We start from the raw sequence: 144,179 nt of genomic DNA, 5'->3' as shown, positions 1-144,179 counted from the left end.
ATTGCGAATGGTTCAAAACAGAGCAGCCAGACTTTCATTAAGTCTAAAAAACATGATCACATTTCTGCTTAATTAAATTGGATTTCTATCAAACAATAATTCATACTAAGCACCCTCTATACCAACTGAACGTCCCCAAATAAAAAAACCTTAAATACCTTGCATACTTTTTGGTAGCAGACAAAACCTCCGCTCAACAAAAGTACACTAAGCTCATCATCCCCTAATGGCCATAAAAAAGACTTGGGGGAAATGCAGGGACATACCTATGGACTGATTTTCCTGCACACTGCAAAACTTCCCTGATACCAACAATTTTTGAAAGTCACTCTGAAGAATATCCTTTTGAACAATCTCTCTCCTGGTGCGTAATGGATTCTTGAAATGTTGCATATGTTAGATTTATTTTGTTTCCATTAATTATTTTATGCTAGCACTTGTCGTATTTATCCCCCCCCCACCACTCACACCTTTGGTATTGAATTAATGTTGTCATTTGCTGCACACAACAAATAAATAATTAAATAACAGCAGATGTAATTTCGACAGATATGATAACTGTAGCAGGTGCTCCAGCAGGATGCACAGAAATGAAAAGAATAAGATGGGGTCTGCTGGCAATGGGTGAATTATCACTGTTGAGATCAGTAGTAGCTCCATAGTTATTTGCTTTATCTCATAACTTAACCTTTAGGTAATTTGGGGTCCCCAACACTGTAAAATTATGCCTTGCTACTTAAATTCACTAATAACCCAAAGACTAATGCTAAACTTACTTTCAGCATAAAACATTTCTAGTTCAATCTGGTTCACACCCAACCCCAGACCTCAGAAAAGTAAACTGGCAAGGGATGTGCACAAAGTCAAGCCTGCTCTGGATGATCAATCATTTATACAGAGTTTTACATTACACCATCCAAATTATAAGTGAGCTATGTGGGACACAAAAAGGCGGAATTTCAAGAAACAGTGGATACACTTATGAAACCCCTTGAAGAGGAACGATTCTAGAAGGTTCTAGGACTTTTTAGACAGGCTGGACAATAGGGCTATTTGGAGGGAAGGAAATTATAAATAGCTTTAGTTTGGGATATGACCTCACTAGCTCATGTACAATTACAGCCTGATTTATAAGGGGAGAAACGTGAGAATAATATAGCAAATGATCACAAAGCGCGATTGTTGCAAAGGTAGAAGACCGCATCTATGACGGTTTGTAATGATAGCAACTATTATAAATGGTTCTATATTTTATCCCTTTTATAACAAGGGCTCTAAATCGTACCTAGACAACTACAGGCCTTCAGCCCTGCTGAAGGAGGAAGCACAATGGTATGCATCCCGCCTCATTGCCAATTTTAAAAACAAGAATTGTAAATAATAACTTTGGACCTCATATATTTTTGAGCTGACAGGATGCTTCATGAAATTGTGGCCGATATCTCATTCACCATATTTGAAATGGCATAGGATTTAATGCACTTGTAATACAGCGGACAGGCATCTGCCACATTTGAAAGAAACACTTAGTTATAGATTCCTTACCTTAGAATTATCCCCAGGCGTCAGACTGGATCCGGAAAGTTTTTCATCAGCAGTACCCCCACGCGTCAGAAGGTGGCAATGGTCGACTCCGCGTTTGTCGTCGGTGTCGCGGTTGCTGAGATGACATAGCGGTAGCTACATAGACGCCGCCCTCGCGCGCTGACGTCAGTACTTTCTTTTTCCTCGCCAGCAAGTGCAGATCGGGAGAGAGCGGTACCTCCAGTCACTTTTTGACTGACTTTTTCTCGACTTTTGGCGACTTGTTTTTGGAGTCCATCGACTCCTGGTGAACGAGGGATGAAATGAAATGAAATGAAAAAGGTATTTAATAAAGCGCACTGCGACCAAGCGGCTTCCTGGCGCTAAAACCTGATCAAGACTCACATAAATCAAACCGAAGAGTTTAGGGAGAAAAAGCCTGAGAAAAAAGGAAGGTTTTTAAAGCTTTGCGAAAATGGGAATAGATAGGGATAGAGCGGATGGATAGGGGAAGACTGTTCCAGAGCTGAGGGGCCAAAACCGAGAAGCGAGTGCCCCCGGTTCTGGATTTGCGGAAACGGGGGATGTACAGGAAAGACATGGAAGAAGAACGAAGAGTGCGACAGGGGGCATAAGAAGAGATGCGGGAAGTAATGAAGAGAGGAGCGGACCGAGAATGAGCCAGAAAGGCTAAACAGGCCAACTTAAAAATTGAACGAGAGTGGACGGGGAGCCAGTGAAGGGATTTGAGTGCAGGAGTGATGTGAGAAGATTTAGGGAGGGAGAGAATAAGGCGGGCAGCTTGATTTTGAATGGCTTGAAGTCGGCGAGATTGAAAAGCAGGGATGCCGACGTACAGGCCATTTCCGTAATCGATGCGGGAGATGACTAGAGCCAAGACTATGGTTTTGAGGGCATCGGTGGAAAAGAACCGAGAGATCTTCCGGATGAGACGAAGGGACAGAAAACAGGAAGATACCATGGAGCTAATCTGGCTGTGCATCGAAAGGTCATGGCTGACTTTAATGCCAAGAGTGCGGACAGAGGAAACAGGTGAAGGGGGGGGCCAAAAGAAAGGGGCCAATGAGCAGGGGACCAAGGGTTAGAGGGACCACCCTTGAGGACAAGTTCCGTCTTGTCAGGATTGAGTTTCAGATGGTTGGCGCTCATCCACTCAGAGATAAAAACTAGGGTGGAACAGAATTTGGGAAGGGAATCGGGAGAAGAGGATAAGTCAAAGATGAGCTGAAGGTCGTCGGCATAGTTATATACAGAGACCCCCAGCTCGAGGAGGGAAGTAATGAGGGGTTGGATATAAAGATTAAAAAGAAGAGGGGAAAGAGAGGAACCCTGAGGAACGCCACAGGTAACCGGACGGGAAGGGGCCGAAAAACCAGAGAGGTGGACCGCCTGGGACCTATCCTGAAGAAAGGACGCAATCCAGGAGAGGACCACACCCCGAATACCAGCTGATCTGACACGGTCGAGAAGGATGGAGTGGTCGACCGTGTCAAATGCAGCGGACAAATCGAGGAGGACCAGAGCTTGGGGAAGATTGAGATCGGCTTTCCCCTTGAGCTCATCCAGGACCGCTAGGACCACCACCTCCGTGGAATGGCCCGGACGGAAGCCTGCCTGGTGAGATGCCAACAAGCCATTCTGCTCGACATAAGAAGAGAGGCAAGAGGTGACGTGTGCTTCAAGAATTTTGCCAAGATAAGGAAGAAGGGAGATGGGACGAAAGTTGGAAAGACGAGAGGGATCCAGACCAGTTTTTTTTAAGATGGGAAGGACAATAGCGGATTTGAAAGAGGAGGGGACAGAGCCCGAGGCCAAAGAAGAATTGAGAAGAGCAAGAGGAGGGGCAGAGCAGTTAGTGAATAGAATTTTAAGAATACGGGCTGGCGCGCAATCGGCGGGGGAGCCTGACTTGACTTTGACCAGGAGTTTAGAGAATAGATCAGGAGAAATGGGCGGAAAGGAAATAAAGGAAGAGGGAGGAGGGGGAAGGGGAGAGACCAGGCAGGGTTGGGACACAGGGGGAATGTTAGCTTTGATCTTCAAGATTTTGTCAATGAAGAAATCATTGAGTGCGGAGCAGAGGGTTTGTGAAGGAACAGGGCCTGGGGTGGAGCGGTCGAATGTAGCTAGGGTGTTAACCAAGGAAAATATTTCCCGGGGCTTGTTGACAGCCAATGCCACTCTCCCAGTGAAATAAGAGGTTTTGGCTGCAGTGATGGCTTTTTTGTATTGCGTGAGGAGTAATTTGTATTTGGCGCGCCGAGAAGGGCTGTAGTTACGTCTCCAGAGGCGTTCCGACCGTCTAAGATCCAGTTTGAGCACTTTCAACTCTGGAGAAAACCATTTATGAGCGTCGTGGGGACGAACCGTTTTGACCTTTCTGAGCAGAGCAACTAGGTCGCAAGAAGAAGCGAGCCAAGTGCGGACGGTCTCAGCTTGAGAATCGAGAGAAAGGTCGTTAAGAGCCGGAGCAGAAGAAGCTAAAGTGAGCGTGAGAGCGTCGAAATCAATCGAATTCCAGTTACGGGCTAGCAGGTTTTTAGGAAAAGAGGGCTTAACAGCCATGCCCAGAAAAATGGAAAACGAAATATTAAAATGGTCCGACCAGAGACAGGGGGAAATAAGGAGAGAGGAAATATTAGCACAGGTGGACCAGATTTGGTCTAAGGTGTGGCCCTGAACATGAGTGGGAACTGTGACATAGGGAGTGAAATTGAGGCAGTGAAGGGTAGCAGAAAAATCTTTAGAAGAAGAGTCTTCCCTAGTATCGCCTGGCCAAAAGTTGAAGTCGCCAAGCAAGAGGACTGAGGAGTTATTGACCACCAAAGTGGCCAAGAGGTCCTGGAGGGAAGAAACAAAGGAAGGCATAGATTGAGGGGGGCGATACACGAGAACAATTGTGAGAGGCACCGAAAGATTAAGTGAGCGGGCCACCAAGTAATCCACGTTAGGTATTGGAGGATAAGTGAGGATTTGGAATTTAAAAGAGGAACGGATGAGCATCGCCACTCCTCCACCGGCTTTGCCTGCCGGGCGATCAGCTCGAAGGGCATAGTGAGAGTCGAGGAGGATGGCCAAGAGGTCAGGGAGAGAGTCGGAAGAAAACCATGTTTCGGTCAGACAAAGGATATCAGGGGAGTCGGAGGTCAAGAGGTTAAAGAGGGCCGTCTGATGCCTGACCGCAGAGCGGGTATTGAGAAGATGAACGGAGGCAGTGGTGGGATGCCCGGCTTCAACGCTTGCGGTTCCTGTAACCGACTGATGTCCATGACGAATCCGCAACACGTGTGCCTCTACTGCCTGGAGCGTGACCACGACCCCACGTCATGCTCCGACTGACGAACCATGGCCCTGAAGTCTTTGCTGGAGCGGTCCCGAAAGCTACTCGAGGCCCAGCAGTCTGCTTCGCGTGGCTCGGGGTCCCGGTCGCGGAGGAGGTCGAAGGACCGGTCGCAGAGCCAACACCATTCTTCATCTAAGTCTTAGCACTCCGGGTCAGGTAAGTCAAAGCACAAGAAGAAATCGAAGAAGCATCGTCGCTCTTCAACTTCTCCACGTCTGTCGGCTGACACAACGAGGGATGCGGGTGCTGCCCCTCCTGCAGCTTTGCATGGGGAGCCCGTAGGGTCGACTCAAGGTTTCCCCCCTTCCCGGGACCGACCCTGCCCAGCTTCGTCAGTTTTATGAAGCGATGCACGCCATCTTTAGGCAGCCTGACTCTCCCGGCGTACCTTCGGGTCCTGCAGACTTGGCTGGGGGCCCTGGGCCTTCGGCATCGGCCCAGGTGCCGCAGGGTCCCCTTGGATCCAGGCCTGGATCCGGATCGGCGCTGGTCGACCTTGTTATGTCTTCCCCCGGCGTCAATTTCACTGGCGCCATATCCGCAACCGGCATCGGCTGTGTCCCAAGCCGACGCTGACCCCGACCTCCACCTCGAGGTAGACACGGAGTCGAACCTGCCTCAACCGACGCCAGATCCATTGTCGACGGGTACTTTTGTGCCCCTGTTCTACCCTGGCTCTTTGAGACCAGATTGGCAGCCAGATGAGGGTGAGGAGGATTGGGAGGGGTCTGGGGTCCGTTTAACCGACCAGTTGGTGTATGAACAGGACTGGAGAGAGGGACTGGAGAGAGGAACTGGGGGAAGCCAGTGGTCTGGATACCTCACCAGACCTTGGCATGTTGTCTCCTCCGACTACGGAGGAGGGGGCATCATGCGCAGTGGTGTTACGTAGGGTGGCAGAGGCTCTCCACCTCGAGCTACCTACGGTGGCAGTCAGGAGTAACCTCCTGATAGAGCTGCTTCAACTGGTAGCAAGCTCTTCGGAGCCCCTGTTGCCGATTAATGAAGCCCTCACGGACATTCTTTTGGGCACCTGGTCCAGGCCCAACACAGGGGGACAGGATGATTGCCCGATGCCACCGCCCAGCCCCAGGTGACCCCACTTTCATCTCCCAACACCCCACCCCTGAGAGCTTGGTGGTCCAAGCCTCCACCTCCAAGGGCGCATTTGCTACCGCTCCACCTGATGGGGAATCCAAAAAGCTGGACCATCTTGGGAAGAAGATGTTTTCTTCCTCCAACTTGGGACTGCGGTCGGTAAACACCGCATGTCTTTTAGGGCTTCACACCCACTCCGTGTAGGATACGGTTACGCAAGTGCTGCTTCACTGCCCGGATGAGGCCCGGGCTGTGCTTTCTCGAGCAGCTGCAGAAGGGAGAGACGTAGCAAAGTTTACCATCCGCTGTGAGCTGGATACCACCAACTCACTAGGCAGGACGAATTCCACGTCAAGTAGTCTTTTTGGCAACAAGGCAGACAACACGCTGGAACGCTTTAAGGAATCTCGGGCTATGGCCAGGTCCTTGAGCCTCTCCACCACCCGCCCTGCGCAGTCTGCCTTTCACCCCTTTTGTGGCTATAGAAGGGGTGCTCCACCATGTCCCGACCAGAGCCACAGGCCGGCGCAAGCTGTTAATACTCTGCGCGGCCGGGGACGTGGGAGCCAGCTCCATGGTTTTGGGGGCCAGCGGGTGGGCCAGTCCACCACAGCCCCCTCTGCAGCAGCCTCCAAACCCTCCTAGTCTGACCTTTCAGGGCCACCAAATGCCAGTGGGCGGCAGGATTCTCTAACACCTCCCCTACTGGCGCACCATCACGTGGGACAGATGGTTTTTGAAGGTAGTCCAAAGGGGCTGCTGCTCCTTCCCCTTCGAGACTACCCCTCCATCCATGCCATCTCAGTACCATCACATGTCGGAGGATCATCTGGCCTTTCTCCAACAGGAAGTTTCGGCACTCTTGGCCAATGAAGCCATCAAGCGTGGTCCTACCCCAGAAGTAGGTTGTGGTTGCTATTCCCACTACTTTCTGGTGCCCAAGAAGGACAAAGGCATGTGTCCTATCTTGGATCTCAGGAATGTCAACCGCTTCCTCCGGAAGGAGAAGTTCAAAATGTTGACGCTCGCTCAGGTCTTGTCTGCCCTCGACACCGGAGACTGGATGGTAGCGTTGGACCTGCAGGATGCTTACTTTCACATCCCCATCCTGACAGCCCACCGGCGTTACCTGTGGTTCACGGTAGGCCACAAGCACTTACAGTTTACCCAGCTCCCCTTTGTCCTTACCAGCGCCCCTCGGGTGTTCGCGAAAGTGATGGCGATGGTCGCAGCTCATCTGCACAGATCAGAGGGATCAGAGGTTCCAGTCTTCCCCGATCTCAATGACTGGCTGTTGTCGGCGGGCTCGCCCCAGGCTGTCTCCCACCTCCAGCCTATGGCCGACCTCCTGCATTCGCTGGGGTTCTCCATCAACGTGCCGAAGTTGCACCTGACCCCCTCTCAGAAGCTCCTCTTCATCGGAGCGGTTTTGAACGCAATGCAGTTTCGGGCTTATCCTCCCGATCAGCGAGTCCGGGATATTCAGGCTATAATTCTGCTCTTTCAGCCTCTATCCCGGTTTTCGGTCAGGATGACCCTCAGGCTGCTGGGTCTGATGGCCTCCTGCATCCTGCTGGTGGACCAGGCCACATGGCATATGCGGGCTCTGCAGTGGCACCTGAAGTTCCAGTGGCACAACGTCAGGGGAATCTGTCCGATTGTGTCCATATCTCGGAGGGCACTGCACATCAATTGCAGTGGTGACTCACGAACCAGAATTGGGTCGGCGGCAGATCCCTCTCCCTTCCCCAACCATAGTTCACAGTAGTGACCGATGCATCACTTCTGGGATGGGGCGGCCACATGGGGGAGGCGGAGATCAGAGGCCTCTCGTCTATGGGGTAGACCGGGCTCCACATCAACCTTCTGGAGCTTCGGGAGATCCGTCTTGCACGCAAAGCATTCCTTCCCTCTGTCCAGGGAAGAGTGGTGCAGGTGTTTACGGAAAACACCACCGCCATATGGTACTGCAACAAACAAGGCGGGATGGGGTTGTGGACCCTATGTCAGGAGGCCCTCCACCTCTGGACATGGCTGGAACATCAGGGCATATCCCTGGTGGTTCAACACCTGGCAGATTCCCTGAACGCCAGGGCAGACGAACTCAGCCGCAGGTGCATGATGGATCACAAATGGCGTCTTCACTCGGAGGTGGTGCAAGGTCTCTTTCAGCAATGGAAAGAGCCTTGGTTAGATCTATTTGCCACAGAAGAGCACACGCAATGTCAGCAGTTCTGCACGTTGGAATTTCCAAAGCGGCACTCGCTAGGCGACACTTTTCGTCGCGAGTGGTGTTGCAGTCTTCTATACTCCTTTCCGCCTATACCACTTCTGCCCAGAGTGCTGAAGAAGATCAAGCGCGACCGGGCCCATGTCATTCTTGTGGCTCCGCATTGGGCACAAAGAGTCTGGTATCCCGAGCTGCTCAACATGGCCATCGATCCTCCGATCAGACTGCCTCTTCGGGAGGATCTTCTGTCGCAGCAGCAGGGAAGAGTCCTCCACCCGAACCTTGCCAGCCTCCACCTCCTTGCATGGAGATTAAGCGGCGGCAGTTGATGTCAATTGACCTGCCTCCCAAAGTCTGTGATGTTATCTTGGCAGCCAGGCGTCCCTCCACTAAGACAGTATACGCCTGCAGAAGGAACACATTGGTGGCATGGTGCACAGCAAAGGCTGTGTATCCCCTTTCCGCCCCTCCTACTGAGGTTCTCTTGTTCCTCCTTTCTCTGGCCCGGCAGGGCTCTCCTCTGGGCACTCCAAAGGGCTACCTCTCGGCCATTTCATCCTTCATTAGGCTTCCTGATCAGCCACCTCTTTTCAAGTCCCCTGTTGTAAATAGCTTCATTAAGGGCATTACTCATCTTTTTCCTCCTGTTACCTTCGTAATGCCTCAGTGGGACGTGAACTTGGTTCTTACCTACCTCATGTGCGCTCCCTTTGAGCCGCTACAATAACTGTCATCTCAGACTTCTCACTTTGAAAACTGCCTTTCTGGTGGCCATCACCTCTGCATGTAGGGTGAGTGAACTACAAGCTCTTACTTCCAAGCCTCCCATTCTGGCTGTCCATCTAGACAAGGTCGTCCTTAGAACTAGATCTTCCTTTCTTCCCAAGGTGGTTACTTCTTTCCACATTGGCCAGACATATCACTTTGCCCACCTTCTTTCCGCCTCTGCATCCTTCAAAAGAGGAAGAGAGGCTCCACCATCTGGATCCAAAACATGCGCTTTCTTTCTACTAGGATCGCACCAAACAATTCCAGGTGGATGACCAGCTCTTTGTTGGTTATGTGGGCGCTAAGAAAGGTCGGGCGTTCACAAACGGACCATCTCCAGGTGGGTCCTTCTGTGCATCATAGCTTGCTATTCTTTGGCAAAGAAGGAGCCTCCAGTGGGACTTTGCGCTCCTTCCACCAGGGCGACGGCAGCCACCACTGCTTTGGGGCAGAGAGTCTGTCTTAATGACATCTGTCAGGCAGACACATGGGCATCACTGCACACATTCACCAAACACTACTGCATGGACAGCCAAGTCCGGAGAGACGGCTTCTTTTGCCATTCTGTTCACCAGGACTCTCTGGTGCGAACTTAGTTCGCAGACCCACCTCCGGGGTTGGTATTGCTGGGGTATCTATTCTACGGTAAGGAATCTATAGCGAACTGTTTTTTCAGATGAACAAGTTACTTACCTTCGGTAACGATATATCTGTAGGAAAAATAGGTTAGTTTGATTTGTTACTGCCCCATCCATCCTCCCCGTTCTGCAAACTGACTTCTAGGGCTACGGACCTCCTTTCAAGGCCCTAGTTTTGTGCACCAGTGGTCAGTGTCATGCATGGCTCTGCGCTTCTGGCATGGAAAGTTGTGTACAGAATTTACTGCAGCGCGCGAGTGCGGCGTCTATGTAGCTACCGCAACATCACCCCGGCGACCACGACGCCAATGACGAGCACGGAGTCGACCGATGCCACCTTCCAACGCGCAGGGTTACTGCTGGGGAAAAACTTTCCGGATCCAGTCTGACATGTGGGGGTAATTCTAAGGTAAGGAATCTGTAACTAACCTATGTTTCTTACAGATATATCGTTACCGAAGGAAAGTAACTTGTTCATCTGTCAAACCTTAAATTCTCCTTTGTTTCATGGTTTTAAATGGCTTCCATCCGGTGTATGGTACAATAGACAATATAGTTGCCCTAATAATGTTTGTACTTTTCTGCTTGCATATTAGAAACAGACTGCAGAATTCATGCTTTATTAGAGTCGAAACAGGATTTGATAGCTGATAGAGGCAGTTTGTGGAAGAAGTTAGAGGTGTGAGCATACCAGAGTTGTTGTTCAGAGAAATACAGTCTTTATACACTGACACATTGGGTCAGATCAAATTGGGCGGCAACAAAATCGACTCACAGCACTCAGTGACAACTTTGGCCAAGTATTGAAAAGAGAATCAAGTTAACAATATTTATAAAAGGTTAAATATTGCTGTATCCTCTAAAAGGCATACTAGGACATCTTCTTCAGTACTGGGAGAGGCCAGAATATCCCATATCATCAAATGTAAATATCTAGGGATAATATTCTCTGAACATGCAATCATTTGGGTGACTTGAAGGCCCTAAAACGTAAGGCATTCGTCTAAAAATGTGCTTAGCTCCAATATCCACCATTTCTCTGGGCCACCTTTAAAACCATTGCTTGAAGTTGGAAAAACTCAATTTTAATCCACTCTAAAATATGGATTGGAAGCCTTTTCCTGGGCCTTTAAGAGGTAGCTGGGCAGTGCTTGGTGTAATCTTAACTGGATTTTATTTCACCTCCTGTCCTCTTCCTCTCAAGCTTAAATCCATCTTGAGATATATCTACAAAGTCAAACACTGTCTTTAGATGTTGAACTCTTATGTTTCTGGCTGTGGGGCAGTTAGGCTGAGCTGAAAGCAAAGATATGACTTAAAGTAAAGGCCTGGTGCTTCAAATAGTTTTACCTATCATGTGTTTATGAGAAAACATGTTAGTGCATTAGGGCCTAAGTTCATTATCTGTTAGTAGTTACTGCCCATGGTGCTTATCATGATTTCAGACACTTAACACATTAGATTGGGAATGTGGTATTTCGGCAATTTAGTAGTGGAACTGAAGCAGCACATACCTCAGACACTGAGATTTAAATTAACTGCCTGGGCTCTAGAAGAGATTTGTTTAATGTAAAAGGCCAGTAGTCTGTTGTTAACTCATGTTGCAAATGCCTTTTTGTTCAAGTTTATCCCACTGAGACTAAATATAGAATATCTCTGTTGACATTGCGGTCTATTGGTTCTAGGTGAAATCCAACACATTTGGTAGGAAAGCAGATCTGATCGCAGTCAGTCAGTCAAATACACTTTATTCGATTTGTTAAAATCATAAAAGACATAAAATTTACATACATACAACATAAAAACAACCAATAATATGTCTAGAAATCAGTACAGTAGAAAACATTTTCAATTAGTGCAAGACAATTAAATATGTTAAAATCTACTTAAAAACATAATTGATTAAAGTAGTGCATTAGGTGGGACTTTCAATTTCTTGATCCTAATTGCCGCCACTAAAAAACTGGCCACACAAAAGATGATACGGGTGGAGCCCAAGAGCTGGAGATAGATTAATGCAGGCCTAACCTGAGTAAAGCCAGCCTCTCTCAGAATTGGTAACAGATGTTTTTTCCTTATATCCCTATATGTCTCGCAAAACATGATAAAATGCATAGTGTCTTGCTGCGAAAATTTATCACAGTTACAGGGAGGGCCCACTTCTGGTTTTGCCCATGATGGATAACTACCCAGAGTTAAATGGATCAATTTAAACCTAAATTTGGTCAACAAGAACCTATGTAAGGGTTTAGTAACAATTTTGAGATAAGGCTCTAGAGAAGGAGAAAAAATTAACATAAAATGCGATCTAACAGCTGGTTTCTCGAGTTCCTGCTCTTCTCGAACCAATCTGGCCCTATCTAAAAATTGTATCTTGATCCAGTTGACATCCTCCCTCCAATACAAGATGGCGACTGGAAGAGTTCTATGCGGCCCAGCTGTTGAAAGGTTTTTTTCAAATAAACCAGCCGGGTATTTTATTAGCCAGATCCATTGCCATAATGTCAGACATAATGGCATGATTCAAGGTTAGCTCTGGGTTAAGCCATGTTTTTAACCAAAAGATCAATGGGGCAAGTTTCAACCTGTCTGTGATATAGTCCAAACCCCCCTCCGAATGAATAGAAAAGGTCGGGGAGGATTTAGGGACAGACAAAAGGTATCTAATAAATCCATTCTCCACTCTTTGTATTTTTTCCACAGATACATAACCCCACAGAGGTGAACCATAAGAGGCAATCGAGATACATTTGGTGTTATACATTTTCAAAAGAGCCTCCATAGGCCTAGACCCAAGCCTCCTTGAGAATCCCATAACGGCTGATGACGAACGGGTCATGGATATACTCTTGGCCTTAATTTGGGGGGCCCAAGACCCCTTTTCGTCAAAAAGGACGCCCAGGTAGGGAAAGACAGCCACCCTGGAGACCGCCTCCCCTTCACAGAAAAAGGTTTTTACTTTTGACCTACTTCTATGATGACCAACCACCATCGTGTATGACTTTTGGGCATTTATGTTTAGGTCTAGTTGGTCCATAAAGGCCCCAAATTGGTCCAACAATCTTTGAAGGCCCACGCCTGTACAAGCTAATAATACTGCGTCGTCCGCGTTTAGGAGAGCTGGGATTAAAGTCTCTCCTACACGCGGAACATCAACCCCCACTTCCACCAGATGTTTTCCCAAGCCGTTGATGTAAATGGTAAAGAGGAGGGGGGCTAGGATGCAACCCTGGCGTACCCCCTCTCTGACTTAAATCTTCTCGTGCACCTACCCTCCCTGGTGACCCTGACCACAGCAAACAGCTCCTGGTGAAGGGATGCCATAAAATGGACGAGTGTTTGATCAACCCCAAGCTCTAATAGGATTAGCCACAACTTAGACCTATTTACCAAGTCAAAAGCCGAGGAGAGGTCCATGAATGCCAAAAATAAAGAACCCTCCTTGGCCACCGTATACTTGGAAATCAGGAGGTGGAGATTCGAACATTGGTCCATGGTGCCTCTTTTCTCTCTAAAACCATACTGAATATTAGAGAGACCCCCATTGCTCTCTATATTATCCCTTAGCCTATGCAATAAGACTCTGCCCAATATCTTAATCGCAGAGTCTAACAGGGAAATGGGTCTGTAACACCCCGGGTCATGGCGCTGCCCCTTTTTGAAAATCGGCACAATGATTGAGGTAGCCCATGTGGAGGGGAGAATATTACCATTTGCGGCACAAAAAACGTTAGTTAGCACCTTTGCCCAGAATTTCGGTACGTGGTTGTAAAAATCTGCTGGCACACCGTCCGGTCTAGGTGCTTTATTTCTAGAGGTCTCCAAAATTGCATTCTCCGCTTCCTCACAGTTAAAAACAAGGGGAGCACACGCAAAGGCCACTGAAGGGTTATATTGTGTGTCGGTGACTAAATTACCATAGACTTCTTGAAAATGGAGCAGCCATTTAGTATCGCTAATTACACAGTTCATTACAGTATTGTCTGATTCTGAGAAAAAGGGCTGATTAATGATAGCCCAAAACTGGCTGCTATCACGCAATACATCAATTGTAAGTAATTTTTCCCATGCATCATTTTTAATAGCATTTTTCCTACTGGTAATGGTTAACTTATAATCCTTCCTCAATTTAGCAATAAGGGCCTTTTCTCTCGGGGTAGATAGCAGTGCTTTTTTTAGAACCCTATGAGCTTTCGAGCAATTTGAGTCAAACCATTTGCGTGGTTTGTTGCCTTGCTGACTAGGAGTCCTCATCGTGTTATTTGATATTTCGGCACATATTCCCTCGAAAGCCCCCATAATTTCTGACTTTGTGGCTTTTGTATCCTGACAAATAACTATATTGTTCTCGATTTTGGGGAGTAGAATTTCAATAAAATTTTCCAGGACCACCTTTGCCCACTTGAGCCTTCTCCCTTGATCCGTTGGTGCTAGGGCAGTCTCCCCACGAAGGGAGCAAGACCTATTGGCCATAAGTTCACCCCAAAATAACTCAAGCAACAGCGGATTATGGTCACTATAAGTAGAGACAATCACTTTATAGGTCACTGCCCTATGTAAAATGCCAGGAGTCAAACAGATATAATCGATAACCGAGCCATGGTCAAACCCCTTATAAGTATTTGTGCGTATCCCCCCCTCAGTATTAATCAATTCCAATATGCTAAAATTGGCCAACAACTCTTCAAGGGCCTCCCCTGTTGTGGTATGCTCAAAATGGGGGGCCAATGAGCCTGACGGTCCCTCATGCTCACCAAAGTGGCATAGATCGCCACAAGGGTGAATATTAAAGTCACCCATTAAAATAAAATCGAACTGAGTGTGATTATTTAGACTGAAATTAAACAGGAATTTTTCCAATGAGACAATATGCTCATTCCCATCTTCCCTTTCCCAGGAATTATAAAAATTAATTAACATTAATTTATGGGTGGTAGAAACTACCCATTCCACAATTAAAAAGTTAGGCGAGCCCGACTCGATCATTTTTAATGACCCTCGTAATTTTAGTGAAAAAAGGGAAAGAAGGCCACCTTTAGCTCTACCCGCACTACTAGGGGTTGCTGGAATAACAAAGCTAGTGTAACCATCCAGCCAGAAACTAGGGGAAGAATCCCAGGACTCCTGTATGGCAATAATGTCATAATTGGCAACAAAATCTAACCAGGCTGTGTCTGTCCTTTTTGCTCTAATACCAGCTATGTTCCAGCTGATAAGTTTACAGACTGCTGGTACATCGGTTTTAGAGACCCCATGGGAATCTGGCATTGTTAAGGCAGACCGTCAATCCAGTTCCTCTATATCTGAAAGGGGAGAAAAACGGTTGCTCAAAGCCGACCCAGGCCCCATTCCCGCTATGTGCACAGGCCGCAAATGGGGTCTAGTAATAACATTTAGGCCCCCCTTTACATGATTTGGACGACGATTCTTCCCTAGACATGTATCACCTGGCACTGTACTCCGAACCCATCCTTCATTTTCTGACCTACATCGGGCGTTGTGTGTTAAGGGTAATAGATGGTGTGTGTCAGGAGGTGGGTAAAAGAATCCCAAAGGGACTGGTCTCATAGGGCCAAAGTCTGAGATCACCGAGCCATCCCAAAACAATCTATCAGCCGTATCAGGGGTGTCGAAATTAACTTTGACACAATCCCCATGTGTGTGCTTAGTGGAATTTCCGATCCAACCCACCCTTCTTGCCATAATTATCCTGTCTGAGATGTTCAACCCTCCACTGGAGAATTCTGCACACCATTGTTTAGCCTTATATATTAGGTCAGTGACATGTTCTGATTCTCCCAACTTAAGAGGGGGAACTCCTATGAATGTGGTGACTAGAGGAGCAGCCTCCGGAGGCAGCCTTATGATCAGATGGCAGCCTTTTGCCCGGGAACTAATAGGGAAACATTGTGGCAGTAAATGTGTATCTGAGGGGCCTGGGGTAGGGAGGATAGGATCCAAAGTACTGGGCGCTAAACAAGAGTCCCGAATCCCAGGGTTGTTTGGAACCACACCACTGTTAATCAACATAGGACTGCCCTGGCTTGCTGAAACATTTGCACTATTACCTAAGGGATCCCCAGACACTTTATGAGGTTCCCGGGTCAAGGCGTATTTTTTGGCCAAAGTTTCAATAAGAGCACATTTCTTTAATAAACTCGCTAAGCAACTATTCAGTGTCTCCACAATGTCTTTGGCGATGCCCACCAACAAAGGTTCAATGCGGTCAATGAACAGTCTCTCTAGATGGTCACCAAGATCATCCATTGGCACAGGAACTATTTTTGGGCCCCAGCTGCCTTCTTCCTCCTTTTTATAGTCGTCCTGGACTCAGGGATGGACGCCTGAGCCTGCTGTGGGCAGGGTTGGTACAGAAGTATTGACAGCGAGAGGACCAATGACCTCAGCCTCACTGGGGTTATGGTTCAAAACCACAACCTCAGGTTCCAGGGAAACATGTTGTACATGGATAATGTCGCTATTAGCCAAGGGAGCTGGTGAGATGGGAAGTACTATGCCAAGCTCCTGTTCCGCATTAGCAATTTCCTTAGAAAGGGCCCCCAAAGCAGATGAAAGATAAGATATGATAGAGGCTCGGTAATTTGGCCTTTTTTCCTCCCTCCGTATTTGAGACATTTTTGCACTTACCCATTGTCAGGTGTTGGGGTCCGGGCCCAGCCCTGCCTCCTCCTGCCCCGGACGGCCACAGACGGCCCGCCCTCTGCCCGGGCTCAGCCCGGCGCTGCCCGCGCGTGTCCCGCGATGCGGGAGGCGTTCCGAGTTCTTAAAGTGCCTCCAGGCGCGTTAGTGGCGTAAATGTTGTGCGCCGGCCCCGGGACTGCTGGGCAATGTAGTGCTGGCGGTTCCTGCCGTTCCCCTCACGGCGCTCTGGGTTTTGCAGGTAATACTGCCGTTCCCCTCACGGCGTGCATTGTTTGCGGGCCACCAATGATCGCAGGTTTGTACTGTGTGACCATGTAAATGAAAGTGTAGAATTGGACGTTATATGCTTTTTCTAGCACTACCCTCAGAATGTATTATCTAGTTCCATCTATACGTACATTAGGGATCTGCAACGTTAGTGGAAACATTATATCTTTTTTTTCTGCAGTGACTTCCAGTCCCTGGTGGTATTGTAACGTTTATTAATTTGGCTGCTAAGAAATTATATATGTGATGTTTTCACTGAAATGTTAAATTATTTTGTCTGAAACAGCCAGTTACTAAGCTTTTGACACAGAGGCTGGCTGGTCTTTCTGATTTTATTGTGTTTTATGCAATATTTTGATATATTGAAATTGTTTTCCTTAACTATATCAATGCAATTTTTTTGACTTGTGACTACAATCAGCAGGTCCAGAGATAATGGTCCAGGAAATTTTGGATGCCATGCCCAGCCGCATAGACGATTATAAGCAGACCTCTTGCTCGGAGTTATTCTCAGCCCTAAAAGCCTGAAAATGGCCATGGGAGCCAACAGAGGCAATATGTTCCATGAGTTGACACTAGTGTTCATTTACCTAAAAAGGATTGTCACTTTTGCACTATACACAATGCAAGCCTCATCATGTATAGTGTTCTCCCATGCTTTTTTATAGGTGCCCGTGATGATAGTGAGAACACTCTGGGCAATTACTTCCAATTCTACTCTGGTCAACAGACCTTTTTAGTAGCCTGAGAGGAAAAGGGGATTAACAACAATTTAAATCTTAAGGCACAGTGTGATCATTAGGACCACATAATAAAAGTCTGATTCACTAACGTGATGTCAAAAGGTTCATTACAAACTCAAAGCCAGAATAATATAAATCAATCTCAAGAACATACTATAAAACTATAAGGTTATCAAAGAAAGACCAAAGCGCCGTACAATATTGGTCCTCAACAGAAGGAAGCATATAAGAGTTTCTGTGTTAGCAATGTAAAAAATAAGGAAAAAGGTGTTGGTGTCTAGACAAATAGTTTTGATCCTTCTCCCCATACATGGAAAAGATTTGCAACCTCTACTAAACCCTGCACTAAATTAAGGGTAGTAGAACCCCTATAGAATTAAGGAAGTAATACAGATGTCAGCATCAGAACTTTTGTACAAGTTCTATATGTCAGGAGTCATGTATAGCATGAATCCACACAATCAAAGTTGAAGAGAGGTCTGTACTTTTCCAAGTTTAAAGGGATTCTGAGTAAAGCCTAGCTGGGTTCACTAATTGGAATACACAAAAAACATTCGAGAAATATGACCTCATATGCATGATAGTACTTTTCCAGTTCCCAAGAAAGAAAGTGACACCTTGAACACAACTCCCATGTTCCAGCCTCCACTTCCAAGGCGTCCTTGGATTCCTCCCTTCATCTGATAGTACCAACTGGTAACACGCCCTTTGTCCTTCACTAAAATTATTTGACCTTGCCATTTCATCCTTGCCTCACTATCTTTGAAATGCAATGTACTTTTTACTAGCTAATGCCTTTGGTCTGCACCTGCAGAGGAGAGAGAAAAAAATGCAGAAATACAACTTTCACATTAATGTTAAATGTCTCGCCTGTAAGCTTAAGGCCCACAATCATGCTAACTTAATAGTCTTTTAAAATGTGTTTTAATTCTACAACCTACATATAAATTATTTTGTTCTCTTATATGTGGCATAATAAACTAATACATGTATTATTAACTAAAAAACAACTAGTTTCAATTTATAAAGAAAGCATTAAACGCACATATGATACATTATCACAAATCCCTATCAAATGTGCTGAATTAAATGTATTTTAGCACAGTACCTTACAATCTAAACCTATGTAAGATTAATATCAGCAATCCAGACGTCTCTGAAATGGGAAAGAATGAATGCACACACACATATGTCAGAACACACAAAAGATACACTTTCTATTCCGTTGGTGCACCATATCTCATTGGTATTATTATTACTTCACATGAGTACGTAAGTCCAAAGGTAAATATGTATCAAGTAAAATGGAGCCAGAACTATGCTACTCCAATGGTAACGTGTCAGTGACACATAGATGTCGTGAAAGAGACTGATCGCTTCAGCGGAGGGAATATGTGAAATGACTGATTGTCTATACTAATTATGCCTCTTTGTGTATTTAAATAAATTAATGTAACAGCACGTAAAAATTAAAGAGATTAACTCGAAGATTCCATAAAAGGGAGCACAAACAATTTTAGGAGTCATTGAATTCCTTTTACACTTTTTTCCTCTCCTACTTTAAAGTCATTTGACTTCATTTAGTACACTCCTGTCATTAGTGCAGGGATTCAGAATACTAACCCTTTCACATATTTAAAGATAACAATTCATTTTTATGTTCAGCTGCAGTCAATTGGAACACTCTGAAAAACCTTGGATTGTAACTGAATATATTCCTTAGATCTCTCAGGCTTGGCATTTTAATAACATTTCAAATGTTGACTTGAGAAAGCTTATTAATATATTATGGTTTATATTTTTAGAAGATTCGAACTGATTGACACTTATATTCAAAAGATAGCACAAGCATTTCAAACTGAAACCAAATTGTAATAACAATGACATTAATACTTAGTCTGACTGCAAGGAACATTATTTCTGACAGCATAATATTCACTTTAAAAGTATCAGTTTGTGGTATAATGCCTCCTTAGCATTGTCACATGGGTAAATGATTTGCGCATGTAGAACATTACCACGGAATTCATGTGGGTATCACTTCTTGTTTAAAAATTGCTTATCATTTTGTCAAATTATAGGATGGAACCTTGCCAAATTTCAGTGCACGAAGCAGCAATAAAATTGTGAGTTGATGAAACAATGAGTTCTGTAGGACGCTATGTTTCTGTGTACATGGAATCCTAACCAAGATTAAAAAGGAATTACAAAAAATATCTTTTTAACTTTGATAACGAAATCTACCTTATTCTAAGGTAGAAGATACATGTGACGGGTGCAATTTTAGGCTTCCCCACAATCCCTGTGCAATTCCAAATTGGAAGCAATCTGTCATTTTTCCCTATATTAGAAAACAAAAATAGTGTGGATTCACTGCACTTCTGTGGTCTTTTCATAGTACAAACAGTGGTGCTGGAACAGTTTTCTGAATAGGGGTGCTGAACACCGACTTAAGAGTCATGTGTACTTTTCATGTCGCTGACATACTTTTTGTGAGATATTTATAATTTATTTGATAGCAACATGTTTTCTTTTATATATCCTGAAACACTGGTCTAGAGATACATAGCACTGGATGCACCAACAATGGTGAAAACTAAAGATTTTCAACTCCAGTGAGTGTTCTCATAAACTGTATTTACCACAATGCATCTGGGTGAATTGTGTGCTCACTCCCCATTCTTGGATTGGCTCTTTCTTGTCCATGTTGGGATAACCAGCTCTGGAATGTACCTGCACTCTGGGAGTGGTACAGAAACCTGAGAAGTCTTGTGATCAGAATCCTAAACTAAGCTTGTTACTCTGTACTGAAGAAGTACACATATCCTGAAACACAGCAGTGGCTACACCAACAATGGTGAAAACTAAAGCCTTTCAACTCAAGTGAGTGTTATCATACACTGCATCTTCCACAATGCATCTGGGTGAATTGTGTGCTGGTATGCCAAGCAGTGTGCTCCCTGTCCTTCTCGGCTTGACTTTTTGTTGAGTTGTTAGACTGACAAACTCTGGAATGCACCTGAGCTCTGGGAGTGGTATGGCAACCCAAGAGGACTGTGAGCATCATTGCTAGCACCCCCAAATTTAACTTGCTACTCTATACTGAAGGACAAACATCCTGAAAAAGATGTCTAAAGATACACAACACTGGTTGCACCAAAAATGGTGAAAACTAAAGATTTCAAATGCAGGTGGGTGTTATCACACTGCATTTACCACAATACATCTGGACAAGTTGGGTGCTGGTATGCCAGGCAGTGTGCTTCCTTCGCTTCTTTCCTTTGTGTGTGTTAGAAAATCTCAGGAGTACTGTGTCCTTGTAATTTCACCTATATCTCAGCAAGAGTGTCACTAGTTAAAATTACAATATAACTCACATTTGTTGTCAGAAAAAGGAAAAGTAAACACATATCTACATGTTATACGAACTAACAACTCTTTGTCAAATGAAGTTACATGTCAAGCCAATGTTTATTATTGTTCACACAGTAAATGCTCCAAATCTCATGTATAATAGCTTGTATTTTGTTAATTCTTCATCTAAACTTTCTCAAGTTTATATGGGGTGTTGCAGCATCCCCTCCCTGCACAACTTCTTCCAGCGCCACTGAGCAAATTATACGCAAAATAACCTGGGGACATTTTTGCTGGGACAGAGGCCAGAAAAAGACCAAACATGCATTACTCTAGTGTGCAAACTGTGATGATACCCCATGTCACAAACGATTACACACTCCCCATATCGGAACTGGTGGGGATTCCGATCCAGGGAAATATAAGTGCACCATGTGGCATAGGTATTTCTGCTGGTTGTATTACTGCACCAAAATACCTGGCACTCTAAATGAGGCTCTTAGGCGGAGGAGGTGATGAAATATTAAAAATGATAATTAAACAAGAGATCCCTTTTGTTGGGGAATTGTGAAGAGAACTGCTTATTAACCCCTTCAATGCGCATGACGGAGCGGTTCCGTCATGCGCGTCAGTTGCGCTGTGCGCATGACGGAACCGCTCCGTCACGGCCCCGCCCGCTCAATAGAACCTTCAGCACGGCGCGGTAATCCGCGCCGCGCTGAAGGGGTTAAAGAAGGGCAATGGTCCTACCTCAGTTTAATAGTGCACTCATCAGCTTAATAGTGAACTCATCAATTTAATCAATTGCTTGACAGATGACTAAAACGCATCATGCACACCAATATGAACTTAGAAATACACATTCCTAAACATATTTCTTAGTTTATCGCATAAACAAACGTAGTGGCGGCTCCTCCGTTATGGCAGAGGAGCGTCACTCGCCTACTGAAAGCCCGCAGAGGCAAGGACAAATAAAATGATAAAATGTTTTTATTAGCATTTTATTTTACGTCCTCCCAGCTGAGGGAGGGGCGGGGACAGCCATAGTGACGCTGCAGCACCAGGGAGGAGGGGGAAGTGGTGGGCACTGCTAAATGTGCATGATGGTTTTGCCAGCCCCAGAGGGCCATCCAAACTGTCTTGCGCGCTTAGCCTTTCTCCACCTAGCTGTGTTGTACAGCTGGGTGGAGAAACCACCACAGGCTCCCAGTCCAAGTCTGAGCACCGAACCGAGGTGCTCAGACCGATCCCAGCGCTGCTCACAGGGAGCTGGGAGCCTGCGCAGTGTGCACCAGGTTCCTGAGATGAACAGGTGGATCAGGAGGAATGTGGCGGCTGACCGAGCAGGTAAGTGCATTTCTATTTATTTTTTATTCGTCTTCTTTTGTGTTACCCCCTGCCTTCACCACTTCACCGTAACAGCAGCCGCTCCTGAACAAACGATAACCAACAGGTATGATTCAGGTCACCAGAGAGCAGGTTCAACAGAAGGTATACGCAGTGTTGTAATTTAAAAGTCGATGATCTCATAGTGTTCAGATTCTAGGCACTATGTTTCCTACAGAAACAAAGGTGACAATTATCTGAGCAAAATATCATTTTGTAAGGAAAAGCCATTAGCCGAAGACCTGAATTTTGCCCAAACTTCCTCTTCCAATGTTATCAACAAATTCAGCCACTTAGTGATGGGCTGTTTCCCTACCACACATATGCCACACATTTATTTATTTACCCTATCACAAACGAACAGCTTAATGTGTAAGGTGCTGCACATCAGTGGCCTGCCACAGGGGACAACAGGCAAAAGGAACACTAGATGTGCAAAAACTTTTGGGCAACTACTAGATTCATGGTTCATTGGCAGCACTAAATTGGCAATGACAAAACTTTTGCTTAGCATTTATTGAAAGTGAGCGGTAAAGGCATGGTGTTTGGAATGCAGACGTCATTTATGGTGGACAGGCAAAATGCGCAGTGAGGTAAAATGTATTTGTCAGACCCCCACAAGCTTTTAAAGATGGCCTGGTATGGTCTGTCCTACAAAACGTTTCTCTTGAGGGAAATACGTTTGTTTGACTCTGGCTTACCAAGCTGTTAAAATATATCATGATAGTCTAAACACTTGTAGCTCTCGTTAGTTATGGTAGCAGCAGGTTGACAATCACAACAACAATCACAGACATTTCCCTTTTAATTTGCCACATATCATGTAGTGAATATCGTGGTCATTGTGTGAACATGTAATTCACCCCTTTGCCCTACTATACATGCCATAAGGGGAGGCTGTGGAGGGGGGAGAATGTTGACCTTATGTTATTCGATCGTTATATGGCATAATAAAACATCCATGAAAGTACATACAATGTCATATAAAAAGAATTAAAGTACAATTGAAAATGACATAAAGCACAGATAACATAAAATGAAGATTAAAAATTAAAAGGAGGCAGTCCCGCCATTTCCCCAAGTCATTACTAACACACAGTGGGGACCCCTTTGTGAAAAATACATTAAACAGCATAAAGGCCTTAAAGTGCATACAAACAGCTCAGTGCAGTTTGATAATCTTTGCTAACATGACAAAATAAGATCCTTCGACTGAATTAAGATATCCTTTTTGGACATCACAAGGCATGGGGTTGCATTTCTTTCCTTTCATTGAGGGGTTTCTCCACCTAGAGTGTATTTTAGGTGCATGGAGTGCATGGAGTTTAGGGAACACTCCACTGCTGACCCAATACTTACACCATCCTTTCTGAGGGCCCCCTCAACTTCCCCAGAAACCAAGATTTTTATTCTTCTGTGGTCTCTGTCTGTGTCTCCTTAAAAGAATGGGATAACTTTCTAAAGTCTCCCCTACTTCTCTTTTGCTTTTTGCCCATAAATACAGGAAACAGACTCCCATCCTTTGCAGCCTTTTGAATCCTCACAGTTGTCTAGTCCACTGTCCTCATTGAACTTACTAGCTCACATTACTTTTTTTTCTTGGTATGTGTGCCATATATCGCCAAACTTTTCCAGGAAGTTTGTGATTTCGGCAACATTTTGTTCCCCTACCCAGGGGTCTTAAGGGTAGTATTCTTCTCTTTCTAGTGTTCTCCTAAATGAGGTGTAGTTAAGGTGGAGGAAGGTCATCTCTGGATACCATTAGCATGCTCTAAATAGACTCAGGCAGGGGACGCGCCACTTGACCCTACCACGCTGCCATACATTCCAAGCCCGCCGTGAGGGGAACGGCCAGCTTCAGGTTTGCACCTGCAACGTCCTGCCAGCCCTTAACTTCGCCGTGAGGGGAACGGCTTTGCAAAACTACCACCCCCAGCATCCCCAGCGCCCGACGCCTGCCGCCGCTGTCATCCGGCAGCGCCGGGGCGCTATTTGAGGCGGGGAGCTGCCTCGCTGCGCGGGACGCGCCACTTGACCCTACCACGCTGTCATACATTCCAAGCCCGCCGTGAGGGGAACGGCCAGCTTCAGGTTTGCACCTGCAACGTCCTGCCAGCCCTTAACTTTGCCGTGAGGGGAACGGCTTTGCAAAACTACCACCCCCAGCATCCCCAGCGCCCGACGCCTGCCGCCGCTGTCATCCGGCAGCGCCGGGGCGCTATTTGAGGCGGGGAGCTGCCTCGCTGCGCGGGACGCGCCACTTGACCCTACCACGCTGCCATACATTCCAAGCCCGCCGTGAGGGGAACGGCCAGCTTCAGGTTTGCACCTGCAACGTCCTGCCAGCCCTTAACTTCGCCGTGAGGGGAACGGCTTTGCAAAACTACCACCCCCAGCATCCCCAGCGCCCGACGCCTGCCGCCGCTGTCATCAGGCAGCGCCGGGGCGCTATTTGAGGCGGGGAGCTGCCTCGCTGCGCGGGACGCGCGCGGGCGAAGCCCGGGCCAAGGGCGGGCCCGTCCTTGCCCGTCACTGCCCGGAGGTGGCCGGGGCGGGGCCACCCCTCTAAACGGTGTCTTTCAACATCGGTATCCCCAAGGTACTGTGGACTTTGTTTTCTAACTTATTGCAACCTTTTATTGGGTCATTATCCCTGGTTGTTAAACCCTGTTCCTTCCTGCAACAGTTCTGCGGAGCTCTGCGGCAGTAGGCCCCCCCTCGCTGGTTGCCTACCTTGTTTTTACTCTGAGAGTGTAATGTAGTCACTGTCCATTGTCTATTGTATAATAAGGTCTATTTCGAGAACATGCAAATCTACCGGGCGTAGCCTGTGCCTGCTTGTGTTTGGTCAGAGCCGAGTTTGTCCACACCCTCTGGCCTGTCATTCACATTATTCTTGTGTTCGTTACCACCGCAGGCATCTATCTATTTATTACAATAGTCCGGGGTTTGACAAAGGTTCTGCCGTTTTACTCCATTTTAAAATGCCTCTAAGGTCAGGTAAAGACCGCACTGTCCAACTACATACTTCCAAGGGAATAGTTTCCGGCCCACTAGATGCCTTTATAACTAGAGCTACCGGGATCCTAGAAAAAGAAATAGCACTGACTGAGAAAAGGCTCTCTTTAGATTTAGTCAGTGGTAAGCGTTCCTCTATAGGAACACTGGCTTTAAGCTCTAGCCCCGCAGCCCAAGCTCCGTCTAATTATTCACATTCCATAACGACAGATGCACTGATACATGTTGTGGGAGACGGGGTAGATTCTTTACATTTGTCACATAACCTTGACTCGAGCCCTGATGTTATCCAACACAACGGGTCAAACACTAGTGGCACGGACAGAGGGGACACAATTAATAACTCGGTGTCGAAACAAATAGAAGTGTCTGACCCTGTTACAAAAAAAACCAGCAAAAGGAAATATACCCAAAGCAAACAAGGGGGGAGAGTACAGAAGTTGCCCAAATTAAATGCTGTTAATCAAACCAATGCTGCTGCACCTCAGTCTTACAATGCTATATACCCCCCCATGATACATCCCAACGTATTGTGCCCCTCTTTAACCACCATTGGTTCATCAGACCCGTGCCCCACTTGCTGCAACAGCGATGAAATCCTTCTGGTAAAAATGGAGGCTATGTTCAAAACCCTTTTGCGCCCCGTCCTGGAGCAAACAAGGTTGATGACCATCAAAATAGAAGCATTGGAATCTGTCGTGAACTCGAATAAGCGCCTACTCCACAAGTTAACTGCCCCCCCCGTAGTAGCGGGGGCCCCCATCTCCCAGCCAAACATAACTAACAACACAGATAATGTATGCCCGGGTACCACAATGGGGGTAGTAAAAATATCTTCGGCACAGGTGGTCCCTAAGGATATAGACAACACCGCCGGTGCTGATACCCTGGCGCAGGAATCTAGGAAAAACGCCGCCAAGACAACAGTGCAGCGAGCTCAAACCACGAGGGTGGACGAAAGGGTAACAGTTGCACATAGCACCCCATCCTTGCCCCTTTTAGGAAAGCCAAATACTATCCGTAACCCTACAATTCATAACGGGAGAAATATTGTTAAGGGCGCCCACCCTTGCATTGACCTACCCCCAGAATCCAACCAATATACCATTGTGCTAACTGGGGTAGTGCCCGTTAAGGAGGGTGTCAAAGAGACAGATAGGGATCTACGTAATAAAGTAGTATATTGGCTGAATAAAAATCGCCCTCTCCCGCCATCAATTTCAACTGAAATCCTATTAGTGAGGAGAGTTGATTGGGTGGGCTTTGGGACCAAAGACTTAGAGGGTGATTGCATTTTAGTATCGTTTAAGGATCCATGGGTAGTAGAGTCCATTCGAAGGGTAGCAAGGTATGAAAGAATGGGGGATGTACAAACACTGGATCTTGCTTATTTTTACCCCGATAGACATCCTAAACCTACACCCGGCCCCCGCCATAAGCGATTATTAGACAAGAGGCATCTGATTGTGAGAACACCTTGTCACTCCCAACATCTCCAACTCTTCAATCGATACGGCCCTCTTTCTGATCTTGAGGCTGTCGATTGACTATACTTATCATGCAAGGAGCACAGCACAGTGGAGAGCCATAGGAATGTAATACCTGTGCCCGGCGGGGTGGATCTTTCTATGGGGCATGTTGTTGGGGGGGGCCCACTGTCAAATCTTATGGAGGGGTCTGTTGAAGCTACCACAGAGGACATTTCAGAGGAAATCAAGCGGTCGGTTGGTGCTTGTTTGACCCCAAGACTCGAGTTACGGGCTGAACCTGAGAAGGTGGTGGAGACGTTCGTCCCCACCGCGCCAACGATCCAATCATATCAAAATAACGTAATGTCCCCCCATGACTCTCTTAAGGTGGCCTCCTGGAATGTGGCTGGGATCAAGGGCCGGCTACTCTCCGAGGAGTGGCTGGAATTCATAGATTCCTTTGATATCATATTACTCCAGGAAACCTGGGCTACGGCCCCAATCCACAGGGTTGGGTTCATTAATTTTTGTAAACCTGCGATCAGAGGTAACAAAGGGCGCGCTTTAGGGGGCCTACTGATCTGGGTGAAGCAATCCCTGGGAGTCCAACTAACAGAAATTTTCCTTGAACATCAAGACCTCATGGGCATTAAGCTGAGCAAAGCCGCCCACAGGGACCTGTTCTTCATTAACATCTATGCACGAGGCCTACCTGGAGGCCGCTGCCCTGGCATTGTCGATGTAGTTGATAGGTATCTTGACAGTTCAGGTAGTGATAATTTGTTTATCCTTGCGGGCGACTTGAACTGTACCTTTGAGCCGCTCCAGGCAGTCGGGGACAGTTGGGGGTCCTCTGAAGATGCAGTTTGGAACATTCCTGACCTGTCAATAGATAAAATCGCCAAAGGGACAGAGGCAGCTTTGAATTGGATGGCCCTATGTTTGACCAGGGGCTTAAGGGCAGTTAATGGCCGCTCCCTATCAGATCAATGTGCCAGCAATACTTTTGATAATGGTTTAAGGAAAAGCCGTATAGATTATATCTTGCTAAAGTTGGAACTTTGGCATTATATGATCGATATGGAAGTGGTATCCCGCCCAGAAAGTGACCACAACCCCTTGTCGCTTAGTTTAAGGTTTCTGGGATCTGATAGATCAAAGAACCCAGATAATGTTACCACAGGCGATCTCACCTTGACCAATGACAGAAGACGGCTGAAATGGTCTAGGATAGTGGGTGATGCCACCCTCCATGAAAGTATTACACAATTGGTTACCCACTCGATGAACGAACTTACGGACATTGTGCCTGAGGGGGCTGGCCTTGATCATGTCACCAAGACCCACGAAGGTTGTTTTGAACAGCTTAAAATTCTTTTATCCAGTCCATACTTGGCAGTCCCGCCAAAAAAACTATGTTCCCGCCAGAAATGGTATAACGGGAAATGCAGGGAGGCTTACAGCCAATTAGTCAAGGCGGTCAAGTCACGGGTTATGGTAGACATTAAGTTAGCCAGGGCCCAGTATAAAAAAATCCAGTGGGAGGCTAAAAGAGAGTGGGAAGATAGGCATTGGTCCGATCTTTTGGATGCTTCGACATCCAATAACCAGACGAAATTCTGGGAATTGGTCAAATGGGGCAGGGACCCAGATTTGAAAATACCTTCTAATCATGTCCTCCCCGGAACTTGGGTGGACTTTTATGCATCCCAATTTAGGTCTGAGATCTCTGCACCCTTTACCCTGCTAAGTGATGAGTACACACTGTTGGACCACGGTGGGGTCCTGTTCTTTTCTGAACAGGAAACAGAATTAGCATTGGGTTTGACTGAGTGGGGGAAGGCTCCTGGGATGGACCTAATCCCCGTTGATCTGTTTAAATCCAACCAAGGACTCTGGATCCCGTACATCATTAGGCTAGCAAATGCAATTGCCCAAGGAGCTAGAATCCCAATGAGCTGGAAGGGGGCCGAGATCCTCCCAATATATAAAAAAGGGGACCGGTCCAACCCGGGCAATTACCGCCCGATCAGCCTTATTGATTCTCTCCAAAAGGTCATCGCTCGAATGATCTTAGGCAGAGTTCAGGGATGGATGGTTTCAGAGTGCATTTTGTCCCCTATGCAAGCAGGCTTTAGAGCTATCGACCAGGTGTTTAGATTTTGCCTGATGTACTGGAAGGTGGTGCTGTTAGGTGGGGGGAAGATTTTCGCCGCTTTCATTGATCTAAAGGCTGCTTTTGACATGGTTCCGAGGGCCAAACTGTGGTGTGTCTTGAGAGACCTAGGTTTACCCCTGGAACTTCTGGATTTAATCGTCAAATTGCATGAGGACAATTTTGCCAGGGTTCGATGGGGCAGTCAAGGACAAGTGACGGACAGTTTCCCAGTAACACGCGGGGTTCGTCAGGGTTGCGTCCTGGCGCCCACTCTTTTTTTGCTATTTATTGACCAGGTAGTAAACTTTTTCAATACTTTTCCAACAGACGCTCCCTCCCTGGCCGGGAAGAAGTTCCCCATGCTCATCTTCGCTGATGACACTCTGCTCCTCTCTAAGACCAGAAGCGGTTTACAACGGGCATTGAACCGCTTCGAGGAGTTTTGTGTCATCAACGACCTGAAGGTTAACGTGAGCAAAACTAAGTTCATGGTATTCACAAGGAATACTCCGGTTCGGAGCTCGGTAATGATGGGCGGTGCCAACTTGGAACAAGTAGACCATATGTCCTACCTAGGGGTTACATTAGATTTTCGCCTGCGATGGAAGGAGCAGGTAGTTGTACAGCAGCTTAAACTGGCCCGCTTAACTGGCTGTCTCGTCAGGGAACAAAAGAGATCCATCACTAAACGAGTGCACCCCGCGCTAAAAATCTACGATGCAAAGATCAACGCTGCTATTTTATATGGAGCGGATCTTTGGGCGTACACGGATCTATCTAGCCTGTTTAAAGCACAGTGCAAGTTCCTGCGGAATTTAGTGGGGCTTCCTCAATCAACCCCATCTATACCCCTTTGTTTGGACTTGGGATGTAATCCAATCAACGAGATGGCGAGGTACAGATTGGTGGCCCTTTGGAGACGGATTTGGTCTTCCCCCGACCTGGTCTCATTTGCTAAGGAGCTTGCCGAAGTCAGGTCCCTGGAGGGATCCGGGAGAATTCCATGGCTATGTACGGTTAGAACCATTTTGGTCCAAATGGGTCTGGAACAGTTGTGGTTGTCTCCTGGAACTAATGTGTTTCCCTCCAAACCAGAACTTAAAGCACTGTACTGGGCCTCGGTCAGACAAACCCTAGTGTCTGCTTCCAGCTCCACTAGTCTAACTGGCAGGTTCCTGGCTAACAAGCTGGACCCTTCCCGCGAGAACTATTGGGACATTATTACCAGGCCGTTGGATAAGAAACTCTACCACCAGTTTCGGGTGGGTTCTCTGCCCCTGAATTCATTTGTTAAAAATTGGGGCACAGGAACAACCGAATTTTGCAAATGGTGCCCCGGCCACAAGGAGTCAGAGGGCCACCTTTTATTTGCCTGCCCCAAGTACCACGACCCTCGCAAAAAATGGTTAAAACCTTTGTTCCAACGCTTTACTTGTGGCAGGTCCGCTGAGGCTATTCGGGTACTAAAGACCAATACTTCAGAGTTGTTTGTGGTGAGCACAGCGAAATTTTTGGGTTGGGCTTGGATTATTAGAGCCCAAAAATAGCAAGGAGTTGCTTGATCATACGATTCATTTTTAAAAGTTTTAATCTAAAATTGGATATTGTACAGTATTTTAAGATGGTTTTATTTATTGATTTTATGTTTTAATAAGGAACTGTATACACAAACGGATCGTCTTAATACAAATGGGATGTTTAACTGGGATTATTTTTAAATGTATAGTTTTTATTGTGTGTAAATTGGTCAGTATGTGGTGTTTATAATGTATGACCTTAACTGTTTGTGTAAACCTCGTTGTCTTTTGTGATTTTATTATCGAAATAAAGACTTTAAAATCTGAATCTGAATCTGACTCAGGCATGTTTTTCATGTCAGATGATACGTCCCGTAATCACATTAGGAAATCACAACAGGAGCTTCATTTGACGACCAAATATTGTAAGAAGAAATCTGTGACATTAAGAGAGGCCAAAATAAAGAAACAGTCATTAAATTGCAAATAAATGGTGTCAGGAGCATTTAAAGTCCATACGTTACTCCTTGGTCATCAAATAATGACTCAAGAAGAGCAAGTTCCTGGTTACATAAAAAAGACAATTGGTAGAGCACAATTAGGAGACTACGAAATATTCAATACTATAGAGAAAGTGTAGGTTGTACTGTAAAAATAGTCACTACTGGTTGAAATTCAAGTGCAGGAAGTATGTATATCTGAGGATGTATGGTTTAAAGTCTTCATTTACAAGCATCAGCTAAAAAGACAATATAGGGCATGTTATTAATGTAAAAATCAGAGTTAGTGGGTCCCAGGGCAGGGCAGAAGGTTTTGGTCCCAATTGTAATAATTGGGATATTTTGACAGTTGTCTGAAGAATATCAAAGCTAAACAAATTTGACATTGTCTGATAGAATATCAAAGCTAAAAATATAGTGTCAAAAATATCGAGGACTGAAATATCAAGAAGGTAAGTGCAAATAGGTAAGTGTAGATTTATATTTGAAGATAAGTATAGTAAACCTTTGCTCACCCATAGAAACTTGCTTTCGCGATATTATTGTTCTCGATAGTCTTGATACAACAATTTGTCTACACCATATTTTTAACTCCATGTTTTGTTCACACACCATTTTGCCTCTGGATTCCTGGGACCCCTTTTACTTCAGCTACCAAACTCAGAACCAATTACCACTCTAAAGCACTTAACGCTGAGGGTTGTGAAGCAGAGCAGGTAAAGCTTTACTCAGGGGAGGTACTGTTGACTAGAGACTCAGAACTCGTAATTCAATTCAACAAACTAAGATTAATACATTGCTGTCCAGTCGGGGCTTTCTGTTCTAAAAAGAGAAAGTATTTTATTACACACCGAACTAAATACAATGCAACAATTTACGAATATCTAAAGAATGACAGTTGGAAATACCTAAGGTGTTTTACTGTAAAGGGCCTCGCAACCCCCAGGGGGCTTGCAATAAGCAAAGCGCACTTAGGCCAAGTGACTATCTAAGGGTACCCTGGACTCCCTATCTGGAGGTACATCTAAAGTCTAGACATCAACAAGCCCTAACTCCTTAACACAGAGTATATCTTCTATGTGCCGAATACCACATGGAGAGTGAAATAATAAAAGGTCAGGCCCACTGGCTTTGTCAGAGTGTCAATATATGGTCAAATGTAAAATGTATGTCCTTCAAACACAAAATTAATTGCCACATGGAAAACATTTCATCAGAAGTAAGAATATGCAATGTCTGTAAATTTAATTAACATCAAAATTATGCATTGATTTCAACTTTTATTTTACACATCAAAAAAGCTTTAAAATTGGACATTTTTAGTGTCATAGTCCTATATTTTACATGAAACTCAGATTGCCGAGCAACCTTTGCACCTAACACCCTAGAGTCTCGGATCAAAAGCCCACTGATCCCGGAGTGCTCAAAGTCTTATAATGCTTTCCATGAGTTGGGAGACTTAGGGTGGTCAGATTTAGAAAAAGTGTTGATGGGGTTAAAGGCCCCTGACCAATACTCTTGGGTGGCCCCGAAGCAGGTGTACTACTTCTACAGTGCCCTTGCCCTCCTGAGGTAAGCCACTCAAAAGATGCAAATATCTAAGGAGGTCACAATGCCTTTCCTCTCAGGAATTGGTTTCCTAGCCTCTTTGATACACAGCTCTTGGCTCTCGTACTTTTTTTTATCTTTTAAACCAAAGAAACCCACTGCACACTTATTTCTTCATGATGGGGCGCTCGTGTACTTTGTTAGAATCGCACCGGAATTTCAAATCTGTGTGCTTTGCCAAACTTCACTCCCCATCTAGCACTCTCCTTTAAACAATGGTGGAGGAGCCAGGTTTTCTCTCTCCCAAGGGAGGTAGGAGGGACATGAGTGTATTCTGTGTGATCAAGACTGAGGAAGCAACCCGGGCACCAAACCCCACATTACAGGCCTGTGCTCTACTCTACCTTCAATGAATGCTTCATTCTCATGGTCAAAGCCAATCCCCGGGAGTGCTAAGTGGTCAACTTGCACTGGCACTGTTGGAACACATGCACAACCTTGGGACTTAATTAACAAATCATCCACTGAGGTAAGGTTCCATTCATACTAGTGGCACTGTTGACCCATCGGCATCTGTCCCTTGAGCAGGAAGAAGGAGAACTACTTTCTCAGGCCCCGTCTGGCCAAATTTGTTGGGTATTGATTACACACTTCAGCCATGAGGAGTGTTGTAATGGTCCCTGCCTCTACATTTTGGGAAACCTGAGGAGCTTAGTATATTCTGGTTGCCCTCTGTTGAGGGAGATCCTCAGGGGCCTTCACTCCTGCCTCAAAACTGCTTGCCGCCCATTGTCCCAGGGTCTCCAAAGCAGCAACACCCTGTGGCAGTCAAGCGAGACTACACTGCCTGCCTGTCTGCATGGTCCAGGTCACACAGCATCCTCATTACTTGCAGGGCGACTGTGTTTACTCAGCAGTTTGTGGTACCCCTTTTTAGGACACCTCCAGCCAGAACTAGTCCACAGAAGCCCAAGGGAAGCCCACGCTCCCCTGTAAGTTTACCAGAGGCCTTGTTGGTAATTCGCAATCTGGCCTCAGACCTGGATGTAGTACACACACCACCATTCTGTAAATTGTAAATGATGCCTTGCGTGCCTTAGACAATCAGTATTGCTGCCTACTGATTTTGATGGACTTGTCAGTGACTCTTGATGCAATTAACTTTGGTATACCAATCGAAAAACTAAAAGAACACACAGGTTTCACAGACAATGTCCTCAATTGGATCACTTCACATCTAACTAAGCAATCTCCAAAACATGAAAACGGACAACTCCACTTCTGCTCCTTGTCTACATCCCCAGGGATTCTCTCGTGGGTCAGTTCTAGCCCTTGCCATCTTCAATCTATACTTTGAATGTTTGAACTATATTCTTAAAGACTCAGGACTCTTTTACCCACAGTATGTTGATGACATGAAGCTCTACTTGAAAGTCTCAACCCCTTCATTGCTATGTTTTCAGAGCACCCAGACTTAATATAGGGTAATGCGTTAAGTATTTATGCAGTAAAACAGATTTGGTCAAGGCTAATTACTGACTGAGAGAAGGCAGATGCTCATGCTATTTAGCCTTCTGACAGTTCAGGCGGTGAGGGGTAACTTTCTGAAAGTTGTTTTTCCTTAATATTTATTACAAATCTGGCTTGACAATTGAAACTGATTTTTAAAAACTATTAAAAATAGTTGTTTAGTTATTTTTCTTGCTGGTCCAATTTCAAAGAAATAATAATAGTATTTAATATTGCTTCCCAGTGTTGTTCCATGGGCTAGCAAGCCTTCCTACAGTGAAAATCGCTTTTAGGTGCTAGTCACAGTAAGGCATGTTAACTTTAAATTTCTGCATGTCCTGCTTTTAAATACCATGCCCCCTCCTTTTAGGCTAAACAGCATAGCCAGGGGAGACGTATTAATATTTAAAAGGAAGGCTTTGTCCTGTCAAAAGCAGTTATGTTTAGAGATTACACTGCAGATTAAACTTCCAGACCCTGAGAACACTTTGGACATGATATACTAGGGGCTTATAGGCAAGTTAAGGATGTCATTTAGGGGTATGTCAATTCAACCATGTTCAGACAGGGAACACAAGCTATTTACTGCTGTGTAACAGGGGTAAAATATCCAGGTTTCAAAATCCAGCAAACAAAATTAGGGTCTACAAAAGGTAAAAAATTCAGGGTGACAAGCAGAAAAGGCAAATTTCCTACACAGGCCATCCACAGCTAAGGGCTAGAGTAAACTAATCAATCCCTTGATGGACGTCTGTGCTTTGGTGATCGAACATAACCAATTTGCCACCTCTACAGTGGCACTTATCTATTCTACGTCCCTATAAACCTACCTCCACCACTCTGTCTACATCTTCCCTAGCCACTAACCCTCTCCATGGGAAACCCATCTCTTGTGTGGACCTCACTGGGCATATTACCTCTTGGAAAACAGTTTTTTGCAGGTGTTCTCCCCGCTTTTAGCCTCCATTTGGACTACTAGATGCTGATTTTCGACTCTGAAAGTGATCTGGAGTATACAAAATATGCCCCAGTGCTCTCTGTTTAAATATGATATATGCGAATTTGTAACCCCATTTGACAAGGACTTTAACCCCCTTATAAGTCCCTGGCAAATGGTACCAGTGGTACCCAGGGCAAGGAAGTTAAAGGGGTCCCAGAGCCTGAAGCACTGATTGTGCCACCCTGAGTGATTCAAGTAAACAGATGATAACAGTCCTGCTATTGCAGACTGCAGGAGCAGTGCAAACATTACCCACACCATGTGTAACAAGGTTACTATATGCCAGTCAACCCTAAGGTAGGCCTCCTGAGCCCATGAGGCAGGATGCATTATATTAAAGGTGTTGACATATAAGTGCAAGCTTATATGTACCTATAATCACCACTTGCCATTAAGGGCTAAATGAGTGATCAGGAGGCAATAGGATGAAATCGACCGACACATGGGCACCCCAAGGATGGCAGCTCCAAATGGTCCCACTGAAATAAGTGATGTTTGGTATCAAGAAACTTGTCTCATCACCCCAGACGTGATTTCCATGTCGGATTTGATGTGATATGCACCCAGGTGGCTACCTTAGAGATTGCCCACCTGGTTGCCCCAGGCTTTCCAGTGCCCTGGCTGACCGGCTCACAGCCTGCTGCTGCTGCTGCCAAGACAGGAATCAGACCCTCTTCCAGGCAGTGTGAACACTTCCAGTAGTCAAAAATAAAGGCCTGGATGAGAAGGAGGTGACACCTCCCACCCTTACAGGATGGCTAGTGAGGGGGCACATCAAGTCATTGAGCTTCAAAGCATTAACCATCTATGATATGCATCCAGGCTGACTCCCAGAGGAGGTCACTGCCATCCCCATGCTCCAGGCACATTTATATTTATCTTTATATTTCAGAAATCCATGCTAGAAAAGATATGCACATAAAATACAATTAGATCAAATTTGTCACGTAAGACTTAGAAAAAGCTAAACACCTTTGTTACAAAACAGAGAGAACCAATCATCATTACGAAATTTGTCGTAGGCAAATACAGTGGAATCGTCTAGAGTGCAATACATGGCATCTTATTTGGATATTGTCTATGTTCTGAGCTCCGTTCTGAGATAGTGCCAGAAGGACAAATTCAGAAGGTATAGTTATGGGGATATTCAAAACAACCACATATTTCATTATCTGTTAGTCACAGTAGAGTGCTATGTGCAGACTCTATGAAACCAAATGCAGAGTTCTAGGGTAAAGAGCCTCTGTACAATAACATTGTACTTATTGGTTCATGTCCAAATGCTAAAGATCATGATTTAAAACTAAAATACCAAGATAATGCCAGAAACACAGATTCATTTTGTACAACAATAGAAATGGTCAAAACGAACACATATTTCATTAATCATTCAATATAGTTGTACATTCTTGAGAATATACCAAGATAATGCCAGAAACACAGATTCATATTGTACAACAATAGAAATGGTCAAAACGAACACATATTTCATTAATCATTCAATATAGTTGTACATTCTTTAGAATATTGTAAAGTACTACATGCAGGACACAAAGTGCAGGATACAAGGATAGAAAGCCTCTGTGCAATAACATGATGCTTCTTAATTCATAAATGCTAAAAATTATGTTTAAAAACTGAAATACCTGTCTACTAAAACAAAAACAGAGTTACGCTGAAGAGGAGATAATACCTCCCTTGACAGTGACGAGCAAAAGCTTTAATTTATTATCTTTATGTTTGGATTAGTATGGCTTTCCTCCTTATAATCCACAGCCCATCCAGAAATTAGGCAACAGAACAATCATAAAGAATTCTGTGATCGGATCTTAATATTCTCAAGGCTGCCACATAATTCCGTATACCAATCTGTCTGCAGACACGCTTAATACAAGTGGATCTCAGGCAAGAGTAAACTACACAGGCAAATAAAACGTGGTCTGTACTTTCAATGTTAGCTTCACAGGCTGGGCCTAACAAAGATATTGTAGGTGTTACTGACCATTTAGCCGTAAATACTTTAAGAGGCAACGATCCAACCCTGCATTAAATATACAGTTTCCTGGCAGTTGGGTCTGTGATAGTGTCTAGATAGTGTTTGAAGGCACTAATGGACTAAAATTAGCAAATTCTTTTGGGAGCATGCGTCTATTAGGATTTGAAAAGTCATCCTGCGATCAGGAATCACCAGTAAACTTTTTTAATTGCTCTTTGGAGGGAACAGACTGAATCATAGGAGAATACCATGCCTCTTGTAGTCCCAGAGAGCATAACAGCTACTTGAAGTTGTTAAGCTGGGCTGTTTTGTGGAATCTATCCTGTTTGACTACTTCTTGCAAGGCTTCAATGTAAGGAGCTAATTCAGGGTGGGTTCTCAGTCTCCTCCACAACAGAATCAGTTTTAATCTAGCTCTGCCATGGATCAATTTCCTCCACATATCAAGTTTTAAGGGATGTATTGGTGTACTCGGTGGAAGGAAAACTACATTTAAACCTGTGCTCCGAACTAGTAATTTCTATTAGTTTGTGGAATCCCCAAAGTTCTGCTCCATGGACAGCCATACCCACAACCTTTGACTCCTAAATGTGTAGGGGGCACCTAACCTGGTCACAAGGCAGCGGACTCAGGCGGATTCACCGGGGGCAGACCACTTGACCACCAGGCCATACACGGGACGCCGACGCTGTTGTTCCCCTCGCCGCCACTTTCCATCGTTGGCCGCAGTGGGGGGGAACTACAGCTCCCGTCATCCTCTGCTCCCTACCTGCCTTCCTTCCGGCCAGCAGCGCGCCCGGAGGCGCTACAAAAACAGAGGCTCCCTTCGCGTCGCAGGATGCGCGCGGGCGGCGCCGGGCTGAGAACCCGGGCAGAGGGCGGGCCGTCTGTGGTCGTCCGGGGCCGCAGGAGGCCGGGCCGGGCCACCCCATTGATCAGCCTCTTTGGACATCTATATGTGAGTAATGCCATTTGAGACTTTGTGGTAATTGAGGTCAGATATTACCTCACATTCCTGTGACTCTCTTAGCGGACTTGACACGGATGTTGGGTCTGTTATCTGTGATAGCAGCGATAGGAGGTGGAGAGGCCCATTACGTATGCTTTCATTATTATTGTATGTGAGGAAAAGTGACAGTGACAGTGTTGCAGGAGGTGGGTGATTAAAACAACTCACGATAGCTGAATAGATACTGACCTGTAGTTAGGGGAAGTATGGCTGGTAAAACATTGACACGCTCGTCAAGAGCCAAGCGCTGTATTGCTGAGGTTCCCCAGGCACAGAAAGAGTATATTAGCACGGTATTCCCAGTTATAATGCAGCCCACAGCCATCGATCGTATGCTAAAAAGAGCGCTAGGGGCTGTATCTAGTGAAATTGAGCGCACCGAGAGGCGTTTCTCCTCAATCCCTGACCCTGACCCGGTCATAAGAACTCAGGATCAAGAGCAGGAGATTGTGCTCATCTCACCCCCTAGCCCCTCAGAAATTAGCGAGAGGGACATTTCATGTGCCCAACCCATTTCAACTAGTTATAAGGAGGATCTAGGCCCCTCCAAACGTGCTATTACACGCATAAAGAAGAAATGTGCCCCAAAAAAGCGAAAGAATATTAATAGCTTAGCAGCCTTCACTAACCCACCCAATAGAAATTTTAGTGGGATTGAGCGAGTTACACAGACATCTTCTCAATTAGATGCCCCAATCTGGTTAAACAAAATTATGTCAGACCTACAGGCCCAGATAGAATTACTGATTATAAATCAATTGAAGCCGGTGACAAGTAGGCTGGACAAAATCTTAAGTGAGCTCAAAAATAGAGCGTTAAAAGACAGCTCATTAGGTGCTTCAAGTACCCTCATTAGCACCCTAGAGACCCATCCAGTAACTCAAAGGGTGAATAATTTTAATGATAGTAGGAATATACAAATAATCTCAGCACAAATTCACGATGCATCGATCCCCCATGGACAAGTGTCTAGTAAAGACACCTCTATTGAGAGCAAACTGTGCCCTGACAATGGATTAGGCAAACAGAAGTTGGACATACAGCCTCAAACCCCGGCTGACCATATAAATGATGTAGTTGCCCACGAAGAGAGGCCCTCTCCTATACATAAGCGACTCCCTACGATAAACCTTCCTCCTGAGGCGTGCCCGCTGGTTGTTGTCTTTGCAGGGGTTCCAGAATTAAAAGAGGCACAGAAAGAATCCCATCAGGAGTTAAAAAATAAACTTATCTTCTGGCTTAACCAGAATAGACCAATCTCTAATAACCAGGATGGGGAAATTCTCTTGGTCAGACGAGTGAATTGGATAGGGAGGGGCCCGAAAAATATTGAGGGAAGCTGCATTATTGCAAATTTTAGGGACAGCAGGGTGGTTGAGCATATCTTGAGCCCGGGACCACCTGGACGTATGACAGGTATAAGGCCGCTGTCACTTAGTTACTTTTATTCGAGGCAACAGGTTTTAAAAGAGAGACAGCATAGTGCATGGAGATGTGTGGAGGGACGACACTCTGGTTTAAATAGAGGCCTAAATTTTTCCCGACAAGTGACTGGGTTATGGGATGGGGGACACCCGTGCTGGGTAAACAGGTTCACTCCATTAAGATCACTAGAGGAGATCGATTGACCATTTGACTCACACTCCCCCTTAGCACAGGCTGACATGGACCATATAACACTTGACCAGGTGGTCCCGATAGATGGAGCCTCTCCCGGACATGGTTTGACCACTGAAGATGGGCAGTCATTACTAGGGAGGGATAGGCGCAGGACCTCAGTAGAAACCCTAGGAGTCTTAGATATTCTCGGTGGGGGTTGTGTAAAAATACCCCCTGAGCTAGGAATTATAGCCACTGAAGGAAGAACTCAGGATAGTGATACACAGATACAATCCCTCAGAAAGGAAAAAGGGAGGCGAATTAACACTACTCAAGAAAGGGTAGCGGGAGGGCCCGTTACCATGGAGAAAGAGGGCCTGAGAATTATTTCGTGGAATATAGCAGGTATTGCTGGGAAATTTAACAACAAGGAATGGCGACAGTTTATGGCCCTCTTCCAGATAATTTGCCTGCAAGAAACCTGGGCTACGGATAATACTCACCTCCAAATTGTTGGCTATAAATGCTTTTTCACACCTGCACAGAAAACTTCTTCAGGCAGGGCTAAGGGTGGCTTGTTAATATATATTGACCTAAATATAGAAGGCAAATGGTCTAAGGTGGACTGGTTTGCATGGAACATTCAGGCTCTGAGATTTAGCAATAAAGGATTGGGTCTTGTTTTGTTCAATGTATATAATGCCATTCTCCCGGAAAATGACCCCAATACTATGAAGGAACTGGACGTTAGGTTGAAACAAGAACTTGCCCCAGGCCATGGTGCTTTGGCCCCTTTGTTATTAGTTATGGGTGACCTGAATTGTCACTTATGCCCGGGGCTGTTTCCGATCAGTGCCAATTGGTCTAAATGTCCCATAGAAAAGGGTCCCCATTTCAGCTACTCTTCAAGTGGCATGGAATGGGGTAAGTTGATTCAATCCCATGACCTTGAGCACACAATTGATATGATAGCTCTGGGACCGGATGGCACACTCCTCCCTACTTTTAAGGGGAGAGGGTGTTTATCCTATATAGACTACATATTTGTCTCGAGAGGCTTAAAAAATCGCATTATTAAAGTAGATATCGAGTGGAGCCCATTTAGCGATCATAACCCTTTGGTTATGGAGCTACTGTTTCAAGGAAAGCAAAAAATTAAGCCAGTGGATGGTACTATTATTGAACGTGTGACGGCCCAGGGTAGAAGGCTTAAGTGGGCAAAAATAGACGGGGCCATATTCTACAAGGCCCTGATGAAAAAAGGCAAGTCACTCATTGATGAGTGCTTAGATCCTTTGGTGGCAGGGGCTCGCCTTATAAAAGTGTTTGGCCAAATAACGTGTTTGGTGGATGAATTACTGTTGGTCAAGGCCCCTAAGAAATTTCACTCAAACTCACCGAAATGGTTTGATAGAGGTTGCACACGAGCACTGAAGAATCTAAAAATGGCCCTGTGTGGCACACCGAGGGACCAGGCAGTAGTAATAACATGCAGGTCAACATATAGGAAGGAGCTAAAAAGACGGAAAGTCACACTGCAGGGGGAAGCATGGGCGGCCCTGAGGGAGGCCTCTGAAAATAGGGATATTACAGAATTTTGGAGACTCATAAACTCCCCTTGTTTTCAAGATAATAACGCCCCTGAGATCGCCTCAAACATCCTCCCCGAACAGTGGATTGCTCACTTCGAGGGGCTCTATAATCATGGGAAGGAGACTCCATTAAAGGAGAAGGGGACGAACTCAGCGAGTAATCAAGTGGTATTCTCCTTGGAAGAGATTAGATTGGGTATTGAGGGACTTACTAAAAACAAAGCCCCAGGCCCAGATGGGATCCCCCCAGATCTGTTTCTGAGCCAAGTGGATCTTTGGGCCCCTGTTGTAACTAGAGTGCTGAATGAAGCTATAATGGCCGGTCTACCACGATCTTGGTCAACGGCCATTATAGTTCCTATTTTCAAACAAGGTAATAAAGATGACCCCCAATGTTATCGGCCCATCTCCTTGATAGATGTTACTGCTAAAATCTTGGGAAGGGTAATCCTGAACCGATTGACCGAGTGGGCCGAGGACAATAACATAATCTCAGACGCCCAGTACGGTTTCCGGACTGGCAGGTCCACCAGCGATCAATGCCTGAACCTCTACATGCTGGTAGCAAAGTACACTAAAACCAGCAACGAAGCTATGTATTTGGGGTTCATGGACTTGGCCGCTGCATTTGATCATGTCAACAGGAATAAGTTATGGGTAATGATGAACCACCTCGGAATTGACCCCGGGTTAATCCACATATTGAGGGAATTACATAGTGAAACCTCGGCCAGGGTACGGTATAACAAAGACGGGGGACTGACAGAATCTTTTAGCTGCACAAGTGGAGTGAGGCAGGGATGTATTTTAGCCCCTTTTTTGTTCTCGTTGTATATTAATAATTTGGAACAATGCCTCAATAATTTAAATGCAGATTGCCCAAGGGTTGGGACACGCAATATCCCAGGGCTGTTGTACGCAGATGATGCGGTTCTTCTGGCACGGACCCCTAAAAGTCTGCAGATTCTTATTGACGGGTTCGTTAGATTTATGGAGGCAATAGACCTGTCTGTCAATTTAAAAAAAATCATATGTAATGACAGCAGGCCACAGGGCACTGACTGGTTTCACCTACAGAATTGGCACCCACATTCTTGAAAGGGTGCAAACATTTTCGTATCTTGGGGTGCTATTTGATGAATCTTTAAAATTTACATCCCTCGTGCAAGAAAGAGGTGGAAAACTGGTGGCATCTTTTGGTGCAATTTCCGGCTATGGGAGGAAAGTTGGCCGTTGGAGCCCAGAACAAACAATAAACTTGTACGGCTCGATGTGTTGCCCAAAAACTATGTATGGTTCAGAAGTATGGGGATTTGTAAATTTAGATGGATTACAAAGGGAAGAAAACAAAATATTTAGCTCAATATTGAACGCTCCCAATTGTACACCAGCTATTATTGCCCATAAAGAACTCGGAAGACCCTACATAGAGGATTTGATTAAGTTCAGACCAATCCTGGCCTGGCTTAAATTATGGACGAACCCCGAAGCCGCACTGAGCAGGTCAATCATACAAGACTGCTTGGGTAGAGATAAACATCTGAAAATCCCATGGATCAACTATATTAAGACCACCTTGGAAAATACGGGTCACCCAGAGATGTACCTAAACCCTTTATTGATTACAGCACAGGATAAGTTTAAACTAAAGAGAAGTTTCCTGGAATTAAGAATAGCGGTTAGGAGTACATTAGAAGGGAGCAAACTGTCTGTGAGCACCCATAGTAGGCTTTAAACGACTGTTGGAATGGAACCGTACCTTTGTGTTCTCTATAATGCTCAAGAGAGGTTTTTAATGTCACGTTTTAGGCTCAATTTTTTACCTTATTTATTAGCCGATCCAGCTGGTTTTAGTAAGTCAATTGAGCAGAAGGGTGCCTGCGGCTGCGACAATATGTCTCCGCAGGACACCCTTCATTTTGTACTCTTATATCCTATTTATAGCCTCCCTAGACGCAGATTTTTAAAAGGCATTCTGAAAAAGGCAAGATTTACCCGAGCCAAGGAGGCATTGATTTTTTTACAAAGGGCTAGCGACCCGCTTACTTTATGTGCAGTGATAAGTTTTTTAAAATTCACACTTAGACTCAGAGTCTCTAGAGGTCAGCATTAATTATGAATATTGTAGATTCGCTAAATTGTTAGTTTTAGGAAATTACCCATGAGGATTGCATGTGAACAACGAATTTTTTGTATATACACAGATTTATTCAATGTTCTCTATACTGATTTAATACGGTTTTAATTGTATAAATGTGTACTCTTTTATGATGATTTTTAACCATCGAATAAAGAACTATTGAATTGAATTGACTCCTAAATGTGCAGCGCTGGAGCGGCTGGTTTACTATATGAAACATGGTGTTCTTCCAGGATAGCTCCAACAATCTGTCTGTTTCATGGTCATTTTGTCAACATGTAACTTCCATGACATATTGGTAGTTAACTTGATTCCAAAGTAATCAAAGGTGTCCACTCTTTCTAATTCATCTCCGCCCAGGGTCAGCCTCACTCTATATGTTTTATATTGGTTGATAACCATGTATTTCGTTTTTGCTGTATTAACTTCCAGGCCACGTAAGCAGCAGAATTCTTCCAAATGGTTCAGTAGGAGGTAGAACCCACTTAGGGTTTGAGACACTAATAAAAATGTTGTCAGCAAAGTGGAGGGTGGGTATTTATACCTTGCCCAAGGATGGAGCATCAGCAGGTTACAAGGAAAGAAAGTGTACTACGTCATTAAAATATAGAGAGAAATGAGTGGAGGCTAACACACAGCCTTGTAGGACACCCTGGTTGACTGGAATTTGGTCTGTCCCTGCTCACCCCATTGTATTCTGGCAAAATTGCCTGCATGAAGCCGTATAACAGTAGATAAGATGTTAGGAGGCTTCACCATGTTAAGTAATGCATGCCACAACTTCTGACATCGTACCAAATCGAAAGCAGACTTCAGATCGATGAAGGCCACATATAAGTAACCTCTGCTGATTAACATAATTTTCCAGTACAGAAGCAACAATCAAAAAACCTGGTCTATAAAACTTTAATGTGGTTAGTATTTCTTTGTCATCAATCCACACCTGGATTTTTCCAGTACCATCCGACAAAAGACCTTCTGGATGAAGTCAATTAGACTAATTTGTCTGTAGTTTATGGGTAGCTTTCTATCTCCCTTCTTATATATGGGTACCACCTCTGCCCCTTTCCAGGAGGTGGGGATTGGCGCTTCCCTCACAATTGCATTAGTTAGTGTTAAAGAGTATTTGAACCAGTTGTCTTGGCATGGATAAAGATGTCCCCTGGTAGTACGCCCAGCCTGGGGCCTTGTCATGGACAAAGGCTTCTAGAGCAATTTTTATGTCACTTAGATTAAATGCTAGAACAACTTGCCTCGGAGCAAAGGGCAGAGGGTGAAGAAAAGCAATGTTCAAAGAGTAGTGTAGGAGGCTAGCCGGACAATAGGTAGAAATTTTTGTGTGAGGGGGAAGGGTGAAGGGAACAGAACCTGTTTGTTGATGGATTGTGTGTGGCTCCCCCATTATTCCTCTACCCTTGGAAACATAACATTTTTGATGGAGAAACTGTATAAAGGCGATATTTGATCTCATTCAAAATATCCCTATTATTCATAGGTACCCCTCTATATTTCCCTACATCTAACAGCTTACACCTGTCTTTTTAGTTTCCAAACAAATGTATCTATTATATAAGAAATATCTCAGAATGTATTTATTACACTAGGAAATGCAATGGCGCTTGTAATCACATTTGGGCTAGATACAAGGCACCTGCAATTTTGCTTTATTGCCTTGTTTTCATGTAATGCCAGTGTCACAGACACTTCTGAGAAGGTTCACCAGAGCTCTTCAGACTGGGTGCCGCTCGGGAGCCTGTTTTTACCGCAAAGGAGCCCTGACCTGAGGACTGCGAGGTCCAGCAGCCCTCCACCTTTCTGCTGTTGCCTCTTCCTCCTGACTCCGCCCTTGGACACTATTTCAAGCCTCGCGGCCCCCGCTTCGTGGGTGCCGCTCGGGAGCCTGTTTTTGCCGCAAAGGAGCCCTGACCTGAGGACTGCGAGGTCCAGCAGCCCTCCACCTTCCTGCTGCTGCCTCTTCCTCCTGAATCCGCCCTTGGACACTATTTCAAGCCTCGCGGCCCCCGCTTCGCGGGAGCCGCTCGGGAGCCTGTTTTTGCCGCAAAGGAGCCCTGACCTGAGGACAGCGAGGTCCAGCAGCCCTCCACCTTCCTGCTGCTGCCTCTTCCTCCTGACTCCGCCTCCCGTGAAGAGACTTAATCCCGTGGGTGTATTCACGCAGCGCGGGACGCAGCCCAGGCAAAGGGCGGGCCCGTCTGAGCCCGTCCGAGTACGCCTGAGGACGGGACGGGGCACATCTCTTGGCTCTCTAGGTCACCACTACTTGAGTGAAGTTACCGTTTGTTCTTCCCGCACTGGATGGTGAGTGATAGTGCGCGAGAGGCCTATTAGGCAAATTTTTCTGTTATTGCTCCCATATTATTCACCAACAGTAGGTAATGGCTACCGCAGGTATGAGGAAGGGTCGGAAGTCTCTCTGTGGGTCCGGAGTGGCTGGAACTCTGGATAACTTCATCACTAGGGCCACCTCGGTTTTACAGAAGGAAATCGAGCTAACGGAAAAAAGACTCTCCCTCGACCAAGAGTTTACCAAACGCTCTTCATTGGGCAATATTGCCCTAGTAAAGTCACCTGTAGTCACTAATTTGCCTACTCCAGCTTTGGATATAAACCCATCGGTTTGGAGAGATGACGGGAATGCTGCTACAATAGCAAATAGCAATGCCTGCAGCCTATCCGAATGTGGTGACTCTAATGGGCCGGATTTTCCCTCACTTGTGAGCATTGTAGGAACAACTAGATCCGGCTTACCCATTCGTATCGAGGAAACCCACGCCAAACCAACAGAACAGGCTGCGAGGCGTAAGCGGGGCGGCACAGTTCTGTCCAATAAAAGATCCAAAATCCAAAAACGGGCAAACGTCGGAAACTCTGAGCCCGTGGCCAACACAGACCTGAGGGTTGAAGGTTTTGAGGGCATGACGGGTCCAGCACTCGGCACAGACTTTTGGTCAAAAATGGAACAGTTACTTACTGCGACTTGTCTCCCTATTTGTAACAGACTTGACTCTATAGAAAAAAGACTTTCTAATTTCGAATCGATGTTTGCCGTATTGCCTGGGGCGAAGGAGACAAGGGATGGGGGGGGGACAAAAGAAGTCTCAGTTGAGGCAAATTGCTCTGTTCTCAATCCACCTAATGCATTGATAGATATAACAGAACAACTTATTCCGCAGGGTAACGGACTGGGCATCGACACCCAAGTAGAACCCAATGACCCTATCCCACCAACTTTAGCAGAGAATCTAAGGAGTGGGGTGAGTCATGTTACTGCTAACTTATTGCTTGAGTCGAGAGAACCTGACCCCACCTCCCATAAGCAGGCAGGGCATTTCCTCGATTCTAAGCTACCTTGCCTGGATCTCCCACCTGAATCCGTACCATATGTGGTGGTTCTCGTAGGAGTCCCCACTCTGAACCATGGATCTAGGGAGGCTTTTTTTGAACTAAAAAATAAATGCATGCATTGGTTAAATTGCAACAAACCCCTTCCGAACCAGTGCAGAAGCGAGATACTATTCGCAAGGCGGATAAATTGGGTAGGCCCAAGAGTTAAGGACACTCTGGGTGACTGCGTTGTAATTCATTTTAGAGATCCTAGTACAGTTAGGCACATTTGTACAATGCAGTCTGGTAGTTTTGTTAGTCCCCAATCAGCTATAAAAGCTCTCCCACTCACTTACTTTTACCCGGGACCTCCGAATTTTGGGTTTGATGCTTCCCGCAGGGGCTGGGTGGATAGTTCTAGAACTGGCAAGATTGGACCTCTCCGTTGCCCTTTTAATGTAAATCAAGTCTATGTTCGATCTTGCCCGCCCCCGCTCGAAGCATTTCACCATAACAACAGATTCAGTGTCCTTGATCAGGTGGATTGACGTACAAGCTATAGTGTCCCGACTGTTTCGACCGGGGAAAAGAAAGGGTTACCTGTCACCAACACAGGTCCCTTGGATCGGAAACTTAACTCTTTCCACCTGGGGTCACCAGAAACATTGCACAGTTTGGATGTTTAGGAGGTTGTATCAAGGAAAAACTCTAAGAGTCCCCCTAGCGAGTCACACATATCTTCAGTGTTGGGGGTGCTGGCAGTATTGGATGGGTTGGCAAATGGGTGCGTGCAGGAAATCCCGGACAGTGTAATTATCTCACCAACCACTAATAGACTTGCTGGTGACTTGATCCCGGTCATAAGTAAATCAAAGTCGAGTATCGGTTTCCTCTCATGGAACGTGGCAGGCCTTAAGAGCAAATTGATATGTGACGACGGGGGCACCTTCATAGATACTTTTGATGTCTGTTTAATGCAAGAGACATGGGCTCTTGAAAATTTCCAAAGGGCTGGTTTTGTGTCTTTTAATACATTTGCAGTAACAAGTGGCAGGGGGAGACCATCAGGGAGCCTTAGCACCTGGGTGGCCCTGCACCTGGGTGCCACAGCAAGGCAGCTCCAAACTAGCTCAAATGACATTCAATGTGTCCTCCTTGAGTTGCCCGAAAATAATCACCTGGCACTCCTGAATGTCTACTCTAGATCCTCCCAGGGTGGTCGGGAATCTAAGGTTATAGAACATCTAAACAAATATATTTAGTCCTTGGACCCTGGATATTCCATGATAGTGGGTGGCGATTTTAATTGCCAATATGAACCACATAGTGTGTTGGACTTAGATGATCTAACTGCGGAAAATGCATACCGGAATATTCCCGATCCCATGATCCCTACGGTCAAAGTCTGGACTCCCTTGGTTCTTCAGATCTTTGCACTTACTCTCTCTCTATCTTTGAGGGCATGCAATGGCAGATTTGATTCCGATAGACCTGGACGTGCCACCTTCAATAGAGTTGGGCATACTTCTATTCTAGATTATATCCTTATTGAAACAAGATCGTGGGATAAGGTGCTCGACTTCAGGGTGTCAGAACGGGATGACAGCGATCATAACGCCTTAGTTATGACACTAAAACCTGGTAGCTGGGGCATGAGTAGTTATGATACCGCTGTATCTCCCATAGCACAACCTCTTATCCTGCATAACAACAGACGCAGAGTAAGATGGCCCTGCATTGCTGCTTGCCCAAATAAAATGGCAGAAATCTATAGTCTTGCTCTGCCCCATCTTAGTGGAATGGCCGAAGCTGGGCTTAATTGTATTTCCACAGAGACAGAGACCAGGCCTGTAGACATTCATTTTCAGTTGGTAACCAAACTTTCGGATGTGTTTTGTCTGATTGGGAATGCGAGGGCCTATTCGGCCAAAAGGCAAATGTGGTACACTGCTGAGTGTAGGAAGTCAAAGTGTGATTTGATCATGGCTATTAAGGCCATGGACAAAGACAGGATCAAAACACTCAGGGCACAATATAAACAAACATTGGAAAGGGCAAGAAAGTCCTGGGAGGATGACATGTGGGAGGAGCTGAGACTAACTTTGCAGTCCAAGGACTTTAAAGGCTTCTGGTCTATTGTTAGCAACGGCAGAAAAGAACCAGGAACCACTACATTCCCTAATATAGCCCCAGCAGCATGGGAAGATCATTATGGGGGCCTTTACTTAGGCACAAACCACAGTTTAATATCTACAGTTACCTCTCCCCCCAGATCAGTGTGTCGAGTTGAGGATGCCCCGGCGATAACGATAAAGGAGGTAGAAACCGCTATACATCTGCTGATACCCAATAAAGCACCGGGACTGGACAAAATCCCTGGCGACCTTTATCGGTCGGAACCCAAGATAGGGGCACCGTATCTCTGCACTCTGTTTAACTCTATTCTGTCGGGTGCGGAGCCCCCAGAATCTTGGCGTGGTGCGGAGATTGTGCCAATATACAAAAAAGGCTGCCCTTTGCAACCCTCAAATTATAGGCCCATCAGCTTAATCGATATTACTCAGAAGCTGTTTGGACGTATAATTTTGGAGAGATTACAGACGTGGGAGACAGAAAATAATATACTAAGCATCCTGCAGGCGGGTTTCAGAAAGGGCATCTCCACCGTCGACCAGATATTCCGACTTCAGGTCTTACATTGGAAGACCGTGAGCTTAGAGGGTGGCAGCCTCTACCTCATTTTTGTCGACCTGAGGTGGCATTTGACCTGGTACCACGTGAAAACTTGTGGAGAGTTCTCCTGGCACTTAATGTTCCTCCATATCTTTTGGACGCCCTGAGAAGACTCCACACAGAAAACTTCGCCCAGGTCAGATGTGGGAAACATGGAGAGTTGTCCGATCGTTTCCCTGTTAACCGTGGAGTCCGTCAAGGATGCGTGTTAGCACCCACGCTATTCTGTCTATATATTAACGGGCTCATATAACATCTGGAAGGTATCAAGGACACGGATGTCCCAAGACTTGCTACGGGTATGGTGCCAGCGTTGATGTTCGCTGACGACACTTTGTTGTTGTCGCGAACATCAACTGGCATCCAGCGTATTCTGGATGGTTTTGTGGATTCCTGTGGTGAAAGAGGCCTGGAGATTAATTTAGCGAAAACGAAATTCATGATTCTCAACCCCCCAAGCACACACGCCCAAACCCAGTGCTGAATGGTATTCCCCTTGAGCGGGTAAAAACGTTCGGATATCTGGGGATTATATTACAAGAAGATTTTGGGTGGGGGGGTCAAATCGCTAACTCCGTATTAAAACTTTCCCAAACTTCAGGAGGAATTTCCAAACTTTTTAAAGGCTCGGTTTCTAAGCCAGTAGCACCAGCAATAGAAATCTTCAAGACCCAAGCAAAAGCAGCCTCCATTTATGGAGCAGAATTATGGGAACATTCCAGAATCCATAGCCTGATAGGGACCGAAAACTGCTCTATGAGGAGCCTGCTGGGTTTGCCCCCTATCTCTCTGTTGGTCCCTATTAGTTTGGATTTTGGGTTGATACCCATGGAAGAGGTGGTGACACTGCGCCCATTGATATACTGGAAGAGACTCTGGTCTAATGCAGAGTTGGGCTCTTACCGAGAAGAACTTAAGGGGGTTTGGCCCCTAATTAAAAACAAGAATATTTCTTGGCTGAGATTTGTTAGGGATATTTGTGCCAAGATTGGCCTTCCTGATTTATGGGCCTCTCCGGAGGCTTCACCTTTGGCCTTTTCGAAGGCAAAACTGGTTGTACAGTTTAGAAACTTCCACCTCTCGCGCCTGCATGAGAGCTCTGGTACTGGCAGGTTGACTGCTCAGTTTCTCCAAATCAAAGATAACTACAGGAGAGAGGCATTTTTAGATCTGATCTCCCCCCCGGCTTCCAGGAAGTTATATTTCCAATTGAGAATGGGCAGTCTAACGCTTAGGTCTTTCACCTCCAGGTGGGATGCTAATAAAATCACTGTTTGCCCGGCCTGTGGGTTTAGACTAGAGGACGAAAAACATGTTTTCTTTTTCTGTCCTACTTACCACCGACAAAGAAAACGTTGGGTTAAGCCCATATGTAGTAACCTGGGATTTAGAGAGTGCGAAAAAGCTTTGAGAGTCTTGAAGTATGACACTCACCCTCCAATTGTTTTTGCAGTCTCCCGGTTTCTAAACGCTATGTGGATAAAACACAGGAAATTCTGCAATTATTCTGTAAGTTCTAATATATTTTTGTAACTCTTGATTGTTTTTATATTATATTTCATAATTGTGATTTGACTCAGATATCTTAAAATTGTGACTTGTAATAATCTATGCTGCTTTTATGGCCTTTGGGGCCGAAATAAAGTTCATGAGATAGATTATAATCCCTATAAATGTATAGGTGAAATTGCAACCATCAAGGCAACTACATTTACATAACACAAGAAAGCATTCATTAATTTTAGGTCTGGTGTTACCCAAGAGCATTTGATTTTACAAACATTACATATAATATGCTTACATATAGGGTCTCTCAGCCACAACTCTTCTTCGACTGTGCTACTGTTGTTTCATTAACATAACATCATACAGTATGGGGCAATGGGTCAGTCTACTATAGCCATTGACAAAACCTCACTGTGAGTGATAGTATAATACTGCTTTGTTTTAGGATAAGCATATCAACATAAGCAATTTCCTTCAGTGACAGGGACAACTATAACAATGTGTGTTTTGTGAGAACAACAAACTGTTGTGCTTTTAGTCATTGTTTTTATATATTAGTGATGACCTGTCAGCTCATCAAACAATAACATTTTCAAAAACCATAACAAAACACGCATTGAAAAAGCAAAAATGCTGACAGACAATTTCCAGACATTTTTGCTTTGCCAAAGCTTGTTCTCTTTAGGTTCAAGGCTGTAATTTTATCCCAGACTTAGCATATTATCTGCATGAGGCAGTTGCTTCACCTTAACTCTGCAGTTCCTCATCCCCCCCCAGTGCAACATAGATACGGTATCCATCTAAACAAATTACCTGCATGGCGCACACAATTTTCTACTCTACCACTCATCGTCTGATTGACACATCGATAAACTATTAAAATGGGACTTTACCCAAGATTGATGAAAATAGCTTCAATTCCACATTCCCAGCACTACTTACTAACCTTTTACTTGCATCCATTGATTAATGATGCTGTAAGGCTTGGTGCCGATCAAAACCTTTTAAAAGCTAAAATATAGCTTTGTTTATTAAATCTTGACACATTTCACATCCTGCTTATGTATTACTTCAAAGCTCTAAAATGTGTTGCATACTGGAAACATGAAAAGAAATTAAACCCAAGGCCCATTAATTGCAAATAGCATATGTTGGTGTGAATACTAAATCAAATTAAGTATGTTTATTTTTAGATTTGCAGTAGGTGTGTGAGTTTCTTATGTGCTTAAGATGTGTATCACTGCAGGAGTTGAAACACAACTAATCAACACTTTTTGATAGCAAAAGCAAATACTGTTTGCTCAATACTAGTTTAAAATAAAAACATTAATTTTTTGAAACCCATTCATATTCTTGATGATTAATTTGACCACCTAGCATCAGAAAGAGATCATCAATACTTAAAAGGAGGTACCTATAATATATGGGTGAGAGCCACTTGCATACACAATATTTTAAATTACAGAGAATATTCATTTGAAAAAGAGCTCTCATTATCGAAGCTGGAACTGTATTTTTCAATGGATTGTTTGATTTCAATCCACCACACTTGCGTCCTATCTTTCCAAAAACATCAGACAGCGTTGGAAATAGTTGTCATCTCAATCTCAGAGTAATTGAATGTATGAAAACACCTCAGCAAAGTAATGTTAGTTATAGATGAAAGTCACATCTCCACCTTCAAGGCCTTGATCATAGATCATGGCACTAGAAAGTATCCCTAAGTAGATTCCCAAACACCTCTTAGATATTCAAAAGAGAGAACTTGAGAAAGACTCAAATCTATACATCCAAATAAAGCAAGAGCAATGGTCTTGCCATTGCATGCCTTCAGTAATGTTTCAATGTATAAATTACCATCGTGCCTAGAGAGGCGAAGTAAGCATGTACTGGAAAAGATATTTGTGAAACAAATAAAGAAAAATTCCAGTGGAGGTTTGGAATGAATATGGTTGCAAGAAATGTATAGCTGGTTATTTGCTTGAATTTATTGCCCTCAGCAAACACTCACAGTTTTCCAGGTTATTTCAGCTGTTTACCGAGGCAATAGCTACTCATTTCATTTAAATGTTGATGAATTATAGAGTGCACTTATTAAAGGGAGACTAAATCATCAGAATATAGGAAACCCCTAATTGCCTATTGCCTGCCTTGGGGAAGAAACACTTTACATTTCTTTGACTACTTTAAGAGAGTTAAACCTAACTATATCCGCAACTTCTCCACAGTTCTAAAAGCTGTTGATGAGGGGAGACACATACTGTGTCTTTAGATGGCCACATCAATATTCTTAAAATCATAATCCTCCCCAATGCACACTTAATGATAATTTCTCAAAGGTATGTTCAGCTATCTTAAATTGTATTTGAAAGTTATAAAACATATTAATTTTTCCAGTTAGCTTTTTTGATGAAAGTTGGTCATTACCTGAATGACAGCTGTATAACTGGGTGACTGTGGGCAAGCACTTACTGCCCTTATTCCAAAGCCATTTGCACCAAGTTCCTTTTTAAATATTGAATCTAGATGGCACAATCATTTTCAAACTTCTACTGCATATAGTCTGAATGGAAACAGTGGCTTGCGAGCCCTGAAATCCACTATGTAGCTCCCTTTTTCAGTAGCCTCAATTTTAAGATTTGTTTGGATTAGAGATGGCCCTTAGATGAAAACATTCCAAATGTGGGACTCAGTTGATGCAAACATTTATCTTGGGAATTTATGACACTCCTAACTGAATTCTTATCCTGCATATCAATCACTGTTGTACATTATTGTCAGGAGTAAAAAGGGTCATATTGTTGCGTGAGGAATCAAATTTGGAAATTGAGAAATTAGGCAAGACTGTGCCTTATATGTAGGTTAGAGGTCTAGTGGTTATAGGCAAGTGAATCTCGAAATGTGACCTTTATTTCTGGGTTAAAATTGAGATACCTGCATAAGAAGGCATGTATACCATTTAGACCGTGCCTGGCAGTTGTGCCTTTTGCAAGTTTTATTTGATATTGGTCCAGTTCGCCACATTGCTTTTTCTTCCTTCATGTACGTTTTGTTCTCCCATACCCTTCCCTTTGGTTCTGTCAATAACTGTTCACTTAGGCATTTTGTTGCTGTAATAACTGTTTGCTTCCTTCCTCTACAGCTGCTGGTTTCCAGAACTTTGACTTTCGCATGGTAGTTGGGAATGTCTCCGGGTCTTCTAAAACAATGACCGTAGCACCACTGGCAAAAGTCCAGGTAAATGGGAGATTGGGGTTGACATTGGATTCAGACTGTCCTGGATCTTTATAGTTATCCATTTCATTTTTGTAAATTCTATCACGTGACGTATGGATAAACTGTGTATTGTTGCAAATAGCTCATATACTCATTTTTTTATACTTTTGTTTCAGAACCAAATAACAAAAAGTAAAGTTTTTATTAAATCATAAAAAGCAGTGTGAGATATTGCTAACATTTCCAATCTACATACACAATATTATCACCCATTACTTGTGTTCTTAAATTTACACTACACATATGTACAAATATACCTAAATGCCTTAGAATGAAATATCTAAAATAAATGAATTTTCAACCTGTTACTTATGTGTGGCAGCTTAGGGTGACACCCTTGACTCCAGTCATGTCCCCTTTACTCTCTCACTTTTTTAAAGTTTTTATATCTTTGCTACTAAGGTCTATGTAGCGCAGGTGTAATTCTATTCTAGCCTTGGCAATCAGAAAAGTTTACAGAAGGAGTACAGAAAACAACCATTCCTAAAACATCCTTCAAAGAGATCACAATACACTTCCATGCTGCTGTTGACTTTAATTGCAGTGCTCCCAAAAAGGATGAGGACTAAGTCAAAAGATCCCCCAACCTCACCTCAGAAGGGATGTTGAGGTGATTGGGAAAGGGATCCTCCAGAAATATCCAGCGCTTCATTGTGAGATAGATACCTGATGACAAAGAATGCCTGCCTGGCCATCTAGGAGGATATTTTCAGGTGTTGCACTTCAGACAGGCCTACCATATGGAGTTTTTGGGAGTGTCCAAATTTTGGGTAGAACTTACAGTTTAAGACTCAGATCTAGGCCTAGTGCATCCTTGAATGGTCCAGATAAACATCAAATCAAGAATCCCTGTCTAAGCCAGCTACAGAGAAGGGTCCTACATGTCCCTATATTCATTGCTACCAGCTGAATGGCTTAAAGTAATATTTATATTTTTTCCAGTTCCATTCCTGTAGATTTCATAATATGTCATTGCATGTATTCTTTAAATAGGATTGTAATCTCCATATTTATGTGGTGGCATAATGTTTGGATGCTTTCCAATACATTTTGGGCATGCAGGATGCTGGTTTTAACATAATAGATACTCACTGGAACAGTGTTACCATGTCATTGTGCACTGCAACCTTATGATAGTCCTTTGCCTTCATGTTGTGAAAAGTCAAATAAGAAGACTGCTCAAGTTTCAGATGTCAGTTTAGACAATATTCACACGCACTCATTATTTGGCATGTGAATAATTCAGATAATGTGGAAACTACACACATATCTTAGAAATTGTTTTATTCAAAACATGTACATCTCTATTTAGCAACCGTTGCATTTGGACAAAACTGGTATACCACTCCTGCCTGGTACATTGTATGCATCCTCAGTAAGACCTATATTCCTTTTTGCCTTTATCATAGTATTGTAATATGGCGTGGCTTCAGTAAGTGATGGCATCTCATTTGCCAACATAACTTTTTAAATTTGTGAAATATTGTGCATGGTTATGTGAGGGGGAGAGCAACACAAGCTATGACTGCTCCATTATTGACCAAAGTTGTCTTGACAATGGGCAGGTCATAAATCCATCACTGCATGGGTCAGGGGAGTGAAGAGCGTGTTTTTGGGAATCTATCTCAAGAACAAAGTACAATTCGCTACATGATCTTTGATGTACTTAAAGAAGCGAACAAATGCACTAATGAATATTTTACTCTCTACCTAATCCTCTACAATGGTAGTCAAGATCAAGTAGGATAATACAGAACACAGGACCTATCAAAAGATTGACCTCAACTTTAAGGTGAACCTAGGATGATACCTCGATGGAGGTATAGTCAAAGTCCCTGTGAGAAGTTGGCCTGGTATATGCTGTCCACTAGTTATAATGAGCACCTTGCACCAGTCCAAACAACCCTTATTAATGATGGCTTTAAAGACAACCTTTATTGAAAGCTATCCTAGTAGTAGCTATGGAGAGCAGCCTTCAGGCTAAGTCTTGAAGGAGTGTAAAGTAGCTTGGTTTACCAGATTATAACCTCTTGAATTACTAAATGAAAGGAGAACCACACAAGGTATATATATACAATATATGTATTTATTCCTAAACACTCTCTACTAACCTCTTTATGAAGTTAGAGAGCAAGGCACACAATAATACAGTTCTAAAACGACAGTAAATAGCACAATATACAATGGGCCCTAGGGGAGGACCAAACCATATATTAAGAAAGTGGTATATGAGCCACGACTTGACTATACACAGTGCCTAGAGCTCGAAGAATTGATAGGACCTCAAGGAACCACCCAAGGTAGTGACACAGGAGACCCACGGGGGACGCGTGCAGTGTAAGAACAAAGGCGCGAGCCCCGTACTATTCTATGGGAAAGTAGTGATTGGCATTCTAGAAGTTAAGGACACTTAAGAGAGGACTTTGAGCAAACCCCTTTAGACTTAGGGGGTTCTAGGGCCAGCACCCATGGGAGCACCGGAGTACTCGAGTTACCTTACCCAGGGAAGCCGGGTGCATAGGTGTCAAATGGTGTCGGGAATCGTCGTTGATTTCTATGGCGATCTGCAGCAAAGTGCTGCTGCCGGGAAGGAGAGAAGTGTCCGGTGTGATCCAAGCCTGGATCGAAGATCATAAGAACCTGAAAGCAGAGGGGACAGAGTTTGGGTCACTTGCCAGTGACCAGGGGCACGATAGACGTATGCCCACCGATGTCGGGTGTTTCAGGTGCGAAGAGGTGAAGCCTGACTCTGCAGCCACGAGGAACAGGAGGCATCGACGATGACCAGGAGCTGGATTCGAGCTTTCCCACAAAGGATGTCGAGTGCTGCGGTGTCGTTGCCCATATTGGACCCAACAAGCCTTGGCAACAGCAACCCACGCAGGAAGAGAAAAGATGCTTTGGTGTGGACCAGCAGGGTCCTGGGGACTCCCCTAGTGATGGAGAGTCAGGGCACATCTGGAGCAACCAGGTAAGCCCAATTAGAAGTAAAGTTGCCTTTACAGAGACCCACCAGTGGATGGACTTGGGATCGAGAAGGGACCTCGAGAGAAAACACAAAGGGCCAGCTCACGGAACACTTGTGGAGTGTAAGCGGGCAATCTTCGGTGCAAATACTGCAGGAGTCAATGGAAAGCTGATGTTTCTGCAAATGGTCGCGGTGTCCGGAGGTTCGGGTTATACAGTCTTCCATGAGGGATACAGGCCTCAGAATTGTTGAGTGCACAGATCGACCTCAGATACCACGGAAACCCACCTCCTGTGTTGCAAAATTCTTCGGATTCCGGCGGGAGCTTCGGAGATACAAACTGGACAGATGCGTCTTTGGTGCCTGCCTTGCAAGGGAGTAACTCCTTTACTCCAAGGGAGATTCTTCAGTCATCTAGTTTCATGTAGATTGTCGAAGTTCCAGGATTCAGTATCAGAGTTTCGTCCAGGTGTAATCTAAAGTCCTGTAGTCAGGGGTTCCTTCTTTATACCCAAGGAAGGCGTTGGACATACTCTGGGGACCCACCTATGGGAGGGTCAGGAAAGAGGGGTGGTTACACCCATTTCCTTTGTCCAGTTTCGCGCCAGAGCAGGGGCTCTGGACTATGCACAGGTACACCAAATGTGCCCCTAGTGCTGAACTTCAAAGCACTCTTGGAGTGCACCCACCCAGCCCCAATACACTAAAGCCTGTCTGGGAGGCGGTGACACCTCACTGTGACGGGAAACCTATTGTCCAGGCCTCCCCTGCCGGAGTTTCGTCCAGCAGCAGGAGGGCAGACTCGTGTTTGTGGCTGGCAGCATCCATTTTGTGATGCCAGGGCTCTGTTAGCTGGCACCGGGTATACCGGTGCTGTCATGTCTCCCACACCAGTTACTGGTGTGGGGGTATGATTCCAAGGTGTTTGACACCAAACATGACATGTTTCCGTGCAGCCATCCCAAAGTTAGCATTTACCGTTTGGTTATAATGCACTTAAGAGTATATGGTTTGGCTGCATCACAAACAACCCCGGAATAAAGGTGTCGAAGGCTGCAGAGGGGCTCTGCTCATGCATGGGCACCCTCTCACATAAAACCCAGCACCCTGCCTTCAGGATTTGTAAAGCCTGCCAAAGGGGTGACTGATAGGTTTATATGTGCAGTGATATTGAGAGATATAGTGAACCTATATCTCAGTAAGGGGTGCATGCACCACCTTACCCAGGCTGCAGTAGTAGTCATGTGGTGTTATTTTGGAAGACTTCCCAGGGGTGGCATAATACATGCTGCACCCCCTGGTAGACTTCTGGGGTACCTATGCCCTGGGTACATAGTATTCCATATACTAGGGACTTATAAGGGTAACCCAGAATCCAATCTGGAGTGTACCTAAAGTACTGGGAATCATTTTAGAGAGGAAGCAGCTAGGCTGGGGTCCTGATTAGCAGGGCCCCAGCCAGACTAAAGTCGAAAAACAGTGAAACATCAGCAAAAAGTGGGGGTAACTATAAGAAGCAGATCCTACTCTCTTACAGTCCCCAGCACCATTGAGTGTTCCCACCCACATGCTAACACAGTAAAAATCCCAGAGACACCAAGTGAAGGCCACAGTCACAACAGAGGGTGTGATAACCCTTCACACGGAATGCCAAAACGAGTTGGTTTTCGTGACAAGAACAAACTTCTGGTGTTTGAAGAGCCACTCCCTAGCACAATTGATAAAGTCCCATGCACACACCGCAGAAGGAGGCTGCCTCTCTCATCACCACTCCATTCAGAACAATGATAGCTACGAATGCAATTCATCCCAACATACCTGAGCCCTCTTATGTCTTCCCTCCACAGTCCCATGCATGTGTGTGTTGTAAGGAAATCCAGGGGTCATCAAGTGGTTGGAGGCTGAGCAGTAGGCCATCTTGCAGAGTGCTTAGATAGAATGTGTAAACTTTGTTACTGAACTCAATGCTCTGCAAGATACCAATACATACAGTAACATGAACTAACATACTTCTTGTTTTCGGACTGCTGAACTGTCTTCCAACATTTTAATCAGTCACCCCTCACTAACTTACCATCAGCCCTGTCTGTCTACCATCACTGCACCTTCTAATCATCCACTGTTTTGCAGTACTCAAGTTTTGCTGGTTCCTGCCCCTCCAACTACTATCTCTGTGTCATTAGAGGTGCCCCTTTCCTCTGATGTTCAGGATTGCCTAGGACAAAGAGGAGATGTTATCTGGGTTGAGGGTTGGCTTAATCTTCCCTCTTGACAATTTTGGACTTTTATTTTATATTTAGTTTGATTTAGGATATTTGGACTTATGTTGGGACTTTTTTATTTGGGAGTTTGACTTTTGTTTCAATTCCTTTCCCCTTTGTACATTGCACATAGACTTTTCCCTAACATCCCCATGTTTATAGCTGCTTGCCAGCCTCATTCATGTTTAATTTCACTGCCTAGACCTTTAAACTTTTTTAGTTAGGTATTTCCTGTACTGTCTTGCGAATTTGAAATTATTGAACCCTTTTAGCTCCTTATAGACTCCGTAGAATTGTAAAGAAAGCGTTATAGTGAAATGCAATGAAGACTGGTTTAGAATGTTGAGTTTGCAGCTGCATGCAGATGAATAAAGATGTGTAATACTAAGCTCGGTGTGTGGCATAGTCATTGACAGATACCCAGGCTGGCTACAACTGGAGATGCATTAGGGGATAAGTAAGCAGAAGATCAACAGTGCTCTCCTACAGAGTTTGCCATGATCCAAACAAACTGGTTGTGCGTGCTACATGTTTCAGTGGAAGTACGGAACCGATGCTTAATGCATGCGGAGTCAAAGCACGACTCCAGCCACTGTAAAGAAGTTGAAAACAACTAAAGCATTGCAAAGAAATTTACATATTGGTGACTGATAATCTGCTGGTCAGAGCGTACATAAAGGTACCGTGCTGCTTTGCAATATCCAGTGACACATAATATGGAGTGATAGCGCTAAAGGTGGATGCAACCAAATTTCGATAGAGCAGCAAGTGTAGTGTAGTTCCTATAGTACCCCTGCAGGACCTGTGCTTTTGGATAACATACACTGTGGGCCTGGTGGCAGAGTGATTCTGAGCACCCCCACCGCGTATGTTAGCCTGTTTGCATTAGCTAGCTCACAGTGCCACTAGAATTTCCTTTTTATCAGATAGATTCATTTTTGGCAACCTCAGAACACGACAACCCTGATTCCTCGGACTCATGGAAACAATGTACTACTTTTCGCTCAGTCACTCGTGCTTGCTCATTTGGTCTCAGATAATTACACAGAAAAAACTGTCAAGCGTGTTTACCATAAGAATTTATTGTACAGATATTCTTCTAGTGTAAAATATATGTGGTGCGACAACTGTTAAACAGTAGCAGAGATATATGATCAGCAGTACAATGAATAAAAAGGGATAGTACAGTTCTACCATTTTGCTATAGCCATGAACATATACATGAATATAAAATGCATTTATAAAATAAAGTGCATACTCCTACGATGTCTGTCTAGATGTACCTTAGTGTACCTAGCATGTGAGTGGGTGCGAAAGAAGACAAGAATCCCACTAGGATTTAGTCCTACCCCATTACCTGAATAATGAGAGTGTGGGACCTCGTCGTGGTCTCGAGTTGGACACCCCGCAAGGGATGATTAGACCACTGTCAGCTGGAGCAACTGCATGCAGGAGCCTCAGCGTCTCTGGTCAGTGTATCGGCCTGGAAGTCTTGGTTCCCTCTAACTACTGATAGCAAGAGGTGCTGTATTTATACAGAAAAGTATAGAGTCTCTTTGTCACTTGTGTCTTGTGTTAGCCATTGTTGGGTATGACGATGACGTATGGGATTAACCGTTTATGTGGATGTTTATGTAGGTGGATTCTAGCCCCTGCCTGGTTTCCTAGAACTCTTATGAATATTTAATCATACTGGATGAGCACATCAAAGATGGTATAGGAGGCCAATGTTCAGGAAAAACCCTGCTTCTGTACCCAAACCACAGTCTAGATAAGGTTCGACCCTCAGCGCCCGTTATTGTGGAGAATAGGGTACTAATGTAGGTGAAAGATAATGCCTATATTAGGGCATCTCAAACCATGCCTATATTAGGGCATCTATATGAAACATTGCATCCACTCCTCTTATGAATAGTCAACATTAATAAACATCGACAGCAAACTACTAATTCATGCTAGGTGGTAGCGTATATAATTGTCAGTGAGCCACATAAAAACATTTACAAATTAAAAGCATATTAAAAACATTTCTAAAAAGGGAAAAAAAATGTGTAGAGTCAGTATTTGAATTTGTACTAAAGCTAAAGGTCTAACTGAGTTCATTTCTAGAATTTAAAACTCTTACAAGCGTTTTAGAAGGCCATGCTTTCTCTAGCGATAGTGTCACTTTAGTAGGGAATGTTCCAAATTTAATCAGAATCGAAATGAAAAAGGAAACTCTGAATTCTTTCCCAGCACACGATGAGTCAATTGAAGATTAAGTGTCCTGGCTGGTAGACCCAACATAACAGTCACTTGCTGTAGGGGACAGAAATTGTATTATTTCACACAGTACATTGATGGAGCACAGATGATATTCAGTACTGTCCATAGGTTGTATATTGGCAGCCGGTGCTGTAGTAGATACCTCTGTGCCTGTAGTGCTAGTTGTAGGGCTTGTGCTGGTGTCCGCGCTAGTGGTGGCTGAGCTGATTCTCACCCCAGTTGTAGCAAAAGGCACCTGCGAATTTTCAAGAAATGCATTTGTCAGGATAGGAATATGCTGGGGTCACATCTGAGCATGGGACCTCAGTGGTTCCAGCCTTGTGTTCAAGTCCGCAGGTTTCTCCGACTCGAGTGTCAGACATATGTCCAACACGCATTCTTCACCGCAAAACAGGCATCGAAGAACAGGTAAGATGCAGTCCATCATGACTGGTCTAAACTATAAGAACCAAGAAGCACTCAGTTCTCGTAGGCGAGGCACGCCCAGATGTTGTACCATGCACTCACGGTATCTACCTTCCAGAATAGCTTTCACCATTTCGTTCGGATTGGGCCGTCCATTGCGTATCAGGTAAATGGCGATCAAGATTCCAGCTATAAAAGCAGTATCAGAGTTAAACCTCCAAAGATGCTTCCAAATACGGAGTGTATAAAATTTGGGATAACTCCGAGGACTGTTTGGAAGGTGCTTAGAAAACCTGACCCTATGGTCTTAAATAGGCGTACAATACCACTCGTATCAGACATGTTAAAGATATGAGCCACCATTTCTACGAAATGAAAGGGGCAGTTTGTACGAATAAGTGCCTGTATCTCGGTCGAGGTCCTTGCAACTTGAAGATCAAAGGTCTCTCGAGTGGAGGTTGAGGGTACAGTTTGTTGTAAAACCTTGGCTTTCATTCTGCTCAAAGTGTCAAATTTGATAGAAGATATGTTTAACGAATGCCACAAAGGCGCCTCCCTGACTGTACTTGTTGGGGGAAACCATACTTGCATACAGCAAGTAACCCTGGAGTTCACGGTGACCAGATAGACGATGCCCGGAAGAATGCCACAGCAACCTTGATCATTCAGCATCAAGTAACTCCCATTCGAAAGCAACTCGAGCACCGGTTTAATCACGGCAGCTGGGGCTCCTTTCATGTGGCAGGACAAGTTTGCTATTGACCAATTACAAGCCCCGTGCAACGTAATGACCTGGCACATTAGAGAACTGCTCAAAAAGTTCTTGCAGTTCGTACCACTTAGAAACACTTCTCGATCCCCACTCCGGCATCAAAATCTATATGGTAATTCCCAGGATTCCTTAATGTTTTCTTTACCCAATTTTTCATATCTGCCTGCCTGCCTTTGCTCAAGACAATACTGAAACTGGAAGGTCCTGACCGGGAGAGGCTATGGCTGTGAATTAGCCATTCTGTTGATGGTGATTCTGCCACTGTGAATGGTACCTTGTCCAGTTTTTCAATACGCAGCATTGTACATTTAGCTTCCCTTTGTGCCATTTCTATCTGTGTATCTGTTAGATTGTATTCAGAAAACAGAGACGTACTGTTTATAAAAAGCCAAGGCACAAAGCATGCACGCAAAGATTGCAGCGTCCAGCTTAGTAACATAATAGAATGGAACTGAGATTGGCCGTGTTGTGATATGGCTAAATCCTGTTCCAGTATGTCGATAGCAGAAGATACAATGTTGCCCAATGAATATATCCTGGAGGTCAAAGTTGTTAACCCACTATCTACCACAGCTAAAGCTTTTTCTAAGTTTATACGGTCTATTTCCTGTATTCTCTCTGCGGCTTCTTGTTGGGAAATCTTCTAGATTTCATAAATAGCATAAATGCCTGCATATATGAAACGTTTATGACGTGTTTTCCTGGGTCCTAGTAAAAAGTCCCTAAGATCCATGTCATGTGAGAGTAAAGATAAGTGTTATTTCACTTCTGCAAGTATTGAGGTTTCTAGCCAATTGAGGCACAACTTTCCAAGACTATAGGATGTCACTACCCCTGGATGTTCTCTCTGTACATAACAAGGGTCTGGCCTATGGATACTGAGTCCCTCGGTGGTGTTCAGGAATCGCTTGTGACAGCTATTCGTGTCTAAAAACCAAACCACCCACTGTTTGCAATTTGGGCCTCTTCTATTGTACTTTAAGATGTCATCCACTTTGCCCCTTCTTCTGTAGTTGAAATCTGCCAGCCCTGTGTTGGTGTTGGAAACTTAGGAGTGTTCGGGTCCTTGTTCTTGGCTAGTCCAAGACAGGATGTCTGTTGCACAGTATCATTTAAAAAGATCATCTGCTTTGGAATGAGGCATGCTCTAAATAGTCCCTTTGTACCCTCGAACCCCAAACTGATTTTAAGTCAATTTTGTCTTTCCATAGGTCGATACCCTGTTCAGACAATTGGGCCAAAAAGGAAGCAGAGTAAATCTGTTTAGTGTTTGTCAACATCATTTTCAGTGCTGATGTTGGTGCAACCTTATAGTAATATGAGGCGGGATCTGTGGTATTAAACCCTGAAAAGTATGAACATTTCTTTGCAAACATTTGTGAACTTCTTTTTGGTGGTGTTGGGCAATGTTCTCACTGATGGTACTCAAAAACATTCCTAGGTGGCATGGATTTGTGCAGGAAATGATGACCATAATGTTGGTAACAGTACAATGTGTCATAATCTGAAGAACCCCCTAACATTTCATTATTAGAAAATGCAGCAGTTTTCTCTAAATCAGACAACATGTTATTAACTGTTTCAGAGTCCCAATCATCAGAAAATGTACTTGAGGTAATGATATCAATTAATGAAATTTTAAATATATGATTAATTTTTAAAAGTTCTGTCGGGCCGAATATGTTAAAATCGTCCTTGCCCCATACTATACCATCCGGTATAGGAACTGCTGTAAAGTTCACTGATGACAAGTTTCTTTGCTCACAATCTGATGATGGATGTGGCTTCAGTAGTATGTTGACCTTTTGGGCTATGGGGCTTTGTTGAAGACAGCATCCATTAATAAGCATACTAAAAGTTAGTACTAAGCCAAGCCAGAAAAGAAAAAACAATATCCCAGAAATTACCCAGAGTTCAATCCAAGGCGATACCAGGTATGTCTTTTTTAGAAAGTGAAGAATGTTCTTTATTTGTTGCTTGAATGGTGTTTTGGCTGGCGTAGTTTCCGACTCGCTTGGATTCAAAGAAAACATATCAAAGTTCATGAAATTTCCAGAAGCAGTTCGATCAATTGTAGGAATTGTATCAGGATTAGTTGGAATGTTATTTTGCTCTTGACGAGGCATGTTGATGTAGACTTCTGTATTAGGTCTAATTGCAACTTGTGAATTATTCTGATGTTCATTTTGAATTTGAATGTCTAGTTCAAGTGGAACAAGTTCCGTAGCATTGTTGCTTAGTCCTTCATTCCTTACAGGTGGCTCTTCAAACGGGATGAGTCTTTCTGTTTGAACTTCTTGGATTGTAGCGAGACAGGGTGTCTGCTACTGTGGAGAACACGAGGCCTACTGCTTATTATTGGCCACATAATGTGGTTTGATTAAGTCGTTTGAGATAAATCTTTTCTCCTTTTTCCCGGCAAGAGGCGGCAAAAGTACAGTTCTTGTTCCATGTACTGCAAGGACTGGTACAGGTGTTCTGTATGAAGGTCCAAATTCCTTTTTGTCCACAATTTTCTCTCTGACCAGTTCCCCGACTTTTGGGATCCAGACAGGTCTTGCCATGTCTGCCTTGACTTCTGCAGTGGCGGTCTACTTTAGTCGGACATTGCTTTGTTTTTTCCTGGATTCATTTAGATCCTGTAAAACAGCCAACGATCATGGATATCAAATGGTTTTTCATCCGCCACTGCGCCTTCACAATCAATATCAGGTACCCACATTCGTGTCCCAAAGGGGACTTCATATGGAATGACACCCCCTAGAGTGTTTCTTGGCTGGTTGTTTCACGCCCGCTGCACCCCGTAAAGGTGTTTGACCCAACTACCGTCTTTGCCTAATACCCTAGCTGTTAAAGATTGCTTTAAGTCCTGGTTTTTCCTCTCCACACCAAATTTCCCTCAGGATGGTACGGAGAGGAGTACTGCAATGCTACGCCCATTCCTTTCATTGCCTCTTTGTAAGCCCGAGAGCTAAACGCAGGGCCATGGTCAGAATGTAACTTGCTAACTGCGTATGTGCCGATAAAGACTCGCAAATCATTTATAACAGTTCGAGCGTCAGCCGAGCGCTGAGGCCATACCCATAGGAATCTTGAGCAGGAATCCACTGCAACCATGATATATTTGTAAGCCCCGTCTGTTTAGGGACCGCAGTGGTACAAGTACACACATGCAAGAGGTTTTTCTGATTTTAATAATGGCGTCTGCATGGGTTTTGCTACAGTGGAGCCTTTCATCTGCAGGCAGATGCCGCAATTCAAGACATAGTCTTTAGTATGCTTAGTTAACCCTGGCCACCAATAGCGCTGTTTCAGTAAAGAAATAGTCGCTGTAACGCCTGTGTGCTCAGAGCCCAAACTCTTGTGTGCTACTAGTATTAAATCATGCCTACGATCCATATTTGGTAGTACCCTATCCCCCACTACAGGAATGAGCCTATGGAATGTTACTTGCCTCTAACTTGTAGGAGTATTTGAGTGGAATTTTTTTAGGTACTGCTGTGCTGCCTTTGCGTGAAGCAATGACAGCTACCATAATCTCACTGTCTATTCTCGTTTTGGAACGAGTGAGTGTAGCTACAGAAGCCGTGCGAACAGCCCCCTTTGCGGCTTCCTCAGCCAATGAATTCCCTTCAACGTGAACGCCATCACGTTGATGACTCCGTGTTTGTATCACGTGAGTCCTTGGTAGCTCGTTTTTCCACTCTGCTACCTGTTCTCATACCATTTTATGCTTAATTGTGCCACCTTTTGCATCTTTAAACCCGTTTTGCTCCCAGTTGTATAGGTATTCATTATATGACTGAACACAGTAAAACGAATCACACACGATTAGTGTGGGGAATTCATGATCCGTTTATACAAGTGCCAGTATCAGTGCTTTTAACTCTGCCAACTGTGCCATGCAGTCTCCTATCGATTGCGTTTTTGTGCAACTCTGATAGAACTTTCCATCCTGAATGCGACCTGTAACAATAGCACACGCTGCGCTGTATTGTTGCTTACTTTCTATGGCCAGCTGCCAAGATCAGTTAGTATAAATAATATATTCATACTGATTGAGAGGCAAGATTTCATTTGGTAGAGGATATTCGTGTTCATATTGCAGGAATGCCTGTGTTTTTAAACTTGGATCAAATCTGTATTCAACATCCGTTGCAGTAAGAGAATTAGCCCATTATTTTCATCTTGGATGCAAGGCTTTCGCATTTTGAATGCTTGCCTTTGTAACGGCTTCTAAAGCCGGTACCGGGGTTACGACAATAATGCGTTTCCCCTGTGCCAGTGCTCTTTCTCTTGCTACAGCAGTCTGAACAGCTGTCAGGATTTTTTCTGTTGAAGTGAAACTCATTTTTGCATTTGTGTACAGGTGTGATTTGTATGCGATTGGTACTGTTTCTCCTTCATTGAAGGTTAAGTAAGTGTACCCGCATTGACAAGCAATTATACGGATCACTAAGTGGCATACGTTTACGCGTGTTTGCAAGTGTTTGGAAGCTATCATGTCTTCCTGAAGTGAACGAAGAATATTAATATGTTCTTGTGTCCAATTTCTGGCAGGTTTTATTAAGTCGTAGAAAGGTTTTACCCTTTGTGCGTAATCTAAAATGTATGTTCTGCCGAAATTTAGGAATACCAGCATAGATAGTACATTTTTTAATGATTTTGGAGGCTGGTGCAGCGCACACTTTTCTAAAAAGGTTGCTGCTAGACTTTTCCCTTCACTTGACAGCTCATATCCCCAAAACAGGACATTGAGGTGGGCTATTTCTGATTTTCTAAAGTTACATTTGTAGCCCTCAGTGGCAAATCCCATGATAATGGTGCTTACCCTGGTCAAGTGCCTCTCTAAGGCGTAGTCCGTTAGATAAATATCATCCACATAGGACAACGCTTCTTCATCAAATTTTTAAGTAACTGTTACCCTTCCTGAAAATACCCTGGGGCTATTCTTATACCCTTGGGGGAGTGGACAAATTTGTTGCTGTGACCCTAACGTTGAGAATGCGGTCAGATACCTGCTTTCAGGTGCTATATTTTGGCAAAAAACTCCATTTGAGATATCAAGTGTTGTTTTGTATTTTTTCTGCACAATGTTATTCATTAATGCGGCACTATGTGCATTTTGGACAGCAAATGTCTTTGTGCATGAGTTTAAATGCCTGTAATCTAAAACTAGACGATATTTATTGTCTGGTTTAGACATGGGAAATAAAGGATTGTTCATTGGAGAAGTACATTTTTCAATGACCCCCTGGTATTCAAGTTGATCTACGATCACCCTGACCTGTTTTTCAGCTTCTTGCTTTATTGGGTATTGCCTCTGAGCATTAGGTGAAACTTTTAACGGGATCACGTGGTAGGTTGAGTCCTCATCCCACCCAGCCTGATTTGTGTACAATGCTGGAGCTTGGGCTACTGCCCACTCCCGTGCATATGTATGTTTAAGGTGAACGGGAACATGGTTGGTAAATGCAGGAAAAATTATACTTTCTCACCTGGGGTACTCCATTGCGAATGCTGGTGGCCAATCTTGTTCGGCTAACAGGATGTCATAACCAGATGATAAGTTCTTCCAAAAGAGACCTTTTACTTTCCTGGGCTTGTCCTCCTCCATCCTCAGTGTTATTTCATGTAACTTATGTGGGACGCTCACCCTTTTGTCTGGTGTTTCCACCGTGATGTAATCATTCAAGTCCGCTGTCACCAGAAATTCCTTCAGGTTCTGGCGAGCTTTTGTTACTTCTGCCGCACTGTCTAGCATCATCAGAGCCCATTCCCTGTTCAGAAGTTGTGTCCTCAGAATTCTGGGCATGTGTTTTTTTCAGACCAGCAACTTTCTTTTTCTTAAATTGAGGTTTTGATTTTGGCTTATCTTCTTTTTTGGAAGTAAAGTCTTGAACGTGCTGCTTGTCTCTAGACTGTGTGCGCTCCTCTCTGCGTTCTGACCGTCCTTCTCTCTCTGAGTTTTTCTTTGAGTCCTTTAAGGAACGAGAGGACTGTGTATCAGTATCCTGATATCTGTCAGGTTTCCTAATATTATCCCTATTCCTAAGGTTGTACCTCTTTTCAGGGGGCCCCTGTGGAGGAGACCTACCTCGGGACTGAGATCTGTTGTCTTTAAACTTTTGTTGTTTTTTATTATCCCACTACTTTTTAGAAGAAGTCGGTGTCTGCTTAGAAGTGTCCTTTTCGGGACTGCCCATTAGTTGAGGTTTTGCAGCTTTTCCCCCCAAACTATCCCTGCCTAACTCTGCATACGCAGTTTCAATTATTTTGGGCAGTTCGGTCTCATGAATTAATGGAGAGCGCTCCAGTAGGCATTGACGGATTGCCACTGATGCTGCTTCCACTTTAATGTTGGCTAGTATTATGGCTGTCATCTGGTCATAGTTATTTAATAACCTCATCCCTAAGTTCAGAGCAGGGTCTGCTCCATACTCATTTTGAATTTGTTTAATACATCTGGTATCACTACTAAGGAAGGAATACCAAGAGGTCTGGTATTTATGGCAGCAAAGACTGTACCCCAAGAGGTACAATCCTCTAACTGTTGTGTAATCCCCATAGGCAAGCAGATTGTTAACATTCTGTGTTTTTCAAATGGTGTGGTATTTGGGAATACTGCTTCTAACTGGGTTATTTTCTGAGCTACCCACAAAGGAATTTGTTCACATTTTGTGGGTAATTTACCCATTACCGCGTTAATGTTTGTGGAGTAATTTAAGTAGCTGTGCTCTGTGTAGGAGCTGTATTTGGTGTCATTACTGTTGGTTGGACCGCAAGTGTCCTCATGACTAATTGTCATGTCTCTGTAAAGTTTTATCAACTCTTTGTGTTGGAAAACCAATTCATTATTTGGCATTGTGCCAATGTTAAGATGTGGTGCATAGGTCGCTAATATCGGCCATGTTGCTCCTGGTCTTCCTAATGGACCGAGTCTTGCTCTTCTTCTTGAGTGGCGCCATTAAACAAGAAAATATGTTCCTGGTAGATACGCGGAATTTCAGTCTTATCAAATGGAGTGTAGACTGCTGGGACTTCTTCATATATAATAATGAAAAGTTATTGTTACAGCATTTGCTGCTTGGAATGTAAACCATGAATAGAACACCTCTGTTTGGAAATCGTCGTGTGCCTCTATCAGGAATATCACTAAACCTCCTCTTGATAGTAAACCATGTTTGAGGAGTTTAAGTGTGAGTGTGTTTCTTAAATTGGGTGCAATATGTATTGCATTGGCATCTTCCTCTTCATCTGACTAAGGAATCACTGCTATTCTCTCCTGAGGCGAAAAGCCGGGAGATCTCTCGCTGTACTCTATTTACTCTTTCGTGTGGGGGACTCGGCTTCTCACCTTTTGGGGGCAGTTGTGTACCTCGCTGCAACTCTTGTGGCCGCGCCGCTCTTCCCCTGCCACCTTCCTGCCGCGCTTTTCTGGGCGCCCCCCTCTCAGCCGATTTGGAGCGGAGGGATAGACTGGGAGGCTGCGCACTAGTACGGCGGCCATCTTGGGTGAGGCAGGCCTGCTAGTCGGCGGACTAGGCTTGCTGCCTCACGGGCGGGAAGTATAAAGTTAGCTTCCTTTTTGGGCTCCGATCAGACCTATCCTAACGAGACTCCCGTGGCGGATGCCTGACGGAGTGAGCTATACTTATGGAGTTCTTTAGTAAATTGTTTTTTGCACTTCTTTGCGCGCGGTTTTTAAATTGTATTTAAATTGTATTGCAATGTATCTTACTCTCGTTCCACTGTTGCGAATCGCTCACTGCTATTCTCTCCTGAGGCGAAAAGCCGAGAGATCTCTCGCTGTACTCTATTTACTCTTTCATGTGGGGGACTCGGCTTCTCACCTTTTGGGGGCAGTTGTGTACCTCGCTGCAACTCTTGTGGCCACGCCGCTCTTCCCCTGCCACCTTCCTGCCGTGCTTTTCTGGGTGCCCCCCTCTCAGCCGATTTGGAGCGGAGGGATAGGCGGGGAGGCTGCGCACTAGTACGGCGGCCATCTTGGGTGAGACAGGCCTGCTAGTCGGCGGACTAGACTTGCTGCCTCACGGGCAGGAAGTATAAAGTTAGACGGGGATGGCTCCGCGCAGCGGACGCGAGCAGCGGATGCGCCTTTCCCGCGCCAAAGGAGCGCCTAAGGAAAGCCCGTCTGCGCCCGTCAGCGTCCCGGAAGCGGACGGATGCGGACGGGTTGGCAACCTTCGGACGCTGCACCAGGGAGGAATCCGAGGTTACTCTGCTGCACAGCTCTTGGGCTTAAGACCGGTAATTAATAGAGGCTGCTTCATCCATGACCAATTATTTCGGGGTAATTTCCTCTGCACTGGCTGTGGGTGGTCATTAAAAGAAGTGCGGACTGAGATGGGCCCCGCGGAGTCTGGGCACCACGTCATTTTGACGGTGGGGCGGGGTCCCTCTGAACGCTTTTTCAGCTGCACCCTTCTAAACACTCGGTCTGCGTGCAAACATGCTCAGGATCTGTTCAATTTTGTATCTGATTCTAATCCTGCCTGCCTTTTCCTGATGGAAACCTGGCTTGGCGAAGCATCAAGCCCAGATGTAGCGAATGCCCTGCCCCTCTAACTACTTTATGCTGCGGAAAGACCGGCGCATAGGCAAAGGAGGGGGAGTGGCTCTGGTGATAGATAGACTTTATGAGTGCTCCATCGTACCTACAGAAGACATTTCTGGGGCAGAAGCATTGGGTTTCTGTCTGACACTTTCACCCGCTCAATCCTGTGCGGGTCTGCTGGTTTACAGACCCCCAGGTCCTATTGGATCGTTGGACTTAGTGATTTCGGCAAGAAGTGTATAATTTAAGCACTTCATTCTCCTGGGCGACTTTAACCCCTTCGCTGCCAGGCCTTTTCCCCCTCCTGTGCCAGGCCTTTTTTTGGCTATTTGGGGTAGTGCACGCTTAGGCCCCTGTAACTTTTTGACCGCATTAGGTATCCACGCCAAATTTGCGTCCTTTTCTTCCAACATCATGGGGATTCTAAAGGTACTCAGGGTTTGAGGATTCCCCTGGAGGGGTCACAGAAAAGAGCCAAAATACAGCAAAATTTTGTTTTTTTTCCGGAAAAATTGGAAAAACGGGCTGCAAATGAAAGCATCTGGGTTTTTCCCTGCAAATGTTGTCAAAAAAGGGTTTGTGGGGTTGAAATCACCATTTTCCCAGCTTTTCGGGGATACCAGAATTTTGTTAGAAACCCAACATTTTTTACACAGTTTTGGCATTTTTCTGGGACATAGCCTATTTTTGCTATTTTTTGTGCTGTTGACCTCCTTCCAGTTAATGGCAGAAATGGGTACAAAAGCAATAATGGATCCTGGAAAGCTATACATTTTCGAAAAGAAGACAACATTCTGAATTCAGCAAGGGGTCATTTGTGTAGATCCATCAAGGTTTTTTTATAGAAACAAACAGTTAAATATAGGATAAATTGAAAATTAGTTGAAAAAAACAGCCTTTTGTGTCAACGTTTTCACCTGTAACTTCTTCTAATTATGACAGCTCTTTGAAAGCAATATACCGTTGCATCCGCTGGACATTACTGGTTGTGGGGATATATAGGACTTGTAGGTTCACCAAGAACCCGACGAACCCAGAGCCAAAAACTGAGTAGTAACTTGCAATGGTTTTTTATTATATACCGGGTATATAGTAATTATTCCGTAAAAAAGTGTACATGGAAAAATTGGTATGAAAGACACCTATGTATTTCTGAAATGGGAACAAAATATAGAGTTTAGAAACAGTAGATATTTGCACATTTCTGAAATTGGGAATACTCATACTAGCATGAGAATTATCAGTCATTTTTTAGAATGACTTCTTTTTTACACAATATCTTTCATTTGGAAAGCAGAAATGCATCGAAAGTCAATAGATAATAACAGTTCCTTTACAAATCTGAATTACCCTAAGTCTCCCGATAAAAATGGTACCTCACTTGTGTGGGTAGGCATAGTGCCCACGACAGGAAACGGCGCAAAATGCAACGTGGTCACAACTCAATATCGCAGTGAAAATGTACCCTTTTTTTGCAAAGTGCCTAGCTCTAGTTTTTGAACCCTAGCTCTGCGGGCACCTTGGGAAACCTAGCAAACCTATACATTTTTGAAAACTAGACACCCAGGGGAATCCAGGATGGGGTGACTTGCCTCCCACCAGGGTCTGTTACCCAGAATCCCTTGCAAACCTAAAAAATTGTCAAAAAAAACGCAATTTCCCCACATTTCTGTCGTGGAAAGTTCCGGAATCTGCGTGGATCCACAAATTTCCACCCACCCCGCGTTCCCCAAAGTCTTACGAGAAAAACGGTACCTCACTTGTGTGGGTCGGCCTAGTGCCCGCGACAGGAAATGGCGCAAAACGCAACCTGGTCACACCTCAATTTCGCAGTGAAAAATGACCCTTTTTTGGCAAAATGACTAGCTGTAGTTTTTGAACCCTAGCTCTGCGGACACCTTGGGAAACCTAGCAAACCTATACATTTTTGAAAACTAGACACCCAGGGGAATCTAGGATGGGGTGACTTGACTGCCTCCCAACCGGGTCTGTTACCCAGAATCCCTTGCAAACCTAAAAAAGTGTCAAAAAAAACACATTTTCCCCACATTTCTGTCGTGGAAAGTTCCGGAATCTGCGTGGATCCACAAATTACCACCCACCCCGCGTTCCCCAAAGTCTTATGAGAAAAACAGTACCTCACTTGTGTGGGTCGGCCTAGTGCCCGCGACAGGAAACGGCGCAAAACGCAACCTGGTCACACCTCAATTTCGCAGTGAAAAATGACCCTTTTTTGGCAAAATGACTAGCTGTAGTTTTTGAACACTAGCTCTGCGGGCACCTTGGGAAACCTAGCAAACCTATACATTTTTGAAAACTAGACACCCAGGGGAATCCAGGATGGGGTGACTTGACTGCCTCCCACCAGGGTCTGTTACCCAGAATCCCTTGCAAACCTAAAACATTGTAAAAAAAAACACATTTTCCCCACATTTCTGTCGTGGAAAGTTCCGGAATCTGCGTGGATCCACAAATTTCCACCCACCCCGCGTTCCCCAAAGTCTTACGAGAAAAACGGGACCTCACTTGTGTGGGTCAGCCTAGTGCCCGCGACAGGAAACGGCGCAAAACGCAACCTGGTCACACCTCAATTTCGCAGTGAAAAATGACCCTTTTTTGGCAAAATGACTAGCTGTAGTTTTTGAACCCTAGCTCTGCGGGCACCTTGGGAAACCTAGCAAACCTATACATTTTTGAAAACTAGACACCCAAGGGAATCCAGGATGTGGTGACTTGACTGCCTCCCACCAGGGTCGGTTACCCAGAATCCCTTGCAAACCTAAAAAATTGTCAAAAAAAACACATTTTCCCCACATTTCTGTCGTGGAAAGTTCCGGAATCTGTGTGGATCCACAAATTTCCACCCACCCCGCGTTCCCCAAAGTCTTACGAGAAAAACGGTACCTCACTTGTGTGGGTCGGCCTAGTGCCCGCGACAGGAAACGGCGCAAAACGCAACCTGGTCACACCTCAATTTCGCAGTGAAAAATGACCCTTTTTTGGCAAAATGACTAGCTGTAGTTTTTGAACACTAGCTCTGCGGGCACCTTGGGAAACCTAGCAAACCTATACATTTTTGAAAACTAGACACCCAGGGGAATCCAGGATGGGGTGACTTGGCTGCCTCCCACCAGGGTCTGTTACCCAGAATCCCTTGCAAACCTAAAAAATTGTCAAAAAAAACCCATTTTCCCCACATTTCTGTCGTGGAAAGTTCCGGAATCTGCGTGGATCCACAAATTTCCACCCACCCCGCGTTCCCCAAAGTCTTACGAGAAAAACGGTACCTCACTTGTGTGGGTCGGCCTAGTGCCCGCGACAGGAAACGGCGCAAAACGCAACCTGGTCACACCTCAATTTCGCAGTGAAAAATGACCCTTTTTTGGAAAAATGACTAGCTGTAGTTCTTGAACCCTATATCTGCGGGCACCTTGGGAAACCTAGCAAACCTATACATTTTTGAAAACTAGACACCCAGGGAAATCCAGGATTTGGTGACTTGGCTGCCTCCCACCAGGGTCTGTTACCCAAAATCCCTTGCAAACCTAAAAAATTGTCAAAAAAACCACATTTTCCCCACATTTCTGTCGTGGAAAGTTCCGGAATCTGCGTGGATCCACAAATTTCCACCCTCCCCGCGTTCCCCAAAGTCTTACGACAAAAACGGTACCTCACTTGTGTGGGTCGGCCTAGTGCCCGCGACAGGAAACGGCGCAAAACATAGTGAGGTGACATCAAAATTGCCTATCTCAAAACCACCTGATTTTGCAAGGGGGGTCACTTGGGTTTTTGGCCCGGTGCACGGCGGCCATCTAGGGAAGCCTACCAAACCCATACATTTCTGAACACTAGACACCTGGGGGCTTCCAGGGAGGTATGGCTTGCGTGGATCCCCCAACGTTTCCTTACCCAGAAACCCCTGCAAACCTCAATTTTAGCTGAAAAAATCACTTTTTTCACACTTTTTTGTGTGGGAAAGTTGTGGCATCACCGGGCTCATTCAAATTTCCCACCTCCCAGCGTTCCCCTGGGTCTCCCGGTAAAAATGGTGCCTCACTTGTGTGGGAGGCCCAAGTACCCGCGACAGGCAAGGGCCCAAAACGTAGTGATGCGACATCAACATTGCCTATCTCGAAACCACCTGGTTTTGCAAGGGGGGTCTCTTGGGTTTTTGGCCCGGTGCACGGCGGCCATCTAGGGAAACCTACCAAACCCATACATTTCTGAAAACTAGACACCCGGGGGCTTCCAGGGAGGTATGGCTTGCGTGGATCCCCCAACGTTTCCTTACCCAGAATCCCCTGCAAACCTCAAATATAGCTGAAAAAAATCACTTTTTTCACACTTTTTTGTGTGGGAAAGTTGTGGCATCACCTGGCTCACTCAAATTTCACACCTCTCAGCGTAGTGTCGCATCACTACGTTTTGGGCCCTTGCCTGTCGCGGGTACTTGAGCCTCCAACACAAGTGAGGCACCATTTTTACCGGGAGACCCAGGGGAACGCTGGGAGGTGGGAAATTTGAATGAGCCCGGTGATGCCACAACTTTCCCACACAAAAAAGTGTGAAAAAAGTGATTTTTTCAGCTAAAATTGAGGTTTGCAGGGGATTCTGGGTAAGGAAACGTTGGGGGATCCACGCAAGCCATACCTCCCTGGAAGCCCCCGGGTGTCTAGTTTTCAGAAATGTATGTGTTTGGTAGGTTTCCCTAGATGGCCGCCGTGCACCGGGCCAAAAACCCAAGAGACCCCCCTTGCAAAACCAGGTGGTTTTGAGATAGGCAATGTTGATGTCGCATCACTACGTTTTGGGCCCTTGCCTGTCGCGGGTACTTGGGCCTCCCACACAAGTGAGGCACCATTTTTACCGGGAGACCCAGGGGAACGCTGGGAGGTGGGAAATTTGAGTGAGCCCGGTGATGCCACAACTTTCCCACACAAAAAAGTGTGAAAAAAGTGATTTTTTTCAGCTATATTTGAGGTTTGCAGGGGATTCTGGGTAAGGAAACGTTGGGGGATCCACGCAAGCCATACCTCCCTGGAAGCCCCCGGGTGTCTAGTTTTCAGAAATGTATGGGTTTGGTAGGTTTCCCTAGATGGCCGCCGTGCACCGGGCCAAAAACCCAAGAGACCCCCCTTGCAAAACCAGGTGGTTTTGAGATAGGCAATGTTGATGTCGCATCACTACGTTTTGGGCCCTTGCCTGTCGCGGGTACTTGGGCCTCCCACACAAGTGAGGCACCATTTTTACCGGGAGACCCAGGGGAACGCTGGGAGGTGGGAAATTTGAGTGAGCCCGGTGATGCCACAACTTTCCCACACAAAAAAGTGTGAAAAAAGTGATTTTTTTCAGCTATATTTGAGGTTTGCAGGGGTTTCTGGGTAAGGAAACGTTGGGGGATCCACGCAAGCCATACGTCCCTGGAAGCCCCCGGGTGTCTAGTTTTCAGAAATGTATATGTTTGGTAGGTTTCCCTAGAGGGCCGCCGTGCACCGGGCCAAAAACCCAAGAGACCCCCATTGCAAAACCAGGTGGTTTTGAGATAGGCAATGTTGATGTCGCATCACTACGTTTTGGGCCCTTGCCTGTCGCGGGTACTTGGGCCTCCCACACAAGTGAGGCATCATTTTTACCGGGAGACCCAGGGGAACGCTGGGAGGTGGGAAATTTGAGTGAGCCCGGTGATGCCACAACTTTCCCACACAAAAAAGTGTGAAAAAACTGATTTTTTCAGCTATATTTGAGGTTTGCAGGGGATTGTGGGTAAGGAAACGTTGGGGGATCCACGCAAGCCATACCTCCCTGGAAGCCCCTGGGTGTCTAGTTTTCAGAAATGTATGGGTTTGGTAGGTTTCCCTAGATGGCCGCCGTGCACCGGGCCAAAAACCCAAGAGACCCCCCTTGCAAAACCAGGTGGTTTTGAGATAGGCAATGTTGATGTCGCATCACTACGTTTTGGGCCCTTGCCTGTCGCGGGTACTTGGGCCTCCCACACAAGTGAGGCACCATTTTTACCGGGAGACCCAGGGGAACGCTGGGAGGTGGGGAATTTGAGTGAGCCCGGTGATGCCACAACTTTGCCACACAAAAAAGTGTGAAAAAAGTGATTTTTTCAGCTAAATTTGAGGTTTGCAGGGGATTCTGGGTAAGGAAACTTTGGGTGATCCACGCAAGCCATACCGCCCTGGAAGCCCCCGGGTGTCTAGTTTTCAGAAATGTATGGGTTTGGTAGGTTTCCCTAGATGGCCGCCGTGCACCGGGCCAAAAACCCAAGAGACCCCCCTTGCAAAACCAGGTGGTTTCGAGATAGGCAATGTTGATGTCGCATCACTACGTTTTGGGCCCTTGCCTGTCGCGGGTACTTGGGCCTCCCACACAAGTGAGGCACCATTTTTACCGGGAGACCCAGGGGAACGCTGGGAGGTGGGAAATTTGAGTGAGCCCGGTGATGCCACAACTTTCCCACACAAAAAAGTGTGAAAAAAGTGATTTTTTCAGCTAAAATTGAGGTTTGCAGGGGATTCTGGGTAAGGAAACGTTGGGGGATCCACGCAAGCCATACCTCCCTGGAAGCCCCCGGGTGTCTAGTTTTCAGAAATGTATGTGTTTGGTAGGTTTCCCTTGATGGCCGCCGTGCACCGGGCCAAAAACCCAAGAGACCCCCCCTTGCAAAACCAGGTGGTTTTGAGATAGGCAATGTTGATGTCGCATCACTACGTTTTGGGCCCTTGCCTGTCGTGGGTACTTGGGCCTCCCACACAAGTGAGGCACCATTTTTACCGGGAGACCCAGGGGAACGCTGGGAGGTGGGAAATTTGAGTGAGCCCGGTGATGCCACAACTTTCCCACACAAAAAAGTGTGAAAAAAGTGATTTATTTCAGCTATATTTGAGGTTTGCAGGGGATTCTGGGTAAGGAAACGTTGGGGGATCCACGCAAGCCATACCTCCCTGGAAGCCCCCGGGTGTCTAGTTTTCAGAAATGTATGGGTTTGGTAGGTTTCCCTAGATGGCCGCCGTGCACCGGGCCAAAAACCCAAGAGACCCCCCTTGCAAAACCAGGTGGTTTTGAGATAGGCAATGTTGCTGTCGCATCACTACGTTTTGGGCCCTTGCCTGTCGCGGGTACTTGGGCCTCCCACACAAGTGAGGCACCATTTTTACCGGGAGACCCAGGGGAACGCTGGGAGGTGGGAAATTTGAGTGAGCCCGGTGATGCCACAACTTTCCCACACAAAAAAGTGTGAAAAAAGTGATTTTTTCAGCTATATGTGAGGTTTGCAGGGGTTTCTGGGTAAGGAAACGTTGGGGGATCCACGAAAGCCATACGTCCCTGGAAGCCCCCGGGTGTCTAGTTTTCAGAAATGTATGTGTTTGGTAGGTTTCCCTAGATGGCCGCCGTGCACTGGGCCAAAAACCCAAGAGACCCCCCTTGCAAAACCAGGTGGTTTTGAGATAGGCAATGTTGATGTCGCATCACTACGTTTTGGGCCCTTGCCTGTCGCGGGTACTTGGGCCTCCCACACAAGTGAGGCACCATTTTTACCGGGAGACCCAGGGGAACGCTGGGAGGTGGGAAATTTGAGTGAGCCCGGTGATGCCACAACTTTCCCACACAAAAAAGTGTGAAAAAAGTGATTTTTTTCAGCTATATTTGAGGTTTGCAGGGGATTCTGGGTAAGGAAACGTTGGGGGATCCACGCAAGCCATACCTCCCTGGAAGCCCCTGGGTGTCTAGTTTTCAGAAATGTATGGGTTTGGTAGGTTTCCCTAGATGGCCGCCGTGCACCGGGCCAAAAACCCAAGAGACCCCCCTTGCAAAACCAGGTGGTTTTGAGATAGGCAATGTTGATGTCGCATCACTACGTTTTGGGCCCTTGCCTGTCGCGGGTACTTGGGCCTCCCACACAAGTGAGGCACCATTTTTACCGGGAGACCCAGGGGAACGCTGGGAGGTGGGAAATTTGAGTGAGCCCGGTGATGCCACAACTTTCCCACACAAAAAAGTGTGAAAAAAGTGATTTTTTTCAGCTATATTTGAGGTTTGCAGGGGTTTCTGGGTAAGGAAACGTTGGGGGATCCACGCAAGCCATACGTCCCTGGAAGCCCCCGGGTGTCTAGTTTTCAGAAATGTATATGTTTGGTAGGTTTCCCTAGAGGGCCGCCGTGCACCGGGCCAAAAACCCAAGAGACCCCCCTTGCAAAACCAGGTGGTTTTGAGATAGGCAATGTTGATGTCGCATCACAAGTGAGGCACCATTTTTACCGGGAGACCCAGGGGAACGCTGGGAGGTGGGAAATTTGAGTGAGCCCGGTGATGCCACAACTTTCCCACACAAAAAAGTGTGAAAAAAGTGATTTTTTTCAGCTATATTTGAGGTTTGCAGGGGATTCTGGGTAAGGAAACGTTGGGGGATCCACGCAAGCCATACCTCCCTGGAAGCCCCCGGGTGTCTAGTTTTCAGAAATGTATGGGTTTGGTAGGTTTCCCTAGATGGCCGCCGTGCACCGGGCCAAAAACCCAAGAGACCCCCCTTGCAAAACCAGGTGGTTTTGAGATAGGCAATGTTGATGTCGCATCACTACGTTTTGGGCCCTTGCCTGTCGCGGGTACTTGGGCCTCCCACACAAGTGAGGCATCATTTTTACCGGGAGACCCAGGGGAACGCTGGGAGGTGGGAAATTTGAGTGAGCCCGGTGATGCCACAACTTTCCCACACAAAAAAGTGTGAAAAAACAGATTTTTTCAGCTATATTTGAGGTTTGCAGGGGATTGTGGGTAAGGAAACGTTGGGGGATCCACGCAAGCCATACCTCCCTGGAAGCCCCTGGGTGTCTAGTTTTCAGAAATGTATGGGTTTGGTAGGTTTCCCTAGATGGCCGCCGTGCACCGGGCCAAAAACCCAAGAGACCCCCCTTGCAAAACCAGGTGGTTTTGAGATAGGCAATGTTGATGTCGCATCACTACGTTTTGGGCCCTTGCCTGTCGCGGGTACTTGGGCCTCCCACACAAGTGAGGCACCATTTTTACCGGGAGACCCAGGGGAACGCTGGGAGGTGGGAAATTTGAGTGAGCCCGGTGATGCCACAACTTTGCCACACAAAAAAGTGTGAAAAAAGTGATTTTTTCAGCTAAATTTGAGGTTTGCAGGGGATTCTGGGTAAGGAAACTTTGGGTGATCCACGCAAGCCATACCGCCCTGGAAGCCCCCGGGTGTCTAGTTTTCAGAAATGTATGGGTTTGGTAGGTTTCCCTAGATGGCCGCCGTGCACCGGGCCAAAAACCCAAGAGACCCCCCTTGCAAAACCAGGTGGTTTCGAGATAGGCAATGTTGATGTCGCATCACTACGTTTTGGGCCCTTGCCTGTCGCGGGTACTTGGGCCTCCCACACAAGTGAGGCACCATTTTTACCGGGAGACCCAGGGGAACGCTGGGAGGTGGGAAATTTGAGTGAGCCCGGTGATGCCACAACTTTCCCACACAAAAAAGTGTGAAAAAAGTGATTTTTTTCAGCTATATTTGAGGTTTGCAGGGGATTCTGGGTAAGGAAACGTTGGGGGATCCACGCAAGCCATACCTCCCTGGAAGCCCCCGGGTGTCTAGTTTTCAGAAATGTATGGGTTTGGTAAGTTTCCCTAGATGGCCGCCGTGCACCGGGCCAAAAACCCAAGAGACCCCCCTTGCAAAACCAGGTGGTTTTGAGATAGGCAATGTTGATGTCGCATCACTACGTTTTGGGCCCTTGCCTGTCGCGGGTACTTGGGCCTCCCACACAAGTGAGGCACCATTTTTACCAGGAGACCCAGGGGAACGCTGGGAGGTGGGAAATTTGAGTGAGCCCGGTGATGCCATAACTTTCCCACAGAAAAAAGTGTGAAAAAAGTGATTTTTTCAGCTAAAATTGAGGTTTGCAGGGGATTCTGGGTAAGGAAACGTTGGGGGATCCACGCAAGCCATACCTCCCTGGAAGCCCCCGGGTGTCTAGTTTTCAGAAATGTATGTGTTTGGTAGGTTTCCCTAGATGGCCACCGAGCACGGGCCAAAAAGACAGTTTACCCCCTTGCAAAACCAGAACGATTTGACAGTGTTTCTACAACGTGAGAATTTGGGCACAATATTGCATGGACAATGTGACAGATATTTTGAGGTTTGCAGAACATTGAGGGTAACAAACTTTTTGGAATTCACAAGAGAGACATCACCATGAACTCCCATGGGTTTACGACAATATCTACAGTTGGTGGGTTATTTTTACATGGAACATACACCTTGGCAGAGAAACTAAAAAGACAAAGATTCCTGCACAGCCATCTATTCCTCAAACGCACACACATACTGGTTGGATTTGGCACGAGGGCGAGTGATGGTTCAGTATATTAAATTTTATTAACAAGAGATTTCACAAAAATGAAATACGCTGTCAATAATTAAATGGAGAAAAAACTGAACCAATGACTCGTGAGCTGTAAAGCCACGGCAAGGCACCAACCGCTTTACAGGCCATTCACACACCTTTCATACGTGATACACACAAGACCATTCGCACCACCAGGCACAAAAACAACACATTACAAAATTCACAAAAGGGACAAGGTACACCCTGCTTCAGAAAGGCAAATATTACTGCACAGCCATCTAATCCTCAAGCACACACACATACTGGTTGAATTTGGCACGAGGGTGAGTGATGGTTCAGAATATACAATTGTATTAGCAAGTGATTTCACAAAAATGAAATGCACTGTTAATAATTGAAAGGGCGAGAAACTGAACCATTGACTCACAGCTCGTGAGCTGTAAAGCCACGACAAGGCACCAACCTCTTTACAGGCCATTCATACACCTTTCATACGTGTGAGACATACAAAACCATTCACACCGCCAGCCGCGGGCCCATCACATAACAAAACTCACACCAGCGCACAGCGCCATTCAAGGGCCCAACACTTTCACACGCCCACATTCCTGACACAGCAACTACACAAGCTGATGGATTGCGTGGAGTGGCACTCAGCTAGCAGTGTGTGTAGTGACCAGCAGCAAGTCACTACTCACACACAGCCAGCCGAGCGCCAGTCCACGCACGCCGCTAGCCGAGCACCAGTCCACGCACACCGCTAGCTAAACACCAGTCCACGCAAACCGCTAGCCAAGCGCCAGTCCAGGCACACCACCAGCCAATCGCCAGTCCACGCACACCGCCAACCAAGCACCAGTCCACGCACACCGCCAGCCAAGCACCAGTCCACACACACCACCAGCCAAGCACCAGTCCATGCACACCGCCAGCCGAGCGCCAGTCCACGAACACCGCTAGCCGAGCGCCAGTCCACGCACACCGCTAGCTAAACACCAGTCCACGCAAACCGCTAGCCAAGCGCCAGTCCAGGCACACCACCAGCCAATCGCCAGTCCATGCACACCGCCAGCCAAGCACCAGTCCGCGCACACCGCCAGCCAAGCACCAGTCCACGCACACCGCCAGCCAAGCACCAGTCCACGCACACCGCCAGCCAAGCACCAGCACCAGTCCACGCACACCACCAGCCAAGCACCAGTCCATGCACACCGCCAGCCAAGCACCATTCCACATATACCGCCAAAGAAGTGCCAGTCCACACACACTGCCAACACATTTAGGATTTTTTTAGACAAAAATAAAAACACAAACAAATCACAAATAGATATAAATCTACAAACACAAAATCAGAAACTAAACACATTGCACTAACGCCAACCTTGAAACAGAATCAAATTTTTCAAAGAATACAAACCAATCAGTTAACTTTACCACTCATGAATGCTCCCAAAAATTATTTTGCGTATGGTACGCTCTAAAACAAGCAGGGACCCACAGCCCAGGTTTAGATGGATAGTCGGGGCAGTACATACGAATCTCCTTCCGCGTACCTCTTCGCCAATAGACTCTGCATCTCCTAGTGGGAAAATCTTTTGCCGGTGTGGGAGGGATGAAATCAGGAAAGTGGCGATCTTTCAATCGAACCACATCCTCCACCACTCCAAATCTAGGAACACTTGCCTGTTCCACAACAACAAGGCTAGCTATCACAGAGTGCTGAAACTGAAGAAATGTCAATTTTGACGCAGGAGAACACTCCTTGAACACAATAAAAGCATTGAACATTGCTAATTCGAAGAAATGGATGGACAACTTCTTATACCAAACATAAGCCTTCCGGATAGCAGAGTAAGGTTCCAACCTCTGATCTACTCTGTCAACACCACCCATGTGCTTATTGTAGTCTAGAATGCACACAGGTTTGCGCACTTCAGCAACCTGACCCCAAACAGCCACAGGTGAAGTACTCTCATCAGGGATGGTAGTCAGCATGTACACATCCCTCCTGTCCACAAATTTTACAGCTAGTAGTTCATCACTACGCAAGGAACTGCACTGCCCCCTCTGAAGTTTTTTGCAAACAAGCTCTTTCGGATAACCTTTACGGTTAGAGCGGATTGTGCCACATGCAAAAGTGTCCACTTTATACAATTCCCTAAATAATTGCACAGGAGTATAGAAGTTATCAAGGTACAAATGGTGGCCTCTGTTAAATAGTCTTCTAGCAAGATCCCACACAATTTTCTCTGCAACTCCAAAAGTGGACGGACAACCTGGGGGGTCAATAGTAGAATCTCTACCAGTGTACACACGAAAATTAAAAACATATCCTGTCCTACTCTCAGACAACATATACAGCTTAATTCCATAGTGTGCCCTCTTGCTAGGGATGTACTGCCTAAAAACCAAACGGCCCTTGAACAAGACCAAAGACTCATCAATAGATATTTCTTTCCCTGGAGTATAGATCTCAGAAAATCGATCTACAAAGTGATCAAGAACGGGCCGAATCTTAAAAAGACGGTCACAGTCAGGGTGATCTCGTGGCAACGCCATAGAATTATCAACAAAATGCAGCATACGTAGCAAAAGTAAATACCGATTACGAGTCATAACTGCAGGAAATATGGCAGTTGCCAACAAGGGGCTAGTAGACCAATATGAAGCCAAGGTTGGCTTCCTTACCACACCCATCAATAAAGTCAAACCCAAAAACTTCTTAATCTCTTCCAGATATGTGGGAGTCCACCGGGTAGCTCTAGACTGGGGCCTAAGTTTGTCGCTGTTGTTCCTCAAAAACTGTTCAGCATACAAATTCGTCTGCTCAACAATCTCACTCAAAAATACATCATCCATAAACAACTGAAAAAACTGTATAGGCAAAAAGTTTTCACAATTCACTGTACACCCTGCATCACCGCTAAAGGCAGGCAACACCGGCTGCACCATGTTTGGATCAACCCAAAGTCCAGCACTTCCAGTAGGAAGCCTAGCAGCCTCAGACTGCAATCCAGATGCCTCTTGCACCATCGGCACAGCAGTTTCCTCCTCTAAGACAGGCACTTCATCCGCACTGAGAGTTGCTTCATCCACACCAAGCGTACCTTCATCTGCACTGAGAGTACCTTCATCATCCGATGATTCCATGTTGAGTGAAAACTCACTGCCAGAATCTTCCCCTCCCTCCTCTCCCTCAGACGCACTGTCAGTCTCATAATCATGCTCAGAGGAAGATTCAAGAAGCATACCGACCACCTGTTGAGCAGTCATTCTACGGCTAGCCATATTGCTTACTAATAAAGGTAACTTGTCAAACAAGTCAACAACAACAAACACTTTGTAAAATAAGTAATAAACAAAAAGCACCTTTATCAAAAACTCAAATATACTCCAAAACAATACCACTCACTTGCCAGAGGCAGCTAAACTACTCACCACCACCAACTCTGTACAGACACAGTATGGATCAACAATATCCCACTAAAAAAGAAAGAGAAAAGCAATTACACATAAGACTATGCAAAACACATCACAAAGAATTTCATGCTCAAACCACTAACTAAATATGCCGCCATTATGACATCACTTACAAAAAAATTCATTCACACATTATATTATTACTCATTTGGTGTAAATACAACAACAAAAAAATTCTTACCTAAACAATGCAACAAAACAAAACTGCAGAACAGCCACTGTCGAAAAGCTTCAGACTAGAATAAAAAGGAGAAAAAAAACTTTATTGTAACATATGGATATAATGCTCTAGACCATCACGTACTGCGCAAAATGTATTGCTTGAACCTCCCACTTTCAAGAAGGAAAGATCGATGGCCCAATCCTTTACAAGCAACGCGGCGAGAATCTGGAACTGAGCCTCAGCTCCGTACCACCCCCTCCCTCTTCCCAGTCCTTCAAAACTGACCTCAAAGTTCTCCTCTTGCAAAGACACTTCCAAACTTAATTCACACCCTCTCTATTGTCTGAAGGAAGTCTTTACATTATAGGAAATTCTGTTCTCCATGCCCGTAGAAGTGCCTTCCCAGTGTGTTCCTGTGTTTTGCGTGTCTGCCATTTATTGCACTTTTATACCTCTACTTGTACTTTGTACTCTTTTGTAAATTGCACACATGTCACTTTTCCTCTTGTAACGTATTGTTTGCTACCTCTTGTTTTTTGTTTACTTTTGATACATGCACAATTACCACCATTGCCTCATGTAACATAACGTTTGCTCTTGTTTTCAGAGTGTCTGCCATTTATTGCAGTATTTTACCACATGTGACATCCATCAGAGAGCTGCGTGAATAATGACCTGGTAATCCCCTCATCACAGTGCAAACACCCACCCGAAATAGGTACCCAGTGAGGTCACACCGTTCGCATCGCCCTAACCTGCTCAAGGTTCATGTGACCTCAGTGACAGTCACAGCGACTGGATCACTGTTGCTCTAGGGTGTGCTGCTTCGTAGGCCTGTCACCAACACTGGAGATGAACTTCAGTATGGATTGTGGTGGACAGGCCTTCAAGGATAACCCACAATTGACACCACTACAGTACACCTGCTTGTGCTAAGACATCAAGCCTTCTAAGGTCTAGTGGGGCCTTCTATGGTCTAGCATGGGAATGTGCTCCCTCAGTACAGTGGTGTGGTGGACTGGTCATGAATGCTGAACCCGGTTCCCCATTTCCAAATTCAACAGCTCCGGCCATAGTGCCACATCCCCACTGAACGCCATACTTGCCCACTGAGAGAAACTCGCACTGCCTTCAGCTATAACCTAATTGTGCCCGCTATAAACACTTGGATGTGGCTCAATTCAAATTATGCACTTGATAAGAGTAATACGCTGCCTAAAAAAAAAAAAACACTCATAGGGAATGTAAAGCATGTGTAATGTAAGTAGAAACAACATGGTTACCTAAACGATCTCTCACTAACTATTCAGAAATCAGCGAGTGGTTTCACCTGAAAAGTTATGGACATGACTAGAGGGCCCTGAAGGGAACCGTTTCACTGTCCATTGCTTACATCCTTACAAAACATAAGCAGTATGGTAGACCACATCCATAAACACAGAACCATGGTGCACATTGTGTTTTCCAATTCACCCATCAACCAGGTATTGCAGTACCTCCAGGAATGGTACACTCTCCCACCCTGGAAACAACAATGCTGTTCAAAGGAAGACGAGAAAACGAAAGTAGCACTACACTGGCAAACTCTGATGCTGGTGTACTTGGATGCAAATAAAATCAATCTGGCCACTTTGCAACCCCTCTGTCTAACTTTATTTCGCCCCCCCTGGGAACAACAATGCTGTTCAAAGTTAGATGAGAAAACGATAGTAGCACTTCACTGGCAAACTCTGTGATGCTGGTGTATTTGGATGTAAAATAAAAAAAAACAATCTGGCCACTTTGCAACCCCTCTGTCTTACTTTATTTCGCCCCCCCCTGGGAACAACAATACTGTTCAAAGGAAGACGAGAAAACGAAAGTAGCACTTCACTGGCAAACTCTAATGCTGGTGTACTTGGATGCAAATAAAATCAATCTGGCCACTTTGCAACCCCTCTGTCTTACTTTATTTCGCCCCCCCTAGGAACAACAATGCTGTTCAAAGTTAGACGAGAAAACGAAAGTAGCACTTAACTGGCAAACTCTGTGATGCTGGTGTATTTGGATGTAAAATAAAAAAAAACAATCTGGCCACTTTGCAACCCCTCTGTCTTACTTTATTTCGCCCCCCCTGGGAACAACAATACTGTTCAAAGGAAGACGAGAAAACGAAAGTAGCACTACACTGGCAAACTCTGATGCTGGTGTACTTGGATGCAAATAAAATCAATCTGGCCACTTTGCAACCCCTCTGTCTAACTTTATTTCGCCCCCCCTGGGAACAACAATGCTGTTCAAAGTTAGACGAGAAAACGAAAGTAGCACTTCACTGGCAAACTCTGTGATGCTGGTGTATTTGGATGTAAAATTAAAAAAAACAATCTGGCCACTTTGCAACCCCTCTGTCTTACTTTATTTCGCCCCCCCTGGGAACAACAATACTGTTCAAATGAAGATGAGAAAACGAAAGTAGCACTTCACTGGCAAACTCTGATGCTGGTGTACTTGGATGCAAATAAAATCAATCTGGCCACTTTGCAACCCCTCTGTCTTTCTTTATTTCGCCCCCCCCGGGAACAACAATGCTGTTCAAAGTTAGACGAGAAAACGAAAGTAGCACTTCACTGGCAAACTCTGTGATGCTGGTGTATTTGGATGTAAAATAATAAAAAACAATCAGGCCACTTTGCAACCCCTCTGTCTTACTTTATTTCGCCCCCCCTGGGAACAACAATACTGTTCAAAGGAAGACAAGAAAACGAAAGTAGCACTTCACTGGCAAACTCTGATGCTGGTGTACTTGAATGCAAATAAAATCAACCTGGCCACTTTGCAACCCCTCTGTCTTACTTTATTTCGCCCCCCCAAGGAACAACAATGCTGTTCAAAGTTAGACGACAAAACGAAAGTAGCACATCACTAGCAAACAATGTGATGCTGGTGTATTTGAATGCAAATCAAATCAATCTGGGCAATTTGCAAACCCTCTGTCTTACTTTATTTCACCCCCCACCCCCCTACGCTAGCAGCACCCACCGATCGCAATTTATCCCCCCTCCCCAGCCCCAAAACTCACCTTTACTCTCCGACGCGCAGGAAGCAAATGGCTTCCTGCGCCTCGGAGAGCAAAGGGGAAGCCTCCGATGACGTCAGCGCGCCTCGCGCGCTGACGTCATTGATGACGCGGGCAGGGGGGGCGGGGGGAGGCAGGGGAAGGTCTTCCCCTGCCTCCCCAGTAAAAAAAAAAAAGATCGGCCAATCACGGGGGGAGCGCCAGCGCTTCCCCCGTGGGTGGGTCTCATGACGAGATGGTCTCGTCATGGGCACAGCGCGACTGTGCTCCATGACGAGACCATCTCGTCATGGGCACAGAACGGGTTAACATTCACTTTGATATAGCGGATGCTGCGGATACCATCAAAGTTTGAGACATCACTACTCCACTGGGCTTGTCACCCTACGTAATGTCTCCAACTCACAACAAGGGGCATATATTGGACCAGATTTTCTCTACCGTGCCTATTACAGTGGCGCCTCCCTGTCCAATGTTATGGTCTGACCACCTACTGGTGATTTTTCATATCCAGTTTAAAACCACTGTGACTATGAGAGGCAATGGGTGTCAACCCCGGATGTCGCATGCTCTCCATCGAGTAACACCGGATTTGATTGATCAATATCTGCTAACTCACCCCTGCTCCTCGACGGGTGACCTAGAGGAGGACCTAGTCCGCTTTCAAGCGTGGCTCATGCAGTGTTTGGGGGATTTGGCTCCACCTGGGCGGACTTCTAAGAAATCTACGCAAGCGTCAGCCGCATGGTTCACGCCTGCGCTCAATACCAGTCGACGGCTCTGTAAGAAGGTCGAAAGAGCATGGCGAGCAAACTATCTTAAACCACTAAGGGAGGCCTATAGGTGCTGTACTAAGGCCTATCACAAGGAAATCTATATGGCTAAGAAAGCCTACTTTGCTCGAAGGATTGAGGAGGCCACTAATACCAGCAAAGAAATCTTCCTGATTGTGAAGGAATTTACATCACCAGCCTCCGTCACTCCGAAGTGCTCTTTTTCGGAACCTTTGGTTACGCAACTGGCAAGCTTTTTTGCTAACAAGATCAAAAGCATCCAGGCAACTTTTCCAGCGTTTGTGGTAGGGGGAGTGTCTAATCCAGAACCCCTTTCCGTTGTGTCTAACTCGGGACAGCCCAGTTTGTCGATTTTTCCACCTATGGAGCCTCAAGTCTCATTGGATTTTCTTTCTAAAATGAGATCTGGCTCTCCGCTGGACCCCTGTCCTGCTAAGTTTCTAGCCAAAGTGGCTCATGTCATTAACCCCATTGTTAACCCGATCTTAAATCGCTCATTGGAGACGGGGATAGTGCCGCTTGGCTGGAAACTGGCGCTGGTTCTTCCTCTTTTGAAGAAACCCTCTCTGGACCCTGCCATCCATGCTAATTACCGGCCTATCTCTATGCTCCCGGCCCTGGCTAAGGTGGTAGAAAAGCATGTACAGTCCGTCCTCTCAGACTTTGTTGAGTCACACCGTGTCCTGCATTATACCCAATCCGGTTTCCGTGCGAATATGAGCACGGAAACAGCACTGCTGGAGGTGGTGGAGGCCATTAAGGAGGTCCAGGACGCAGGAGGGAAGGCACTGCTGGTGTTGCTTGATCTCTCGGCGGCGTTTGACACCGTTCCACACGATCGCCTACTGGCCAGACTCGTGGAGATTGGCATCGGGGGAACGGTGTTCAGATGGTTTAAGTCCTTTCTTTCCAACCGGCAACAGACTGTCTGGGCTCCTCCGTACTCGGCGGCAGTGCCGCCCCTGGAGGTGGGAGTACCACAAGGGTCGATATTAAGCCCCACTCTTTTCAACATATATATGTCCCCTTTGGCGGCGCTGGCTGGGTCTTTTGGAGCCCAGATTGTCTCATACGCTGATGACACTCCGCTTCTTTTCACATGTGGAAAGAATATGAACTTGAACGGAGACTGCATCAAAAGTTGTCTGGGTGCGGTTTTTGCCTGGTTTTAATGTAACCAGTTGAAATGCAACTCGGACAAATCCGAGGTTCTTTTTTTTGGCTGTCCTCCGAATTCCTGTTGGAAGTCCTGGTGGCCGGCAGACATGTTTCCTCCTTCCGCTGTGGCCTCGGTGGCTAGGAATCTTGGTGTTAGGATGGACAATTGTCTTACTCTTAAACCACAGATTATGAGCCTGGTCGGTCAGTGTTTTGGGATACTGAAAATGCTAAGGAAATTACTTCCTTTCGTATCCATTTCCCATAGGAAAATTACGGTGCAGGCTATGATAGGTTCAAGGCTGGACTATGCTAACATCCTCTACCTGGGTCTTCCGAAGTTCCTTCTGTCACGCTTGCAGGTAGTACAGAACTCGGCCACACGGGCAATCTTCAGCCTTGGCCATCGCTCCCATGAGCGGGACTGTTGGAGTCTCTTCACTGGTTGCCTATTCAGAAACGCATTGAATTCAAGGCTCTCACGATGGCGTTTAAGGCACTTCATGGCACTGGTGCCCTCTATTTGAGGAAGAGAATTGGTTTTTATTTGCCTTCTAGAGCCTTGCGTTCAGCGTCATTGTCTTTGACCACGGTCCCGACTATTAGGTGTGCCCGGATCGGTGGGCGGCCTTTTAAATATCTTGCACCCCGGGCCTGGAATGCCCTCCCGCTGTCCTTAAGGAAGTGCGAGAGCTTACTGTCATTTAGAAAGGAGCTCAAAACGTGGCTGTTCGGCCATTAAGTCCCTTCTCTCTTGCCGGGGCTCTGCGGGTATGGGTCTGATAGCGCCGGTACACTCTGCTTGAGTAGCTGAGCGCTCAATAAAACACCTGATAACATAACATAACACCTGATAACATATGTCAGTTGGTCTAATTCTCTGTTTTGGTTAGTCATTGTGTTAAGAACACGCAATAACTTTCCAAGGGAATTAAGATTAGGTGTTTTGCACAATTTTAGGAAACTAAACGTCCCTCAAGCTTGATTAACCAAGAGCCAATAAATACAATATCTCGCCTACTCGGCTGTGGCGGAGTTTGTGTCCACCCACTCCAGACGTCTCTGGTTTTTGTGAGTAGGGGTCTCTGAGAATAAGCACGACTGAACTACTCAGATTCTACTGTTAAATAAGTACCAAATCAACGTTGGTGGCGCCATGTAGTGTAGTTCCCAGAGTACCCCTGCAGGATTGGCGCGTTTAGATAAAATACACTGTGGGCCTGGTGGCAGACTGATTCTGAACACCCCACCGCGTTTGTTAGCATGTTTGCATTAGCTAGCTCACAGTGCCACTAGAATCTCCTTTTTATCAGAGAGATTAGTTTTTGGCAACCTCCGAACACGACAACCCTGATTCCTCAGACTCGTGGAAACAATGTACTACTTTTCGCACAGTCACTCATGCTTGCTCATTTGGTCTCAGATAGTTACACAGAAGAAACAGTCAAGCGTGTTTACTATAAGAATTTACTGTACAGTTCTTCTAGTGTGCAATATATGTGCAGCGACAACTGTTAAACAGTAGCAGAGATATATGATCAGCAGTACAGTGAATAAAAAGGGATAGTACAGTTCTACCATTTTGCAATAGCCATGAACATATACATGAATATAAAATGCATTTATAAAATAAAGCGCATACTCCTACGATGTCCTAAGTGTACCTAGCATGTGATTAGGTGCGAAAGAAGCCAAGAATCCCGCTAGGATTTAGTCAAACCCCATTACCTGAATAATGAGAGTGCGGGACCTCGTCCTGGTCTCAAGTTGGACACCCCGCAAGGGTCTACTGTCAGCTGGAACGACTGCATGCAGGAGCCTCAGCATCTCTGGTCAATGTGTCGGCCTGGAAGTCTCGGTTCCCTCTAACTACTGATAGCAAGAGGTGCTGTAATTATACAGAAAAGTATAGAGTCCCTTTGTCCCTTGTGTCTTGTGTTAGCCATTGTTGGGTATGAAGATGACTTATGGGATGAACCGTTTACGTAGATGTTTATGCAGGTGGATTCTAGCCCCTGCCTGGTTTCCTAGAACTCTTATGAATATTTAGTCATACTGGATGAGCACATCGAAGATGGTATAGGAGGGCATTGTTCGGGAAAAACCCTCCTTCTGTACCCAAACCACAGTCTAGATAAGGATCAACCCTCTGCGCCCGTTACTGTGGAGAATAGGGCACTAATGTAGGTGAAAGATTATGCCTATATTAGGGCATCTCAAACCATGCCTATATTAGGGCATCTATATGAAACATAACACAAGTAGCGGCAGCAAATTGCAAGATAATGCTGCAATTAGAAGCAATGCGAGGCCGAGATCAGCCAGGTGTCCGGCATTACAGAAGATGTTAAAAAACAAAGCAAGTCAAATTCAAGAAATGGTTATCTGCTTACCAGAACTGAAGAAGTAGAGTAGTACCACAGGGTTTGGCAGAATAGCCCCAGAAAAAGTGCCCGGGGTTGTGCTTACGGAGTTGTTCATATCTAAAGCGGCATACCATCAAAGCGGCTGGGTGCTGGCTCAGAATAACTCCAAAGGTCTCCAGAAAAGGGAAGGTCTCTCATGAAGACCAAGCAGGAGGTCTCAATTCCATCGAATGCCAAGTTGATCCAGAGGCCAGAACAGCACACAGCCATAGAGATGGCATCCATAAAGCAGGTCCCTAGCAGACAGCAGACCATGTCGGACAGGGCTCCACCCTCAATGTCACCCAGTCCCACAAATGGTTACAATGCTATCGCTTTTCTGAAACCACCACCACCATTCGATACTGCCAAAAAGCTGAATATTGCTAATAGATGGACTGCTTGGATAGCGACATTGATGATTATGTTGATGCACTGAAAGAGCCTGATATAAAGATTATCAAGTATCTTCAAAATCTTGCTGGTGATGGTGTAAAAGAAGACATAAAGAAAATACTGAGAACTGATGAAGAATTCACATATCAGATTAAACAAGTTTTGGATCACAAGTTTAATTCAATGACCAATCTTGATAACGAAATGATACATCTTCAACCAAGAAATTCAGAATGTTGGTGAAGCCATTGATTAATTTGTGGAGAGACTCTACATACTCATCAGACATTGTAAGTGCAATTAGTTTAATGATGAAGAAGCTATGTATATGAGAGGTATTGATGGATGCTTGAGAAATTCATTCAGAAGACGAATGCTGAGAGAAATACTTAGTCTGAATAGAGTGCTAATGGCTGCAAGAGCAGAAGAGCGTGCTTATTGACAAGATGCTGACAAGGTGGCCGGAGATGCTGAGATTGAATCTGCCATGAGTGTGAAAAGTAAGACAAAAAGACTTAAGGACACAAAGTGATGTCTACATGTAAAAAGACAGTGTGTTTTGGATGTGGATTTTTGTGCCCACATGAAGGTAATCATCCCACTCTTAGACAGATATGTAAATGCTGTGGGAAGGAGAACCATTTTGTTATGGTTTACAAAGCAAAGGAAAAAGTAAGTGTGTCATGGCATGAGGCAAAATGGCTGCCTGAACGTATCAGAAGCAATCTGCGGACGCACACCCAAAAGGCCATGCGTCGACATCAGTTAAGACAAATCGACACTGAACTAAGTCAATAGACATCTATATCATCAACAAACAGTTTTCTATATCAGTATCAAGTGGGAGTGAAGAAAAGTATATTACCATGTCGAGGTTTACCTCAGAAAAGCCTGTACATATTGGTTTAGCCGCTTGTGATGAGAAATGTCAGTCAAAGAAAAATCGACATACCAAAGTCATTCAAACATTGTCCAAAGATTACACTGTAAATAAATGGTTGTTTAATAATCAATCAATCAATCAGGGAATTGTATGTGGCCTACTCACCCATGAGGGTCTCAAGGCGCTGTGGGGGGTCCGCAGATCTGTTTAGCTGAAGAGCCAGGTCTTGAGGGTCTTCCTGAAGGTGTTCAGGGAGGGGGCGCGTCTGACGGTAGCTCGTTCCAGGTCTTGGCTGCAATGTGAGAGAAGGATCTTCTGTCTGCTTTAGCTCGGTGGATGCGCGGGGTTTCGGCCAGTGCGAGGTTGGAAGATCGGAGGTGTCTTTTGGGTACGTAGAAGTTGATTGTCGTTGAGGTATTTGGGTCCGTTGTGTAGTCATTTGTAAGTGTGAGTGAGGATTTTGAAAGTGACTCTTTTCTCCACGGGGAGCCAGTGGAGACTTGGTAGGTGTTGACTGATGTGTTCGTGTCGGGGGATGCTGAGGACAAGTCTGGCGGCGGAGTTCTGTATTGTCTGGAGTTTGCGGAGTAGGGACTTGCTGATGCTGGCGTAGAGTGCGTTTCCATAGTCCAGTTTGCTGGTGATTAGTGCGTGGGTGACTGTCTTCCTGGACTCAGGGGGGATACACTTGAAGGTCTTGCGGAGGATGCGGAGGGTGTGGAGGGTGACACTGACACTGTACCTTTAAGGCACACCTGACCCCCAACTTCCCGTCATGCCTCAGGGGTGACAGTTAGGTCAGTTCTTTCCGGCTCCTGCAGGAAGGATCCTGGCAACACAGCTCCACTCTTTTCTGATTTTTGTCAGAAAATATTTTCACTTTTCACATCTTTTATTCCTTACTTCGACGTTTTACATCAGTTAAAGTAAGAGGCTGTCTTTTTTTACATGTTTGGGCATTTTTTAATATCTTAAAATGCCATCTTTTTTGACCCTTGCCCTTCTTGTGGCAAAAAGAAGGCCAAGACTGATTCTCATAGGGTCTGTATCCTCTGTCTACCGGAGGACCATGATCCTATGACCTGCCCTCACTGCCAGAACCTGTCCAGAAGAACTTTGAAGGACAGGGAAAGGATTCGCCTGTATGGCCTGGCAGGTAAACCATCTAGAGGAAGATCTCCAGTGAAGAAGGACTCCAAGAGGTCTAGAACGCCTTCTGGAAGCAAATCCTCGCATCCTTCTGCTTCAGCGTCGGGCTCGGCGCTGACAAAAGATCTTCAGGTGGGTCATATTTCCAAGAAAAGACCTTCGACAGCGGGCTCGCCGTCGAGAAAAGGTACGTCGTCGACGTCGAAGACTTGTCCGCCGTCGTCAACCAGGCAGCGATCTGCATCGAGAGACAAGACCCCTGCGCCGTCGTCAACCCGGCGACGATCGGCGTCGAGAGACAAGACTCCTCCGTCGTCGTCAAGCCGGCGACGATCAGCGTCGAGGAGCAAAGACCCTCCGCCGTCGTCAACCCGGGGACGGTCGGCGTCGAGGAGCAGAGACCGGCGATCGGCGTCGAGGAGTGTCACCCCTCCGTCGTCGAGGGCAGGCTCACTTCCGTCATCGCAGTTCCACCAGCGATCGACGTCGAGAGCGAAGACTCCTCCGCCGTCGTCAACCAGGCGACGATCGGCGTCGAGGATGAGGTCTCCATCGTCGTCTCGACGGCGTTCGGCTTCAAGGGCGAGAAATACCCCTCAGCCGTCGTTGCGCAGACCGTCGACGTCGAGATTAGACGCAGCTCCGCCGTCGCCTAGACGACGTTCGGCGTCGAGTGAGAGAGTCCCTCCGTCGTCGGCTTCACATCGTCGTTCGACATCGAGGCATCATTCTTCTCGGCACAGGTCGCCGTCGATACGGCGTTCGACGTCCAGCACACGGGAAGCCCGCCAAGCACGAAGACAGAAGCACAGATCGACGTCCAGAGCACGCTCAACGTCGAAACAGGCCTCGGTGAGGTCTGGGGATGGATCGGTGGTCCTAGGGACGGAGTCAGCTTTGCGCCATTCGTCCTCTCACTCATCCAGAGCTTCTCCAAGTTCAGCTACATGGAGGGAAGTGGCTAGCCATGTCCGCAGGTCTCCTTCAAGACAACGCGAGACCACTGCTGCGGTTCCACTGTCGCCCAGATGGCTTCTGCCCGTACGTCACTGGCAGGACTCAGGGGCTACAAGAAGGATGCAAGAGTATGCCAGTCTGGCGCATAGATCCCCGCTTCAAAGATTGGTGGACGAAGTGGACAGAGTGAGCCCTCCCAGGCAAGCACACGAGAAGTCACCTGAGACACAGCGCCATAGATCGCGCTCCCCCAGGCGAGAAGATCGTGCAGTCAGATCACGGGCCCGTGATCATCGACGGGGTAGAAGAACACCATCTACTTCCTCGACTTCCTCCACCCGATCCTCAAAGAGACATTACTCCCCCACGCTATCAGACAGCCCAGTGTCTAGGGTCTCTCCCATAGACGATATCAACACCTACCATGAGGTTCTGCAGAGGGGGGCTCAGAAGCTCAACATTGAGATGTCAGTCCCGCAAGTCACAACGTCGGTGATTTTCGAGACTTTGCATCAGAAGACTGCGTCTCGGCCGCTGCTCCCATTGGTTCCTGGGATCCTGGAACCTGTCATGGACACCTTCTTAACCCCAGCAATCATCAAGGTGGTGCCGGCTCGCATCCTTAAGAAATATAAGCCGGCTACCTCTGACCCGGTCTTTGTTAAGATGGACCCTCCTGCAGACTCGGTCATAGTAGCAGCGGCAAGGAAGACTCACGCTGTATCGTCATCTTCTTCGGTCCCACCAGATAAAGAGAGCAGAGCTCAGGTCTCGTGGGGTCGCAAAGCCTGCACGTCGGCGGCTGCCTCCCTTAAGGTCTCCAGCGCGGCTGCGCTGCTCGGCCGGTATGACAGAGCTCTCTGGGACTCTTTGGAGCGGTTCAGATCCAAGCTCCCAAAGGAAGACCAGAAGGATTTCGAAGAAATAGTCACTGAGGGATCCCTGGTGGCGAATCAGTCGATTAGCACTGCGGCGGATGGAGCGGTGCTAGCAGCGCATTCTTACGCGCATGGAGTATGCTCCAAGAGATCGTCCTGGTTGAGACTAACAGGACTGAAACCTGAACCTTCCATTCTCTGGCTCTTCACTCTTCGGCACGCATGCGGACGAAGAGATGGGTCGCATGAAGACCGAGTTGGACACCCTCAAGGCGGTTGGGTTGGAGAAAAAGAAAGAGTTCAAACGCCGCTACAGACCCAACCAGCGCAAGGAGCCTCAACAGAGGTTTCAAACCCCTCAGTGGTCCCAGAATAAGGCCCAAGGAAAGTCACAATATCGGAGAGGAAAGTCCAACAGAGGTAGAGGGGGACACCAGCAGCAGTCCTCTACCACGGCGAGGGGAGGGAAGTCATGAGCAGTGGCTTCCTCCGCCTCCGTTGCACACTCCAGTGGGAGGAAGTGCTTCACAACATCTGGCAGAGTGGGACAGCATAACAAAAGATCGCTGGGTGCTGAATATACTGCGCAATGGATATGCGCTTTGTTTCCGTGCGCTTCCAAAGGACATACCACCAAAACAGTCCCGTCCTCACCAGTTGCAGCTGCTTCGGAAGGAGGTGAGGGCCCTTCTTCAAAAGCAGGCTATCGAAAAGGTTTCACCTTCTTAAATTGGAAAGGGAGTGTACTCACGGTACTTTCTGGTCCCCAAAAAAGATCAGGAGCACAAATTTCGGCCGATCCTGGACCTTCGTCTTCTGAACAAGGTCATCGTCAAGGAGAAGTTTCGCATGCTGGCACTTCATCAAATATGTCCACATCTACAAGTAGGGGATTGGATGTGTTCGGTGGACCTCCAAGATGCGTACTTCCACATTTCCATTGCAAAAGCATCTTCGCAAGTACCTGCGGTTTGTGGTGGGCCACAAGCATTACCAATACAAGGTCCTGCCCTTTGGACTCAAGTCGGCTCCGCGAGTCTTCACCAAATGCATGGCAGTGGTGGCTGCCTGTCTGCACAGAAAAGGTCTCTTCGTCTACCCATACTTAGACGACTGGCTGCTGAAAGGTCCATCCCAGCAGCGGGTGAGGCAAGACTTCCAGATCTGTCTGCAACAGTTGCACGATCTCGGCCTTCATGTCAACATGGAGAAGTCAGTGCAGCAGCCCACCCAAACCATTCACTACCTTGGCTCCGTTCTGGACACAAGCGTGGGAAGAGCGTATCCTTCGGAGGAGAGACTGTCCTCAATTAAACGGAAGTGCGGACTCCTGCTCCAGGTACAGAACCCGTTAGTCCGACAGGTGGCATCCCTGCTGGGATCCATGGCGTCCTGCATCTTTCTTATCCCCAACGCACGGCTGAGGATGCGGCCTTTGCAACAAACTCTGGAGTACCAGTGGGATCAGTCAACAGGTCGCTGGGAAGATCAGATATGTCTCTCCCAGGCGGCGAGATCCTCCCTCACATGGTGGACTCAGCAGCGGAATCTGATGGTGGGAGTCCCTTTTCACCAGCCACTTCCAGTGCAATCGGTGGTGACAGACGCATCTCTGCAAGGCTGGGGGGCACACATGGGGTGCCTTCAGATACAAGGGCGGTGGTCGGCGAAGGAACAGACCTACCACATCAATATGCTGGAGCTCCGAGCAGTCCACCTTGCTCTGAAAGTTTTCCTCCCGGCAATCGAGTCCGATTTGGTCCTGGTCCAGACTGACAACACAACGACCATGTTCTACCTGAACAAACAGGGCGGAACTCGATCACGTCCTCTCTCCCTGGAGTCTCAGGCGATCTGGCACTGGCTTCTCGCCCGGAACCTCTCGGTAGTGGCAGTGCACCTTCCAGGAGAGCTCAATATCAAGGCAGACGCACTCAGCAGGCACTTCGAAGATCAGCCAGACTGGGTGCTGCACGACGAGGTGGTGGCGGACCTTTTCCATCGTTGGGGTCGTCCGGAGATAGATCTCTTCGCAGACGACGAAAACACAAAATGCCACGCCTTCGCGTCCAGATTCCACCGTCCAGGGACAAGGGGGAATGCGCTTTTAATGGACTGGTCAGGGACATATGCTTACGCCTTTCCTCCTCTGCCCCTGATCCCCAAGGTGGTGTCCAAGCTTCTCAGATCCAGCATGACAATGCTTCTGATTGCTCCAGACTGGCCACGGCAGTGGTGGTACCCGGACCTTCTTCATCTGTCGGTACTTCCACACAGGAGACTGCCTTGCAGGCCGGACCTGCTGACCAAGATGGACGGGAGGATTCTGCATCCCAACCTTCCCTCACTGAACTTGGCAGCATGGCTCCTGAGGTCCTGCAGTACGGACATTTGAATCTGCCTCCTGATCGTATGCATATTTTGAAGGAAGCAAAAAGGCCCTCCACAAGAGCGTCGTATGCGTTCAAGTGGAAGAGGTTTTTTCTTTGGTGTAGAGAACATCACCTTGATCCAACGAAGGGGCAGGAGGATGTCATTCTCCCTTACCTTCTGTACTTAGCAAGAGCAGGGTTAAAGTATGCTTCTATCAGGGTCCATTTAGCTGCCATTACAGCGTACAGGAGATCTCCTAGTCAGCCCTCCTTTTTCCAAATGCAGGTGGTCAAGGACTTCTTACAGGGGTTGAAGTAGGTGTATCCCCCTGTTCGAAACCCTTCTCCTCCGTGGGAGTTGAACTTGGTGTTATCCAGAACAAAGTGCTGGATTGGGCTTCTGAAAATGCAATTCTCTCCCATTTACAAGCAGGTTTTAGAGCCAGAATAAGCACCATTGAATAGGTGTTGCATTTTGCTATGCTGTACTGGAAGGTGGATTACTTGGGGGGAAGCAGTCTATATGCTGCCTTTATTGATCTTAGGGCAGCCTTCGATCTTGTCCCCCGCGCATCTCTATGGGCTGTCTTAGATAAGATGGGTATGCCACCTGTGCTAATTTCCCTTATCGCTAGACTTCATGTAGATAATTTTGCACAGATTAGGTGGGGTGGTGTAGGTCAAGTGACTAGCCAGTTCCCTATCCAGAAGGGGGTTAGGCAAGGCTGTGTTCTTGCTCCTACTTTATTCTCCTTGTATATTAATGACGTGGCCAAATTACTAATTGATGCAAACGTAGACTCCCCCACATTAGCAGGTGCTAAAATCCCAATTTTAATGTTTGCCGACGACTGTCTCAATATTGCCAAAACCCCGAGTGGTCTACAGAACTCCTTAGGTATTTTCGAGGACTTCGGTTTAGCCCGCGGGCTTGAAATAAATGTTTTAAAATCAAAATTTATGACCTTCAACCAGTCCAAATCTTTCAAAGGCAAAATATTTATGAACAATCTGCCATTGGACCAGGTTCAAGATTTTATTTACCTAGGTATTTGTATCCAACATGATTTGGGATGGAAAAAGCAAGCAGATTTGGCAACTCTTAAACACTCACAACTCTCCGGTGCACTGAGTAAAGAACACATCCAATCCTTGACCAAACCTATTGATCCTGCACTTCGTGTGTATGATGGCAAAGTGGTTGGTGCTGTGCTCTACGGAGTTGAGTTATGGGGATTTGATAATTTACACAAACTGTCTACCTCTGAAAATAGATTTCTACGAAACCTTACTAAACTACCTCAGAGTACTCCCCTGTGCCCTCTGTTTTATGACCTAGGAATGAGACCAATAGCTTTAATTGCCTCGTTTCGCCCCATATTGTATTGGCGCCGCTTATGGGTCACTCCAGAACTTAGGCTCTTTGCTCTTGGTCTTATGGATATTATTAGATTGGACACCTTCCATAAGGTTAAGTGGCTCCGTAGGATATATGAGTCGCTTAAGGACCTGGGCCTAACAACCTTGTGGGAGGATCCACTTAATGCTAGCTTTCCGCTTAAGCAAGTTTTGAAGGCTTTGTATTGGGAAATGGTGGCTACTCGAGTTTACAGAAGTACAGCCCCGCTCTCTTTGACTGGTGTATTCTTTGATTTCAAGGATACAACCTCATTGGCAACCTTTTGGGATGACATTACAAATCCTCTGGATAGGAAGCTTTATTTTCAATTCAGAGTAGGCAGTCTCCCAGTAAGAGAGTTTTCATCTAGATGGGCCTTGTCTAATGTGCTCAATTGTCCTGGCTGTACTGCATCTGTTGAATCTGTCAACCACTTCTTGTTTCAATGTCCATCCTATGCAATTCCGCGCCGGACCTGGTTAAAATCAATGTGCCGGCAGTTGGGCACGAGAAATGCCAAAGTGGCAGTGTGAATTATGCGTTCTGCTGAAATCCCACTTGTTTATATTTCTGTCGCTAAGTTCCTTGGAAGGGCCTGGGTGATTAGGAGTAAAATGTTGGTTGGGTAAATCATCCTAGACCCTGAAATGTTAATCTTTCTGCAAATACCTTTATTTATTGTTTTAAACCATTTTAATATGTTCTGACTATTTTGTACATATATACATTTTTGTACGCTTTTATGACAATTGTCGAATAAAGCTTTCTTGACTTGTTATCAAAATTGATGGGCCCGCCCTTTGAGCCAATCCATAGAGCTTCCTTGCAACATTTGTCTTGGAAGGCTGCTTTTCTGGTAGCCATTACATCGGCACGCAGAGTAAGCAAGATCCAGGCTCTCTGTACTAAGGAGCCTTACACTGTTTTTCACCATACCAAAGTGGTCTTAAGGGCACATCCATCTTTTCTCCCTAAGGTAGTGTCTGATTTTCATATTGATCAGTCCATTTCCCTTCCTTCTTTTTTTCCGAATCCAGCGACCCCGGCTGAGCGGTCGCTTCATTCCTTGGACCTCAAGAGGGTACTTAAGTTCTACTTAGAAAGTACCAAGGGCATCAGGAAGACAGATCAGTTATTTGTCAATTATGCCGCCATGAGAACAGGCTTCCCAGCCGCTAAGAGATCCATCTCCAGATGGATTGTGTCCTGCATTACCTTAGCTTACCAACTGGCGAAAAGGCCCTTACCGGTGCCGCCTAAGGCGCATTCCACTAGAGGGAAAGCGGCCACTGTTGCCTTCTTGCATGACGTCCCGATGTCAGAGATCTGCAAGGCGGCGACCTGGAAATCGGTACATACGTTTACTAGGCACTACTGCCTAGAATCTGATTCCAGGGCTGATGCTCAAGTAGGCCAAGCCTCCTTGAGGAATCTATTTGGGTAGCTTAGTTTTTTCTTTCTAAGCCTACTGATCAGGTTTCTGTCTTTTTCCCTTTACCCGCAGGGAGATGAGGTGAGGCTTGCTATTCTATTCTAATGCTTATGACTATTGATGAGGATCACCTGGAAGAGAAGGATTAGTTACTTACCTGTAATCCTAGTTCTCTTCCAGGGGTATCCTCATCAAAGTCATAAGCAACCCTCCCGCCTTCCCGGGCAAAGGATAGTTATCTTTTGAAGATGTTGTTAATTCTTTGTGCCATGGCTTTTTCAGTCTCCGCAAAGAACAACTGACCTAACTGTCACCCCTGAGGCATGATGGGAAGTTGGGGGTCAGGTGTGCCTTAAAGGCACGGTGTCAGTTTATTGCTATGCAGCTACAAGTTAGCTTTTCCGTCTTTTTAGACTGGGTGTTTGCAATGCAGCCTGGGAGCTTCCTATGCTTTCAGTGATTTATGAGGATTTCTACTGTGTGCTGAGCATTAAAACAGTTTCTAAAACAAGTTTTGCTATTGTTTTCTCCTGTTTCTAATGCATGTTTTTCACGTATGGTAGAGAATCCTTATGGCATGATTCAGCTCTGGTGTTTAGTAGGCTGCAGTTGCTTGTTTTTATATATATATATATAGATATATATATATGGATATATATGTGGGGCACATATAATATAGTGTTTCCGGGGTTCCGCGCATGGGCGGAAATATTCTAATGCTTATGACTTTGATGAGGATACCCCTGGAAGAGAACTAGGATTACAGGTAAGTAACTAATCCTTATCTCCATTGCTGCAACTTGAGCAATCGAAACCAAAGTGTATACATGGGCTGCGTTGGTGCCCTTAAAAAGTCATGGTTCATTTACAGTGACAATTAAACATATCAAAAAGAAGGTGTAAGCACCCATCTACATGCTTGAAAGCATGGTATCAAGTGCTTGTCTACTCAGTTTCAGCACAGCAGCTGACATGGGACTGATTTCTGTGAATTACAACATGTATGCTCACCACAAAATAGTAAGTCAGTTCCCTTCATCATTTCATGGTTTGGGAAAGCTTAAGACTATGAAAGTAAGTTGCATATTAATAGGGATGTCCGTCCTGTTCCGCAGCGACATAGACAAATTGCTTTTCATCTGCAAGAAGCTGTTGAAAAAGAACTTGAATTGTTTCTTAAGCCTGATATTATCAAGTGTTCTACTGGTCCAATACCATGGGTGTCTCCTATAGTAGTAGTGCCTAAAAAACAAACAATGGAGGATCTGTACATATATACGTTGAGATGCGTCAGGCAAACAAGGCAATGAATGAAAATGACATCCAGATCCACCCATTGCTTCCATGATAACGTAAATTAATGATACAAAGGTCTGCTCTCAGCTTGATTTAAATAAAGGTTATCATCAGTTAGAACTCAAAGAAGATTGCAGGTACATTACAACCTTTTCTACATATGTTGGACTGTTTTGATACAAAAGAATTAGGGCCTGGTTTAGATCATGATGGTACAACTGCCATCCCATGGCATGAAGTGGGGCTTTGGAATTTGCTCCTATGCGGACGACACCCAACTGACAGTAGCCATCGGAAACAAGCATGATGACACCAGAGCCAAACTCAATAACTGTCTGACTAAGATGGCAAACTGGATGTCGGACCACTTCTTTAAAGCTCAATGCAGAGAAATCAGAAATCCTGCTTCTCGGCGGAGCCAATCACATTTGGGATACATCCTGGTTGCCCCTCTCTTTGGGCGCGGCGCCAGCTCCAAAGCAGTGTGTCAAAAACCTGGGCATTATCATCGATAATACTTTATCGATGAAAGACCACGTGTGGACCCAGTGTGGTAGAAGTTTCGCTACCCTGAAGCTCCTAAAGAGACTATTTACCTGGATCCCTCTGGAAAGTAGGAGGACCTTTACTCAGGCACTGCTTGTTAGCAGGCTGGATTACGGAAATGCACTCTTTGTTGGCATGCCAGATTATCTTTTTAAACGTCTGCAGGTCATACAGAACGCAGCGGCTAGACTAGTGTGCAGATACAGTTCTGCGACAAAATGTCTGAAACAACTCCACTGGCTGCCTATGCGCCAAAGAGCGTGTTTCAAACTCCTAGGACACGCTCATAGGGCACTCCATCACACAGGCCCCAAGATTCTACAGAATAGAATCAAGTTCTATGTCCCACTCAGATGCCTAAGGCCACGCTCCTTAGCACTAGCTGAGACCAAGAGAATAAGTAAAAGCAGGACAGGTGGACGCACTTTTTCGCACCTTACAGCACTTCATTGGAATGAGCTCCCGCTGGAGCTAAGACTAACTGAAGAACACATGGCATTCAGGAAGAAACTCAAAACATATCTATTTCCCTAGCAATGCCGTTTGCCCCAACTAATCATAACCTGACTCATCATTTCTCCGCCACAACTAGCGCCGTGATATCCCAGTGGGATGAATGTCGCGCTTTATAAATAAATAAATAAATCCTGCTGTGGCGGCAGTCCCAAATACTCCATCAAGCTGACGGCTGTCTGCCTGCCCTATTTGGATGTATGCTGGCTGACTCTCCCTCCGCGTCGACAGAGTGTTACCGACACGTACACAGCTCCCCGCTACAGATGCAATGGATTCCAATGCTGGCGAATAGTACTTTGTCAGCGTCAGGTTTGCACTGAGCAGATTTAGATTTCACACTTGTGCTGGCAGTGTTTTAGAGGCAGGCTGTGGATGGAGTGAGTACGCTTGGGAAGCGGTCAACGTTGGAATATTCCTGTTGCTGTAGGCTGGGTGCTAGCATCCCACACCTGATGTCTTTTGGGTAATTATTTGCACCTGCATACCACACTTTAAAGCACACTCTATTTCAGACCATGGTCGTTTGCTATTCCACAGCACCATAACATTTGAAAGGTGAAATATGGTCTCTGAAGTCATGTTATTTTGTTGCTTTTCCCTGTTTCTTTTCCCTTATTTTTCTTTTCATTATTTCCTTGTGGTTAATTAATTTGATTTCATCATATTTATTTGGATAATGCCAGGGCATAAAAATTCACATTTCACTTAGGGAGAATTGTCAGTCATGTTGATGAAATCATAAGAGTAGATCCACAATTGTTTGGAGCCCACGTCCAAAATATACCCCTATCTCAGAAAAGGGATATGTGGTCCAGAATAGTCGACAGAGTGAATACTGTAACAAACAACCCACGCACACAGGAGGAAATTAGGAAGAAGTGGAACGACCTGCTGGAGAGAGTGTGTTCACTGGCCTCTAAACGTCACTTGGAGGCCCAGAGAACTGGTGGTGGTTCTCTTAAGCCACCCTTACAACTCATGCCCAGGGAGGAGAAAGTCTTGCGGATCCTACATCCTGAAGGCTTGACAGGAATCCCTGGTGGAGTGGAGACTGAGTAATTAGACTTTTTAATTTGTCACTAAATCTAAACCCCCTGTTTGCTTTGAAGTGAGCACAATTTATTTTACATAGAAACCTAAATATATCAGTTGCTTGGCTTGTTTGCTTGAATGTATTGAGTTGTATCTAAGATAACAGGTTTCAATAGATATCACATTTCACATAATGTTACGGTACTTGTATGTGTTTGTTCTCCAATTAACAAATTACATATGTGTGTTTCACATAGTAAATGTCTGTTCTCTTTCTACTGCAGATTTACACAAGGTACGTTCAAGTTACGATTTTGCAAGTGCTGTGAATGTTTCATTGAAATAACTTCAACTACCATGATGCCTTGTTTCAGTTTTGTGATAATATTATTGCCATTTAATTTTGCGCATTCTCCCATTTCTATCATATTTTTGCCTATGGTAAAGTGGCATTTATTGATCAACCTCTATTTAATGCTCTCTTTTGAAAATTGTTTGTGTTGAGTTTTGTATGTTGTATTTTTCTTGTCATGTAATTGAATTGATGTCATTAGTTTCACAAATCAAAGTTTGTTGACCTTCTAAAACTAAGGCATGTAAAATGGTATGCTGAATAAACGTGGCATATGTGAAAACTGAACTCTACACTGTATGATGACTAATGCCAAACATCTCTCTAAGTTGTGTAAGTATCTGTTTTTTTGTCTGATAGGCCATAGAATGGTAAATTACACATTTCGCCTCCCTAATGTGTTGTGTTGAATGGTTGGTACATTTCATGTATATGTACTAATTTATCTTTTTTTTCATTTCAGAACACCTCACCTGTTTATTTTAAGTAGTTTTGCATGAATCATAAACTGTTTGTGTAATTAATTACATATCCACTGAAAGGTCTAATCATGATATTCAATTCCTTTTTCCTTTCAGGTTGCTACATTATAATCACTGAAAACCCGTTGGATGTGTATTCCACACTTTTACAAAATATCATTTTTGTTACATTCATTATTGACCCAGCAGCCAGAGCATTGTGGCCAAACATCTGTGTCTCAGGATACCTCCACTCCAGCCAATGATCAAGCCTACAGGGAGGACTCTACTCCACAAAGTCCAAATGAAGAGGAGCGGCCTGGTCAGACGGCTCCAGTGACTCTCTCTCAACCCACACCTACATCTCCCACCCCAGCTGTTACAATACCTCAGCAGACAGATACCTCCACTTCCTATGTCCAAAGCAACATAACACCCATCTTGTGCCCCCCAGTTCTGGCTGATGGTGAGACAACACCAGCACTACCTACAGTTCAGCCAGGACCCAGTGGGGTAGACCACACTGGCTCAAGGCCACAGATCAGTGGGGGTAGGGGTCATGGGAGGAATCCTGTGGGCCACCATAGTGAGGTCACTGGAGTCACGGTCACCCAGGCCAACACCAACCAAGTCTTGAGAGCCATCCATCAGTTCCAAGCCATGATGGGGCAGGGCCTTAAAGAGCTCCAGCATATGAAGCAGTTGCAGAGGCAGTACAATGATTCGATGGAGAAACTGAAAACCAATTTGAATTCCCTGACTAGGGTCCTGTAGGACATTTACACCCATATGTGAAGGGCTTTTCCTGCATCATCTTCCCCTTTCTGTGGTCCAACTACATCGGGCCATACTACATCTGCCTCAGCTACTGAAAGGGAGGCCCTGTCACAAGATGCAACACCTGCACCAAACTCAGTCCCTCCAACTGTGGATCCACCACCCCCCTTGCAAGAGAACATGTTTATCCGGACCACCAGGAGAGCACTGTAAGACCCACACCACCACCAATAGACCCCAAACCTAATTCCCTCCAGTGGGTGACTACCATTCACTCTGCAGACTATTTTCTGGTCACATTTACCTTTCTGGGGCCAGTTGTATTTTGGGCATTGGACTTCAAACAATTTTGACTCAACAATTATGGTTTTATTCATTATGACTAACTTTTTCTTATTTTGTTTGTTTTTTGGTTTATATCCACTTTTACTTTCTTTGCTTTTGTATAATAAAAGCAACAACAACAAAAAACAAAGTCAAAGACTGGTGTTGTAGTAATTTTCTGTATTCATTCAATTGTTGTGCCTTCCATCATTTCAATATGTAAACAACCAAAGGATTGTTATTCGTAAATCAATTGCAAGCACGTAATGTTTCTTGCTAATTTCTACCATGACAACAAAATACAAATACCAAAAACTCAACAACTAGTATTTTATTAAATATTGAACAGATTGTTCTCATAATTTGTATTAAACATAACAAACCATACTTAACACAAATACTCTGTGACATTTTCATTTCCAGTTCCACACTTTGCCACCATGTAAGAAATTAGATATAATCAAAAGAATCAAATTCAATAGGCAGACTATTATTGGACTGAGTCATCAGCTGAAGCCAGATCTTCTGCTTCACAATAGGAATTGCACAACAATAACACCAATAGTCTCAAATCATGGCAGTACTCAATTTTATAGCCACAGGATCAGTCCAGTACACTGTTGCAGTATTTGGGGAATGTCACAACCAACCTTAAGTGGTGCGCTATGAGAAGTTATTTCTGAAATGATGAGACATAGCAACATATTCATATACCTAACACAACATGTGCAATTGGCCAGTGTGTCGGGGAATGACTATGCTTTTGGTTGTCTAATACATGTGGTTAAATCAAATCAAGAGGCACACATTGGCTTGTTCTCACTGTTCAACGGAAAACAAGTCAAATAAAATCTTAAAAACTTCCATTCAATAACTGTGCAAGTTGTCTCAGTACAACATATGTACACAGAGTCTGTGTGTCTTCCACAGAGAAAACCCATGGTCCCCTTGCACTTTGAAACAGTACAATTTAACTGCAATTGCCACAACTTTGAGATGTCCCAATGAAGATCACATGGTGAAGATACATAAAACAGGCTAAAACTAAAAAACGAGTAATGAAACAAAAGATAGACACATTAGAATGTCATCTTTTTGAGGACACATTTTCTAAAACACAATCAGAGATAAGCAATGAAAATGAACACAAAAGTCAATGTGTCAAAACTTTGCTCACCAAGGACTTACAGTCTGGATTTCCCTGAACTTGTCCTTCCTAAAAAATGTCCAGCACATACCTTATTTCTCATTACGAATTAATGAGATAGCATGTCAAGAGAAACTTACTCGTGAAGAGGTTGTCGGTAGACTCCTGACGTAGTCTACTCCTTCCTTCTCACTGCTATTATCGTCATTTGGCATTTCAGGATCCTCACCCCGTGGCTCTTCATGGGGTCTGTTATGAAATCTCTGTAGAAAGACACCTGGAGCCAGGAGGTATTCTTAAGCCATCTTTATTCAGTCTCCAGTTCAGGTTACATCTGTCTCTACTCCAGCCAGCCTAGTGTGGTACCAGCCCCACCAGGAGCAGCCATCTTTATTCAGTCTCCAGTTCAGGTTACATCTGTCTCTACTCCAGCCAGCCTAGTGTGGTACCAGCCCCACCAGGAGCAGCCTCCCTAGCTGCTCAGCCCATCTTCAACTGCCAACACTCATCCACTCAGACACCCAGGCATTCCATGCATCACAGGCACACCAACATTCTATGACCATCTCACGCTCTGGCTGAGCAGCTAGTGGCAGCAGGGCTGGACTACATGTTATTCAATTAAGTAGGATATAACAGGGTCCTTCCTCTGCGATGTAAGGGATGTTCCCTTGCAGAGCTATGTTGCGCAGCATGCAGCAGGCCATGGTGATTTGGCACACCTTATTGGGTGACTAGAGGAGGACTCCACCAGTGTTGCCCACACAGCATGTCTAGCCTTAAGGAGCCCAAAAGTCCGCTCCACTAAGCTCCATGTTCTTCCATGGGCCTCACTGAAGAGGACTTCCCCTGGCATTGCTGGATTTCTCAGTGGCTCCAACAACCATGATCAGTTAGGATACGCTGTGTTTCCTAAATGGAAGAACAAGAGAAGACGAGAGATATGTAACACCATTTCAGATGATTCACCTTGAAATTACCCAAACAATATTATGTCTGATTGTACTTACCAACATGCCAGACCCTCTAACATCAAAGTTGTGACATTTGCAGCGGTATGCTGCTGTTCCGTAATACAAAAGAATCATGGGCTGATCCGAGGAAACATGCACAGACACTTGTGATGCACAAATCAGTGAAGCAGTCAACTTGCACATTTTTTGAATGAAAGTGCTTCAGATTCCAGTAGACTTGTTCCCTGGTGTTTGGTGGCACTCACGAAATATGTGTGCTATCAATTGCTCCAACCACATGTGGTAGACGACCCAAAACTTTGAAATTGCCCTCACAATTGCAAAATCCTCATGTCGTGGAAACTGGATGAAGCTGTTGATGTGTCTCATCATTGATGAAAGAACTTCTTATAGCACGCCATGAAAGTTGGGTGTGGCATTCCATCAGATACTGCCATGAGTATGACAGTTGGTGCAATAGATGTGGGATTTCTGTTCTGAGGCAGAAGATCTGGCTCTGTCTGATGACATAAATGCAATATAGTTTACCAACTGAATCTAACCTTTTTGATAATATCCCATTCTTCCATGGTGGCAACGTCTGGACATGGAAGGTACACTTGAGGCTGTTGTCTCCTTACTCTACTAGGGTTCAAATGTCTGCATTGGAAGAATTTTGAACATTTTTAAACATTTACCACATAATTTTATTTTGCTTATTAACACAAATGTAATGATGTGCAAAACATATTTTAAGCTAACATTTTTTGGGGGTCATTTTTACTTCACAAATGTTATTTTTTAGCTATCAATATTTTAAATATGAAACAACGTGTAAATAATAAATTTCTAATGAATTATTCACACATTCTATTTTGAATTTTTTTTCAACATAAATACCGCCAATGAAGGTGTACACAACAGTGCACAAATACTGCATTTAACCACTACATATAAATGTTTTTTTTAAAAACATGAGTGTCTTTCGAAATCTGAATATGTGAACAAAGTAGCCAGCATTCTTGAGTAGTGGTGATTGGGATGGGTTCTACGTTCTAGACTTACACTGGAACCCCTGGTAGATGACTCGGTGGCTGCTTGCAAGTGTAGAGGGGAGAGAAACACAGCACCCAATTTTACATTATCATTTCTAATGTCAATGATACAGAATCCTAATCCAAATTTTAATTTTTATTTATTACAAAGCCAAGAAAAGTTGGACATTCAAACACCTCAAAAGGAGTGTGTAAATGTACCGGGGCACTAGTACAAAGCCAAATCTATGGATGATATTTAGTGGTGCAAAATGCACAGAATAACCAATTCCTGAATTAAAACACAAATAATTATAGAAACTACATAAAAAGACTTATTCATTGGTGGATTGAAGTTTAAAAGCATTAATTTATCCCTACTGTACCTCTAGAGTGACATCCCTACTTAGCATTTCCCGTGCAAGTTACCTAAAAGGAGTCAGCTCATGACGTCTTCCTAAGAAGCAAACTCATGTTAAATGGGTTAAGTACCGTAAAGCTACAGAGCTCATTCTAAAATGCTTCCTTCTTCCCAGGTAAGGCAGAAGTACCGGACTCTGTCCCTAACCCCAATACAAAAGTTGAATATCACACCCCCAAGTACATCCCAAGACCACCTCATCCAGTTAGACACCTCCCCGTAGGTAATTTTTCATGAAGCAATAGAACTTTCAGACTCTTGCTCAGTGACCTTGGTTCTCAGGCCTTTCAGACACGAAAGACATCCGCCTACATTATCAGCTCCGCTTCAAAGGCATCCTCTCCTCCCAAGGTCCATCTAACTCCTGAAACAAAACAAAAACGAGCACTTGCAACAGAAACGTGAAAGGAAAAATTCCACAGCACATAAATTCTAATTAACAACCTTCAACTTGAGAGTGACCAGGGAGAAACAAAACTTAGGCCTACCAACTGCTGCTAATGTAAAAACAATGCACATGTTAAAATACAAACATATATAAATCATTAATATGCACGTATAATATGAGCATCAATAGAAAACCGTCATTAGTCGTGAATACATTTTACACGCATATGACTCCTATAAATACATACATTTACTATGTTAATTCTTTGGTTGCATGCAGAAAATACCCAACACCCCACTTACATGTTATTACAGTTCACGTCCTAATAACCTAATATTAACACACTAAACAGGTATACGGATGGGGATTAATCATGATTATAATGCACCCCTACAAATGAAAAGAGCAGACCATGCTTTATCAGCTGTGCCACATGTAACAGTCACAATCACACTATTTGATCTACTAAATGGCAAGTGCCTGACCTCGCCATCAGGACATTTGTAATCCTATAGTGGGTGTTCAACTCCATGACAGACACAGCCATGGGCTAACGTGTGAAACCAACGTACGAAGGCCAATGGCTGTGTCTGTCTCCGCTCAAGATTATATATGTCACATACATGTACGTGGCAGTTCGAAAAGAGCTCACTTGCCTCTTAATACAGCAGCCATCAAGACCTCATTCCCTTTTGCTGTTGTTTGTAACTTCGGGGAGCAACAATGCCAGGTTGAGCTGGTGAGACGGCCCCTGTCTTCTTGCCAGAGGAGCTGGAGTTGCTGGCACAGGAGGACCTCTCCCTGTATGGACAGCTCTATGGCTCACCAGAGGAGCAGGTGGATGTTTGAAATTATATTTGAATCTAACAGTTTTTTTTCCATTCACATATGCTGCAATGTCCATTTAAGTTCCTGAGTGAAGTGTAGTGATTGATGGTCAGAGCCATATCGTTTGTTCCTTACATAGAACTATGAGGTTGGGGATTTGTAAGTCTTTCACAATGTTAAAAAACAACATCATTAGTATGTGTTGTCTGTTTAAAGCCCTAGTTTCTATTTGGTGTGTATGTAGAGATATATCTTTGTATTTGTTTGAATTACACGTGAAAGGTAGAAATTTCACATAGAAAACACTTTATATAGTCTTTTTAACTGTACATATATCTGTTTTCTGTACAAACCAAATAAAAATGATTTTAGCTATGTGTATCTTCTCACTAATCACTCAGCTTAGATCAGGGGCTCCAAACAGTTGTCTCCTAGATCTCTTCAGAGTAGCACACAGCCTTGAGGTCAGTTATTAGATGGGCACAAGGTTCTTTTTTCAAATAAAAACTAAGGAAAGGCTTTGTTCATTTGGCATTATGATCATCAGGCTGCAGATAGCATGGCCTGACAACGAGCAGCGCTTAGAATCATGTGCTAAGTTGGGGCTGAGTCACACGGAAAAACAACTGAAGCACTGAGGTATATCTGTCATAACACTATTTTGTTGTGAACTCAGATTTGGAGGTTTGCAAAAAAATATGCCCCTGAATGTTTCGAAATGGACGACAATTGAAATGGAGAGTTACCCAACTTCTTGAGCTAACACTTCATTTCATTTTACTCCCATTTTAAAGTGTTTCATGTTCAAACTGCACACTTCTACTCCGAGTGGTCAGTATTCACTGTGCCATAAGTATATATGCAAGATGCAGCCATTTTTTGCATATGACAATTTTAAAGTGCAGAAAAATGTTCCATAATATGAAGCAATTTTAAATTCCCTCAGTTCAAAATGACATACAGTTGTATGTTTGTGTCATCCATGTAACGGTGCCACTAATGGCAAAAGCTGTGTCCTGTGCTACAAGTACATACCACACAGACTTTGTTACCCATACAATTATATCTGAATAATACATACGCATGTTCATACATCCCCAAAGAGCACGCTCTCAATGACGCACATAGCAGCCCTTTCATAGTGCCCTCAGTCCTAGTATGTAGTTCAAACCATAGTATTTGGCTCTATGGACTTTAGGTATCAAGCCAATGAAGCTGGCCATGAGGGTGTCTGGTTATAATGCACAAGTTGTTTACCCTTCAGTAGTTCACAAGGTTTTACACTGATCTGAAGTAGCTCACATCACATAAAATGTAGGAACCCCGGGGCTAGATGATGTCACTGGCTTGGATTAGCAAGTGTAGGACATGACAAGGAATGAGGGTAGTCAGCAGGTTCCTACAAACGTGTGTATTAATATAAATGTTTTGGTCAGCATGTGACCAGCAATATGGTAACTTATGAGTAATGCTTGTGATAGATGTAGTAAAATTGTGTTACATCAATACAGACAGGCAAAAAGTCACAAAACCATTATTATTCTTTCATTTTTTGTATCCATACAGGTCAACGCCCATCTCAAATGGGATATCTGGAAGGTCATTGCCAAGAAGGTGCAGACGCTAGGGGTCTACAAGTGGTGTGGCATCCATTGCAGGAAGTGGTGGGAGGACCAACAATGCTGGACTATAAAGTCAGATGAAGTCCAGCTCGGTCAGTCCTCCCAAGATGTAAAGCTCATGAGCCACACCCTGACCACACTAATGGCCCACATTCTTGTGGTGGCCAATCCCCAGCTTGATGGGCTGTTGAGAGCCCAACAGCAGCATGAAGGGGGTAAGTTCCTATTGGTGTTTCACATGTTACATGACTAATTTCTTGTTACACGCAGGATTTTTCCCATCAACATAAAGGATGACCCATGCCCAAAGCGCTAATAGAGTTCTTGAAGGTATACGTTTTTCACAATGTATAAGATGATGTGCTTTGCCTATAAATTTGTAGGAAAGGAGCCCACCTGATTCCTGTTTACTACCAAAGCACTGTTCTGAATGTACACATGGCTGCCTAAACTATACATAAACATCAGGCTGTTGGATGTCATGAGATACAGTTGTACCAAACAGGCCAATAGTCTTTATGGTATCAGGTGTGATGCTCCTTCACTATTGTGGATGATTTAATGGTAGCTCAATTACAAGTGACATAGCATAATATGCACATATGATACAGTGTATGCACCAAACGTCACATTGGTAAGTTAGGATTCTACACTAACAAGAGTGAGCATGTGAGCCAAAATGACTATTCACATCAGAATTAATGGCTACATTGTGGATTTAAAACGTACCCTATTTTGTTTTGCATCAGAAATACTGTTTCATACATGTTAAAAGCAACAGATTTGCATGATGTCTTACTCCTTCACAAATGTGTGTGTAAACCAGTCTATTTTTGGACAAATAATTGTAATAGGCATACAATGTTAGTTGAAACACAAGCAGGAATGTGTACACATTGGTGACAGTGTAACACATACCCCCAAAAAATGTCAATGTCCTTTATCATGTCCAGATGATAAATAAATGATGGAGAAAATGGGATACTGAAAGGGATGTTCCATCACATATATGTAGGAGTTCCAGAGCAAAACTCTAAATTAGGTCCAACTCATGACTAGTTAGGCAAATGTAGAAATTCATTAAGGTGTAATATGTTGCATATTGTGATTTCTATATGAATCAGTGTATGCAATAATGACTGTGATGTTGTACCAATTTTTACCTGAATTGAAAGCCAACATATTTTGTGAATCAATTTCACAATGATAAAACGATCTTCAAATAACTAGCCATATTTAGAAGACACATGTGAAAATGTTTTTGCTTGGTTCTGAAGTTGATTAGAAATGTTTTAAGGCCTATTTATTTACTTATGCCGGAGACGTCATGTGTCAATCCACCCAAATTTATTTTTCTTAATGTCTTCAACAACATAGGTATTTAGCTAGTGTGTGATACATTGATAAGCTACTTCAGTACAGAATCCATTTATAATTTTTTTACATTTCATATATACTTTACTTAATTGAAGTAAATGTTACCATTATGAAATGCAAAAACAAAGAGAACATGCTTTCAGTTTATACACATATTGGTACAACATTGCAGTATTTGTTGACACACATTGATTCATATTTAACTTTTTGAGAATGAAAATAATGCAGATTTTTGGGCCTTGTGAAAATCCCGTACAAAGGTATTTTTGATTGATTTCCATTTTTGGTGACATAAGTTCACTAGAAGTGTTAAACAGTTCCTAGAGAGACATCAAAATGGAAAAGAAACAAGATCAGACATGATATAGGAGCTATTATTAGGAATGACAAAATTGTGACCAAATGGTTTCTGAAAATGTTGTATACATGCATGAGCTTATGCTAATATAGAACCGACGTTTGAGAGACTTAAAGCTGGTGAATTATGAAAACTGTTTTGTGATATAAACTTATGATTAGTTCGGTTTATACAGATTCAATAAAACTATTGTATGTATCATTTCAGCATCATCAGGAACCGGCGGAGGAGACATTGGCCATGGAGGCGGGGAAGCAGCTGGCCACTGTGGCTTGGGTGCTGACACCGCAAACACCAAGGGATCCAGTGGCCCGGAGGGTAAGGGGAGTGCAACAGAGGCCACCAGCTCCACACCATCCTCTGCCGAGGCTTCCACAAGCGAGCACTCCTTATTGGTGGTGGCCCAGATAAGAACTCTGCCAACTGCATCCTTGTCCACCACCCAGCTCTACCCTCCTTCTTGCCCCCCCCAGTTGGCCAAACCCACCCCCCCAAAGAAAGGGGTGGCATCTCCTTCACTGCAGGAACCTTACCCCTTAACCCTGTTCCCCAGGCTGCACTGGGTGAAGAAGCTGTAGACCTCCTCTGGAGCATCTCTGTATGCCAGACTTCGCTACTGAATGCCATCCAGGGGCTTAGCTGCCATATGCAACACATGGTAGCATACCTGGAAGGCATTCACAGTGCTACGTCTTGCCTACAGAGGTCTTTTCAAGGTCTCACTGACTGCAGCGTCCCAAGCATCCTAAGATTGTGCCCCACCTCTCACCCTTACCTATCCCAATTCCCTATTCCCAAACCTGTCCCAAGCATAGTCACACTTTTGCCTGCACCCACATAAACAAACACAAGCAGCACACCCACACAGAAACCAAAACACCACAAAAAACATAGGCACACAAGCAAGCATATATCACCATACCCACCTGTAGCACCACTAGCACACCCTCAGACACCACACCCGCTACCACACATGTACCACCTCAACCACCAGCAAACCCACAGACATTGCAGCCACCACCACAGACACACATGAACCACCCCTCTACCAGCATACCCACAGACACCCCTCCCACAACCACACCCACATGCCTCACCACCAGCACACCCACTGATACCACACCCACCACCACACCCACACCTACCTCCACCAGCACACCCACAGACACTGCATCCACCACCACACCTGGCTGCACCACCACATCCACATGCACCACAACTACACCCAGCACCTCCTCAGCACACCCATACCCACACACACCCACATTAGAAAACACCCACAAAACAAAAACGCCCACACTCGCTCAAACAACAGACACCTAGAAAGCAAGACACACCCAACATGCATGGCATACACCAGACCCACAGGCACCTGCACCCTTAACAGAAACATGCACAAATGCCACTGCCACTCCCTCTACGTCCCAAACCCAAATTCCTACAAAACATCCTACCCATTTTACCTGAGTTTGTTGTTTGCCCTTGTCTTAACCCCTTCTATACCCAAAACACCCCTCCCAAATGCAAAGCTATCCATTCCGCACCCCAAACAACCCCTTCTACATCTCAGCCCACCCCTTCCAATACAGAAACCACCCCTACTAAACCCAAAAGTACCCCTCCCAAACCCAAGAGCACCCATCCCAAACCCAATCCCCCTTTCCAAGTAAGATCTTTGAGGTGCCTGCTCTGCCCACTCAATCCCTCCTCCTGAGAACGTTTCCCTTGGCAGTAAATTAGGAGGCAAGCTTTTCACCACCGCAAAAAAGTGCACAAGACTTTGTTAGCACCTTATGGACTGCCATTTGGCTTTGAAAGAATATTGAGAGACTTATCTCATTGTTTGGAATAAATCCCTAATTTTGATTTCACCAAATTAGTCCTGGCATTAATTTTCCTGGTTCATTTCTAGCAATTCTTCTGACTAAAATGTGAAGTACTTATTTTTCTTTACCATGATAGCAGGTAATACAACATATTTTTTTAATTGTCCACGTTTTTAAGTGCATACACTGATTAACACAGTATGTAATGGTCATTTAAATGTAGGTGCAGTCATTCATCATAGTAATGGTCACTTGCACCAACTAATTTATTTTCACCTTTGTTTGGGATGTGTTACTACAGATGTTTGCTTTACTTTCATTACTGATCAATATGAGCACATATGCATTTCACCTTTTAAATACTGTGACTATTGGAACTGGATACAGTACAGGACTTGCACTAGACAAGAGGAAATGTTACATGGATGTATATGTTGAGTAATTAAAATTTGGGACTGACATTGATGTTATTGGTAATTTATGAGGTAAAGGTTACACCTTGTCTAGTGCAATTTATACACCATGTTACATTACACTTATCCCAGTGATATGTGTTGCATATGTTTTTCATGGGACAATTTTCTAAACTAATTTCATCACACCTGTATGATGACTTTTTGATTTTTCATTTGATTTTTTTGTACAAGTGTTCATTTTTTGGAAGACAGCCTGCAACAAATGTATACATGCAATGGGATCATACAGGTGTGTTTTTTTAAGTACTTGGATATCAACATTACAGACATATTTATTGCACATTGGTATTTTATTGCTTGAAAGAGAGATTTAAAAATGCACACGTCCAGTGCAAATGTTAACAGACAAGTCCAAAGGTAACGGGTTTAAGTGGAGCTTACAGTCGATTCAGTCCATGACTATGTTGATTTTGTTCATCATCAAGCAGAAGAGGCAAGACTTGGAAGATCGGGTGCATGACGTAAAAGGAAGTGTGACAGTGAGAAAAGGCGAGTTTATGCCATATACCCCTTCTAATCTGCCAACTCGGGTGTGAAGGTTTTACCGCCACAGTCATGTCAGTTGGAAGGCACATTGTGATTGGCCCGATGGACACATTGGTGGTCCTCCCACTGGCAGCCGCTTTTGCCTATTGCGCCCTCAACGTGGTTGAACATACCTGGCGGAGTCAGCAGCACTCCATGGCCTTTCATTCATAGAACCACCAGCATCTTCATAGAGTGAGCGGAGTGCCTAGTGGGCAAGCAGGAAGACTGGAAAAATTGGTGGTGGGACCAGATATGCCTAGATCTAACTCAGGCCCTTTGCTTTTATTTGTTATCCGCTGCAGAATTGTTTCAAGACTTCATTCAACATATCATACAGCCTGTCATGAATGAGTTCAATTACAGTGATAACATATTGGTTTTCAGAGCTACACAAAAAGAACATGATCAAGCTCTTACACAAGTATGTAGTTTACTGGCTGAAGCAGGTTTGAATTTGAATGCAGACAAGTGTGAATTCCAAAAGACAAAGCTAAAAATCTTTGTCCATATCTTTCCCAATGGGGATATGACACCAGTTCATGCTAAAGTACAAGTGCTGTCAAATGCTTATCCCCTCAAGATTTTTCTATTGTGCATTCTTTTTTGGCATGGTCAGTGACTGTTTCAGATACATACAAGACTTCGCCACTGTAAGTGCTCCATTGAGAGACTTGATGAAAAAAAAGTTTTTATTTCATTGGTCATATGAATGTGGGAAAGATTTTAAGAAAATCAAACAAGCTATTGAGAATGCTACTGAAATGGCAAACTTCAATCCAAAGCTTCATACAGAGGTTGTTGTTGATGCTAGCTCAGTTGGATTAGGCACTATACTGGCACAACACAGCGGACACCCAAATGCTTGATGGCATATTAAGGCCCATGCAAGGAGAGGTTTATTCCAAACAGAACATGCTTACTCACAACCAGAAAAAGAACGTTCAGCTGTGGTTAGGCTTGTAAGCATTTCCAAGTATTCCCATACAGAAAACCTTTTACTCTGGTAACTGATCAGTAAGCTTTACTGACTATATTTGGCAATCCAAAGGCCAAAATGCCTCCTCACATTGAGCGATGGGGACTAGGGTTGCAAATGTATAATTATACCATTGTGCATCATCAAAGGAAGGATCAGAACCCTGCTGGCTACTTTTCCAGAGTGCCTATACAAGGTCACAAATACTCCATCCAAGACTGCTGAGGCCTATATTCCTTCTTTGTAAAATCAAACACACAAGCTGTCATTTTGTTAGCCCAGATTATCACTTCCACAAGTCATGATAGTGACATGTTAAAGTTGAAGGATATCATGATACATCAGTCATGGAGACAACACTCTCGACTGCTCACCAGTGATGGTGAATATCAAAAAAAGAAACGTTTCAATGATGAACTGTCCATAATTCTGGAAGAGGTTATACTACGAGGATCAAGAATTCTGATCCTTTAGAGTCTGTGACAGAAAATAATTGAAGTGGCAAATGAAGGACATCATGGAATTGTTGACACCAAATGAGATCTCCGAGACTGAGTCTGGCTTTCTTATCTTGATGACTGGCTTGAAAGGGAATTAAAGGCCTGTCATCTATGCAACTGCCTTTCTACAAAAACTATTAACCACTCTCTGAACATGTTGGAACTCCCAAAGCATGCATGAGAGAGAATAGTCATTGACTTTTTCGATCCACTTGACAATGGACATCACCTGATGTTGATTATGGATGAATACTCATGATTTCCATTAATTGAAGCTCTTTCCTCTACTACTCAGGAGCGAGTCAGTGAAAGACTAGATAGCATCTTTGGGACATGGGTGTTCCAGCCATAGGGAAGTCTGACAATGGCCCACCTTTCAACAGTCGAAAGTTCAAAGATTTCTTGGGGCATTCGAATATAAAGCATCAAAAGAGCACACGTTTGTGGCCGCAGGTCAACTGACGTGTTGAGCATTTTATGAGTACACTAAAGAAAGCAGTTCAATGTGTTTATCTTGAGAAGCTGGATTTGAAAGCTGTTTTGAATCCTACATTGAGAGCTTACCGTTCAACACCCCACTCGACTATAAGTGAAAGTCATGTGACATTGATGTTCAGGAGATCAATGAGCACCAATTTTCCTGAAAAGACCAATCCGAGAAAGAAAGATGTGACAGCGACTCATGAGGAGGACTTGGTTAACAAACAAAAGATGAAAGCGTATGCTGACAACAAAAGATGACATGCAAAAAACCTTATATTTGAGAAAGGAGATCTCGTTCTCTTACGACAAATGCAGAGAAGAAAAAGCTCCATTTGATGCAGAACCTTTTCAAGTGGTGTCTACTAATGGACACATGATGACTGCCCAGCAACCTGGAAAGTCTATTACCAGAGACTCTTCTTATTTCAGGCAATTAACTAATTGTTCATCAGATAAAACTGTTGAAGGAGAAACTGGGTCCCAAACATCAGTGACTGCTGTTGTCTCTAAACCATTGACGCAGATCCTGGATAGTGGTGGTGACAGTTCCCAGTTTCCAAGAACAGGATCAGGTCACACAATTAAAGCACCAAAACGATTGATTGAAGAGACTTAATAGAACAAGTCTATGTATGTCTATTTTGTAAAAAAATTAAATATTTTGTTTAACCGAGGGGAGATGATGTGGCTAGTGAATTAGAAATGATGGAACACTTTTGGCTCCTGATAGACTCTATAGAACTGTGACATAAGCATTAGAGTGGAATGCAATGACGACTGGTTTAGAATGTTGAGTTCACAGTTGCATGCAGGCAAATAAAGACTAATACTAAGCTCTGTGTGTGGTGTAGTCATTTGCGGGTACCCAGGCAGGGTAGAATGCTGCATTTCCCAACTCAGTCAAATCCTAACACTTATCCCTGTACTCCATGCCTTGACTGAAATTTTGTAATCTAGATGATATGTTTTTTTCCTCCTGCAAGTTTCAATTTCGTATGTTTTAATTTTGTGCAATCTGTGTGAGCAAGCCTGTACTCAAATGTTTGTTTGGCTTGAGGAAAATTAGCTTATGAACAATATATGTTCATGCATTACATTACAGTTATAAAATATTCATAACTTTAGATGCAGGAACACATGAGATGAGCCACAGCAAAAAGGTGGATGCAAATACTGTTAATTTCTGAAGTCAGGACCGGGAACATATCAATACGTTTACAGTGATGAATGGCTTGACACACATGTAGGGAGATAATGGGTGTAGATGGGGATGTGAATTTGGATTGAATTGTTCATGAGTGCGGAGTTGTTGCTTTCCGTGCCCTTAGAAGTGTCATCGATGTCTATTCATGTGCAAAACTGGGTTTATAGTGGCATCAGGATCAGATTATGTACTGAGGGCATTTATGACTATTTCACAAGTTGCCTCATTGGTCTCCATGTTTCGGGTGGACAATCTAGCCTCACCTGGGATTTCCACTTAGTAATATAATCAAGAGCAATATCCATACCTTGGTGAGAGAAATTCATAGGGGTATAAACCGGTGTGCCTGCAAGATGCGTTATGGGTGGAGGTTAGTTCTGCATCCAACGGACTGGAACCTATGATCTTGGTTTGAATTCTACCTTCCGGTAGAGAGGTATGCACTCATCCTCAGTTCTTGGACAAGTTCTAGGTTTGCCTTGGGCCTAGTTACATTAACACATCCTCTCACACTGAGAAAGTCCATCATATTTACCTTCTATCAACCTCTTCTTTCGATACCATCTGTTTCCCCGCTTGCCAGTAATTTGTAGTGTGCCTTTACAATGCCATCCTGTTATCCAGAGAGCCCAGTTTAGATCTTCTAGCAGCCACGTTGCTAGAAATGAGTGTCAAGCTAATTCTCTCTAATCCCGCGCCCTGTCTACCCCATTTCCAAACAGGTCCTCCCTACTCTCCACGATTGTGCTAGAGAGAGTGGGACTCGCTAGGGGGCAGAAAGTGAATTTAACCTTGCTACCCTTTCAGCTACATTGCGGGGCTTGTGACACATAAACACAAATCCTTTAGCAGGTGTAATTAGCCATGACGGATAAGTCTTCTGACATAACATCTTCCTGCGTTAAGGGCTCTGTTCTCGTTCAGTATATGTACACCTGAGATATTTAAAGACTCAATGATTCTCAATATCATCTACATTCCATGATCATTTTAATGTCAATATGCTAATTTCTTTCAAAACACCCTGTAGATCTGTCACCTTATCATCAGTCAAGTCTTTGTTTTTTTTTTGTTTTTTAGGGTATTGTACATACTTACTGTACGTAAGTCTATTGCTTGATTGTTAAAACCGTTGCAATACAATGCACAATAAACTACATTAAAGCGATACATAAAACTTACACATTTCTCCATCATTATCACTAAAAAACATAAAACCCAGCTAGAACAAAGTTATGTAATAAATTTAAGAGGAGGGTTCACTTCCTGCCCTACATCTTAAAGTGAAAATTGGGCCTAGGCTTTGGTGCCAGGTTACTGGGCGGCAGCGATGTATAGATAACGTGCGCCTGTGAAACGAGGCCTAGTTTCTGAGCATGCCCGCCCTTCCCCAAAGGGCAACAGACTTACGCTAATAGCCAATTGTTATAGTCTTTGAAACCGTAAACTGCGAGTGCCGAAAATAAAGTGCAATGGATGTTATATATGTAAAGTGAAAGTGCAGCAGTATTGGTACCCTTCTAGTACTACCCGTGTATAGGTTAAGAATAAGGGGGTGGAAGTTGTGTACGGTGTTCAAGGGCAGGGTAAGTAAGGTGCAATGGACGTTATCAGAGAAATGTGCAAGTGCAACAGTTTTTGTATCCTAAATACCTATCCAGTTAATAATGCCTTCATACAGGTAATGAGTAAGGGGTGATGGCTGAGGACAGCAGCCATCGGCAGCAACAAATTTGATGCCCAAGGCTCTTCCACTAGTAATGCCTATGATCCAGTGTAAGGTGAGGAGTGGTATATGGTGCAGCGTCCAGGGTCAGCCACCAGCTACCTTAAAGATTTTACCATCATTCTGATTGGGCGCAAGCCTCCCTGGTAATGGGTGGTATGGGGTTGGGAGGATTAATGCAAATGAATGCTTTAATTTGTGCTCTCTAAGCTTTTTCAAACTGTATTTGAGCTGTGAATTAAACTAGTCCCCTCCCTCCCCTGCAGCTGCTGGGACCCTGGCCTTAATCTTTTTCCTAAATCTTTGAAGGAATTTCACCATTGCACAGTTCAACCTAATGTCCAATGGTTCAAAGCAGGCCATCACTGCCTCTCTGCAAGACCTTGTATCTCGATCTTTCCTTGTTCTTCGTAGTAGCTCACGCTGGTACTACATAAGGGTGGTGCCCAAGAGAAGGAAGAGAATAATAGCTTCCTGGCCCTGGTCCCATAGCCGGCAGTCATTTTGCACTTCCCATATTTTCCAAATGGGATAGTAGGTTAGTAACTTAGGATTGGTTTGTATCCCAGCCTGAGTTTCAGGAATAGTTTCTTGACCCAATTACCATAGGATTCACTTAAGTAGCCCTGTGGTTTCAAACTGGTAAAATATGAAGCGTCATACAGCCATGTTTACTTTGAGATAGGCAGTTCTTGTCCTCATGCAATGAAAGCAACTGTGTGCTTGTTTTAGCAAGCTTTTTAAACTCCAGATGACTAATAGTTATGTTCAAAGTGTTGGTTAGATCAAGAGTACTCAAGCATGTAGCAGGTAAATCCTTGCCGAGGAGCTATTCTTTTCTTCTAATTCGGAACAAAGGTAGCGGCCCATGAGCCTTCCTTTGACAACTTAAGTTTGTGGCAACACACAGCAATTGCCGCCTTCTGTGCCAGTGACTGTTTGACAATGCCAAGCTCAAGTCTAATCTGGGCTTCAGATGAATGAAAGATTGACCTGTACACCTTGAGTATCATTGTGTCCTATAATGCACTGTCCCACCCCCTAAGAGCCTCTCTTCTGTAGGTCAAAGTTGAAAGTTCCTTTGCTTGGGCCACCTGTAGAATTGGCGTGAGCGTTTGGCCTTTCAATTTAGTGTAGAGAGACCTGAGGCTTAACCCCAGAGCGTTGCCCTTCTTTCTGATTTTCTCGAGCTGTTCGCTGTACCTCTCAATCTTGTTAATGTAGATACCGAGATATTTAAATCTTTTTATCAACCCTAACATTTCTTGGTCCAGAAACCGCATGGGCTTTCGAGTTATTCTACTTTGGACTTCTAAAATTGGTGTTTTCTTTCTGTTTGGTTCTGTTAATCAGGACTAAGTCATCCATGTAAAACAGATTTGAAAGCTGCAAGCCCCCTAACTTGGGAGGATAAGTGCAAACTGCATTTAATTTGGGAGTAAGATCTGATAGGAACAGAATGAATAGTTTTGGAGCGAGGACGCAGCCCTGCTTAAGGCCTTGCATGGTTTTTATTGGCCTGGATAATGAGAGCCATCTCCAATTTTAATTCTGACCCATGTATCTGTATGCAAGCGTTCGAGGGCCCTTAATATGCCAACCTGGATGTTTAGGTGGGCCAGTTTCTGTGTTCTCCCGGTGAACCCTATCAAGTGAGGACTTCTAGTCAAGAAAGCCCAAGTAAACTGGCTGGTTGTTGGACTTTTCCAAGTTGGTTAATAGGGAGAGTACCATCATGTTAAATAAGCTCCCTGTATACTTGGTGAAGCCAGTTTGGTTTGGTGGAATGATGGCTTTTAACCTCAGCCCAATGCTGTAGCTCTTCGAGAACTACCTATACAAAATATTTGCTGTCGTTGTCAATTAGAGATAACCAGGCAATAGTTCCCATGTACCCCTTTGTCACTGTCCTTGAAAATTGGTGTGAGGAACAAGCCTTGGCATAAAGGTGGGGTGCAATTTAGCTGCAAGATGGTGGGAAAAAATGGTGTTAGCTGTGCAGCCCAGAATGTTGGTTTGTCCTTGTAGATTGCAGATGGGATTCCGCTCAGGCCTCGCACCCCCTCTCTATGGCTCTTTGCAAATTGCTTCTGGACTCACTAATGGTGACAGTGCACCAATTTGATTTTCGGGTACTTCCCATAGGCTGCTTTGGCAAGGTTTTTGTAGGTTTCATATCATCTGCCTGTACACTGGATTGGTCCGGCTGGGTTGCCGGGTTGTTTTCAAGCAGGAATTGATACCAGGTTGACTCTGAGATATTGGAGGGAGTTACATTTGGAAGATGTCTGCCAACACTGTTTAGAGCCCACCAAGAAGTCGCAGAGTTTTTTGTGTTGATGTCATGCAGCAGTTTTGAGTTCCAACGCTCTCTTTGACTATTCTTTTTTCCCCTTTTTAGCATTTCCTCACCTCCTGTAGGTTGTGTAGTATTGAGGAGTCCATTGGCAACCTCTTGAGTGCTCTCTACAACTAATTTGCCCTCCTTTTGGCCCTTCTTATTGAATAGTTGTGTCCCCACCCTTGAGGGAGGTCTGCGTAGTGTACTTGAATCTTTTTCTTGACGAGGAAGGTCTTGGCATGCTGGCTTGCAAATGTTTTGGTAAACTTTTCCCAGCCAGTCAAAGAATCTTCCCCCAGTGTTCGTAAAGATGCCATTAGTTGTTTAGCCACTTCTGAGAAAGTATCTGAGGTGCATCTGATGCATTTGAGGTTGATTGTATGCCCCTTGATCTGCCGCACATGCAAAGTCATCCAGGCCTAAGTCAAGGGCTATCTCTTGTGGTCGATGATCACTTTCCAATTTCTCCTAAAAGCCAAAGGAGGAAATAATGTTCAACAAGGGGAGTGTCATGCAGTACGTTCTATCAGCCCATCTCCTAGGCGAGATGGCCACTGTTCATCAGATAGAGCAACACATCTCAGATGGAGCAAAACAGCTGTAGCAAACACCCTTCCAGTGGTCAAAGGTATGTGCATGGCATTTCTGAAATAACAATCTGTTGCTAAGACTTCCTTTGCACAAAGCCTTTTTGTCTAAAACATGCATAAAGTGAGTGCCTGCTTCTGCTAACTCTACCTTTCTTTCCCAGGTCAAGTTCCAGTCGCGTAGTTACCCGAGACACCCAACAGCCACCACCATGTTGGATGAGGCCGGCACTTTCTATTAAACCGGACCGCACCCCTTCCAGAACGCTCGTGATTGGGCATTGCTCTGGCAGCAGCAGCCTCGGGTCGCTCTCCTGAAAATTGGTAGGCAATTTCAGTTTATTATGGAACCTGTCCTGGTAATCTGGGAAATCCAACGACGCATGGTATAAGTTAATGTTTAGGGTAATTCTATTATGTGACGAATTTCTTAAATATCTGTTACAAAAAGAAAGAACAAGCTTTCTGACGTTCAAAAAACGACATTTTCAAGTTGACGAGAACACAGACTTATTTAAAAAGTCTAAAATACATATATGTGAAAACAGAATAATCGATGCTCAGGATTATGGGATAATATATGCTCATTGATCATAAAGGCTGCACACATAACTCTAGTACTGCAGTACGTTCATAGTGTTATGATTTATGCTTGTTTATGGAATTATTTATGGAAGTGACTTTTATCATAGAACCTCATATTGTGAGAGATATAACATGTGAGTTTGGTAATCTTGCTCGAATCACAATGAAGAAAGACACTAAGGTGCCTAAAACTGAGAAACATTTTTATTATAAATATTGAACGATAGAAACAAAGAAAGCTCTGCAATATTCTCATCTCTGTGACTAAAACAAAGAACTTCCGAATATTGCAGCGAAAGTTATAATGGAGTCAGTGCATTGAGTGAAAGTACACTGCTCCTTTATTTCCTTCATAAGTAAGGTTGGTTCTTGAACTACTCGTATTAGATTAGAAAAAACACAGAATCATCTTAGGTTAGGTTGAAGACTAATAATGGTTCCTTGTCATTTCAGGCCTCCCTCCCTGCAGTACCCTCACTAAAACCCTTCCCCCTGTCCGGTCACTTCGATCCTTTGGTGTAAAGAATCACAGAGTCAGTGCTGCCAGAAGGTGGTCATTGGAAGGTACTGCTCCTGAGGAACCGGTGCTTGATATGGAGACTCACAAAGGTATAGTCAATTAGAGAAGCCCCAGAGGAGGTTAATTATGAGAGGCTGACTGTTTTCTCCAGGGGGAATGCACCTGTTTAAAGCTCTGAGGCCAAGATGTTCAAGATTACCTTGTCAGGTCCATCCTCTCTTGTCATCTTTGTGCCACCCAGTCAAGTCTTTGTTGCATTTTCTTTAATTCCTTCACTTGTTCCTTTAGTGTTTCCTGGGAGTCTTTAAGACTACCCAACGGAGGTTCGTGAAGTCTCTTAGATGTCTCTTCATACCAATGAAGATAAGCATTCTGGCACCCTACTTTTCCTTGCTTCCAAAACAAATGTTCCCTACTAGAAATTGTTTGGAGGGTTATGTTTTTGTGTACCAGTGCCATTTAACCAAATACTTGCATATTCTGTGCCCATAATGCACATTCATATTTTGCACTGGGGTCTCTTTTTGGTGGGATGTCTTCCCTTGATCCTGCACCCCCTCCCCCAAAATTCTATTCATACCCGGCACTTTCACACTTAAGTCACAAAAAACAATGGAGTTGCGTAGTGCTTTACATTTTTTTTGTGATGTTTCTTGCTAATGAGCAGTACACAATGTATCACTCTAGACTCAAGGAACAAACACTGTTCATTGTGGGAATAGAAAGAAGAAAGAAAAAAGCAGTACAGGAATAAAGGGGATAGATACAAATATTATGTTTGCACACTTGTTATATCAGGTCTCGCCCCCTCACTGCATTGCTCTGCAAACGCACCCCGTGGCGCGTTGTAAGTTGGGAAATTAACTCCCCTTGAATACTGGGGGTCACTGGGGGCCAACTAGCCCACCAGGTACCTCAAGTATGCGCCACAGAGCTGCGTTGCAGAGGTGGTCCGAGGCCACACCCCTTTTTACACCTCTCTGCAATACAGCTCTGTGGCTCTTCCTGGAGGTACCTGGTGGTTAGTTGGCCCTCAGGATTCCAAGGGACTTAATCCCCCAATTTACAACGTTCAAGGACGCGCGTTGTCACAGTGGTGCAGGGAGGGGGCGGGGCCTGATATAACAAGTGTGCAGACACACCCCCTGGCACGTTGTAAATTGGGGGATTAAGTCCCCTTGAATCCTGAGGGTTCCTGGTGGCCAACTAGCCCACTAGGTAACTTCAGTAACCACCACACAGCTGCGTTGCAGAGAAGTGGTCCGAGGCCATGCCCCTTTTTACCTCACTTTGCAAACGCTGCTTCTGGTGCACCGCTGGTGGGGCGATGAAGTCTTTTTGTGTCCTGAGGACCTCAGGACACAAGTGGACTTCATCCTCCGAGCAGCAGTGTGCCAGAAGCCGCATTTGCAGTGTGGTATAAAAAAGGGCGTGGCCTCGGAACACCTCTCTGCAACGCAGCTATGTGGCACTTACTGGAGGTAGCTGGTGGGCTAGTTGGCCCCCAGGGCCCCTCAGGATTCCAGGGGACTTAATCCCCCAACTTACAACGTGCCAGGGGGTGCGTTTGCACAGTGGTGCAGGGAGGGGGCGGGGCCTGATATAACAAGTGTGCAAACTGCCCACTGGCTTGTTGTAAATTGGGAGATTAAGTTCCCTTCAATCCTTTGGGCCCCTGGGGGCAAACTAACCCACCAAGTACCTACAGTAAGCGCCACAGAGCTGTGTTGCAGAGCGGTGGTCCGAGGCCATGCCCCTTTTTACACCAACTCTTACTTGGAGGTACCTAGTGGGCTAGTTGGCCCCCAGGGACCCTCAGGTTTCCAGGGGACTGATATAACAAGTGTGCAAACTGCCTACTGGCATGTTGTAAATTGTGGGATTAAGTCCCCTTCAATCCTGTGGGACCCTGGGGGCCAACTAGCCCACCAAGTACTCTGAGGCCACACCCTTTTTTACACCACTCTGCAAACGCTGCTTCTGGTGCACTGCTGATGGGGCAATAAGGTCCTCTTGTGTCCTGAGAACCTCAGGACACAAGTGGACTTAATCTTCTGAACAGCAGTGCGCCAGAAGCCGTTTTTGCAGCGCGGTGTAAAAAGGGGTGTGGCCTATTAACACTTCTCTGTAACGCAGCTCTGTGGCACTTAATTGCGGTACCTGGTAGGCTACTTGGCCACCAGGGACCTTCAGGATTCAAGTGGACTTAATAGGGATGTTATAGTTAAAAATTAGCATTTAAAAAACCCTAGAAATTCACTGAAAAATCCATAGGATTGAGGCATTTTATAATTAGAAATTCTTGTTTAAAAAAACCATTAAAATTCACTGAAAAAAACATAGTTTTCAGGGATGTTATAGTTAGAAATTGGCATTTAAAAAACACATGAAATTCACTAAAAAACATAGGTTTGAGGGATGTTATAGTTAGAAATTAGCATTTAAAAAACCTTAGAAATTCACTGAAAAAACCACAGGTTTCAGGGACGTTTTAGTTAGTTGGACATTTCACTCGTACAAAACCAGAGAAATTCGGACGTTATAGTTAGTAGAGATAACTATAACTCACGCCCCCGCAATGCACTACTGATGACGTCACAAATGATATCACTTATGACATGGTCAGTGACATCACTCATGACATCTCAAATGACATCACTGATGACATCATCCATGTGATAATCTGATGCACCTCCTCACAGCCTAATAAAACCTTTTATACACCCACTCTAAAATACAGACTGCCAATATTGAAAGCATAGACAGACCAATAGCAGTTAGTACATACCCACTCAGTGATTCATAGGTCTAAACACACACATCAACTCATTCACCCATGCAGTAACTCATACATGCAGTCACTCATCAATACTTTGCACAAGAATAATAATGCCTTGGGATGAATCTAAGTTTAGTTAAATGAAGAGATAGTTTAGTTATCTCTTCCCAAAATACCTTATTTTTATAGAAAAATCTATATATTTTAATTCAATCCAGAATCAAAGGTAGCTCAGCAACAAAAATATACAGACTAGTGTGTATCCAAAAATATTTTTTATATATATATTTGTAATACGTTTCTCTTCACGTTCTTTTTATACATATATACATATTTATACCTATAAATTACAATATGCAATTTTCTCTTTGCCCTACTAATCAATAAGGATGCCTGCAATAATTTTTTTCACTAACATTCCTTGAATGAAAATCACTCCTTTAAAGAAACCCAACGGTTTGTTTCTTCCAACATATACTTATTGAGTATTCTTTGTCTGTTTAGTCAGAGTTAAACTTCATATGAGTGTCTCCAAATTAAATGTCGACGCGTTTCAGCCTTCGTAATTTCAGGCCTCTTCAGGACTAGGGCAGTCAAATATGCATTTTCTGAATTCAACCTATAAACCAAATATACTTTTTAGTCTATATATACACAACACAACTAATAATATTTTACACATATATACATGCACACACCTAGGAACATAAAACACAATGCCTTTTGAATAGGCACATTGCCTTAGTATTTTTTCTCTCTCTGAAGTGACGTATTATGAATTCAAAGTGATTAGTAGATACACACCACCTAAAAGTGAATTTTATAAAAATAAAAATAAAAACCAGATTGTGTTTTTTATTAATATTATAGATATACACTAGGCTGCCGAGACGAAAACAGTCTACCAATACTTTAAATACCATAACCTATTTTATTGGAAGTAACAAGATTTTCATTCAAGGAATGCTAGTGAAAAAAATTATTGCAGGCATCCTTATTGATTAGTAGGGCAAAGAGAAAATTGCATATTGTAATTTAGAGGTATAAATATGTATATATGTATAAAAAGAACGTGAAGAGAAACGTATTACAAATATATATATAAAAAATATTTTTGGATACACACTAGTCTGTTTATTTTTGTTGCTGAGCTACCTTTGATTCTGGATTGAATTAAAATATATAGATTTTTCTATAAAAATAAGGTATTTTGGGAAGAGATAACTAAACTATCTCTTCATTTAATTAAACTTAGATTCATCCCAAGGCATTATTATTCTTGTGCAAATGTTGTTCATTTACCCAGGTGCCAGAGGGTTAAACGGGTAAACCCCCTTTCTTTTTGAAGAGGTCACTCATCAATACAGTACTATCATATGCACTCATACACCTATACATACACTCACACACTGCCACTCATCCACAGCCTGACTCACACACATACTCATTCATGCAAATAAACAATCACACCCATTTACTCACCTATACAGTTATACACAGACCACCTCACTTATTTATACAAATACTAACATACTTACTCTCTAATACAATCACTGATACAAGCAAACACTCATCCGTACAGCCACTCTCACAATCACTCACTCTCACGTATAGTCATTTATATACTCCAACACTCACATATACTGCCATTCACATATGTAGTTACTCGCATATATATCACTGAGATATCCATTCACTCACCAACACACCCATACACACACTCACCCACCCATACAGCACTTCACAGATGCATTCTTGATCTCATACACCCAGTGAATCACCCTCTCACACATCTATGCACAGAGTTACCCGCCCCCCACCCACTCACAAAGACACTCAGGCCCCCATACAGATACTCAGACAACCAAGCAATAACCGAACTAGACAGTCATGTAGCTACTCATCAACCCATGCAGCCGCTCATACACCAACTGACAGACTGATACAGACATTTACACAGTTTACACAATAACCCATGCATTCACTAAGATGTGCTTAATCAGTGACTTATACAATCAGTCACGCACCTACTAAATCATCCACTCAGACACTTATACACCCACTCATTCTTCAAAACACCTTGGCAAATATATATATCTATATATAAAACATATTTAAACTTTACAGAAACATACATTCACTGGATGATGTCATCAGTGATGTCATTTGAAATGTCATCAGTGATGTCATCAGTGGTGTCACTGACCATGTCATGAGTGATGTAATATGTGACGTCATCAGCAGTGCATTGCGGGGGCGCGAGATATAGTTAGCTCTACTAACTATAACGGCCACATTTCTCTGGTTTTGTACGGGTGAAATGTCCAACTAACTATAACGTCCCTGAAACCTGTAGTTTTTTCAGTGAATTTCTAAGGTTTTTTTAAATGCTAATTTCTAACTGTAACATCCCTCAAACCTATGTTTTTTTTTGTGAATTTCATAGGTTTTTTAAATGCTAATTTCTAACTATAACGTCCCTGAAACCTATGGTTTTTTCAGTGAAAATAAATAAATAAATTATCTTTATATATATATATATATATATATATATACATACATACGTCTGGTTTCCAGTCCCCGTAAGAGGAAGCCTGTTCAAATATTTCACAGTTTAACAAGTGTACATCAAGGATTACTGCAAATAGAAACTAGTCCAGCTTAACAGTTTAGCTGTGTACAATGATCTTTCCTAAGCAAAGTGTGGCGACAGGAAATGTCTCAAAGTACACACTGCTATTTTACATTCTTCCAGGGTTGAAAGGTATGAAAAGTGACTTGCACAGATATTCTTGGTGCTGAAGAGAGGAGCACTGTTCAGGAGGTCATCTGCACACACATGTTATTTTTGTTTTCTCATCATGGGCACTGTTGTATTTTTAATTTATTTGCCACAACCCTTTGTCCAATAAATCCAGTTAGTCCCACTAATCTCTAAAATAGTACTACACTTATTTCTTAATATGCTTTGAATGACAGACATAACTGTGGCTTACTGTTGGAAATGGTTGAGGGGTGGAACCCTACTCAAGCAGCAGACACAATTTCTGTCATGGTAAAGTCACAAGCAAACCGCAAATGAACTTGTGCTTAAACCACAAAAGCAGTCAGGTTTAACTTAGAGGCAATGTGCAAAGTATTTATACAACACTTCAAACAGTAATAAAGTGAAACCACAACACAAGGATTATCTCACATGAATTTTGAAAAATAGAGTTCAAGTTAATAAACAATTTGACACCAAAAATCTAATCAGTTGAAACGAAGATATGCAATTTAAAAACATTAGGTAAAAATAGTGCCTAAAAGCAGAAAACGCCAACTGTTGTTATGTGGTCAAGCAAGAATACTGTCCGTACCGGGATGGAGTGCTAGCCAGAGACAGGGACCAAGTTAGACCTGCCTTAAACCGGGTTTATGGAGCATTGCAAGATTTCACTGTGAGGCTGTCTCATGCAGCAGTGATTCAGAGGAGCGACAAGGCTGCGATGCAAAGTCCTGCATTGTCCTCATGGATGCAGTTGATTAGGGACTTGTGATGCAAAGTCCTGCATCAAAAATACATTTCACACAGCCATTTGCGAAAAAGCTGCAGGGCTGCAATGCTGGGGCCTGCATTGTCATCAAGGACGCCATAGACTAAATGCTTGCAATGCAAAGACCTGTGTCCAGGAGGCATTGTTACGTGGTGGTTTCGAAGGGGCTACGAGCTGAGATGCAAAGTCCTACATCAGGGATGTGTTGTGCGGTGACGGTTCCCAAACGACTGTGAGGTGATGCATCACACTGCATTGGTTCTGCTCACAAGTCAACGACTGGGCTGGCAGATCTTCTTTAGCAGCACTTCCTAAGGTCCAGGTCCTCCCCACTTGGAGGAAAAGACTCAAAGCAAGTTTAGTCAAGGGGCTGGGTTTGAGAGGGTTGGAGCCTTTTCTGTCAATGATGCTCTGATCAGGAGTCTAGCCAACTAGCCCTTGGAATCACTCGGGTGGTCCTAGGATCAAGATGCAGTTGCTTCCTTTTACTCTGTCAGCAGAATAACAGAGTAGCAATCCTTTTGGCAGAGCAGCACAGCAGTCTTTCGGAGTCTCCCACAGATTCAGAGGTGTACTGAAGAGTTGAGTCTGAGGGCCATTATGTATATCTAGTGCCCAATGTGAAGTAGGAGATGGTTCTGGAAGTTTCCACCTTTAGGGGTGTTTGGAATTTTCTGCCTCCCTGACTACAGCCTTTCTGAGGTCACAAAAGACTAGTGTCAGAAATTAGCAAGTGTGCTGAGCAGGCCATTTGTGATGTGCAAGTGTGGCAGGTTGCAGATCCTCCCTATCATCCAGTAGGAGATGGTGCTTCTGGCCAGCACCTATTTTCCTTGGCGTCACTGTCTGGGAGAATTGTGACATATAATTGGGGCTCCCGGCTTCATGCTATTTATGCTTTTGTCATTTCTGTCTGTATTTATCCATATTTATTTTTTGCTAATTTTACCTGTATTTATCCATAGTTATTTTAAGTTTTGTGAAAATATGAAGCTGAAATGTATAGTAGTAGTAAATTTACTCGGTTAAAATAACCATCAAAGTATACACAAATGAATAAAAACACATCACCAACAATCACTATACAAAGGGAATGATTCATAAAACTCATTTTCAAAAGGGGACCAATGCACACCAAAATACATCATCCCTTTTAAAATTACATGCACAGTATTCATTTAAAACTTTTCTTGTGGGTTAATAATATTCCTCCAGGCAATACGATATAATAAAACTCAAGAGAAGGGTGTGCAAAATACAGCAAGTAATAAAATGCATTCTAATTTAAAATATGTATTACTTAAAAAATGTGTAGAGCAAGAGGCAATACATTTACAAATGTTATCCTCATATGTACATTGAGGCTGTGCAATGAATGCATAAAGTGACTGTGCATAGTGCAAATAGACAGATGAGCAACAATACATTGAAGGAAGCGTCAATCTAGGAAACACAGCAATCTATAGCTTTTAGACTTTTAAACCACACTGCTTGCAAAAATTTACTTACAGCAAATACTATTTTTGGTGACGTGTCGCTTTTTAAAATCCTGTATGCTTACAGATGGCTATGAGTATCCATGTCTTGACAGATTGGAGCAAGCCATGTGCGACATCTAAGGTGATACTCACTACAAATGAACAAAACATGTTTCTCATCTTCAATACCCGAGCTACATGTAGGGCAAATTCTGAGGCCTTGGTTAGTGCGCCATTTGCTAGTGAAAGACCTCAAGGGTAGGATTCCATATTGGAACTGTATATAGATTCATGTTTGAGAATGGAAATATTATAACAAAATATTCTTCAAACCTGGGGATATGCTTGTGGCCTAAAAATGTACTAATTACAGACCCATTTTGGTTATTCATACCGTAACGGTAATTAACATACCCAATATCAAGTTTTTAACAATTTGTTATCAGATTTTGAAATAATTTTAGGGCCATCCCACAAGTTCGGCATTCCAAGTTTAAAGAACCAACTTGATTCTGATTTTACCCAAGGAATATCCTTGGCACCTTGTAAGTTCAATAACTCTACCAGTGAATCTTTAAAAATGTCAAGTTCAGGTGTAGACCGAGGTCTGATCCAGTTTAATAAGGTTTTTAAAATAGCCAAGTCACCAACTCTTTTTATCCCAACATCCAAATACATTGATGTTAGTGGAGAACTGAATAGTAAACCTAGAAGCCTTCTAATAAAGTGATTCTCTGCAATCATCATTGACTGTAAATTCCCACAGCCCCAGATCTCCACTCCAGAAAGAGCAGCTCCCTGTGCAGTTGCTCGATATGTTTCTACAGCGGGGGAAATTATATGTGACTTAATTTGATTATAAAACCTTAAGATAGCATTAGATCTATGTTCAATCATTTGTGTAGATTTATCCAGTTGACTCGTCCACCTAAAGTTATCCATGAGTCTGACTCCTAGGTAATCAAAGTTGTGTACCCTCTCAAGAGCCTCGCCACCTACATGGATACTACAACTTCTCTTCTTTATATTACCAAACTCCATAAACTTGGTTTTATTTATATTTATTTCTAGACCTCTTGAGTTACAAAAATTTAAAAACTTGTCAATCTAAAGTTGGAGACCCATTGGGGATTTAGGTATAAGAAGTGAGTCATCAGCAAAAAGTAAAATAGGTATAATCTTGTTATTCAAAACCGGGGAGTCGTTCTTGCAGTGTTCTAAAACATCCACATCATTGATATACAAAGAAAAAAAGTAGGTGCTAAAACACAGCCCTGATGGACTCCTCTCTCTATGGGGATGCGATCCGTTAGTGTGCCATTGGGGTCCCAGCGAACGTGTGCGTAATTATTCACATGCAATTGTTTATAATGTGTACTAGGTTAGCTGGGACCCCCATACTTGTCAGGCTTGCCAGAGAGCAGAACATAGTATGAGATCGAATACTGATTTTGAGTCGATGAAAGCCACGTATAGTTTTTGTTTCTGGGGTAAAACAATTTTCCAATATAGAGCCATAAATCAAAACATCTGATCTATTGTGCCAATTCCTAATCTAAATCCTGCCTGGAGGGGGGATAAAATTTGATTAGTGTTAACCCAATCAAGAAGTCTCATTAGAACTTGCTTTGAAAAAATGTTTTGGGCATTATCAATGAGGCTAATAGGTCTATAATTTGATGGCTCCCCTGCATCACATTTTTTATATATTGCTATGATTTCTGCCCCTTACCAGGAATCTGATATCTTTCTCCCAGCTGCTATGGCATTTAACAACATGTTTAAATATATGGACCATATCGAGGGTTCGGATTTATACAAATCACCAGGAATTTTATCTGGCCAGGGGCCTTGGCCGATTTCAGTGAATCAATTGCGATAGCTGTTTCTTCCAAACTAAAAACAATAGGAGTAATAGAGTCCAGTGCAGATGGCGCATAAAAAGTGCTAGTGCCATTAAAAGCCTGGAGCATAGAGGGTGGTAAAATGTGCCACCCATTTGTCCGGGGGAATGTTGTAATGATGTGAGTTAGGTTTTTCTAACTTAGTTTGGGCAACGAGGTGCCAGAATAATCTGATGCCATTATTTTTACTGACGTCCAAAATATCCTGCCATAAATTATTTTCCCAGTCCTCCTTAGCTTTGGTCATGGTAAATCTGTATGCAGTTCTTGCTTCCTTGATATTGGCACGATTCCCTTCTATTATAGTCCTCCTCAAAGCTGTCTTTGCTAATTTATAAGCCTGGTTAAACCAATCCTCCACCTTGGGGGTATTAGAAGTCTTAACAGAACTAATTTGATAAAATATTTCCAATAAGGCTTTAAATAGGCCAGTGTGTATATCCAAAATAAGGATTACATCCTCTCTCAACCCTTCGTATACTTCAAGGTGCTTTACATAAATGTTATAGATCTGTGTAACCAATTTGTGGTTAGACATAACGTTCGGCCAAGAAACATAACAACGGTTATTTGTTACCAAAGGGGCTGGCACAACGGTTATCTCATTGTTTTTATCTTGATTCAAGAAGTCCCCAGCTAGAGTTAATTCAAGACAGTTGTGGTCACTATCCAGACGTGTCACCACTTTCATATCATCCACGAGTGGCCACAATCTTATATCAACTAAAACATAATTGATAGTACTAGTGCAATCCCCTCTTTTAAATGTAACCGCCCTAGTAGGATTAGAGGGAGTGCGCCCATTACATGCTCTGAGACCCCTGTTTAATGACAGTGAAGCTAGTTCTAATACGACATTTGAAAATGTATTCTTAGGAACGCCTAATAATGGTGGAATATCCCAGGCTTTAGCTTCCTCTTTTGTTATGTTGTTTGAGTGAATCGAGGGTTCAAAGGTGGTATTAAGATCACCTGCCAGAACAATTCTTATGTTTGGTTTCAAGTTTTCAATAAGACCTTCCAGGAGTGATAATGTGGGAGATTTATCTAGACCCCTTGTGCTCCTCAGATAGATATTAAAAATAGAGAAACAAAATCCTGTTGAAAACATTACAGTAACCTCCATTAGATCCAAACTATCAATCGCTATCTGCGTAGAGCTGCTAACATGACCGTTCCTAATTAAAATCATAAGCCCACCTATAGCTCTCCCAAAGTGGACTGCCGGTTTTGCCTCTACACTATAGCAAGTAAACCCATCAATAAATGCTTTTTCTATCGGCCATGTTTGCTGAACCAGACAAATATCTTGTTTAGCTACATATGCCATCCAATCACAGTCAACTAATTTTTGTCCCAGGCCTGCTATGTTCCACGATAGTAGTTTCAACAAAATAAGAAGATTACTCTGCCAAGTCCAGTTTACACGAGGTTAATGAGGTCGGATGTAAGCCAATGTTGCTTTGGGACCCAGTTGGAAGAGATAGATCTACCTGCCCCACCTGTTGGTTAGTCATGCAGTTTATCACCTCATTCCCCGCACAATACTCAGAAAGTTCACCAGGGTCAGCAGGAGGTAGAGCAAGAGCAGTGGTGCAACCTATAACCTAAGAGGCTGCATGGTCCTGGCTCCAAGCTGAGGAACATAAATCATCCATCCCCAACTGATTGTTGACCAAGGCCTTTGTCACTACACCCCCAGCACAATAGACATAAAAATGATTTTGATCAAAAAAGATGGAGCAATGAGATCAGTACACCCAATAGCATTAGAGGTTACATGCACTCTACAAGTTATATCGGATTCACGCAACTTCATTTGTAAGTTAAAGTCCCTTATAGAAGGCAACCTTAGTCAGTCAATTTCGTCCAAGTTCATTGTGGCAGCAACAGGGTTTCATGAGATTCCAAGGAGAGGCGGCGATGCCTTTAACCGTATTCCCAGGGTTCGGATCTCGTGCAAATTACATGTGTGTAACTCGAAGTTGACTACGTTTTCGACCAAATGGGGTGAAATAAAGAGAACTTGTATGTAGTCATAGATCGAAGAGCTCGTACTAGACCTTTCGGCAAGCACGATGTCCGATCTGATCACTGAGAGAAATTTCTTCTCAACTCTCTACCAATGGATTACTTTGTTAATCAGAGCATCAGGGTCTTCATAGGAGCCAGGTTTCAGCTTTGGGACCTCTGTCATATAGATAGAATTGATGTGGGGAGAGTGTAAATAATCTTGAGAATCCAAACGGCGATCATTGTCACTTCGTCTCCTCAATGGATTGGGCATTGGCAGTCGAGAGTTAACATTAGGCAGCCTACTTCTAACACTAGGATAACAATCTCTCAACATCCTCAGCTGGATAACGTGGGAGGTGTTGTTAGCAACATGGTTCCATGAGTTCTGTGGACTTAATGGCCTTCGGGGCTCAGAACTTGATTTGATCACTGCATGTTGAGCGCTATTCAGCGTCTTACTTGGGCCGCCCGCTTTTTCCAGTTGACATCTTTTGTGGGTAGTGGGGATCTCCTCTTGGAGTGGAGAACTTAATGTCAAAGGAGAAGGGATTTTGCAAGTCGTACTAGACTGAACTGTAGGTGAAAGATCATTAACCCCCCCTCCAGGAGATTTTGGCATGTTCGCACAAGCAGGGGCTAGATGATACCTTGTTGACTTGGTCCGACTGTAATGGAATTAAAAATTTTAAGGTGGTCTAATTTGCTATCCAGCCTTCCAAGGTGGTGTGTTGAAATCCTGGGAGGTAACACATGCAATGTTGGTAGATAAAACTTGATTTATGACTTTGGGCTCAGCCTGAGGCCCTGTGATTTCAACAATAGGCTGTGACCCTGTGGTTTCATCAGCAGACTGCAGCAGCTCAAATCGAATGTGACAGGGAACATTAGCAACTACATTCATTTTGGGGTACAAGGGGCATACGGAACTCTCAATTGCCCCTAATCGACTCAAGTTGATCCTGTCAGGGGTTATTTTGTTTGGGGTTTCCACGAGTTCTGGTAGGTCACAGACACCGCTAATAATCAAACTGGTTGTTCACAAGCTTTCGTTGTTTTCTTGAACATCGCTGGCACTATTGACCGAAGACACTTCTCCATACCTTTGCTCACTTTGTTTCCACTAGTTTAAGAGTTGTTCGACTTTCTCAATAAGGTGGTCGATGTCAACCAAGGATTGCAAGTTTGGTAGGGCCGTTCCAGGTCTATCCTTCCCTGATTTTCTAGTTTCTTTGGCCTGGGTTTCATTTTTAACAGCCTCCCCTGATTTGCGTTAGCCCATTGTCCCAAGAATATACCAATATCAAAGTAGAGCTAAATATAAGGGCAAAATGTCAAGCTAAAGCAGAAGCAGCCCACCAAAAAGCAAAAAGTGGCGAAAGAAAGAGATAAATTAGTACCTTATTGGGGGAAGTAGTAAAACGTGTGCAATCGGACACTGGGTATGTTGATCTTCTCGCATCGTTTGGTCCCCAGGACAGATGTTGGGGGGGGCCCAGCCCAGCCTCCTTCGGGCTGCAGGCGTGGATGGGCCCGACCTTAGCCCGCACGCGTCCTGCGTTGTGGGATCCCAGGACTGTTTTTGAGCGCATCCCGGTGCGGGAATCGCGTTGGCGCCTCCTGGCACTTTTATTTCTGGGGCATGGAGTCCACAATGAAGCAGGCAGCAGCAGGGGTATCGGACTCCGGTGTTGTGGGAGCCAGGGACTGTTTTGGAGCACTTCCCAGCACGGGAAATCGCATTGGTGCCTCCTGGTTCTTTTGTTTCTGGGAGATGGAGTCCCCAACAAAGCAGGCAGCAGCAGCGGTATTGGATTCCCTCGTTGCGGGAGCCAGGGACTGTTTTTGAGCACCTCAGGGCGCGGGAAGTCGTGTTGGCGCCTCCTGGCGCTTTTGTTTCTGGGGGATGGGGTCCCCAATAAAGCAGGCAGCAGCAGTATCGGACTCCCCGAAAATGTATATATTTCTGCATGTATTTAACTAGTTAATGTTCACTTGTGTCTAAATGCCTGACAGGTTTCAATGATATATGCACACTCAGATGTTAAAATAGGCACTTGTTTGAAAATATGTACATTTTAGTATCAAGGTTGTGCAAACCTACCTCTGTTTAAGGCTCTTTGCTAAAATCCCTATATTTTTTTTGTCCCCTTGCCTGTCAATCTGCACAGCTATTGTCCTGGCAGTCATGATTGGCAGCATTTAGAATCACTCAAAAACAAACCGATTTCCATTTTTATCCACATATGAAAATAAATACAGACAGGAAAATAAATGTTTTTTTGTCTGTAAAAGTCAGTAAAAATGGAAAACACGGAGCCTTACTGATAATCTAACTTTAGCATTAAAGAGGTTTTAAATTACAATTCTTAAGCCACCAAACTCAACATTGCTACCTGCTCTCAATTGAAAGTTATCACTTATTACATGTAATAAGATAACCCAATCTTTTCCTATGGGAGATGTAGGCCTTGCAGTAGTAAAGAACGTATTTTGGATGTTTTCACTACCAGGAAATGTAAAAGTGAAAAGTACATGTCCAGCTTTTTAAATTAACTGCTCCCTGCCCTAGGGATCTGTTTAGTGCAGGTGTCTCCAACCTTTTCTGTAGTAAGACCTACTTCTGACCAGTGAAAATCATCATGAGCTACTGAAGGCCAAGCAACTCGTACATTGTTCCCACAGACCACCTACACCCAGCTTTGTTGACTTTAAGCCTAATTTCCATGGAGCCAGATACTATGTTTGGTCCAAATTCTTAGAGTTCCCCAGCTAGAAACAGTGATGGTTTTCTCCAGATTTGTTGTCACCGTGCTTCAAGAACTTTCAATTATAAGTGGTCACCAAAATAATTAAAATGCAGCTCAAATATAGGAAAATCACTCTTAACTTCAATATGGTACTCCGTGTGCCCCTCTGATGCTGTGTAATCTGATAGTTTCAAGTAGCAATTCTGAAGAAGTCGCCCACATGTTATCAGTTTACTGGGATGTTCTCAATTTTCCATCCTCATCTACGATCCCAGGCTTCCCATATGAAGTGACACATTACAGAATGTAATGAGAATAATGAAAATAAAGGGCCTAGCAGAGGTTACATTCTGGAATAGACAGTCCAAGAGTCTCTTTCTCACCTTAACACAGTTTTAAAACTGTCTTTGATCATGAAAATATCTGAATTTCTTGTAAATCTTGTAAGTAACTCTGAGCATTATAATTGTGACTCTCTGACCTTATTTAACCTTACTTGAAGTGTTTAGCATATGGGTAACAAACCCCTTCCAGGCCTGACATTCGCACTGTAAATGGTTATCATTCAAATGGCGTCGGACTGTGCATCAACACTGTAGTAACACGATGTTGGGACTTGCGCCTGCATTTGATCTGAAAGCCTGAAATAGAAAAGTATAATGTTACGTGTTACTACAGTTAGTGCATGTGTTAGGAAAAGATAATACACATTTATTTTGATTTGATTCAAAGGATAATAGTTGAAAGTCTAAAATAGAAAACTGTAATGTTCGGTGTTATTCGTTAGTGCCCCTGCTATGAAAAGATAAATAAGGATTCTTTTTTTGCCATGATTCACAGGAAAATAGGCTTATTATCTTTTCCTCGCAAGTGCACTAACTGTTAAAATAACACAAAACGACATTCTATTTTTTTATTTTAAGCTTTAAGCTACTAATCGATGGAACACACCAAAATAAATAATGCCTATTATCTCTTCCTTGCAAGTGCACTAACTGTAATAACAGAACATTACACTTTTCTATTTTCAAGACGAGGCGTGTTTGTAAGTAAGGCATAACGATTACAGAGACAAATTAAAAAATCAGCTTGCCTCGCCCTGCCGGCCCCACTCATAAAGAAAGGTTAAGTGAAATCCAGCTTTTTAAATAACATTTTCTGAAAAAGCGACAGCAGTCCCAATAACGTACCTTGGAACCCCTTGAGGGAAGGCCCGTCGTTCTCTCTGGAGTCCAATGGCAGGACTCTGGCAGGAGTCTGCCTGTGTCCTGGGCGCTGCTATCAGACAACACCCAAGCCCCACAGTCGCAGCCCCAGGCCAAGACTCCGGTGCTCAAGTGCTGCGAGGGTAGGCCTGTGCTTGAATGCTCATGCCTAGAAAACGGCATGCCAGAGTCTGAGCAAGTTCTTGCTGCACGGAACCGCAGTGTCTCCAAGCGCGGTTCTGTGCAGCATAAGACAGGTGGCGCTGTTGGGCTAAACTAAATAATGAAGAGGCCTGCGCACAAACAAAATTATCTTTACAACAGAAAAAAAGCGATACATGATTACATTTTAAAATATAAACATTTAACTACTTTTGTACACAAAATAACGCTGTGAGCTACTAGAAGGGAATTGGCGAGCTACCAGTAGCTCGCGATCGACTGGTTGGAGACAGCTGATTTAGGCCTTGTAAAAAGTTTTTGCAAGGTCAAAATGTCAGTTGAAAACCGAACACACAGGCTGCAGTGGTAGGCCTGAGCCCTGTCTAAAGGGCTAAATACGTGGTTGGCACAATCAGTGCAGCATGTCCACTAGTAGCATTTAATTTACAGTTTCTGGGTACATGTAGTACGAATTTACTGGGGACTTATAATTAAACTAAACATTTCAATTGGGTGTAAGCCAATTTCAACGTGTTTAAAGGAGAGAGCACATACACTTGAGCACTGGTTGGCAGTGGTAAAGTGCCGAGTCCTAAGATCAACAAAACAATATCAGCAAAACTGGAGGAGTAAAGCAAGAAGTTTGGAGAAGAGCACCCTATGGCTGACAGATCATACCCCAACCAAACTTGAATACTTGAAAGATATTCTTCTGACAGGAACCTCAAACATATTCTGCTTTGATCTTAAGGACTTGTGTCATTCTGGGCCCAAATACATTTGGTGAAGTTGAGTAGATTCAGTTTATATAATAATTTTTTGACAGAGGCACCTTTTCAACTATAATTTATGTTGTGGCATGTTAGAAAAGTACACATTTGAAACACCCTTTATGTTTTCCTGAAAATCTTTCTACAGAAATTGCTCCTGAGTCTTCTAGATATTTGTTTTAAAGTCAGGTTCAGGAACAATGGACATTTGAAGAAGAGATTCAATATGATTGGCCTTTTTCAGAGAGCATATTGTAGCATTTAAACCACCTGCCACAATTACCAATGCATCAGGGTACTTCAAATGTACAGTTTAAATA

The 144,179-nt window shown here is 44.4% G+C and overlaps 1 long non-coding RNA gene across 1 annotated transcript; it reads left to right on the top strand.

Annotated features, from left to right (window-relative positions):
- Positions 1-53,812: 53,812 nt before the first annotated feature.
- LOC146775981 (uncharacterized) lies at positions 53,813-127,324 on the top strand. The gene is made up of 3 exons (XR_014972138.1): positions 53,813-53,911; positions 126,322-126,481; positions 127,196-127,324. It is a non-coding gene; the product is annotated as an uncharacterized LOC146775981 (long non-coding RNA).
- Positions 127,325-144,179: the final 16,855 nt, after the last annotated feature.

The sequence above is a fragment of the Triturus cristatus genome, chromosome 12 (genome assembly GCF_964204655.1).
Source record: "Triturus cristatus chromosome 12, aTriCri1.1, whole genome shotgun sequence".
In the NCBI taxonomy this organism is placed as follows: domain Eukaryota; kingdom Metazoa; phylum Chordata; class Amphibia; order Caudata; family Salamandridae; genus Triturus; species Triturus cristatus.
This window is presented reverse-complemented; position numbering and strand designations above follow the sequence as displayed.